Source organism: Maylandia zebra, linkage group LG12 (genome assembly GCF_041146795.1).
Source record: "Maylandia zebra isolate NMK-2024a linkage group LG12, Mzebra_GT3a, whole genome shotgun sequence".
Classification (NCBI taxonomy): domain Eukaryota; kingdom Metazoa; phylum Chordata; class Actinopteri; order Cichliformes; family Cichlidae; genus Maylandia; species Maylandia zebra.
In genome coordinates this window covers 18,556,108-18,700,286 of record NC_135178.1, presented here as the reverse complement: position 1 = coordinate 18,700,286, position 144,179 = coordinate 18,556,108, and the positions used below count along the sequence as shown (strand labels likewise).

General features: G+C 39.7%; 3 protein-coding genes and 2 long non-coding RNA genes across 5 annotated transcripts; 4 read left to right on the top strand and 1 right to left on the bottom strand.

Moving 5' to 3' along the window:
• The first annotated feature begins 103,929 nt into the window (after positions 1-103,929).
• Positions 103,930-104,721, top strand: LOC143421482 (uncharacterized). Its single transcript, XR_013101139.1, has 2 exons — positions 103,930-104,379; positions 104,674-104,721. It is a non-coding gene; the product is annotated as an uncharacterized LOC143421482 (long non-coding RNA).
• Positions 104,722-112,133: 7,412 nt separating this feature from the next.
• LOC143421480 (uncharacterized) lies at positions 112,134-114,114 on the bottom strand. Its single transcript, XM_076890804.1, has 2 exons — positions 113,614-114,114; positions 112,134-112,724 (listed from the first exon to the last, which is right to left on the bottom strand). Exons 1-2 carry the CDS (start codon positions 113,871-113,873, stop codon positions 112,454-112,456), a joined length of 531 nt encoding a protein of 176 aa, XP_076746919.1. The 5' UTR covers positions 113,874-114,114; the 3' UTR covers positions 112,134-112,453.
• Positions 114,115-114,228: 114 nt separating this feature from the next.
• LOC143421481 (uncharacterized) lies at positions 114,229-114,908 on the top strand. The gene is made up of 2 exons (XR_013101138.1): positions 114,229-114,566; positions 114,861-114,908. It is a non-coding gene; the product is annotated as an uncharacterized LOC143421481 (long non-coding RNA).
• A 12,520-nt stretch (positions 114,909-127,428) lies between these two features.
• LOC143421479 (uncharacterized) lies at positions 127,429-129,348 on the top strand. Its single transcript, XM_076890803.1, has 2 exons — positions 127,429-127,798; positions 128,689-129,348. The coding sequence occupies exons 1-2, from the start codon at positions 127,539-127,541 to the stop codon at positions 128,957-128,959; spliced, it is 531 nt and encodes a 176-aa protein (XP_076746918.1). The 5' UTR covers positions 127,429-127,538; the 3' UTR covers positions 128,960-129,348.
• Positions 129,349-133,959: 4,611 nt separating this feature from the next.
• cox7c (cytochrome c oxidase subunit 7C) lies at positions 133,960-135,667 on the top strand. The gene is made up of 3 exons (XM_004544427.2): positions 133,960-134,127; positions 134,993-135,140; positions 135,569-135,667. Exons 1-2 carry the CDS (start codon positions 134,053-134,055, stop codon positions 135,107-135,109), a joined length of 192 nt encoding a protein of 63 aa, XP_004544484.1. The 5' UTR covers positions 133,960-134,052; the 3' UTR covers positions 135,110-135,140; positions 135,569-135,667.
• Positions 135,668-144,179: the final 8,512 nt, after the last annotated feature.

Below are 144,179 nucleotides of genomic sequence, written 5' to 3'. Positions count from 1 at the left end.
ATCTGATAGCACTGGACTTTTCTGACTTTTGACCTTGAAAGTTGTAGGGGGTGATACATTGCTGTGTATGATCTAACTTACAATTTAACACAGGTCTGTCAATAAATCAAACCAGAATGAGCTTGAACAGCAGGGAGTTGTCTTCAGCCCTGAAATTTAGCATCAAATGTCATTATGTCACAGCGTAGCGCACTGCAGCACTCGTCCCCGCTGAAACCATTTGGCCTTTGTTTAGATAGCATACTATAAACCAGTTTTTTTGTATTAGAAATGGCACACTGAGATCTCTAGGTTCTGTTGAGGACATATGTAATTCCACAGCAAATGAATCCTGAGACTCTGGACTTCATATACCTATTTCTTTAAGCCAAAATAGATGAAGCAGATAGTCAAACATAATCAACATCAATTTACTGAAGAACTGGTCACAACTTGTTGTTCCTAAGGAGAATAGTGAAATGATGCATCAGCACTCTGATGTCTAATCTAAAGGAAATTCAACAACTTTTAGTCCTCAAGGAAGCTCAATTCAAGAACAAAATGTACTAATGTAGCACTGAATAAATATAGTTATCACATTTGTCTTTGCCTCTATATGATTATGAAGATGGAGACGTGCAAATATAAGCTGCATAGACAGCGAATATGAAAAGGGAGTGCATTTAAACAGCAACAATGTGAACTGATCCAGCTTATTAAATTATAGAGTTTAAAATATAAGAGACATGCTGAATAGTTATTGAAAGTTTGGATCAATAATGTGCACATAAAAATATATTTAAATTTAAAAAAAAAAACTTAATCTAAGCGTGTTTACTTGTTAAGCTTTTCGGTCATATTTTTTTTTTACAGATTATATCTTTCCAGCCATCTCTCCAACCACCCATCCATCTTTCTTCTCTGCTTATTCCTGTTGACTTGAGGGGTGATGGACCATGAATCAGCATGAACTGTGTGAAATGCAGAAAAAAAATACAGTGTGTTACAGCTCATACACATAGCTCATTTACACCTTAGTGCTATTTTTGAGTCATTTCGTCAACTGACATGAAATGTTTGGACTGAAACCTGGAGCACAGCACAGGGTGGCAAATGAATAATTATTATCCCATAATTTAATAAATGTATGATGTATGATTGTTAAATAGGGCTAGTGAAAGGTTTAGTGAATTTAAGCATATTTTAAAGTTAATGCTTTTTAGTTTTTTTAAAACTCTAAAAACATGTCCTATAACATACCTAGTAAGTCATTTGTTTTAGTGCCAAAAGACAAAAATTAGCTTGAAATACCAACTGAAATACTCGATATCCACCCAGAGGAAAACTCAGTGCCAAGACCTGAACAGTTTGATTTTTTTTTTAAATTTAATTAAATGTAGCAACAAACTCTGATTGTGTCACAGAACATACAACTCAGTAAATAAGGCTGTTGCTTCAATCTCAGTGAGTCTTTTGTGTCTAACATTAGTCTTCTCTATTGTAGATACTTTTCTGGCTTGTTAGTTTGTTACAACATAAAACCTTCGAATCTTTTAAGGCTCTGTTTGTGAGCACAACCTGATAGTGCTCCTCTTCCTAATATTTAACATTTGGTGGTGGAACTTCTCACAGGAAATTTTACAAAGACCTATAAATGCTGTCCATTGCCATTCTCGGTGCATACACTGGTGTCCAGGAGTACAGAATATCACAATAATGTATATATAAAAAAAGAAAATGAAGAAAAATGCTGCCAGAAAAACAATTTATCATGTAAATAGTAAGCATTGGGAAGTATCCATCTCCTCCCATCTGTATTTGTTAAAAGTTCCGTGGCAGCACTGTACCTAAAGCAGTGATCGATCTTCCCAGGGCTGCTTGGGCATGCTACAGCAGGCATCTCAGGGGTGTCAGTCATTGCTCAAGTCAGAGCTCAGGGTCCTGCACTCAGCTGTCAGGCCAACCCACTGTCCTGTGCTGGTTGCAGTATTTGAAATATTAAGCAGGAGCTCGGAAAGAGCAGAGTCAGGGTTTCACCTTTATGCACCTCACACGCACTGAGTGTTATGGACCTGTGCCACTCATCTGACATCTAATGGTCTGAACCCTCTTGACAATTTAAGGCCAGTAAATCATCATTTTTGCCCAAACTGTAACCTGCAAATGCATCAAAGAACCTCAAAATATCCCTAAATTTAGCATCACTGTTTTATTTCACATCTGTGCCATTTATTTATTTCTTTTTGTCAACCAAAGTAAAACCAATAATTAGAAACTCCATCAAAACTCATCAGTGTGTATTATTCTGTGTGCATTTTCTTTTACACAGGTGTGTGATTGTGTGGCCTGTGTGCATGTATATATTCATGATAAACCTGACAGATCTGTTTAGTTTAAACCATGATGTGTTTGCTACCAACATACTCTCAGCTGCATAATTCTGACACTCAGTGTGCTCCAGTCTACTGACAGAGCAAAGCTCATAATCCATAGAGGAGCTTGGAGGGCTATAGTCTTGTTTACCATCAGCCTCTGGTAAATTAGACCTTTCGCTTCTTTCTGTATGCAGTATTTACTGCAAAACTATTGAACGTCCCCTGATTTATAAATAGTATCTGTCCCTATGATCTCTACTTAAAGTATATAGGTCATTTAATTGTATAATGTACAACACCCATGGTGGGTTGTTACATGTGGAACAACAAACTGTGTTGATACAATGCCTAAGACGGTCATATCTGCACTCACTTTTTCTCCACCAGCACAACTTCTTTTATGTGTAAAGACTGCAAAGGAAAGAAATCATTGTGTTGAAGCAGTAGCTGGAGAAGCATGATGCTGAATTACAGAAGAACCTCAAGGGACTACAGCTCCAACAACAGCCAGAAGATGAAGCTTGTTGTTCTGTTCCAAATACAAAAAGGAGAGATGAGATGTCAGAAATACTGCAATCTGCAAAGAAAGAAAAACTCATTTCAGTTTCAAATATGCAAACTGAGAACACCTTCAAAAAGCCAAAAAGCAAATACAGGACATTATAAAAACTCCCCAATTTTTTTCAACCACAGTTTAAATTCAGTTTGCACTATTTTTGATGAGCCGTTTATTACGTTTCTGGGAAACAACAAAACCACATTTCCTAACCAAATTAACACAAAAAAAACAACAAAAGAAATGAAAAACAAGGCAGCACTTTCTTTATATAGAAGAGAGAGAAAACAGAATAACAAGAGTGATGTGCAGTGAACAAAGGATTGCAGTCTGAGGAGGTAAAAAATAGAGTGCTGACAATTGCTTTGCATCATTACCGTCGATTCTCAGGCGCTTGACACTTAAAGAGTCATTAGGCATTCTCCATCAATTGCAGGCTTATTTTATTCAAAATTCCAATGCTCGTGATTGTCTTTCAAATCACTTATAATTCTCTACGGTTTTGCTATTATTCCTGCGACTGCTCAAGTGCTCTGCAGTTGACTGTGAAGTGTGTGATTATAAGGATTCGGCTTTAATTCTGAAAATCTTAAAATCAAATTTACCAATTGGGATATTTCAGTAAAGCTTCATCTCATCCTCCACTCCTCTTCCTATTAGAGAATACGGGCATCAAACTAAATTATTAAGTATATGGATAAGACAATATATGTCAGAAAGTGTCAGAAATAGGAATTATATAGATAACAAGGAAATATATCAAAATAGCAGGCCTTTACTAAAATTGTGTTTCACATTTTTGATCTCAGCAGCTGATTTTAAGTCTGAAAAGTAACCATATGCAGATTACATGCTGGACTGTTTGTAGGTTTATTTTTGAACCAGGCAAGGTGAGGGTGGCATTTACAGTGGGGCAAAAAAGTATTTAGTCAGCCACCGATTGTGCAAGTTCCCCCACTTAAAATGATGACAGAGGTCAGTAATTTGCACCAGAGGTACACTTCAACTGTGAGAGACAGAATGTGAAAAAAAAAAAATCCATGAATCCACATGGTAGGATTTGTAAAGAATTTATTCGTAAATCAGGGTGGAAAATAAGTATTTGGTCAATAACAAAAATACAACTCAATACTTTGTAACATAACCTTTGTTGGCAATAACAGAGGTCAAACGTTTACTATAGGTCTTTACCAGGTTTGCACACACAGTAGCTGGTATTTTGGCCCATTCCTCCATGCAGATCTTCTCGAGAGCAGTGATGTTTTGGGGCTGTCGCCGAGCAACACGGACTTTCAACTCCCGCCACAGATTTTCTATGGGGTTGAGGTCTGGAGACTGGCTAGGCCACTCCAGGACTTTCAAATGCTTCTTACGGAGCCACTCCTTTGTTGCCCGGGCGGTGTGTTTTGGATCATTGTCATGTTGGAAGACCCAGCCTCATTTCATCTTCAAAGTTCTCACTGATGGAAGGAGGTTTTGGCTCAAAATCTCACGATACATGGCCCCATTCATTCTGTCCTTAACACAGATCAGTCGTCCTGTCCCCTTGGCAGAAAAACAGCCCCATAGCATGATGTTTCCACCCCCATGCTTCACAGTAGGTATGGTGTTCTTGGGATGCAACTCAGTATTCTTCTTCCTCCAAACACGACGAGTTGAGTTTATACCAAAAAGTTCTACTTTGGTTTCATCTGACCACATGACATTCTCCCAATCCTCTGCTGTATCATCCATGTGCTCTCTGGCAAACTTCAGACGGGCCTGGACATGCACTGGCTTCAGCAGCGGAACACGTCTGGCACTGCGGGATTTGATTCCCTGCCGTTGTAGTGTGTTACTGATGGTGACCTTTGTTACTTTGGTCCCAGCTCTCTGCAGGTCATTCACCAGGTCCCCCTGTGTGGTTCTGGGATCTTTGCTCACCGTTCTCATGATCATTTTGACCCCACGGGATGAGATCTTGCGTGGAGCCCCAGATCGAGGGAGATTATCAGTGGTCTTGTATGTCTTCCATTTTCTGATGATTGCTCCCACAGTTGATTTTTTCACACCAAGCTGCTTGCCTATTGTAGATTCACTCTTCCCAGTCTGGTGCAGGTCTACAATACTTTTCCTGGTGTCCTTCGAAAGCTCTTTGGTCTTGGCCATGGCGGAGTTTGGATTCTGACTGTTTGAGGCTGTGGACAGGTGTCTTTTATACAGATGATGAGTTCAAACAGGTGCCATTCATACAGGTAATGAGTGGGGGACAGAAAAGCTTCTTACAGAAGACGTTACAGGTCTGTGAGAGCCAGAGATTTTCCTTGTTTGAGGTGACCAAATATTTATTTTCCACCCTAATTTACGAATAAATTCTTTACAAATCCTACCATGTGAATTCATGGATTTTTTTTTCACATTCTGTCTCTCACAGTTGAAGTGTACCTCTGGTGCAAATTACTGACCTCTGTCATCATTTTAAGTGGGGGAACTTGCACAATCGGTGGCTGACTAAATACTTTTTTGCCCCACTGTACATGGATTCACATGTTACCACAACATGTTCCAATCCCAGGGCATCGAATACTCCAATTGTTGTCAAATGCCACATCTCAGAGATTAACCAGTGTGTCTTCATGCACCAGCCTTGGCATTACTAGACACCAAAAGATAATCTCTTTTAAAGAACAACACAGTTAGAGCTTTATCAGCCAGCAAACTGTGGTTTGGGAGTTTATTTGTTTTTTTTTTAACTTTGTGTCCTTGGTTTTTACTGGCTGATTTGTTTCATTTTCTCTTGCTTCTTGCTTACATGAATGATGATTACAAGCCTGTTTTGCTCTTACTTTAATGGTTAGGTTTAGGCACTAAAAACTACTTGGATAAGGTAAAATATTATGGTTTGGATAAAAATTGTCCCGTTGTAACACTTGCAAATTGAAAATCAATTTTCACCATGCTACTCGAGGGGTCCTCTACAAGCATCCATAAGAGATGAGCTGAGAGGCAGACCCATCTCACTATTGCATAAACCAGGTGCATTACAGCACAGACACCAAAGGACATCTTATGCATATTTTTTAGATGCTAGCAGCTTTGACAAAATGACAGGATTTGAAGCCCTGGGAATGAGACTGTTGTGGTTATGCTATGTTCATTGCTCATTTCTTTATATAGCTGAATCTCCACAACAACTGCCTAGGGTTCGCAGAGATCCCAGATGTATATTTTAGTCAGATTGCACAGGTGTTTTTTTTTATTTTTATGAAATTGTCAGTTTATTCCTAATGATGTCACATTGTGGTTTTCTGTTTCTGCTTTGATTAGTGATTAAAAAAAATAGAAATAATAGAAATGCAATTTTAACAAGTGAAGCACTTTATTCAGTTGACTTTTGCCGTGGACCCCAAATTAAGGTTTCTGTCACATTAAAGAACAAAATTATGGCATTCATCATCTGGATGCGAAACTTCCTAGACTGGAAAATTGGAGACATCACTGTATCTCCCCAAGACATGGAGTCTCGGGGAGCACTGGTCAGGTCACAGATGAAAAGGAGAGCTGATACAGCTACATTTCAGGGCCCAGTCCAAGAAGCAATGACTCTCCTGAAAGTGAAGAAAACTGCACCAGCTGATGTGACTGTCCAACACTCGGCTAGACAATCTACTCGAAAAAAGGTGTTATTCTTCCTCCCAAAACGCAGACAAGAAGGTAGCACAGCCAGCATGCCCTAAGCATAGCATAAGGCAAATGCCTATGCTATAAGTGATTGTTGTGTGTGTTCAGCTTTAGCTGATTTTAGTTGGTTAAGTGAAAACCTTGACCTCTCCTGGTCTCTGTCAGGGCTGTCCATTATCCCATATATTAAGATTCTTTTCAAAACTTTTATGGACAGAATTTCTAGCTGTAGCCAAGGGATGGAGGATGTCGGACTCAGCATCTCGTCTCCTGCTTTTTGCAAATGATGTGGTTCTCTTGACTTCATTGAGCCATGACCTCCAGCTTGCAGTGGGGTGGTTTGCAGCTGAGCATGAAGCAGCTGGAATGAGAATTAGCACTTCCAATTCTGAGGCCACGGTTCTCAGGCTGGAAAAGCGTGAAGTGTCCACTCCGGGTCAGGGATGAGTGCTCCCCAAGTGAAGCACTTCCAGTATCTCAGGTTCTTGTTCACAAGTGAGGGGAAAGTAGAGTGCTAGACTGATAGACAGCTGGGTATGAAAGTAAAGCTGTCAATTTATAGAAATTAATCTATGTTGTTACCCAAACGTATGGTTATGAGCTGTAGGTAATGACCAAAAAATGTTAAACCACAAGCAGCAGAAATGAGTTTCCTCCAAAGCAGGGGCGGAGCGTGGGGGTGGCTTACTGGGCTTAAGCCCGGGTTGTTTTGTCAGAAGCCCGGGGTCTTTTGGAGTGTAATTTTTTCATAGTTAGATGCCTGGCTGACAACTGTATAAAACAAAAAGTGCAAGCAATATTCGAAGCACATAGTGCAGACTGTGGGAATTTACGACTGTGTGTGAATCCCCCCTGATATTGGTATGATCCGAGCTCAGGCACTAAGCGACTGAGCGAGAGGGCGGGGCAGCTGCTGCCTGTGAGTGCGCTGTTGGAGAAACGGAGCCAGCCATACTAAGGAGAGCTTAAGTTTGACCAGGTACCAAAGCAAATCATTCCTACCGTACAAATAATGTAAATATGACGGTGCATCACGAAAGATTGATATCAAACTGATCACTTGATCAATATTACGTTACTTGCTCCTTGAGTGAATCAACAAATGGCGAAATGAAAAGCCGAACAAATGCTATTTTTTTTTTTTAGAGAGTCTTAGCTTATGTGTGTTTATTTCACATTTTCAGTTCTTACCCTCCCCGACTAAATCGGTTTCAGTTATGTACTGAAATATAAGAATGGACATTAGAGGCTTCTTTCAAAGAAAAAACTCAGGTAAATGTTATTTTATATATTATGCTTTGTATGTTGTTCAGTATATTTCTATGCAAAACAAGAGGGATTTCAGTACACAGCAGGATATTCACATTTGTAACCAGATATTTACATACACTTTAGGGAGAAAACATAAAACATTTTTACTGTACAACATCAATTTAGAGTAAACTTTTGCTTTAGATAAATATTGAAATATATTTTGAATTAGTTAAATGTCAGAATAAAGAGAGAGAGATCTGTCTATTTATTATCACTTTCATCAAATTTAGGAGTACATATACACTAAGTTTATTGTTAATTAATAAGAAAACTCCAGAGGATTCCATTCTGAGCTGAAGAAGCTTCTGATAGGTTAGTAGAGTCCATGTGAGTAAATTGGTGGCACAGCTGTGGATGCATATAAGGCAAAACACAGAGCCTGTTTCTGTAACATGGGAAAATCAAGAGATGTCAACCAAAACACCAGGAAAAGAATCGTGGAGCTCCATAAGTGTGGCTCAAGTTTGAATACAATTTGGTGCCATTTGCAATTAAGAAATACAGATAGTTTCTCTCTTTACTCTTAAAGTTAACAAATATGTTTTTATATTTATCAATCTAAAAAAATAAACATTTAGTCTGATTTGATGTTACAATTAAAAAAGTGTTTGTGTTTTGATCTGAAGAGTTTGTAAATATCTGTATATTTGGTGATTGTCAGCACAAAGAGGGAGAGAGAGGAACAGAGAGGGAGAGAGAGGAGAATGAGGACAGAACAGAGGTGGAACAAGAGCAGGTGAGACACACATGTTAGCCAAATGGTCGTTTAGCAAAAGTATCACCGTATCATAGGTACTCATGTATCTCGTACCTAGTGTTTCTTTTTAGGTTTGCTATTTTTCAGATTCTATATTTATTAAGTTCTGCAGGCTTGTTTGCACAACAAGGCTAAATAATAATATAAACTTTTCTCAATCTAAATAGTGGACTTTGGTAGAATTAAAAATAAGTGTAGTGCAGGTCTATGATGATTTTTAGTGCTACTATCATCTAGTTCTGATTCTGGTTCTGTCTTGGTTAAGTCCCAAGTAGTCCTGATTTTGAACTGTTGTAGTCCTGTTTTAATTCTGGATCAGTTCTGGGTCTGGTTGAATTGGGGTTTAGTCCTCGTGTCCTGATACAGCCCTGACCTTGTTCTTCCTTGCTGCTTAATTAAAAAACTAGTTTCAGGTGTCCTGCACATGTGATATATATTTTTCCCTTTATGAAGTCATTCTTTTTTGAACAAAAGTCAAAACAGAGCCTATCAATCTTTCAGTCATTTCTACCTCCCCCCCCCCCCCCCCCCCCAAAAAAAAAAAAAAAAAAAATCCCACATACATACCACCCTTTAGGGCTAAGGTGTTTCAAATGTCTGGCTCCGCCTCTGCTCCAAAGGATGTCTGGGCTCTATCCTAGAAGAAGAGTGGTCCCTTAAAAGGGGCTCACAATACAGCCACTACTCCTTCCCACTATAAGGAGCCAGCTGAGGTGGAACAGGTGTCTGCCCAGGATGCTTCCAGCAAGCCTCCTAGGTGAGGTGTTTGGTGCATGACCTTTAGGGAACAAGACCCGGGGCAGACCCAGGACATGCTGGAGAGATTCTGTCTCCGGGCTGCTAAGTTGTTTTTTGTGTCTTGATTTCAATTGTTCTATATTGTGGTCAAAATGACCACGATTGCTTTCATCATATAAATCCCTCTAAAAAAATAATGTTTACTTGAAATTACTGAAAATTACCTGATGCAATAATTAAAGGATCCTCCTAAATAAGCTTGTATGTGGATTATACTTTGGATAAAAGCTGGAAATTATGTTAAAGAAAAGCATAACGTTTTCATTTTATAACTATACAACAGTAAGATACACTAACTACATAACTAATAATGCTCTAAAAAGAAATAAGCTTTGCTATTATTGTTGTTGTTTATTTTGTATTTTCTTTGTTACACTAATGTATTCATATGTTCCCCAGTGGCCACAAACAGTCTTCCATCTGTGTTAAATATTTTGATATATTTTCAGAGTTAGGGGGATCACCTTCTCTATATATGAAAAACCTCTGTATTCATAATAATGATACAATAAAGATTTCTTGAAATACTGACTTTGAATCTTTTAAGCCGCTACGCATATCTTACATAACCTATGATGGTCTAATGGGGCCTTTTGTAGAGATAATTTATCTTAAAATTTAGTAATTCATCATAATGATTCAAATGAATGATGATTACTGGCCGATTTTACTACCACCTATCATCTTATTCACACTGGTATTTCTGTGATTATGATGATAGCAGAAAGTAGGGAAAAAGGGACCTGTACAAACTTACAATCACATATTTTTAGAAAATTCATCTGACAGTAGAGGTAAAGTGAAAAAAGTCCAATACTGACTGCTTGTCCTTTAGTGTCTTCTGTAGTATTAGCCTATGACAACAGACTCACACGTACTTAGTGAGATTCCTGAACATAGCAGCTGTGAGCTTTTGTCACAGCTGTTCTTGCACTGAATGAGCCCCGCTAGTCTGTTTCTGGAGCTTTGGGTAGAATTTACCAGCCAATTTCTCCAGGCCAAATACCCAGTATACCGCGTGTACAAGCATTTCAGCTCTCACCTGGCCCAACTGCAAATCTCAACACATGGATATACTAGCCTGTCAGTGCACTGCTCTGCTGTCGGGGCAAATTATAGCTCTTGGAGTCTATGACGTGGAAAAATAGCTTGACAAATTGTTCCCGGGTCACCCCGAGGGGGTGAGAGGGATGAGACATACTGTGAGGAGATCTCTGGAAATATGGGTCGGCTTGCAGAAGCGACAGATAGATGCTTCTATTTTTGTCCTTCCTTTGTCTTGTTGTTTTTCAATTGCACTGTTACTTTTAGCAGATTGGTCAGGTGAAAGAACAGAAGAGACGCACTAAATTGTTAGGAGAATTTGCCAAGAAGTTACCATCAATGATAATGTTATTGTCATAGACCTTGAGTTTATTATTCAGGAATTTGCATCTGCAGTTAGGTATTAGAGATAAATCCTTAATCAGATTCACGGATGTGAATGAAACTGTGACTTTGTAACACTGAACGAAATGAGGACTCTCCGGACCACACTGAGCAAGTTTGAGTCCAGTTAATGTCATTCCTCTTGCAGTCATGTAAATTCTGCTCCCCTGTGGCATTTGTGTACAATCTGTTCTCTACAAGCATAACCTTTACAAAACAATTCACTTGGCAAAGGTTGTGAATTATTCAGACTAATCCAAGAAAAGCACCTGCAGACTAAAGTAACTACACTTTACTTTACTTACACTTTACAGTGACTCTTTGAAATCTGACCATTTCTTTTCTTTTTCATTTTAAATATATCATACAAAACGATCAGGTTTAAAAACAACTGAAATCAAAAGGGCAAATAACACCTTAGCATAGGTTAACATATCTTTATTTTCTTCTGCTCCTATTTTTCTGCTTATTTGCAGCTGCAATGCTAAATTTCAAATCCTAGCAAAAAGTCAAACTTAAAGTGGATATTAAAGGAGAGAAGGAGGACAGAAACATCAAAGCTAACTTGGGTTAATGTAGCTTCACAGTTTACAGTGTGTTACATATGTGCTGTATATGTTTGTAGTGCCTACATGTTGGCAGATCAACAATGGCAGCAAGAAACATGGTTTTAAATATCTCTATACAGCATTATTATCATGATGACCTTCAGACAGTCTATTGACCTTGAAGGAGAGGTCAGAGGTCAAATTTGACATGATATTTTAAATCTCCATACAGTACTTTCCTTATGTTAACAATGCACACCACACTTTTTGTCCATTTTCAACCAATAAATCATTGAGATGACCTTGAAGACCTTGGTGGATATAAGCCAGATTTTAATGGATTGTTACCATGACCCCAGGCTACCCCCTACAAAGTTTTATCAGAATTCAATCAAAACTTTTCGAGCTATCAAATTTACAGACAGACAGAATGGCATGCATGCACGCAGACGCGACCAAAAACATAAATTCCTCGGTAGAAGTAATGATGCACGACTTGTTTTTAGCCGCCACATTGTTTCTCTTCTCATAAAGAGCTGTAAGTGCTAATGACACCATATAATATCTGAAATACTAAACAACCCAAGCGAAAGGTCTGGATGTTAAGCAACACCATACTATTTGGTCTTTGCCTATGTGTAATACATGTTACCATGGTTACCAATTGACCTTGCACGGTTTCAAACTTACAGATCAGGGAGTATTTTTCTTAATGGAAAGGTTTAACAGTAGTTATGATATTAAAAATCCTTGGTCAGAACCTGTAATGAGTATGAAATCACTACACAAAACGATGTGGTTTCACATCACAGATCAAACCCCGCAGGAGTTTGCTTGGAACCTCCCGAGACAGTGATGAACTGAACTAATGGCTAATCTCAGCAGAGCTCATTTCGTCAAACTCAAAAAGGTAAGGTGTGGAAGGACCGAAGCTCACTAGTTCACAGCCTAACTGTTAAAGTGCAGCAGGGGGTCATAATAATTGTCTTGTGACTTTTCATTTACCCAGCACATTAGATTTTCTCACTGCATGCGGCTGGAATATGTTTGGTGGATCTGGGGGCCTCTGAGGCACAGGTGTGATTGTTTTGGCTTGTGGTCAAGTGTTTTTTGTTTTTTTCTCCTTTCCCATCCATTTTTCTGTGTGCTCTGTGTTTGTGGCTGTGTTCTCACTAAGAGAAACTAAAGAGCACTGCATTTGTCCTTTGTGCCGTCCCTGTAATAAAGTGCCACACTAATTAATTAATTTTGACTTTTTAGCAATAACGTTTTCAGAAACTGACACAGAACTACTGCTCTATACTCCCACCTTTCAAAATAAACTAGATTTGTCAAAAGCAGTATGACACTACACACTATTTAAGCATTAGAAATGTGTTAGTAAATGCTTAATTCATCATTTATAAATTGTACTCCTAAATTAGTACACATTAGCGTGTAATTTATAAATGTAATTGTTAATAATATCTTTAATGACTGGCCATTAAGAAATCATATTTCTTGATTTAATGCATTAATATACCTGTTTTATACACACTGAGTTTTTGTGATTTCAAGGAAATGCCCATCGACTGGGACTCTCCTTGATGAAGAAGATGATGAGCCTGCCCTGAACACCTCATTACTCCAGGGAGCTGCTCTGAGTTTTTTCTTTTGCTGGAGGAGGAGACCCTTTTCTTTCATTTTACCTGAGTTCACATCGTCCATACTGGACAACTTCTTCTTTTTTCTTTTTTTTAATTCAAGAGCACTTTGGAAATGAAACTGACTGGAGACTGAAACAGAATGACTTGTCTGAATGAAGCTGGCTAATTGACTGTAAGCTAGAGGAAAGCTGAACTTGAGGAACAAACTAAAAAACTCAAGACTCGTAAACATCCCAAAGACATTTTCCTGCTTACATTTCAGTTTTCTGTAAACCTCAAATGGATTGTGTTTGCATCTTGCAATAAATATGTGTATGCTCTGTATTGATTATAGCAGCAAGTCAGTTAAACTATTAACTTTGTGAGCTTAGTAGCCGAGGAATGAAATCAAGAATGAGTTAACAACAATGAGACAACTCCCAAAACAGGAATGCTTTTAAAGGTGAAGGCCACACACATTCTTCCTTCCTCATTTTTTTGGCCTGTTTTTTTCACTAGTGTTGCATTCGGCAAGGGTCAGTGTGTGCATGAGATGACACTTGGACGCTACAGAGGTTACACAGGTAGTCCAACTTCTTCGAGACGGCTCATCAATATGCCATTGCCTGAAGGTTATCTGCCTCTCAGCACAGTCTCAAAAGCATGGAGGAGATTCAAAAAGCAGATAGTTACTCTAGAAGAGCTGGACAGGGCTGTGGAAGGCCTTTAACCCATCAGCAGAACCAGTACTTGCTTTTGTGCAAGGAGAACAACGATGAGTACTGTCAGAGCCCTACAATATGACCTCCAGCAGGCCAATGATGTGAGTGTCTCTAACCAAATAATCAGAAAGAGACTTCGAAAGGGAGGCCTGAGGGCCCAGCATCCTCTAATGGGCCCTATGCTCACTGCCAAGCACCATGGAGAATGATTGGCATTTGCCACAGAATAATAATAATGGATTGGATTTATATAGCGCTTTTCAAGGCACCCAAAGCGCTTTACAATACCACTATTCATTCACTCTCACATTCATACACTGGTGGAGGCAAGCTACGGTTGTAGCCACAGCTGCCCTGGGGCAGACTGACAGAAGCGAGGCTGCCATATCGCGCCACCCTACTTGCCCACCTGAGCACACCAGTAGGCAAGTAGGGTAAAGTGTCTTGCCCAAGGACACTTGAGAGCCCAGGGATCGAACCGGCGACCTTCCGGTTACAGATGCGATTCCCAACCCCCTGAGCCACAGTCGCCCTATGAATACCAGGATTAGCAGGTCCACCACTGGTTGAGAGCAGGTTCAGCCTGAGCACGTGACAGATGTGAAGGGTATGGAGAAGCCACGAAGAACCTTATGCTGCCTGTAACATTGTTCAGCTGTTTGTTGGTAGGTCAGGGATGGTCTGGAGAGGCATACCCCTGCAGAAAACACAGCTCTCTACAGGCTAGGTGATAACACCCCGCCTGGCATTAGGGATTGAGATAAAATCCTTGGATCCATTGTCAGATGTCAGGCCATACTCTGGTGGAGTACGTCCTGGCCTCGTGTAGCGACAGTGTGCAGACAGTTTCTGGAGGATGAAGGAATTGTTACCATTGACTGGCCCAGATACTCACCCGACCTAAATCCAAAAGAACACCTTTGGGACATTGTGTTTAAGCTTAGACTGTCGAGGAGCGCAGTCATGCCCTGGTCTAGATCTGGGAGGAGATCCCAGAGGACACTATCTATCATCTCATTAGGAGGATCTCCCACAAACAAGCACTTGGGGGCCATACAAACCACAAAGTACTGTGTTTAGTTTCTGCAATGAATTTTCAGCAAAATGCACTGGCCTGCCGCATCATTTCTTCACTTTGATTTTCAGGATATCTTTGAATTTAGTCATCTATAGGTTAATCATTTTAATTTCCATCAATTGATGTGGCATCCTTTCATTCTTAATGCATTACACAGTCCACATCACTATAGATATCCTGCAAGATATACATTAATTTTGTTTTTTGAACAGTGTATATTTGTGGCTCCCCACCATTTACATTCCTCCCTCTGCAAATCTGTGATTCATAACTTTTTTTTATTAGTTTTTACTCAAACACTACAGCTCCCTAGAATTCCAGTCACACACCTTACTCACCCTGCACCTCTACCCAGCTCACCCCAGATGGCAGGCTTAAAAGAGCCTTGTCTTGTTCAACTCCCCCCCTCCCCCCGCCCAACAGCTGGAGTTGCACAGAGCCAGCAGGGAAGCTTAACTGCCTTTGTTGGTGAAGCAGCAGGCTGGCTACTCCACCCTGACTGTTTTCCATAGTGTTAGCTAGAGGTCTGATAGGGAAGACACTAGTAAATGAAGTGAACCTGAAGTGCCTGACGTCTGACCTGAGGCTGGAGGAAATATGCACTCTAATGTAAATACATGCCCACGTTTGTGGCCACCGCCGCCAACAATTCCTCTGTGGTGGAATACATTTTGAAAGACTGTTTAGAGTACAGTTGGCTCTGAAAATGATTTGACAGTGAGGGATGTGGAAGTCTTTGAGGAGTTTTAAATTGAAAACATGAACAATGTGAGCTGACAGATGGGTAATTTGCAAATTATTTATGTTTATTTTAGGGTGTTCCCTTTGTGGGTGGTGGTAAAGGTGTCAGCGGGGCTGAAATAAAAACCCTAAATACCTTTTTAATTGGACAATGAAGGCATTGTAAAGCTCTATCTTTCTCTGTCTCTGTCTTTCAGGAAATAAGCAAAGCGAGTGAGAGAATGAACTGATAGTAAAAAGGAGGCGGAGGCTTAATCCTCGATAAAATCTTAATGACATTGTGCTGCCGAGATTCTTTGTCTCTCATGACCCCAGTATACACAAGTACTAATCATCAAACAAATGATCTTTATTCTGTGGAATTAACGACTCATGGCTTTTATTGTTTCATAAATAAACAAAAAATAAAGCGCAGTGATTAAATACAGTGTCACATGTGCCATTACGTTGATTCTGGGGCACAGTTGCGATGATGAATTTGATCAGAGAGTAATTTACAGTAGCCATCTGAATTCCAGGAAGGGCCTATTAGCTAGGCTCACATGCAGAGAATATTCATGGGTTTCCACTGGCACACGTCTAACACTGAATAACTTGGCCCAGTGTGCGTCCCCTCTGAATCAGAAAATGGATGGATGTGATTCCATGCTTGAGAAATTTACCCGTTTGTTCATGTCTGCAAACTCGAAAATTTCCTTGATGATTATTATTAACTGAAAAACCCTCAAACTATCCATTTGATTTCCCCTATCGATTTGCAAATTAACAATTAAATGTGCAGTGAAATGTAAAATACATATCAAAGGGTAAACACCTTCTTTGTTTCAGTTTTAGCTAATTATTAGGCATGTACAGTCCTCTGCAAAAGGCTAAAGTTGAATTTTCTTTATATATTTTGCTTCCAAGGTGCCAGATTTCCTAGTAATGTTTTTAAGTAATAGTTCTCGAGATTTTCTGAAGGGTTTTCAAAGATTTTCTTTGGACATCGGCTGCTTTTTCACTTATTTTTGATCCACCAGAATAGTTTTAGAGGAATCAGCATTTCTGTCTGTTTCGGGTTTTTTTTTTTTTAGCTTTTCTGTTAAGTGACTTCACACTGACAAAAGACTCCTAAATCTAGGGTTGAAAAGAGTTCTGCCCACACATAACAGACAAGTTAACAAGAAAAACAATTGTAGATTGTATCTTTAGGCACTTTGTTACTACTAGCCTGTCATAAAACAACATTGTCCATGTCTTTAGCTGAATCTATGAAAATATCTAAGATATCAAAGTTTTGCACCAAGAATGTGATTCCCAAAAAGCTATTACCTGGCATACCTCGGCATGGTGTGTGTGTGTGTGTGTGTGTGTGTGTGTGTGTGTGTGTGTGTGTGTGTGTCTGTGTGTGCTTCCTCTGGAAAACAGACAAAGGGAGCACAATAAGTGGCAGGCCTAAAAAGCCATCTACAGCAGATGAATGGTATTTGAAAGTCGTGTTCTTAAGAAATGGGCAAAAATCTAGCAAAGGCCTGAGAGATGCATCAGGCGCCCTTCAATTGATGCTTCTTCTGTAATGAATCTTCATTAGATATGGACTAAATGGAGACCTGTTTCTATTCTGTTTTTTGTAATGAAGAAAAGCGAGGAACTTGTCATCAATATGTAAGCAGAAAGTCAGGAGAGGGGTCTATAAAACACAGTGGAGGCTGTGTCATGGTTTGGGGTTACATTTCAGTCAGTCAAAAAGTGATTAAATTATGAATACATACAAGTGCAATCTAATTTTCATTCACCACACAATACCATCTGGAAAGCGTGAGTAGTACACAATGACAATGATTCAAAGCAGCAAAAGCATACCTGGACAGAAAAAAACATACAATGGTACACCGTCACTCACTGATTGTCCTTTCCAGAGCCCAGACCTCACTTTCTTTGAAGCAGTGTTGGCTCATCTTTGCAGAAGAAAGAACAAAAGGCAGCCAACATCCAAAGAAGAGCTTTGAAATGTCCATGAGAACTATTCCCGAAGACTACTTAAAGAAATTACAAAAATGCTTGCCTATGAGAATTCAGTCAACAGTAAACAAAAAAGCTGGTCACACCAATATTGACTTTCAAACTTGTAATAATTGTAGAAATTTTGCTTTTGCCTTTGACACTGTGTTTCAATGTCTGTTTAGATGTTTCAGTAGCTACCATCTATCATTCTCTTAGCAAAATGTAGAAAGCAAAGAAAAGAGAGTTGGCTCAAGACTTTTGCACACTTCTCTATATGAGTTTTTTTCTCTCACACTTGATATTTTAAGGCATTAATATAAATAAATACGTAAAACTCGGGCCTTAAAACACTGTGGTGGTGCTGGAGCTTTTGTTAGGTGAGGCAGTAAGATCAACATCGGTAATGTAGCTGTATTACAAAACCCCTGAAAATCTTGGAAATGGGTCCACTTTGATACAATGGATGTGCTTTCATTATGAAGTCAGAATTATTCTCAAGAACTAATGTTGTTTGGTTGCTGTCAAACATACTGAGATGCGAGAGGAAAAACTGAGGGTGGGTGATGGAGCAGCTTTCCAGGGCAGCTGAAGTAGGATACTGATTGGTTTTTAAGCTCCTAGGAAGACGTCTGAACCTAGCAATTAAAACGCTCTCTTTGCTATTTAGAAACAAAATAATGTTGCTAAATGCAGGTTTATTTCTCAACTTACAACAACCAGTAGAAAGGCAAACAATTCTTGATTATATTTAGGCTTTTCCATCAGTTTCATCAGTGTGGCTCTGCGCCCCTTCACATTTTCTTCTTTGTGTGTCACAATAATGATGAATTGTCTGTGCACTCCTTCCCTTTAGTAGGTATAAACTCAGCTATCTTATTTCTTCAAGAGCTATTTGAAACTTGTAGTATGTATGCATCCAAATAAATCATTTCTTATCAGGGTGAATTACACAATGAACCCTCACGAACTTAGTTTAAAGGAGGTTTCACCTCCCTGCTGAATGCAAAAGAAAAGAAACATATTAAATATGCAGACTCCCTTCCTTTACAAATGCAGACAAAGGCTCCTTTCAGACAGAAGGATCTCATAGTGGAACCACTGCAGATGTGTTTTAGTGTCTCTCTCTGTAAGGGATAAGATTTTTGTCAATAGATAATGAAAAATATATAGAATAAATGGCAGGAAAATATTTCATTAAAAATGAGAGTCACAATGAAAATGTCCTTGTTGATAAAGTAATTCATTTAATTATAATATTTTTAGGCTACCACAGAATAAGATCAGTGGTCATAACATCTCCTGGGTTTAATATAACCTGCAGTGTGAATGTATAATATATGATCATTTGACTGATGCCCTGTGGGCCCCACTTTGGTCCCGCAGTTGTTTTCAATTGCCCTTCATACTCCCATGTAAAGGTTTTTTGGGGGGTTTTGGTAACAAAGAATTTAAAAGAAACTAAGATTAACCAGACTGTTCGCAGTCCTTTTATTTGGCACAGCCAGTTCTTTGAACAGCACTCTGGGCAATACCTGTCTGCAATTAAACTTAATACTTTTCGCTCCTTTAGAGCTTTAATGCCAGCAAAGTTCAAAGTTGAAGACTTGATGTGTCTATCTCATTAGGTAATGTGTATTTACTTATTTTCTTTTACTTTACAGCCAGGTTTCTTGTCCTTGAGGGAATGTTGAATTACCACTGGCATCCATCATCTGGTGTTAAGTCCCTTGTCCTCCTGCTCGCCGCCTCTGTGGACTTGCTCTGACCTTCCTCCTGGCATCATGGGTAAAATGCTGTTAGAGCTTAAATCAAGCTCATCCTGAGCTGACTATTCCAGTACCCCTTGAGGCAGAGCCTGTAAGAGATGTAATTAATCAGCTTGCAGATCCTCCATGCAGGCCCTGAACATCAGAGTAAAGCATGATCAACAGCCCTGAGTAAATGAGGAAGGAAATCAAAAGAAAGACTGTGAAGGAAGTGCATATTTGTTAAAACCCATGCAGCTCCTTCTCCATTCAAAGAGAACTTTTTACCAGGGTCTATTAAAAAGCTCACAGTCAGCACTTGCTGAGAAGGAAGGCTTGATGTATGTTCAGTGAAAAGGACTAAATCAAGCAAGAGACACTATCAAACAAGGAAACTGCAAGATCACAATCAAATTCTGTCACTGCCACAGGATGATTTATGACAGAATTAACAAGACTGAAAAAGAGAAACAAAGGACGGAGAGAAGAAGAATATCATGGACTGGAGCGAGACTGAGCGAGACTGAAAGATGTCGATGCAGAAACAAAAGGAGAGAAAGGAAGGATTTTCTGTAAAATATCAGATTTAATACTTCTGATATCTCAGCTCTGACAGAATCAAAGAGTGCCTCACCTGCCTTCATTTTGTCATGTCATTGTAATATCGTTTCCCTCAGTCTCAAAAGACCCAGGGACATTTCAACTTTCGTTAATATGACAGATGTCCAATAATTTCGCATTTAATCTCCACCCTGCAGGCGCAAAGTATGCGAGGCAGCAAATTGTAGTCAGTGAGATGGTGGATTGCCGGTGATTCTGAAATTAGATTCTTACTCATCCGAATTCACTGTCCTCATTAGAATGTCAGGAGAAAGTTGGGCTGAGGAGCTGTTTTCCTTTCTGCACACCGTTTTGTGAAAGTTAAACAAGGCAGAGGAAACTTTGCACCTTGGACAGCAGTATTTGACACAGGTCCCTCAAAATGTTCTTCTGCGTTTAATAATGAGAACTCTGTGTTGATAGTATCTTGAAAAATAGCTTTAAGTTTGGCTGAATGTTTGTATCTGTCTGTGAGAGAGAGTGAGGCTGGTACGACAGGTGATTTGAGCAAATCACAAATAATGTTGGCCCGTCCTCATCCATGCAGCAAAATTCATAACCCCCTGCTGCTTTCCTTCAACTATGAATTGGTATCCTCAAAGAATGGGCAAAATTATAGGTGACATTATGATTAACCAGATTGCACCAATTAAAAGCAATGTTGCTTTGGGACCCCCCTTTGAACTTGAATACCTAGTGACACTGAACAGTGAAAGAAGCATTACGATTCCAGTGGTCTTTTTAACATTTTAAAAGTACATACGGTCTCTGCAGAAGTTATATAGAAATGAATGTGGAAAATATTTATTAAGTAGAAGTTTTTTATTATTAACATAGGTAGTAGTTTTTCTTAGAAGGTGACAACAGGTTCCTTCCTGGAGCTCTAATATAGATGTGTTATGTGAAAAGTGATACTACAACCAGAGCCTGAAAATTGTTCCCTATTGCAAAATAAAAATAAAAAGCATTTGGACCTTTTATGTGGGTAAAGTCGTAATACGGGAAACATTAAAAAACTGGAATGTAATTATGGATTCCTTACTGCTTATATCACTGTAATTTTTCAGAAAAAGATGATTTTATCTACAATAACACATCAAAATATGTATTAGTAAATTTATATTTTTCCATGTGTTTCTGTCTGACAGATGGATAAACAGACAGATTGAGAGAGAGAATATATCCCTCTAAAAAGACATCCAGCATAGTGATCTATTGCCATTTCTTTTCATCTTCCTTTCCATTGAATGTTTCCTTTTATTTTCCATTTGTTACATTTTTCTTCCCCTGGATGAATTGATGCTGAACGTTTCCTTCACACTTGCCACAAAATGTTTAAAAGCACTAATTAGTTGCTGATTTTTAAATAGCTTTTTTGTTACCGTCATCACCCTGTGCAGTACATGATGGGTTTGTGTCTGACACATTGTTAAACCAGTGTGGTACAATATGGAAGAACACAGTAGGGAGACGCCCTAGACAGAGGTGTGATTTATGGGGTACAAGTAAAACGCACTGTAAACCAAGGGAGTGAGAACTTTGTAATGGATTCTCTGTGAAAGACAAACAACTGAAAGTGTTCCTGTTCGTCTCATCGAATGGATTTGGACCTCTGGCATCCACCAGGTGAGCTGCCAGAAAAGTAACAAGGTTTGTGGTTTACAATCCTGTACTTAGATCTTATACTTTAATTTCCTCCACTTTTGCCCTCTTTTTAGGGCAATAAAATGACTAATATCCTATTGTCAGATTTATTTTGCCCCCTAGTTGGCTGTTTGGCCACATAAAGCTCATGTCAATCTCATTAGGCTGGCACAGAACAGTATAAAGCAGCATCAGCACACCCATGGAAAATCAATAACATTTTATTTGTGGTGGATGTGAAATGTCAGATTAATGAAAGATGTTCAGTTTCTGAGAGGGTTACATTATTTCTGATTTGTGATGAAGAGTAAAAAGGGAGTGGTTCACTTGTCACCAGTGGTGATCTGCACTGTTGCAAAATATACATGTTTTATCTTGATCCATTCTTTGATGTTCAACGACTCATGAAAAATGCATCTACAATATCTGCTTTTGGGGATGTTCAGTATTGTTTTGGCATCCTAAATGGTTACTGGGGAACTCCTAAACTCTTAGTCACTTAGAGAAATGATGGAAAAATACACACAGCTATCACTATGAGACTTTTCATCACTTCTCCCCAGGGTAACAAAAAGATCAACAGCAGTTTGAGAAAAATAGATTTTTCCTCATAAAAATGACTTTTTTGTATTACAAGCCACACAAGAATTTCTTTCAGATAAATAATAAAGCTTTGCTGCAGCTGCATGGGGCGACGAAATAAATCATCGGGTCGCAGTGGCAGATAAAACCAAAAGTAAGAATTACACATAATAAAATAACAAGAGTGTGAAAAAATGCAAACTTTCACAAATAGTAAATAGCATGGCATAAAACATTTCCAGGGATGTGTCAAATTAGAGCTACATGATGTGGTCATAGTGGATGCTTTGTAGCTGCAAAACACAAACAGAGGACCTGGTACTTTATCATGCAAGCAGCACATTACAGTGAAAGCTAAAAATGAATAATGAAACATGTACCATATGCACGGTTTATCAGAATTTTTCACTTTGGTGTGAAAAGCTAGTTTATCTTTCTAAGCACTGACAAATGCAATGTTAATACTAAGTGCAGGCTCGAAAACTAGCTAGCAAGCAAAGCTTCAGCATCTTCCACTAAGGCAGGGGTGTCCAAAATCCAGCCCGCGGGCCAACTGCGGCCCGCGATCCATTTTTAATTGGCCCGCAAGTAATTTTATAAATAGAATAGAATATGGCTCGCACTTCAACTTTTGCTTGAGTGTATTGCACTTCTTAGTTTTAACACCAGGGGGAGCTACTGTTGATCAAGGCAGTTGCTCCACCAAAAAGGACAGAACCAAAGAAGCGAAAGGTTGAAAGTGAATGCAGAAAATTTCAGACATGGTGGGAGAGTGAATATTTCTTCAAAGAATTCAAGGGGAGGTGTGTCTGTTTGATCTGCACTGAAACTGTGGCAGTTATGAAAGAGTATAATGTACGACGTCATTATGAAACCAAACATGAGGCCTATGCATCCTACACTGGTGCTGAGCGAGAGCAGAAATTAAAGCAAAGGGTAGCTCTCCTGCAGGGTCAGCAACAGTATTTTTTCCGTGCTCAAAAGGTCCAGGAAAAGGCTCCAATAGCCAGTTATGAGGTCGCCCAACTCATCGCAAGACATGGCAAGCCTTTTTCAGATGGAGACCTCATAAAACACGGCCTCGTTAAAGTCACCGAAATAATGTGCGTCAGCATGTCCAGAAATACAGTTGTGCGGCGCATTGAAGACTTGTCAGCCAACATTAAACTGCAACTGTCTGATAAAGCTGCACTTTTGATTTTTACTCCATCACATGCGATGAGAGCACCAATGCCACAGACACCGCACAGCTGCTATTTTTTTGTGGGGAGTGGACTAGAGCACGAGCGCTTTAGGTGAGTAAAAAATATATTCCACCGTACCCGTGTGTTAATATGCAGGTACACATGCTTCAAATATCAATAATTCTCATCATTTCTGTCACTAACCTGCTTTTGCACACCACTTTCTTATGTGCGTTTTTCTTGTTAACACACAGAGTACACACCGCTGTGCACAGCACACACACTGCACACGCAAAGTCAGTTGATCTTATCTGATGCAGACTTGCTCCTTGATCAAGTGACATTTGTCCAGATGATCAGCACTGCAGCTGGATGGCCCGACTTACATACCCAGCGCAGCTGATACTCACCAGAATAATTTACTAAAATTATATGCACTCCTGTTATTAAGTCCAGTTCAGTCTGTTAATGTTGATAACGGTTTCAAACAAATGTTAATAGTTGTGTTGCTAAGCCTAATAACTTAAATAACAAACTTGAAATGTACCCGTCCCATTTTCCCCTTTATTGTTTTTTTTCTCTGTACTGTAAATCTTCTGTCTAAGAAGAAATCTGAGGCTGCTGTTCTGAGAATGAGCTACCAAAGCTTTTTCTGAATAAATCAATAAAGATCCATTTATGGAAAGCTGTGATGAAGGCAGTTTTGTCTTTAATTATATTCAGCAATATAACATATTCGACCACTTTTAAGTGATTTTTCTAACTTTAATACACTAAAGTTAAGGTTATATACCTAATTTCTAGTAAGTGGCCCAGCCCCTCCTATATTTTTATGCATGTGGCCCTCAGTGAAAAAAGTTTGGACACCCCTGCGCTAAGGTGTCGATATTTCAGTTGAATGGGGCATATTTCCACACTTATTTTTGCCTTGATGTACAGAACTAATAACAGATTCAATGCAATGAGACCACACTCCCACTGTCGAAAAAGCCCTGGCCTGTTGTTACTAATAATGGGAGGATCATCAGTGAATGCAGGTCACCTGTGTCTTGCAGGCTATAAAAACTGGACCAGATGAACTGTTCAGTCTCTCTCGCTACACCTGGCATCAAACAGCTGAGCGGTTTGTCTTTTGTTTAGTTTATATTTAATAAATAATCTTTAATTTAAGTAGCCATCTTCTGTGGCCTACCTGCCTGTCACCAGTTTTGGCCCAGTTCATGATAAATGGGGGCTTATCCAGGATCTTTTAATCCATTGTTAAGATTAAAATTTGAGCTATTGTGACAGTGCTACATAATGCTAACATTGTGACCAATATTCAATGGAGTTCCACACAAAATGGCATTAATTTGGATTGGTAACATTAATTAACTCTGTGGTTGACGTTGGAAGACAGCAGCAACAGCTCTCGAATCCATGTATTCAAGATTTGACTTGTCTTTTTGAGTGAGTATAGCCACATTAGGTGGTATAATTGGCCAAAGTCTTTTTAATTTGGCAGTCAGTGTGGTTGAAGACAATGTCTTGGGAGCATTTCTCCTGACTTCCAGGCAGTTTATGGTTGCTTTTTGGCCCAGTGGAATTGGTGCATAAATACCCACCTCCCACTTGTCTGAAAACTAGTCACCTACTTTGAGCCAGTTCGTGACAGTTGGTATTGATTCCCCAATCTTGCTTAAGTATCAGGGCTTTAAATCAACTTTGCCATCTGTTTTGTTACTTTTCTTTAACGTGTGGTTCACCACTCCAGTTCTAAAGCATTAAGAAGGGTAGCACCCTTCCTTTATTTATTGCATACGTTCCACAATGTCAGATGCCTGGAAATAGTGGACACATTTTTCTCATTTAAATGGGCTCTTTGCTGGCTTGCAGGTTTAGCTGTAGCCGAGCAAAATTAACAAGCCAATTACTGTAGGACATTTTCACGCTCCATGCATAATATAACAAGGTACAATATTTGTATTTTCTAGGCCCAATAAAAAAGATACTATGACTAGCTTCATGTGAAATTTAAACTATGGTAGCATTTTAAAAAATATGACTATACAAGGAAAGCAAGAGAGTTAGTCATTAATATCCTCCGTCTGTAGCTCCAGGTTTTGTCAGTGGAACAGGAAAAATCACAAATGCTGTTAGGGTGCTGCAAGACAGTAAATAATTGACTCATGTTCCTTTATTTGAAGTTCTAGCTCATCTCTGCCTTCCCATTTTCCTTGGAGAGGCAGTTTGCAAGGAGGCAAGAAGTTTAAATCAGTCAAAGACAACGTTCACTGCAACATCATTCCTAAAACGATTTACTTTCTGTTTTAACAGTGCCACACTGTTAATTTCCTCCTCAATTTAAAACAGTCTCATTTAGCCCCCCCACATGAGTCACCTTCTGTTTGTTTACAGTAACTACCCATTTTTTATTTTTTCCCTCCAACAGCCAACAACTCCTGACAACAGCCATTGCTCAGGAACGTCATCCTACACACTGGCCACTAACACTCATCATGCTGTCACTATGCCCTGACTGTGTGGGCTCACAGTGATCAAGAAACACAATGTGTCTCCTTTTATTTCCCCTGTGTACAAATAATGCTTTTAAAAAGCCTTGTGCCGGTCTAGAGTTGAAATTAGTTTTTTGTTAATTGTAGTATGTGTGGAAAACTCACTGCATTGTTTAATCAGTAAAAAAAACAAACAAATAAAAACTGCACTGAAATTGAGCTTGTGATTGCCCGCATTGCGCCTTTTCTAAGAAAAGTGATTAGAAAACCTATGGACTTTACAAAAGCTGAAAACTACACTCATTCAACTGCTTAGAAATTCAGTTCAGCTTCATCAAAGCTAACTGAAAACTATAGCTTGTGCTTTTTTACTGTGAGTAAAATACAAAGACTTTGGACTGGTTTATTCAGTTTGTTAAGAAGTCTCTCTTCTTAACAACCTAAACTGCCAAAGGGGAAGTACAAAGAAAAACACTGTGCATCACTGCTACACTCATTGTAATTACTGCAATTGCCCTTTTCTTATCACCTCTAAATAGTGATTTTTCTTTGCAAAGGGTAATGGAAAAACTTTGGGCTCTTTTCTTGTTTCAGGAGACCTATTTAAGATACTGGCACTTTTCTTTTTGCTTAAAGACATTGAAAGTACATTAGGTGACAGTGTAACAGTTCTGTTAAAATAGTCCCTGTAAGCAGGATAGCACAAAATTGCAATAGGATTTAGAAAATGTATCATTTTGTAGAGCATGTCACATATATTAAGTCATAATTTGGACATTTGACACGTGTCATCTACGTATCTGTACCAGTGGCTAGCTGCTGTCCCTGATCAGGGCAAAGTTGGTTCTGTTTCTTAGGAGCTTTCTTGCTGTAGTTGTTTTCTTTCTCCACTGCCTCAGTTGTAGGTATGCAAGTGAAAGTGAGACCACATTAAAGGACACTATGGTTTCATCTGGATCCGAGAAAGGTTTCTGGACCGTGTTGGTGAAGTCCGTGGAGTTTTTGATGTGATGGGCTGTGTTCTTGGAAATGTTGTAGGTTGCTGCTAACAATAGGTCTCCTTCTTTGTGGATCTTTGGAAGTTCATATAAACAGCATCCCCTGGCCACAGACAGTGGTATGTAGGGTGGTCAATGGCTTTATCCTTTTCAAGTTCTCCCACTAGTCTCCATAGTCTCTTAAAGTCTTCAAGCAACTTTAAGAACACTAGTCATTTTTCTTTCCAAGCAACTTAGATTACAATGACCTGGATTACTGAGAACATATACAGACAGACACACAGTAAGACCTGTGGAAAACAAAATTTATCTCTGTCAAGTTCAGACTCACTAAAAATAAAAAACAAAAATGGGGCTGATCTGGATCTGTATTAGTCAGGATGTACAGTCATGGTCAAAAGAAGGTACACCCGTTTGTGCATAAAAACATAATAATATGAATCATCTGGTCTAGCAGGTCTGAAAATTAGTATGTACAACTTCAGATGAGCAGCACATGACCTAATACACCGTGTCATTATTTATTCATCAAAGACTGGGCCAAAATGCAGAAACAACCTGTGAAAAACTAAGGACATCCTTACTGTTCCTATAGGACTAAAGTAGGTAAGTAGTAAACAGGTGCTGCTAATCAAATGCACTGATCATCAGTGAGCGGGAGCCCCTCTTTAAAAAACCTTTTCCTGTTTGTCGGTGTAGAGCATTCAGGTGCGTGTTAACAGAATGCCAAGGACGAAAGACATCAGCAATAATCTTAGAGAAGCAGTTGTTGCTGCCCATCAATCTATGAAGGGTTATAAGGCCATTTCCAAACAATTTGAAGTCATTCTTCTGAGAAAGAATGATGGACTTTTTCACAAGTGGAAAACATTCAAGACCACCCATATGGAAAAGATATATATATAAATCTTATAAAGTTTGTATCTGTCTTGTGTGAAACTTGTATGAAAAGCATATAAGTGTGAAAACAGATATAAGAGCCCTTGAAAAATTATATAATGAAACTTGTATGTTTTGGATACTTACTAAAACAATGTATGAAAGTAATGCGAAAGTGGCCACTTTCATGAGTAATCACATATAAGTTTTCACTATTTCTTTTCCGTATGGGCATTGCCAATCTTCCCAGGAGTGGACTGTCAAATTCACCTCAAGGTCATATCCTGACATACTCAGATTTGGAGTTAGCATGTTAGATGTTAAAGTTTCATGATAGTACTGTTAGAAAAAGACTGAAAATGTATGACTTGTTTCTAAATGTAACCTGGAGAAAGAATCTTCTATTTAAAAAGAACATGGCAGAACAGTTTAAGTTTTCAAAGTTATATGTAAATAACCTACAAAACTACATTAATCTTCTTTAGAAAGGCTGTAATACACAGTTTCATGTAAAAAAACAAAAACAGCATATCAGCACAAACACCTCATAACAACTGTCAGGCACAGTGGTGGAGGGGTGGTGATTTGTGCCTGTTTTTCAGCCACAAGACCGGGGCAAATAATTATTTTACACATTGCTTCTGTATTTTGGCATCATTTCTGTTGAATAAATAATGAAACTGTGAAATCTGTTGTATGTTGTTTTACACTGGTCACTGCTAAAGGTCAGATGACTTATTTATGTCCTGTAAAACAGAATTGACAGAAGGTTTACTTTCTTTTTCCCATGACCATAGTACCTGTCTGGCAAATGTTATGTTTTCTTTAGTGACATTAAGTGAGACTTACTTCAATCTGTAAATTGTTAGATTCTATGTATTGCATGTTTTTGAGACTCTTCAGAGAAAATGGCATTTTGATGCAAGTAAAATGTTTAACCAAAGTATGATTTTTCTCTAAACCTGACCAAACAGTGAGTGAACTCAAAAGAACAATCTAATAAGTGATTCAGACGGTGGTCTTTTAAGTGAATGACAAGTGAATTATACAGCCACCACCTCCTCGTGCGTCCTAATGCGTGCTTAGTTGTTTCATCAAACTGGAGCACCATAATTTGTGTCTGCAGACATGAATTGTTAGGTACAACTTGTGACTATTTCACAAACTGCCTGAGATTGCACAAAAAGCCTTCAGACTGTGTGTGTGTGGATTATTTGTGTATATGTACAGAAAAAAAGGAAGTCTTGTCCATGAACATGAATAGATTACTCGTTATTGATGACTACTTCTTGAACTGCAGAGAAGCTGCTGGTGTGACAGCGGGTGTAAAAACATAGTCTTCTCAGAATGAATTTCTTTAAGAATATAGAGCCACTATTTCAATGCCACAATGGCGAACAATTTGATAACTGGATGATTTTCTTCTGTCTGTGGCACTATGTGAAAATCTCTGGAGTCAACAGAAATTCATCATTTTTGGTCCATGAATTAGTGTGCCAGTTTTTATAGTAATGACTCCTGTCACACAGTTAGACAGCCGGATTGGAAGTAACCCTACAGCTCGAGTATCCAAAATACAGCAAACAGTGTGTGGTTATTGTTAGCCATCTGACCATGATGGGCAACCATCTCCCACTAAGCATGGAGCCATTTTAAAACCTCAGGAGGGTCATGCCATATGAAGGTCTGAGATAAAATTAAACTGGAGTAAACTGGGACTGGAGTGGTATTGTATGCTAATGAAATGGCCTCATCAGTGCTTCTGCAGTACCTAGAGGAACAGCTACTTCCAACATGTCAAGTATGCTGCAGCCTGTCACCTTGTTTTGAGGAAATCAGATGGCACATTGGTTTATTACATTGAAAACCATGTGATATCATTATAAAACATGATAAGTAATGATAGATATATGACCGTGTCCTTTTTTTTTGTACTTGATATACATGACGTGGCTCATTATCATAATTTGCTCATTTAGATTGATTTTCAAATGTGAAATCAGTTTTCCAATAAGTTACAATCTGGAAAACAACAGAAAAAATAATGATGACATAACACAGAGTGCTCAGAAAAGCACAAGTGCACTGAAAATAAAACTGTGGTGAACTGTAATCAAAAGCACTGATTAGGTTGGAATTATGCTCCAACCCTGTGTCTATACACAGAGGACAACGGGCAACAAAAGAAGGATGCCTACAAATAGAAGTGACACTGTATGAAGATATGTTTTAGCTAAAAGTTAATCGCTCTGTCAAATTAAAGTAAAATTAAGATGCAACCTCCTTGCAAGTAGCAAAACTCTGTAGTTGCCTGGTGATTGGATTGAATTTTTTTGCTGACAAAGAAAACTGCAAGCAATTGTTGCAATCAACTGGGTACTCAGAGATTAAACATGCAACCCCTTCAACCTCTAGTCAACCACTTTTGATTGTAAGGCAACTGCACTGGTTTCCTGGTGGGAGGAAACAAGCCTCTAAATAATTACTGTACTCAGACTGATGCCAATCACTCTCAGACAGATTGGCAAAGGTTTGCAAATAACTGCGATATAACTTATAAACATCAACAGATTGCCAGCATGCTGCAATCAGTCTGAGTTAGACTGTGTTAATGAGCCCAACTCATCTCTATGCATCGCTGGGATTCAACTCAACTGGTTTCCATTTCTATAAAAAAGCAGTGTTGTATATTTTCCATCTTTTTGTAGTCATCAGTTGATGTCCTGCAACTGTATCACTATTTATGGAGGAACTGTTTTGTAAAATCTATTATGGTTCTGACCACACTGAATGTAAGTACTTAGTGTGAACATCTGGTTAATGTTAATGTTGATCACCACCCAATGTAAGCTTTATGCCACAGCTGCCTTCAATTAACTTAATGCTTAATACCATAATAATTTTACTATTCTGCAATGGTTAACCCATCACTAAGCGTAAGTGCGTCAGTGGAATTATATATTTAAAGCTAACATATAATTATTGTTGTTTTCATCAATGAATTTTCTGATTTTGTTTTATTTTTAAAAAACAAATAGTTAAATTTTTTTTTTAATGAAGATGGCAAAATTCAGTTATTTACTTGCCTGCCTTAACAGGAAACAAAAAGAAGATTAAGAAGAAGACAAAAAGAATAAACATTAGCTTTAGTTGTTGAATGTTGCTTGTTTAATTACTGACTGAAGCCTAGTGTGCCAGCTCAAACTGGGGTATAACAATGTGAAGTCAACTGATTTGCTTAAAAAAATAACAATATAATTTTTAGCTTTAAACAAGTTTTTTTTCGTTCAAAGTTGTTGTTTTTTTTATTTGTGGTCTAATAACTTTGTAAAGCGCAGTAGATGGCAATAGATTGACTCCAGTCACAAACCGACGGCTTTCACACTATCTTGATGCAAATTCTCTCTGAAGATAGCAGCTGTATGCAAGTGTTCACAAACGTGGTCACTTTCTTCATAGCAACCATTTCAAAAGCAACAAGACTGCAGTTGCAATAAACTTGGTCTTACCACAATCTCCAACTACTGTTTTATCTATTTTGACTGTTTCATACACTGTGAAAATGTCAAGAAGAACAACATATATATTTGTTTTTGTTGATTTGTGGCTTTTAGGTTACATAACTAAAGACACTATTTTCTAAAACTGTAGTAGATGTAGTATTAGACACCACAGAGTTTTTGGAGATCTTAGACCTACCCCTGTTTTACATTTAAGAGGGAAACCAATTCTACACACCAAAGTCTATTTACAGGTCTTTGGAAGTGCTATAGAATATGTCAAAAAGCTGTAGTATAACCGTTTGTGTCTCCACGGGGAGCTGTACTAAATCTAAGTAATTGCCTCAAGTGATATAATGTCAAGTTATAAACGAAACAAAAATCTGCAGGTGTGGAGGAAGAAGTCAGGTTATCAGACATTTTTTATACTTTTCATACTTCATATGTGCTTGATGCTCGCAGCTGAAGACTACAATAGCCGCAACTGGAATTACACATCAAAATCTGCAACCAAACTGTCTCCACATCAGATAAATAATACTGCTGGTGTAGCCTTGTCTTTGGCAGTTTTTTGTTTACCAAGTATGGATCTGTGTGCAGCTGTGTTTGGAGGCATGTCATATTCAAAACAATTTACTGAAAAAAATTTAATTACCTTGTCAAAGACATTCCCTATTTAAATTTCTGCTAAACACATACTCTTCTACCTTCTTTTTTTTCATCTTCAGAGCAAAAATATACTCCGGGTTTGCTGACAGATTGCACCTTTTTCCACTGCGAATGTAAAAAGCCTGGAGGCCAAAGCATGCTTAACTAGTGTTTAACATTCAATTGCTCGGAGTTAGCCGTGTAAATAATGCATAGGTGCAGTAGCAACAAAACTTGTGTTTACAAGAGCAATTATCAAGTCAGAAGCTCTCTAAGTCCCTGGAGCTGGAACTATTTTTCTGAAAGAAAAAAAAAGAAAAATCTTCAAAAAGGACAAAAACACAAAGGCTGAAAACGTTGCATGTGATATTGCAAGATAGTTTTTGCCCTAAAATCATTTTAAAGTCTAATGTTTGACATAGTGGTACAAAATAGCTCTAAATTCATAAGTTTGTTTCCTTATGCAAAGTTATGCAACTGATGTGTTAGTTTAATTACCTGTCAGTGCACACATACACACCCACATGTATAAAAGGCCTTAGTGCAGTCCCCTCTAGCCACAGTTTTCTCCACACACATCCTTAAGAAGGTGTGAACAGCTACAGCGCAACCCATGTTGTGACTTGTAATTACTTAAACTAAACAAACATGGTAACCCAAGCAAAGCTCCAAGGCATTATTCTGTAAAATGTCACCCTTAAAAGTGGTCTCATTAGCCAGAATAACCAAAATAGTGTAGTTGTGTGGGGACTAAAAGCCAAACACTGTCTTGAAGGGCGAGTTTCTGAAACATAATGGAAGAATATGTTCTGCATTTACTAAGATTTCCACTAAAGATATGGTCTTAAAGTCACCCAAATTAAACCTTGCTATTTTCCCACATAGTTTAGTCTCATTACAGTTAGGCTGTAATCACATTACACAGCATATATTTGATGTATTTATGTACAACCTTAAATGTGCTGTCAGGCTGGATTTACTGAGCTTGTTGTAAAGACAGTAGCAGTATAATGGTTCACAGATTTTTTTAAATGCTTTATCAGTGGGTTGATAAAAAAAAGAAATACATAACACCCATCAACAATCATTAATGAAACATTCTCTCTGTACCCAACACATGGCAAGGAGCAAAAGAGCTATTGTTTCATGTTTACCATGTAGTGATTGGCACCACGCTGATTAGATGGTAGCACAATGTGTGTGTGTTTCTTACGCTGGCATCAGTGGCAGGCAATAACAGAGATTGATAGCTGAGTTAGGACGGCCATTTGGGGCCTTGATGTACGGCATTGAATCTCAAGGGATGAAGCCATCGCAGCTACACTCTGCCGCCCTGGGCCGGTGGTCACAGTAATCGGGAGGAGATGTATTTATAAAGTGCCCTGCTCAGCAACCCTGCTCATCCCAGTAAATCTGAGGGAGAGCTGAAAGCGAAAATGTCACAACCCAAGGACACTACAAGGAGCTGCCCCTGCTACTGCCAGCAGGTAATTGGGGTGTCAGTATTTCCCAGAAAGCATTTCCTGCTATCACACCTTTTGGCTGTTACCTAGTGTAGCAGCTTCCTGTCAGTCTATTACAAAAAGAGGCCGTGAGAGAAGAATAAAGACAAACAAGTCAGGTGGGTAGAACACGTGATGATTAAATCATTTAAAGTGCACAGTGTGAAGACTTTGCACTCATACAGAAATTCTTATAATCAGCCTGGTGAATTATGATCGATCTTCTTTGAACAGATGCCAATGAATTTAACGTCACTAATAATCTTAATTTTACCAAGTTATCCTGCCAAGTTGGATTCATTTTCTTGGAAACTCAAATATTATAAATATACTGTATAAATGGGGTGCGTGCATTAAGGTAGCTTGATGTATATACGTCTGGTGCAAATGTATCCAATATTTTAGCCAACTAAAGATTAGTTATTCATCACAGCTGTCCTGCAGCTCTTGGTGTTTTACTCGCTGTGCAAATTGCTTTGGTTTAAGAAGCCAACCCAAACCTCACATGGAGATATTGATTGTGTCTTATGACAAAATCTATATGAAATACATAGAGGTATTGAAAAGGGAGCTGAGAAAGGAGTAAAGCATGAGAAAATAAAATAATATTTTGGTGCTTTCACGGCTTAAATGCGTATACCCCCAGTGTATTTACATAAATCAGAAAAATGCATCTTGTAGTATATTCTGGAAAAAAAAAAGCCATTGTTTTGATTTGCCTTTATCAGCCTGAGAATCAATTGCAACATGCGAAATCGTTCCATAAAACCTGCCTAAATATGTCAGAAATTGGATTACCTATTTAAAAAGATGCCACAAAGATCTGGCGTCAGGACAAAGTAAATCTATGGGGAAACACTAATGTGTTGTAGAAATTACACAGATTATCCTTTCAATTAAGTAATTAGAAGGAAGGGGAAAGGATAATGATGCATGCTTGCATGTGCTTAAAACATCCATGTCTCTTCATCCCTTGCCCTGATGCAAGGCTGCCACATTAAACTTGCATGACTGATGGAGATCAAACAAACACTGATGTGTAAATGAGGACAAGAATCTACCATGTAGATGTAAGAGAGAGAAAGTTGGCCGTGTTCATACTGCACACTGTGAAGACCGTGTTACCATCCCACCAGCTGCAGTTGGGGGATGGCATTTCAAACACCAGTTTTTCTTCCTCGGGGAACTAGATGGTTTAAAGTCAAAATCTCTCAAATTCAGAAAACAAATCCCCATTTCATCCTACTCATTGGATTCACTTGCAGTCTTTGTTCTCATTTAATTTCAGTCTTATAGACCACGATTTACAGTAAAAAGACAGATGCACACACACACATTACATACATACACTCACCAGCCACTTCATTAGTTACACCTATTTAACTCCTTTGCACTTGTTAGTGCAAATATGTAATCAGCCAAGCACATAGCAACACTGCACTGCATTTATACATGCAGACATCATCAAAATGATATGCCGATGTTCAAACTGATCAAAATGGATAAGAATTACCAGGCTGCATTACACCCAGGACCAGATCCACTGGACACATCACACCTGTTCTTAAACAACCCACTGGCTTCCAGTTCACCTATGCATTAACTTCAAGACCCTCCTCACTTTCAAAGCTCTTTATAACCTCCTTCCTCCATACATGCTTGAGCTTCTTGGTACATACCCCCCCTCTTGCATTCTTCACTCTTCTATGTTTCTCTTCAGTCTTTTCCATCTACTTGCCTGACTACTAAGGGCCTTTGTATTTTAAATCACATCTCAAAACCCATCTGTAGACTTGTATACCATTCATTACAAAAGATTATACTCTATTGTTGCCCTTGTGTAGTCAGCTATCTATTGTCAGCTTAGACGTTTTGTTTTGTGGTTTTATATGTTATTTTAATCCTCATTTAATTGTTTACTGTACTGTTGTACTTATGTAAGGTGACCATGAGGGTTTTGAAAGGTGCCAATAAATAAAGTGTATTATTATTTTTTATAAGAGAGGTGATTTAAGTGACTTTAAGCGAGTGATTGTAAGTGTTAGATGAAACAAGTAGAACGCAGCAGCACACGATAACAGCGAAAGTCATTCCTGTCGGCTCAGAACAGAAAGAGACCACAGCTTGCACAGCCTGACCAAGATTGGAAATGTGAATGAAAAACATTGCTTGGCCCGATGAGTCGATTTCAACTTTAATGCTGTATGCAACATGTGAAAAATTCAGTAATTACATTACAGTTACAATTATGTCTTAATACTTAGTTAAAAAAAAAAAAAGTTAATTCTGCAGACATTTGCACAACAGATCCATAGAAAGAATAAAAATGAAACGAACATTTCTTTCTGTGAACTTTGCTGTAATCAGCTGATTTCAGTTTGTGTGTGGAAGGAGGAAAATGGTGGAGCAGAGTGGAGATATGGGCAACATCTTTATATTTATTGCACAAAAGTGCAAGTGCATGATGTAAACTGCCTCAGGACAACATCTACATCCAGTTGCCAGCACAACTATGGCTTGTTTTCGAGCATCTACACAGACAGCATATTAATACAAAGCTTAGCGAAGAGCCCAGAGTGATGTTAAAGCTGAGTGTATGCTGACCCTCGGCCTGGCAGCCAGACCCGGAACTTCAACGGGTAACAAAGCCCCTTTGAACCAGCTGCGTGTAATTTAAATGCTACAACCTACCTGAGGATTGTTGCTGACCAAGTCCATCCCTGTGTGTTCAGTATGTCATTATCTGATGGCTGCTTCCAGCAGGATAACCCATCACGTCACAAAGCTCAAATCATCTCAAACTTGTTTCTTGAACATGACATTGAGTTCACGGTCTTCACAGATTTCAATCCTGTAGAGCACATTTGGGAGATGTGGTGGGGAGGTCCACATGATGGATGTGCAACTGAAAAATCTGCAGGAACCGTGTGATGCTGTCATATCAGTGTGGACCATCCTGTACAATGTAGGCAAAAGAGGATCAAGATGTAGTTAATGAAGTTGCTATTGAGTAATTACTTTATTTCTTCTTCCTAGTGTATATAAAAGCAATGTGATAACAAGTCAGCTTCACACAGAAGCTGCACAGGAACATATCAACAATAAATAATGAAACCAAAAGAGCAACCCATACAGACTGCAGAGGAATTGCTAAGGTCCTGGGTCAAAAAGAGATCTCATGTTTTGCAAGCAAACATACAGGATGATGGCAAATAGTCCACAGTTATGAGACAACATTTTTAAGCCTTTCTGACTGGGGATCATTCTGATGGTAAATGACAACCAAACTCCCAGTTGAGAAATGTGTAGGGTTTTTGTTAGTTAGTTTGTTTGCTGATAGGAATTTGTATCTAGTAAGCTCAACAACACTGTCAAAACTGCTAATAAATCTTTAGTCATAATGGTAAATGGCCTGTATTTATATAGCGCTTTACTAGTCCCTAAGGACCCCAAACCGCTTTACATATCCAGTCATCCACCCATTCACACACACATTCACACACTGGTGATGGCAAGCTACATTGTAGCCACAGCCACCCTGGGGCGCACTGACAGAGGCGAGGCTGCCGGACACTGGCGCCACCGGGCCCTCTGACCACCACCAGCAGCGGGTGAAGTGTCTTGCCCAAGGACACAACGACCGAGACTGTTGGAGCCGGGGCTCGAACCGTCAACCTTCCAATTACAAGGCGAACTCCCAACTCTTGAGCCACGATCGCCCCCATAATCAATAGGATAATCAGTAGGGCACAATAGGATAAAAATATAAATAAAATTTAAACCTATAAAAGAATCTAGCTTCCTTCCTGTGACTGGCAAAAAAGCTCAGTGTTTGCTATTATTAGAAAAATCAAGTGGATGATTCACTCACAAGTCAATCAGTCTTATCAGACATAGTCAGGTTTACAGACAAATAATATTTATTTGGTACCTGGTGTTCAGGTTCAGTTGTAACAATATTTTTCTCTGTTTAGAGCAAAATTGGTTATGTGATTATTTTTTATAACATTATATTATTTATAACATTTAACATTGTTGTTCCACAGTAGTTCAGAAACTTTGGATGGGTTGTGCTACATAATTGAAAACTTTCTGACAAAACTGGAATAACACTGAAGGTTCATTTCTGATGAGCACATATCAAAAAGAAACTGCAAATTAAGGTACATCTTCTTGTTGTACAGATACAGCATATTAACTCAATAGGCATGACATTTGGGTTTCTTATAGTGCTTAAACACTCAAGTGCTCCATTACTCTAGTAGTACCTGAGTTCAGCCAAGAATCCTTAGATCCTCCTTTACGAAGTCTATCTAATGCTAATGATACATCCCCCAATTTGGAAATCAGAGGCCTCATAGAATAGCACTGCTAATAAGTAAAAAAAGATGGATACATATATTATTATCTGACATAAATTAATAATGACTTTTCCCCCTCAAGTTTCAGCCATTATTAATATCCATCCATCTACTTATTCAATTCAGGTTCATTGGTGGGTGGGTGGGGAGGGTAATCAGCTGTATAATGATTAGAATTACTCAGATTTGTTTTGTTTTTTGTTTACAGGATTTTTTACATTTACAAAGCAAATTACACAGCATAATTGTAATTCCTCATCACAGCTCCTCCACAAGTTTACCCCTCTGACAGACACTCACTGGTGACTTTAGTGGGTACACTTTGCTAGTACTGGGTTTGACTCCTTTTTACCTTCAGAACGTCCTTGATTGGTTGTGACATGGATCCAACAAAATGCTCAAAACATTCCTCAGAGATTTTTGTGTAAGTTGAATTGGTAGCACCATGCACTTGCTGCAGATTTGTTGGCTGCAGATTTGTTGGCTGCACATCTGTGACGCATATCTTCTATTTCACTACATTCTAAAGACGCTCTGTACCATATGAGTACAGTGAACTCAATGTCATGTTCAAGAAACCAGTATGAGATCATTTGGGCTTAGTGACATTGTGTATTATCCTGCAGGAAGCAGTCATCAGAGGATGGGTATACTGTGGTCACAAAGGAAGCAGCATGAATCCTCAGGTAGGCTGTGGTGTTTAAAGAATACTGAGATGGTACTAAGGAGCCATAATTGTGCCAAGAAAACCAGCACCACCAGTTTGAACTATAAAGAAATTCAATGCAGGATGGATCCATATGTCCACGCTGTTTATGCTAAATTCTTACTGTACCATGCAATTTTTTTTCCAATCTTCAGTTATCCAATTTTGTGCAACCCATAGTCATTGTAACCATGCCTTATTGCTCTTAGTTGAGTGGCACCAGGTGTGGTCTTCTGCTGTTGTAGCCCATCTACCTCAGAGTTTGACATATTGTGCATTCACAAATACTCTTCATAAACTGGTTGTATTATTTAAGTTTATTATTTAAGTTATTGCTGTCTGTTTATCTCCTCGAAGCAGTCTGCACTCATCAACAAGACATTTTCACTCAGCGAAGCCAGAAAACTCACCGGACTCTACAGATGATGATTGTGTGGGGAAATTCCTGTAGATCAGCAATTTAAAAATACTACAAATAGACCAGTATTCTGGCACCATAAAAAAATTTCCCCCACATTACTCCAATCAAGACAACCATCCAACTGAGACTGAAGATTCACACACCAGTGCACATGTCACCAAAGTGGACTAAACTGTAGAATTATTATTACCATTGTGGTTAAACCCATGGGCAGTTGTCCAAAGAATATCTAACACGATTCACCTGGCTGATAGAAGTATAAAATAATTCTCAAGGTAGGAAATGTGGTATATGTACCTTGGCAAGTGTGCTTGTCAAATATAGGCTTTGTGCGATTATTTTAAGTACTGAAGTGAATGGCTTGATGGAAATAAATCTCATTTGTGGCTCTCTGTCAAGCGTACAGAGCAGGGGATACTCAACCTCCCTTCCGTTTCTCTCTTGGATCATTAAATTCCTTTTTGGTCATGGTAAAAGTGATTTATTGCTCCCCAGACCGCCACTGTCTCCTCACATTAGCAAGAAACAAGGCAACATCATTGCATGAAGTGGCAGGGACTTTAAGACTATTCATCATTTTTTAAAGTGTAGTAAAAGATGTGTTTGTATGAAAAACAAGAAATGTTTTTCATTAGAATCAGAATGACCACTTCATGTTCTTTGAAACTGCAACAAGATCCTGCAGTCATAAAGCAAATCAGAGCAGATCAGAACTTTGATGATTAACGTTGAGAAGTTACCTGCTCCAGTTCTGAAAGTTTTTCTTTTTTCTGTTGCTTTTCTAGATGATAACCATATACGAGTCACAAAGAACACAGTGAAATATACACAATTGAAAAGAGCAGTATTTCAGTAGACACACTGGGAGCAGACAGAGCTGAAACACTGTGATTACGATTTTCTGCCACCTGCTTCTTAAAGCTTTTATCCCAGAAAATGTTCAGCAAGAACCCAACTTCAGCTGATGATTTCAGGCTTGAAAATAGTTTCTCATGTGACACTGATGTCATGTTAAGAGCATAATTTGTGCAACAATTTGCAGGAGAACACCAGCACGAGTCCTTATACAACACTGCACAGTGCCTGCATGCAACGTGTGACAAAAAGAGGTTGATGAATGATGGCGTTAATAGATTTTTAATATTTGATTATGACATTTTTATGATGGTAGAAGTCTATGAAGTAATATTAGAACAAGTATTGCTGTATAGTACATAAGAAATAGTACTTGTTAGTAAGTAGTAGTAATAATAATGCTAATTAAGTTATCAGTTTGAATTGCACAGTCAAGCACGAGCCTGAAAATTATGTTTTTAAGGATGCATTAATGTGGATCACAGAACTTTCATAACTACTGACATTACCTTTCTTTTAATACTTTATTATGAAAATTTAGCATTACACTTTCCTCCAATCAACATAATGTTTTGGCTCTCATAAAATCTTCATTATGCTTTGCTTCTGCCTCTGTAAGCTCCATCTGAGCCTGACACGTAACAAAAGAACATCCATGAAAGACCATTATGGGCACACGACTTGAATCTTTAATTCTCCAGCAGGAGCTCCATCTTGGACTGACCTTTGAGAAATGACACAGACTGTCATGTGTTAGTGCCTGCAAGCTGTAATGACCTGAGAGTGTGCTGGCGCTCCCTCATTCTTTTTCTTACCTTTTTGATGTACTAGAGACAGTGGACATGCAAAGACACAAACTGCAAACACAAAGGCTAAGGATAAGGATAATTAAAAAATGATTAGTGTGCACCAATATATGAGTGTGTTTTCCCCTTTGCTATTCTTTCCTTGTGTAAGGATAAAGAAGGGAAGCTGTGTGTCCTGCATCATTTGCATTTATATGGTGCACATCCATTGAGTCTCCAGTGAGAGCTCCATGAGTTGTTTAGTAGGTGATGTATGCATCCAGGGTAGGAGGTGTGTTTGGTAAGTGTTGAGTGAATATATTGTGTGTGTCCCAGCGTGTGCTGGTGTGTGTTAAATTAAAGAATGACAAAGCCAGAGACTGCATTGTGAGTTATATAAAGAATTTGACAGTACAGCTCTAGCACCAGAGGGGCTGCTGATGTTGACGCAGGGAGAAGGGAACCATACCAAAACTCAAGTCACCTACCCTACTAAATGTGAAAAAGATGACAGATCTGTGCTGAGTTGAAACCCCAAATGTGTCAAATGGCCTTGAAGTCCAATTTCTGCCAATTTGGACCTCATTGTGACTTGAAATTTTGGTATGTAAAAACAAATGAGCTGGCAGGAAAGCACTGGTTCACTGGCACTGCACAATAATGCACTTTTTTACCCTACCCACACACACCTACTATACCTACTCCTTATATACAATTACTGTACCATTGCACTATTGACTGTGGCAATTTAAAACACACTATACCTGTTGTTATTGCCTGTTGTAATTTCAATTTTTCTTTGCAATAATCTGATTTCTCATTTTGTAAGAAATGGTCCGACCCGACCTCTAGTCTGCGTGAAAAGAATGTCAGCATTGGTCCATCACTCATTCTTTGACATTATACCGCAACAATTTTTGAGGACGTCTGGGCTTCAACCATGTTTGCTGAGTCTAGTTTGTCTTATATAGTTGTTAAGATCACAGTGGTGACAGAAAAAGGTGTATCAAAAACTAAGAAAAAATCAATTCCAAGGAAACAGCAAAATGTGCTTTCAAAATTACCAATGAATATCATTTTCTGACAGTTTCACATGAGCAAAGGTTCATAATTTGAAATAACGCTTTCATTTATTTTGACGTTTTGATGTCGTGTCAATGGAAAACTCAAAAATCCAAAACAAGTAGACAACCACGGAGCTAAAAGGCTTGAATACAGAAGTGTAAAATCCAACTCTACAGCTTTCTGGAAACTGTCAAAAACTCAGCTTCTCAATATGACAAATTCAGCTGTGCCTCATGGGAGCTAAAATAAAGCTGGGCTGGTGAGTGTTATGCCTCTCTTGCTCTCTTCCTCTCACTCCTTCAGGGTTTTCTGTATGTCAGAGATGAATATGTGAAAAGAAAGTGTTATACTGGGCTGCAGGTGGTGAATAGAGGTATTAGTTTCTTAACCAGAGCTGATCCTAGTGCAAATGCTTCAAATCCACACAGCTCCATGTCACTCTCTTCATATATTCTTACCACTCCTCAGCTGTCTTTTTTTCTTCCCTTCCCTTCCTGATGTCTCATTTCAACTGAATCCACTTATTCACTCTTAGGAAAAAATATGCATACCTTCCACATATTTACATATTTGTCATCTTTTTCTCCCATTGTGTTAAATTTTCTCATTAGTGGTGTTTCTTTTTTGTGTTCTAAGAGGTGATTACTTAAACATTTAAGATGAATTGGCTTACACTGATAGTAAAATGGACAGTGTACACAAGGGGTCGGTGCTGAGAATGTTTAATTTAACCCGTTTCTTTTTGTTAACCCAACAATCATGCACTAAATGTTCTTATTTTGATTTTCACAACTATTTCATATATGTGTGTGTTTCTCATTGCGTCAAACATTTACAGTTACACAACAGTCTGTCTATGCAACAGTCTGAAACCCCCACTTAGCAATTTAAATGGGATCAGAGGAGCTTAGAAGGGGCAGTTTCCCAAAGCACTTTGTGCAGTCAAACTGATAACTTTAAAGGTTTCAAAATCCTCTGTGTATGCGATAACACCTTCTCTTTTTGCAGCTCAGGGTGTTAAGATACACGATTTCTAAAGCATAGGTAGAGAAAAGATATACGAGCAGTTATCTCAGATACTTGAAATGAATGCCTCAGACTAAGACAAATCTCATAAATACAAGCTTGTGACTCTGTTTGATGATGAAAACAGTCAAACTATGTTTAATTTCTGCATACCGTGGACGTGAGATTACTGGTGGTTTAGCCACAGTTTTCTTTGAAGAGAGGAATGAAAAAAATGTGTCGTAGCAAAGTGAAATAAAAAAATTAATAAATGCAGCTGGTTGGTCAGTCTGTTATGCAAACGGTTCAATATTCAAGTTCCTGATTGGATTTTTATATAGTGTCACTACCAAATCAGACAACAACTACAGAGAACAACTGATGTTCAGGCATTTTATCCGTATTTCAGATGATACAGAAATTAATCAACAGACACTTTTGGAAACACTTTAAAAGTACTTTGTTGGATCCCGCTTTTGTTCTCTGAACTGCCCTAATTCTGTGTGGCATAGATTCAGTGAGGTGCTGGAAACATTACCCGCAGACTGTCAGCGTCACAGCATCACAGTCACTGCAGATTTGTCATCTGCACATCCATGGCATCACTCTCCTGTTCCCCCACATCCCAAAGGCCATCTACTGAATTGAGATTTTACAGTGAAGACACTTTCATGTTCAAGAAACCAGTCGGAAATAATAGAGCTTTGTGATATGGGACATTATTCTCTTGTAAGCAGCCTGAAGATGTACACTGTGGTTATAAAGGGATGCACATGATCTGCAAGAAAAGTCAGGTAGACTGTGAAATTGGCCCAAAGTGTGCCAAGAAAATATCCCCTGACCAGCAGCAACCATGGATGCAAGATGGATCTATGCTTTCATGTTGTTTCCAGCTAATTCTGACCCATCCAAATGTTGCAGCAAAAATCGTTTTTCTGTTCTATTCTCCAATTTTGAGGAGCCATGCAAATTGTAGCCACACATTTCTGGTTCTTAGCAAACAGGAGTGACAGCTGGCAGGGAGTTTCTACTCCTGTAACCCAAGTTATTATGTGTATCACATTCGGAGATGACCTTCTGCATATTTTGGTTTTAAGCCTTACCGTAAGTGTTAATTTAAGTTACAATTTTCTTTCTATCAGCTTGAAGCTGTCTGGCAGTCATTCTCTATCCTCTGGCATCAAGAAGGCATATTCAGCGGGAGAACTGCCACTCACTGGACATTTTCTTTTTCAGACCGTTCGCTCTAAACCCTAGAGATGGTTGTGCAGAAGGTGCCAGGAGACCAGCAATTTCAGAAAAACTCAGACCAGACGTCTTGCACCAACAACCATGAGAAGCTCAAAGTCAAACCACCTTTCTTCCCCACTCTAATATTTGATTTGAACTTCATATTACATGAATCATAATAGAAATGCTAGGAGAAGAAACTGCTAATTTGTTTTTGCGTGGGGATTTTTTGGTGTTGTTGTCTTTTTTAGTTTAAGTACTTGGCGTACTCAGATTTTTGTTTTCCTGTACGACAGTGAAATCATCTGGAAATCATCTCATTCCTAACTTTCTTAAAAGATGGGATGTTTCAGTGTTTTTAAACTATAGGTCTGGTCACCACTCTTTGTCTAACAGGTTTCAGCAGATGCTTCTTTTATCAAATATGTAGTATTTCCCCCCTTTTTCTAAGTGGCATTATTCTGTTGTCTGTGCACTTTTCAGTCAATCACTGCTTTTCCTGAGGTGCATTCAATAATTTATTCAAACATGGCTTGCAGCAATGGGTGATGACACAAAAAGGCAATATCATCTTACACAAAATGAGAACACGTTAAAAGGAAAAAGAGAAAAAAATAACAGGGCCTTAATGAGAAGTATTACACATTAATAATTACCTTAATTTTCTCACTTTGGAGAAGTTTGTAAAGGTTACTGGTAAATTTTGTGTTGCACTCGTAGCAAACGAGGTAGCACAGAGTTCAAGCTTCTGAGTACTTGGATTGGATTGCTTGAAAGTTTCTTTACTTTTACATGTTTTTATTATGCAGGTTAGATCTACATCATTTTATCAACTTCAACTGTGCAAAACTTCACTTAACTATAAAGGCAATAAAAGAATGTTGTTATAAATATAAGCAGACAGGTGTAAACAGCCACAGCTTGTTCCAGACAGTGCAGAACTAAGTGTTATGAGTCATCCTCCATAATGAAGTGAAAAAGCAGTAACTGGTCTGATGAAGATTACATCTCTTATACAGACCTATCAAGGGAGCAGTGTTATGACACGCTGAAATATAACTTGTAATAATTTTGTTCAGTATTCATTTCTGCTTTCATATTCACCTCAGACTCCCAGTTTTTCAAGAAGGAAATAATTTAAGGGAAAATAGATTTTTTAGATTTTGGGTTTTTTTGTGTCTTGTGACACAAGAATGTCACTGTAGCCTTTTCAGCTAAGTTCTAGGCAACGTTGTCCTTCTAAAATTTTACTTGCATATCTTTTTTAAATGATTGTCCCATTTTTCTACAAGAATAGACACTGATGATTAGAGAAACATGGATTAAATTATGCAATTATGGACTGTATAAGGTGGGACGTGGCTACATCATTAAATTGGTGCAAAGTATAAATTTGTTACATGAGATATCCACACTTGAATGTTAACTGATTTTCTTTGGTTAGGTTTAGAAGAAAAATCTTTGGTTGGGGTAAGGAAACATGGTTTGAGTTAAAAAAAATAATAATAAATACATTTTGCCTCAAGGTACTGTAGACCTTGTTTACACTAAACCAGAGAGTATTCCTGATGTTGCTAGTGCCTAAACACTGCAATAAAAATTGAAATAATACTTCAGTCACTGTAAGTGGACAGTAGATAACATATGCCATCTATCAAATATTCGATATCTTTAGAAAAACAAGCATACTGTCAGAGTAAGTATGTACCATCATTCTGTGTTAAGACATATCCAGTAAGCACTCATCATGACTGAAAAATGTGAATTCCACAACCAGTTGGTGACTGGTTGCTAAAGGTTGATGTCACTGTGAAATTGCTAAAGATTCAGTCATGCAGGCATAGAGAGGTTAGTGGACCCCCTGATGACCACAGGTTGCTAAGAAAACAATGTCTATTCTCTGACCAGTTTACAAGTTGTCTCATGGTGAAATATAAGAGTCATATGTATGGTAACTAACTACTAACTTTTACCTTGAAGGTGAATGCTTTGTTTCTTGCTTACTGGTTACTACCACTCACCCAGTAGATAAGTAGTTCTGAACAATCCAGAATCTTCCATGCAAACTATGAGTGAGCACAGCAATCTGCTCACAACCAAATCAATCACTAGGAGGTTTCTGATGGAGCAGCCTCTTTGTGACTGATTTCAGTTAGCAACTGCCAGAAACCACTCCCCAACCATTTTGGGAATACACCTTTTCCCCAATGACTGGATGCTGTCCACCAGCCTTGACTGAGGGCATTACACAGGTCTTAATATCGTTTGTCACTCTACTAAATTTGGTCCGAAAACTTCTTTCAGGCAGCCTTGCCATGACTGCTATGACTCATGTACTCTTCCCCAAAACAAGGTGACAAATTATTAAAATGTACATAGATTCAAACTGTTTATCCCACAAGCTGTCATGAGTACACACAGGCAATAATTAGAAAGACAGTTACTAAGTTTTTTTTTACCATTAAAATAATTTCAATATTTGCATGAAATAATCATTTGAGTTGTAAACTCTGGATATATTTTTGTTTACAGTCATTAACAATGAAAAGGAAAACCACAGTGAAAGCAGTCTTGAACCGGTTGTGCAAATTTAGACTGAAAAGTAAAATTCTTCAAGTCCCATATCCCACCCGTATGTCCCTTGCTGTCTCTGTTCTCCACAGTTAAAGTCTCTTCTAGCATTGTCATGATCATTTCTCCATCACATCATGATTCCACGGTATCAACCTGAGATAATAAAGATTATCTTTTTGCAAATATACATGTCTATTCTCAGTATCAATGCAATATACCAGCACTGTTTTTCTATTTCTTATCTTTATTCTGTTCTCTGCTAAGATGAAGACTCCCACTTGGGTCTCATTAAAGTTTCAGCTAAAAAAAGGCCACTGTGACGCTGACCTTTCTATAATAAATTGTTTGTGTTGTTTCAGTGATCAGAGAGTCTGATTGCATTCTGCTCTTTGCTCTGTAAAACTGTAATTTGGTGTGCATATCAAAGAATTTAAGTTTAATTTTAAGATTAAAGTTTGCATTACTTTTCTATTTTTGACTATTCCCTTAACCACAAAAGTGTCAATCATGCTCATTATTAATCATTTCTGCAATATTAGCAAGTGTGCTAATATTGCAGAAATGATTAATAATGAACATGATTTTATTGTTATGCTACAGGGTGTTCTGTATTTTGTTTCTGTTCTTTCTAATATCCATAACCATAAAGTGAAGGAGATGATGTGCACACAGGACTTTCTTACAGTTTGCTAAAACAAAACTCAAAGGTTTTACATTCATTTATTGATAGGGCCAACTTATTTGGCAGCACATGAATGGAGCAGGATAGATGAGATTTTGTATGTCATAAGAGCAAGTGAAATATTTAATCCTCCTTCATTTTAGTTTTAGATCAAGACAGAATGTAACGTCAGGTGGAATGTCAGACACCATTTGATAATAAATTTATTAATTAATTTATAATGTTTTACCCTTGAGGTTAAATATTATAATCAGAAATAAGCTATCTGAAAAAGTTCTCTCTTATTTGTGTGCACCAACACAGCTGCTTTGAAATCTTTGATTGCTGCAGCAGTGAATGACTCTTTATTTCTCCGAAAGAAGAAATCAAACAACAAGGGACAATTGTTGAAAATTAGCAGTAGCTATAAACCTATGTGTGGCACATCAGTTTCATGTCTTGCACTTGAACTATGTTAAACTGCACTGTCCCTTTTAAATAAATAAATTCAATAGCAGCAACAAGTCCTGCAGTGAAAATCAACATTAAATGAAGCAATGTTTGAGGAAATTGTGCATTTATTCGCCTGATTCTGCACCATTTTCAGGACTTTTTCCTTTTTGTCCTGATCTTTACAATCTCATCTAAAGTTTATGCCTCATGTGTGACTGTTGCTGTTTTTATGGACGGTTAATTTAAAGCCGTGGAGGTCCTGGCATCACTGACATCTAAATGAAGGGAGGATAACCATGACCTTTCCCAACAAGCTTTACTTGAGCGTTGTAAGTGGATAATACTATAATTACACTCTAAGTTTCATTGTATCCATTTTTTTAATCCATGCAGCACTTCTGATTTTCACACTCTTTAAAAGCTTATGGTTTATATTATATGGTTTATATGTTGGCTCTGCTCATCCCCCAATGTATTCTCAGCACTAATGTTGCATGGATGTTAGAGGACTTACAAGGTATTCTGTGGTGTCAGGCACACGCTGTCTGTTTAGTGTCTGTCTCATTAGTGAATGCCACAGGAACAATGTTTCTCAATTAGAAATATAATTAACATTAATGTGTTACTCATTCAAAGATGGAAAAAAACTGGACAGAGCATTCAAAGGAAAATTATTCTCAAGCATAAGAACTTCCCAGCAAACGACAGTTGACAAACTAAAAGAACTTTAATGCTTTAATAATTAATTGTTTTGATGTTATATTATTTTTCAAGCTGATTATGCTTTTCACTCACTTCTATAGTATACCTAAGATACAGTTGGCTAAATCACAGTACAAATTTTGTCATTTTTTCCTGTTGTACCTCAAAAGCAGATCTCGATGGGTGTTCACGTCAAATATGAAGCAGCAAGACCTCATATAAAATGACTTTTCGCCAGGCCACACAAATATAGTTTAACTTTGGCAAAAAATTGATTTCATGCTGTGTCATAAAAAAGCCCTCAGCTGGGATTCTTCCACAAGCTATCAACAATCCCCCAATAACAACAGCCATCACAAACAGAAGACAAGCTTATTGATATGAGGGCATACGGAGACGGAAAAAACTGGAGAGGTCTTGGGGAAAAGTGAGCAAAATTATAAGAGTTAATAAAGTGGAGTCCCCCCACCCCACCCACCCAGGCCTGTTGGATGTGACAAGGCATATATTCACAAGTTTGTAACTTGAATTCACACATGTAATGCTAGGTGAAACTTGACTTCACGTTTGGTGTGATCACACAGTTCCCCATCTCCCACTCTGAACCCATCCCTGTTCATTGACTCACTTAAGACCACATTGATAAGATAATCAGTCTGAGATGAGCTGCTCTTAAAGAAGGCAGCCTGAGCTGAATGTGATGATGAAGCCACAAGGGGCAAACAGTAACGGCAGCGCAATCTGAAAGAAAATGTTTCTCCAAATAACCACACAGCATACACTATAATGTAGTGCAGCTGAAAGTGCTTTTGTATTGTATCTGTACTCTTAACTAAATCAAAAACAGCAGCGTAACAATATACGTTCTTAACTATCTGTCAAAGATTTCAGCGCTCAGCGCGTTTTCTTCACGTCATAACTTCTATGAACGAGAACAAAAGGCAGAACACGAAGGACTTCTGTTTATTAGTGATGTGCGGATCGATCCTGAAATATCGATTCCTCCGATACCAATCATTTATGTTCTAGAATCGATTCTCACATTAAAATATCGATATTTTAGTAATTTAGAGTAAATTTGTAGTTTATCATTAACAGGAACACAGTGGAAAGAAACTATAACATTCGGATTGTCTACATTCAAAGGAACTACTTCCTCTTCTGCCTTTCATAGTCATGTGCGAAATACGGCTGTATAAATGTCTCGCAGCGCCTTGGCGTGCGCACTCACAACAATGGCTGAGCGTAATTGTGCGGACGTATCTTACCTCCACAAACAGCTGAGACGTGGTTTGCACACATGTGGCAAAAAAGTGCTCCAAGAGTGAGGTGTTGTGGCCATAGCCTACTAGGGAGACATTCAAAAGGTCTGTTGGGGGGGGGTGATAAATACATTTTACAGGGTTTATTAATCGGATAAAATACGTTAAATCTCCGTTATTATTGGCCGGCCCGGAAACAGCGGGGGTGTCCAAATTCAGAGGCTGCTTCCACCTGAGGACCCGGCCTTCACGGTCTAAAGAAAGCCGGGTTGTATGTCACGAGCTCCCTCGGTGGAGGGTGAATATAACCGGGCGCTGACGTAAACTCTCGACCGTCTCATACTTCTGTTTAATCATTTTCTGTTTGGCGTTTATTCAACTGTGTGAAAACCCCGGAGGAACCCTCCTGAGGGATTAATAAAGTTAAATTTAATTTAATCTAATCTAATAACTTTAATCTCAGCCAAACCGATTTACTCACGGACAAATAAAACACTGAAAAAGCCAAACAATAAAATTTTTAAGTTATCAAAGTGACTTGTATATCATGTTTAACCCGAGTAGCGAAAGACCGCGGGGGTTTGAAAACAATGTGTCGGTCGGCTCAGATATTTGAAGTTTACACAGCTACATTCTCACCTGAAAATATGTTAAAAGTTTTTTGCGACCCAGAAAGAGAAATAAGAGTGATATTAAAACTAAGTAGCTGCCGCCATTGTTGGAAACTGGAATTGGCTGGGCCCGTATTGAATTCTGCGGTATGGTTTTTCAATTTTGTTGTCCGGGTGGAAAATCGGGAGATTTTCGGGAGGGGCACTGAAATTCGGTATTCTCCCGGAAAAATCGGGAGGGTTGGCATGTATGGTAACATATGGCAACATCACTAACCTTGTCAAACACCTCAGAGTAAATCATATCACAGAATATGAGGAGTGTATGTTGAGGCGAACTGAAGAGAAGGACAGGGACAGGTGCTGCTAGGGCGAGACAGAATAGAATAGAATAGAATAGAATAGAATAGAATAGAATAGAATAGCCTTTATTGTCATTGTACAGAGTACAACGAAATTGGAGTGCCACTCCCTTGGTGCAAGATTCAATAATAAATATAAATGTAAAATATAAAAAGTACAATAAAACAATCGCAAGTATTCAAACAATAGTAAGTAAGATATATACAGGATAGCAGCATTAATATAATGACAGTATGAATAGCAGCATAATATAATGACAATGACGGTATGAAATAGCTAAGCAGGTTCAATTGTTTTTGTGCTTATTTACTACGGTGATAGCTCTGGGAAAGAAGCTATCCCTGAATCTGTTTGTCCTGGTTTTATGTGACCTGTACCGTCGGCCTGACAGTAATGGTTCAAACAGTTGATTGCTGGGGTGAGAGTGGTCCTTGATGATATTGCCAGCTCTGCTGAGGTACCGAGAGTTTGCAATGACCTCCAGGCTGGGCAGAGAGCAGCCAGTGATCTTCTGGGCTGTGTTGATGACCCTCTGCAGTACTTTCCTGTCCGCAGCTGAGCACCCTGCATACCATGTTGTTATGCCGTACGTTAGGATGCACTCTCAGAAAGTGGAGACGTTGCTGGGCCTTTTTTTACCACCGCCGTGGTATTTGCAGTCCAGGAGAGGTCATCGGAGATCTGCACGCCCAGAAACCTCATGGAGTGTACCCTCTCCACACAGTTCCCGTGAATGTAAAGTGGGGCCGGGTCTGCTCTGCCCTTCCTGAAGTCCAAGATAAGTTCTTTAGTTTTCGTGGTGTTCAGTTGGAGGTTGTTAACTGAACACCACTCAGTCAGTCTGTTGACCTCATCTCTGTAGTCCGACTCATCCCCCCTTGAGATGAGTCCAACCACTGTGGTGTCATCCGCGAACTTTATGATGGTGTTTGAGAGATGGGTAGGGGAGCAGTCGGATGTGTAGAGCGTAAACAGGAGGGGACTCAAAACACATCCTTGTGGAGACCCGGTGCTGAGTGTGATGGTGCTGGACAGGTGGGGGCCGAGTCTGACAGACTGTGGTCTATTTGTCAGGAAGTCCTTGATCCAGAGGCAGATGGGGGTGGAGAGTCCCAGGTGAGACAGTTTCTAGACCAGGATCTCCGGGATGATATGATTGAATGCTGAGCTAAAGTCCAGAAAGAGCATTCTCACATAGCTTCCTCGGTGCTCCAGGTGACTCAGCGCAGTGTGGAGCGCTATGGTGATAGCGTCCTCGGTGGATCGATTTGTCCTGTAGGCAAATTGGTGGGGGTCCAGAATGGGAGGCAAACCGGCCCTGATGTGCTGACAGACCAGTCTCTCAAAGCACTTCATCACTACAGGCGTAAGTGCAACAGGCCTGTAGTCATTTGGGCTGACCACAGCTGTCTTCTTGGCGATGGGGATAATGGTGGAGGTTTTGAGGCAGGGTGGGACAGTGTTTGATGACAAGGAAAGGTTGAAGATTTTAGTGAAGACTCCGGTCAGTTCGTCAGCACATGCTCTGAGAACCTTTCCATGTATTCCATCAGGACCTGCCGCCTTCCTGGGATTCACTGACCTTAGAACACACCTCAGACGTCTCTCACGGAGTCCTTTAGTGCTGCAGGCAGGCAAGGTGTTCAAATAGGCACAACTTCAGTTTTTTTATTTCTATATGATGAACTCTGCATTATTAAGTGATAAGAACAAGTAATCTGATGCCCTGTAATCATTATGACGCTATAATTTGAGATACAATAAATAAAATACGTTTTTGTACAAAGTATTGGTATCGGATCAGTATCGTCGATACCACCCTGAATATTACTTGGTGTCGGATCGGAAAGGAAATCAGTGGTATCGCACATCACTACTGTTTATACTGCCACTGAAGAAATCATTTTAAACACAAGACAAACCAAGGGCTTATTAATGATCCAGAGCTGTAATCATTTCTTTAGAAGCCCAGAGGGATAAGAAGAAACTGAGCAAATATGTCATCTGATCTGTCTTGAAATGAAAGCGTTAAATCACTTCAGGCTAAACCTTGTGGCTTAATTGTTTGGAGCCTCTCCACTCCAAACATCATATGCCCTCAAAGCTATTTGCTTAATTAAAGAAAATATAATGAAGTCTGTCCTCTTGCCTGTTTTGTTTTTCACAATACTAATTGTACTTGTACTTTCGATTAAAGGTTGAGCCATATGGAACAGCTTAGGTACAGTGGGGCAAAAAAGTATTTAGTCAGCCACCGATTGTGCAAGTTCCCCCACCTAAAATGATGACAGAGGTCAGTAATTTGCACCAGAGGTACACTTCAGCTGTGAGAGACAGAATGTGAAAAAAAAATCCATGAATTCACATGGTAGGATTTGTAAAGAATTTATTCGTAAATTAGGGTGGAAAATAAGTATTTGGTCACCTCAAACAAGGAAAATCTCTGGCTCTCACAGACCTGTAACGTCTTCTGTAAGAAGCTTTTCTGTCCCCCACTCGTTACCTGTATGAATGGCACCTGTTTGAACTCATCACCTGTATAAAAGACACCTGTCCACAGCCTCAAACAGTCAGACTCCAAACTCCGCCATGGCCAAGACCAAAGAGCTTTCGAAGGACACCAGGAAAAGTATTGTAGACCTGCACCAGACTGGGAAGAGTGAATCTACAATAGGCAAGCAGCTTGGTGTGAAAAAATCAACTGTGGGAGAAATCATCAGAAAATGGAAGACATACAAGACCACTGATAATCTCCCTCGATCTGGGGCTCCAAGCAAGATCTCATCCCGTGGGGTCAAAATGATCATGAGAACGGTGAGCAAAGATCCCAGAACCACACGGGGGGACCTGGTGAATGACCTGCAGAGAGCTGGGACCAAAGTAACAAAGGTCACCATCAGTAACACACTACAACAGCAGGGAATCAAATCCCGCAGTGCCAGACGTGTTCCGCTGCTGAAGCCAGTGCATGTCCAGGCCCGTCTGAAGTTTGCCAGAGAGCACATGGATGATACAGCAGAGGATTGGGAGAATGTCATGTGGTCAGATGAAACCAAAGTAGAACTTTTTGGTATAAACTCAACTCGTCGTGTTTGGAGGAAGAAGAATACTGAGTTGCATCCCAAGAACACCATACCTACTGTGAAGCATGGGGGTGGAAACATCATGCTATGGGGCTGTTTTTCTGCCAAGGGGACAGGACGACTGATCCGTGTTAAGGACAGAATGAATGGGGCCATGTATCGTGAGATTTTGAGCCAAAACCTCCTTCCATCAGTGAGAACTTTGAAGATGAAACGAGGCTGGGTCTTCCAACATGACAATGATCCAAAACACACCGCCCGGGCAACAAAGGAGTGGCTCCGTAAGAAGCATTTGAAAGTCCCGGAGTGGCCTAGCCAGTCTCCAGACCTCAACCCCATAGAAAATCTGTGGCGGGAGTTGAAAGTCCGTGTTGCTCGGAGACAGCCCCAAAACATCACTTCTCTCGAGAAGATCTGCATGGAGGAATGGGCCAAAATACCAGCTACTGTGTGTGCAAACCTGGTAAAGACCTATAGTAAACGTTTGACCTGTTATTGCCAACAAAGGTTATGTTACAAAGTATTGAGTTGTATTTTTGTTATTGACCAAATACTTATTTTCCACTCTGATTTACGAATAAATTCTTTACAAATCCTACCATGTGGATTCATGGATTTTTTTTTCACATTCTGTCTCTCACAGTTGAAGTGTACCTCTGGTGCAAATTACTGACCTCTGTCATCATTTTAAGTGGGGGAACTTGCACAATCGGTGGCTGACTAAATACTTTTTTGCCCCACTGTATACTATAAAATTCCCCAGGCGTACCAGCAGATGAAGGTAGTTAATTGAATAATATTCGATAAAGTAGCCAGAAAGTGATGAATGATGAAATGGGAATGGCATATGAAATAAGGCACACATGTGCCTGTTTTTTTTTTATTGGCAATCTTGGCCCAGACTGATGTTGATGGGTGTGTTGTGAATGACAGTGTGCTTACTCATGTGGAAGGTTGTTCACGCATGGGAGGTAAGTAGTGAGAGATAGACAGCAAGAGGAAGAAGAGAGCGAGAAAAAGAGTAAAGACATGAATAATTAATGATGCAAACTCCTCCAAAGCAGCAATCAAAAGCCCAGAAATTGGACTTTACAGCCCGCCTCTCTACAGGTAAATAAACCACTGCGACCATTATAGCCTGAATTTTGATCAATGTTTTAATATTACTGATGTGTCCGTGACATTTTGTTTAAAATAACATGTTTGTGTATGGGATGCAATGAATAATTCAGCCATTCGAAAAGCAGACAAATAAAGAAAAAGCCACCTAAGATAAAACCCAAACAAGAATTTGGACATCTCAAATTAAGCAGTCAGGGGAGGAAAATAAAGCAGAGCGCAGAATATCTGAATAAGAGAGCCTTTAGCCATTTAAAAGAAAATGTGGAGTATTATAAATACAGCGAACTAAGGATAAGACTACACATAGTGTTGCAGTCAAATGTCTCATGCTTTAAAATTCTGCAGTAATGCTCTAATTTACTCAGTTTTCTCCTGTTGTACACATAAAATTAATGTTAAAGAGATGTATTTACAAGGCTTATTTTCCGAATGTCCCTCATTTTTAATTTTCTGTCCTTGTGATGTTGGCTAAGTGTGTAAAAAGAGCAGTTAGCAAAAAAAAAGAAGCTCAGATTTGCTTCCTTTAAGGTCATGGAGTGTTTTTTGAGTTCACAGTTGGATCATAGAGGAATGAGTCACTGAGTTTTACAGCAATCACTTCATTCCACTTTATAAAGTGACGAGAAAATATAGAACATTTTAGTGTAGTACTTACATTTTACTGTTTTTGTTCTTACGTTAGATATTTGTGCAGCAACCTCAGTGGTAGTTTAGTGTAAATTCCTCCAGTGGGAGAATGTGACGGGATTGCAAATAAAAAATTTTACATTTGAGTAAAAGTACACAAAATTATTCTTCAGTAGCTGCAGTGTAGAAAATGCTAACCTACCTACTGTCACTTGCGATCCTAGCAAGGTACAAAAAATATAAAGCCAGTAAGGCTGGCACAGCTAAAAGGTCACAAGCTCACGGACAGAAAGCAGCAGATCAGAAGGCGCCATAGTGCTGATGTCAGCGGCTGTGAGATCAACAAGCTCCATGCAGTTTGTTTATTTCACCGCAGTTCCACTATAACTGCTCGGCCTTGACTCACACAACATTGAACTGTACGTACCCAAGACAGAAGCAGATCGTATACTGACCAAATTTTACCAGGGAGACATGCATTAAAAAATGTAAATTCAATTACTCCACTGCTCTTGAAAAGAAAAATGGATTTTTTTTTTCCTCGACTATGAACATATTTAAGCAGTGATTTCTCGTAAAGCTATACCATTCTACACTTCATAGCTGTGGGACTGCATTGCAACCCCAAGGTTACAGTGGACACTGAGAAGTAATTAAGATAAAGTTAATAGAATGCTGTTATAGTTCAGTAAGCCAGAGTTTAATTGAAACGACTAGGCCCGACTTTGACTTCAAATGTTTAAAATGAAAAATTAAACTGGTGGTCTGTGGGTAACGTGGGAAACAGCTACCTGAACCAATGCACACACACACAGCACAAATAATGAGAACCTATCTTAATATTGAATATATGTAATTGCAGGAAATGCTTCACTGATCTGACCTGAGTTCAGCTATTGCTGGCAGCTCAAGGGACACATTTAAGATTACATTTGTTTGTTTGTTTGTTTGTTTTCTGGGTGAAGGAGGTGGTGATGGTGGGGGTGACGGCTGGGACTTAATCTAAAATTCAGATCATGTCTGAAAGAAGAGTGAATTTGACACAGTTTCTTGCTCAGAGACTTAACATTATAGAACAATGACCTTTTACAAACTGAGCACAGACAGCAGAGTAAACAAGTCAATAAAAACAAGTGCTGTGCAAGTGTCGTAAGGATGGGAAAAAAAATAGATGAACACATTTACAAAAGTTTTGCAACCTTTATTGATTTTCCTTTGTAACACTTTTAAATAAAGTTCAACTTTTCATATGCCTGCACCAATCGAGACCCATTTTTGGCCCAGAGACTGCAGAGATTGATTAAAGAAGGGCGGTTGGGACATTGTGACATGGAGCGGACAATAGGAGACTGTCAGTGTCAGATGGTTTCTTACTTCCAGAAATATACTTTTTGTCTCAGGTGAGGCAAACTGGATAGAGAGTGCAGAAGGCAGGTCAGAAATGCTCACTGGGATTTCTACGGACAATCACACAGGGGCTCAAGCAGCTACTGTATTACACAGACGTTGTACTAGGAGGGCAAGCAAAATTGTTTTTCTCTAACTGATGCACAAATTTACTCTGGAAAAGTTGAGACCCGCGGTGGATGTGGTCAGACAGGTTGGGGCAGTACCAGGCTTTTGTGAGTCAAGTCAGATTTGGGGTTTTCTATTTTTAAGAACATTTGATTTTTCATTGTTTTGTTGTTATTGTTGTTTTTTTGTTTTTTTCATCCAGACTCGCTGGCAATAAAATTTTACTGGCATGGGTGTCAGTGATGATTCTGGCCACATTAACGCAGTCAAATAGTGTGAAGGAAGCACACTGGCAAGCACAGTCTCTTCTTGTCAGTGAACACGCGTTTGTAAGTAAAGTATCTCAATAGGAAATGTATTTTGTGTCAGGAGCGTGTGTGTTTTCTAGTGAACGTGATCTCACCATGGAAACTGAAAAACAATGTTTTAAAAGAGTTCGTTTTAAAAACAATCCATACAAATCAAACCAAGTAGTTTTTAATGGTTAATCCTAACCTAACAAAGATATTTGTTATGAACAGCACATTTATAGACTACAAAAAATCCTCTTGTTAGTATATATTGCTACTGTTTTGATGAATAAAACAATGATTAATAAAATTTCAGTTCAGTTCAGGTTTATTCATAGGCTAAAGACATGACTGTAACAATCAATCGACCCCCTGTGAGCTAGCACTTTGCAGTAGTGATGTGCGATACCACTGATTTCCTTTCCGATCCGACACCAAGTAAAATTCAGGGTGGTATCGACGATACTGATCCGATACCGATACTCTGTACAAAAACTTTTATATTTCATAATACAATAGATAAGTGCATTATGTAATTGTAATCATAATATAATAATATAGCTTCATAATGATTAGAGGACATCAGACTACTTGTTCTTATAGCTTAATGATGCAGAATTATCATATAGAAATAAAAACCTGAAGTTGTGCGCTATTTGAGCATGTTGCCTGCCTGCAGCACTGAAGGACTCTGCGAGAGACGTCTGTCTCGCCCTAGCAGCACCTGTCCCTGTCCACTCCTCCTCTTCAGTTCGCCTCAACATAAGCTCATCATATTCTGTGATATGATTTACTCTGAGGTGTTTGACCAGGTGGTGTTGCTGCGTCTTGGCTGTTTGTGGAGATAAAATACATGACTCCGTTTAGGCTTAGCCATTGTTGTGAGTGCGCACGCCATGGGCAGTGTTGCCAACTTAGCAACTTTGTCGCTATATTTAGCGAGTTTTCAGAGCCCCTTAGCGACTAGCAACAAATCTGGTGACTTTTTCTGGTGTTATTGGAGACCTATTTATGACGACTTTTTGATGTGAAAGCGCGTATTGCTTTTACTTTCAACAAGCAGCGGTGCTGCCGTGGGCACCTCACCCGTGCCAAAGCGCTCACGGGCGGAGAACAGTCCTCCCCCGGCTGCTATCAGGCCAGGAAATGTTCCCACCTATGCGTCCAAACTGCAACTGAATCGCGCACGAGTGAAGCCGCTGCTCCCGCACTGACTGTAACGCAGTCAGTTCTTCTTTTACTGTTATGTTGTTTTTTGGATCACAAGGTTTAAACTACTAATAAACACACACACACAAAGTAACTCCACCAGAGTGCCTATTTCGGGTCACTTTTGCCGGTCCGAGCCCAGATAAAGGAGTAGGGATGGAATTGTGACATAAAAAAAAGCAATAATCGCTAAAAGAAACTTAATTTGTAGTTCTAAATCAATTCTAAATGCATTTAGGACGTTTTTTACTCACTTTGTCTCTTCTTTTTTTCTCTCCTACAACGTGGAGAAATTAGGCGATGGCGTCATTTAGCAACTTCTAGAGACATTTAGGATAGCCAATAGCGATTTTCCTAACTGAGGAGTTTACAACACTGGCCAGGGGCTGCGACACATTTATACAGCCGTATTTTGCATATGACTATGAAAGGCGTAAGAGGAAGTAGTTCCTTCCAATTTAGACAATCCGAATGATATAGTTTCTTTCCACTGTGTTCCTGTTAATGAAAATTTACCCCAAAGTACTAAAATATTGATATTTTAATATGAGAATTGATTCTAGAACATAAATTACTGGTATCGGAAGAATCGATATTTCAATATCGATCCGCACATCACTACTTTCTAGCATTGAGAAGCAAAAACTCCACAGGGTAGGGGCCTGAAGTCAGAGCAAAATGTGCTGTAGTGATAATATGATAGTATGAGATTTTTAACATGTAATGGGGCCCGATTATTCAAGACTTTGTATGTGAGGAGAGGGTAATAGTGTTCTTTTATAATTCAAAGTATGATCTCATTTATTGCTGTTTTTAGCATGTTTTGTGTAAATCATTCAAATAAATCTGTGTGTGTATGCATGCCTTTTTAGACCTCCATTTATTTGGAATGTAAAGGGGTTAATTAAGCACTCCAGGATGTCGTCATGAGATCCTGACACAGACACACCAATAAAAACGATGATGACAATAGTTGTAATAGATGCAAATAATTTATTCTTGGTTTTGGAAATTTCAGTGGGATTTATTTAATGTCCCTGATAACTTTTTATAATAATTCCCAAGTATCATTCGTGTTTATTATGCATGTGGGTGCAAATTTTCCTGTATTTTATCCTCACCGACACGGTTTGACTGAATGTGTGTTTTAAACCGGCTCCGTATATGTCCTGTTTACGAAAAGGATATTTGAGCTGCAAATTGATCCATCACCATTTCAGAAATACTTTACCTGTATGACAAAGTCAAGCTGTTCAGTCAGTGTGTTACTGCAAATGTGTCCTCCATAAACAGTGTTTGGCCAGCGACCAGTGTTGCATACAGTACCCAGGGAGTGTATTGGCAGGGCTTGAAAAGAATGGTTGAGACAGGCAGAGAGCACTAAGCTGCCTCCCAGTGCTCCTGCCCTTGATGCTGTTTGGAGTGAAGAGCACAGAAGAGCAGCACATGTCACCCGGGGCAGAAGGGAAGCAGGAGAAATGCAGGTTACATGCTTCATTTACCAATACGCAATGTAGAGCCCCTGACACTTTGCTGCAGAGTGAATTATGTAGTTAAAGTGACATGTTGATCAGCTAAAAAACAAGTACCGGTAATGATAATAATTAAGCAAAGAAATGGATTTGATAATGGTGATCATCATCGTTAGTTGAAGGTATACACAACCAGTATGTACTATAATCTGAGTCATGCTTTTCTTCCGGTGGTGCCTTTGAACCTGTTATTTTGATCACTGGCACTTTGAGATGCCAAACAGCACACACAAACAACCTCCACCCTTTAGTCGTTGTAGATGTGTTAAATGCTTCTCAGATTTAAGTCACCGTGGACGTTATTTAGCCCTTACTGACGTGTTACCCCAGCATCATCCTCGTACTTCAAATGTTCCTGTGCAGACTTTGTTAACTATAGACACAATTGCATTTGAAATTCATCTGAAAATGATTCTGTCAATATTGGTTCTTTAATGTTGGAATTTTTCAACACCATTAAAATCAACATTATTTCACTTTGAATTTAATATATTGCCCACTCTGTTCAGCGTTCCCCTTCAAATGCAGAAGCTAGCAAGTAAGTTTCACACTTCAAAATAGGAACAACAGAAATGATCCATGAAGTATTGGGATTAAAAAATGGCTTTGGGTCGCTCTATTTTGAGACTCACTGGTGATATTTGAACTAAAGACATTTTTTTTGTGCTGTAGCTGACTTGACTTTGTGCTGCTAGCCTAAAATACACCCATGAGCTGACAGATGTTAGCAGATAGCGGTAGGGGATATCTATAATTCCCTGTCTGTCGCTAAGTGTGATTGAGGACCGTGCCATAGCAAAGTTCATGAAAGTCTTCTTTAAAAAAGTATACTTTGGAAGATACCGTGAGAACTTATTTTCCTCTCTTACTTCTCTCTCCTTCAAAGTAATTGGATGAAACGTACAGCTTTTTTCAACTAAATATTGCAGAAACAAAAGTACACTTTTTTTCTCTCATGGTAGCAGATTAGAAAGAAAGTCCAACACTACTGATAAAATGCATTATTTCAGATTTGTAATAATACACTTGTGCCTTTTTAGGCTTGATTCATAAATCAGGTGATTTTGCACATTTTGCAGTCAAAGGCACGTCTGCACACACAAACACAAAAATGCAGAGTGAGAAATGGTTGTCCTGGGGCTAGGTATGGCCAGTAAGCATCTTAGGCTGGAGACTGCTGGCCAGGGCTGACTACGAGTTTAGCAGGGGCGATCCATCTTTATAAAATATGCACTTATTTTGACCTTCGTGCGGATACACAGACAAGTTCGAGAAAGACTACTGAGAAGTTAGGGAGAAAAATACAGCCACCCTTCTACGACTATTCATAAATTTCTCACAACGTGAGAAGAGGGACGTCAATTATTTACTCCTCCAGACAAGGCCAGCGATAGGGGAAGAAGAAAGAGAAGGCAGGAGAAAGAGAGAAACAGAGAGAAGGCTTTATGAGGAGCATAATAAGGTGGTCAATTAGTATTACATTAACTAAAGTGGAAACTACACTAAATGATGCTGTCACCTAATTAAATGTTTAGTTAAGGTTATGACAGAGGTAAGATGTTGCAACAGATATAGACACATTTTCATATATCACTTACAATCTATCTCTTTAATGGTTATGAGTTACTAAATTTAATTAGTTTCTTCATTTCTTTGAGAGAAATAGAAGCAAATTACAGTTTTTCTGTAGGGGTTCCTGGTTTCTTCCAGTTTGCTTCCAGTAAGTGCTGGGGTTTTTTTCTTCTTTTATTTCTCCCCTGCTGCAAAGCCTCAAGGAGGTTAATTGGATTGTATTTACGACTATCAAATTAGTTTATTATATCCCACTTCACCCAACTTATCATATTACACACTACTGTTTATCGTGTGCGAAAGTCATTCAGGCAAAGCCTCTGAATTAATATTAGCAATTAAGTGTGTACAATTGTTGATTAAACCCATAATTTAATTTCAAGTGACTTGCTGTAAATGGAAGGGCAACAGAAAATGTTCCGCCCACACTTTTTATCGACACCTGGCATCATTTTAGGCGAGCGTGTTATTTTACTAAAAATATGAGCATTTTTCTGAACGGAATTGCAAAACTCATTCGTATAGGAAGATATGTCGATGTTCTAACAGCTGTGCTTATACGAATATTTAAAGCCCCCAATTTGGTTGTTTGCCAGAGAACATAAGTGGTAAATCATAAAGAGTTTAAAGTGACTCTAATCCTTTCTATTATCCAGTCCTGCTGACTTTCCAAATTGGTGTCAGGCTGCACCTGTTGGTGGTGCTTAAAAACGCCCCACCTATTTGCTTTTGATTAAGATCTTTAGGTTAAGAAAATGTCATTTGCACCCCACAAGGTGGCTCATGGGGTGCCATTTCACCAATTAATTCTCACTGTGCTTATGACAATGACAGAATACCCACCGACCAGACTAATAAGTCCAAACCCATTTGGAATGGAAATGTGCTCCTTCCTCGTCTGTTAGGGAGAAAAATTACTCCATATTGGCGGTATGGGGTGGTGTTTCTTTTCTCCCCTTTTCTTCCTTCCCCATGGAGCAAGGTCTTTGAAAAATTGGGTTGTGTGACACAATCAATAATTCTCTAGGAAACCTTGGTTTTTCAAATAGCTCGTGAGACCAGAACTTGCCCCTAGTAGGCGGCTATAAGGAGAAGGTTCAGCAACACACTGTGGTAAATACGATATTACATACAGTGAATGTTGGTCATCCACCTATAAGGTTGTCTGTCACCCCAGCTATTGATTGATGTCTCTCATCTTCCCCTTAGGTATCATTAATTCTGTACAGGAAAATGAAATTGCTTCAGTTGCAGGAAACAGTGACAGTATTTGCCGCTTCGTGCAGTCAGATACTGCGCACAAAGCAGCACAGTATCTGACTGCATTATCAAACATTGAGAAAATAGGCTGAAATAATGCGCCTGTTTAGAATGGTTATGAGAGATGTTATCCTGCTTCTCCTAACTCCTGGCTATTCCTCCAATTTCCCCTCCCTATCAATTTTTATTACCAACCCAGTCTTCTTACTGCCACGTTCACAGCACCATATATACATATACATGGTGACAAGCCGGTGACATTTTAATTGCCAGATTTAGATGTCAGACTCGAATAAATCATTTGGTGATTTCAGTATTCATATTGCATCTGTCACCTGGCACTTCCTCTCTTTCGGAGACGTATTATATTCACTGACACACTTAATCTGTCCCATATCATTAAAGCATGTCTGGCGGGAAAAGGATCAACAACTGGGATTACAGTACATAAACTGCACAGGAGACAACAAGAATGCAAACTATACAGTACTGTGCAAAGGTCTGGAGGGACCCCTTGAGAAAATAGCTGCACTGATGTATGCAAAACACAGTTTGTGCAATTTTGACAAGTTTGAAAGTCAGTATTTGGTATGATCACCTTTATTCTTTAACACAGTCTGGACTGTCTTAGCTAAGCTTTCTCGTCATTACTTTAAGTAATCTTCAGGAATAGTTCTTCAGGCTTCTTTTGATATTGGCTGATATTTGCTCCATTCTTTTTCAAGATGATCCCACGCTGCTTCCATAATGTTGAGGTCTGGACTCTGGGGAGGTCAAGCCATGACTTCTCTACTTTAAGAATGGCTTCTTGATAGCCACTCTTCCAGTGAGACCATAGCAGTGACCAATAGTTGGAACAACTGAAGGGCCAGATGAACCTCCCAGGTCTTGTCTCAGGTCTTAGTAGGTGTTTTTTCCCTTTCTTAAAGACATGACTTTCAGATACTGTTCATCTACTGCATATTTATTTTAGACCTGGCACTTCTTCTGCACACAATGTCAACTTATGGCAAGGTTTCAGCTAATAACTCTTTGGGAATCACCCATTTTGTCTTTTTGTGCAAAAATACTATTTTATGCCTATAACACTTTGTTATGTTTGACATTTTTTGTAGCTTGTGGTGGGCTGCTAATAAGAAAGTGCCTAAAAATACAATTTAAGATAGTTTGTCTGAAACAACACAGGTTCATCCCTTGATTTACATTTCTTTTTATGCTTGAGTGATTCATAGGAACGGTAATATCTAACGTTTGCACTGTGAGATATATTTGCTTACCTACAATGTCAGAACTATTTAGTAAATAAATTAAAACTAATGAAAGTGCTAACTTTAAAGAGGAAGAATAATAATGAGCTATATTGTCTTTAGTTTTTTTCTTTTTAATTTTTGATTTGTCACAGTTTCATTTTCTGTCTGTCCTTGTTCACGTGCAATGAAAACAGATACATATAAAAAAAACCTGACACAGTGAGCAGCAATAGGTCAGTAATGGTATGTAATACCCTGGGAAAATTGGATCTATTTAGTTATTTTGTCTAAGAGGATAATTTACCTTATACTAGACACACACTCACACCTTTTGATTTATTTCTCTTCCTTGCTAATGCCTCTCTCGAGATGTGATCTTTGTGATTCATCTTCATGCTCTGTGCTCACAATCCCTCTCCAGACAAGAAATCACCTCTCTCACCTCTCTTGTATTGTACTAAATTCAAATGCAAACCTCTAGTGTGAGGACATTCCCAAACAGCCTCACCAGTAACAAAATGCCACTATAAATTCTACCCCACTCTCTTCTTTGCTGTCCTCCTCTGGTCCTGCCGACTCATGACCCCGCACCAACACCCACTCCACATATCTCTCTTATTGCCAGGAATCCTGAGGAGAGTAGATTTTTCTTTTCTCACAGCCACTCTTCTGTCCCTGGACCTGTTATTCCCCCTCCTGCCGGCGGCCTTGCTAACAGATTGCCAATAAGCTCTGTGGCAGGCCCCGCCAACATGTCCCACCTCCATTCCCCCAGTAATGGCCTCTCTCTGGGGAAAGAGCTCCTGGCTGTCACTGATCCGACTACCCTTATAACCCTCTCTCTATCCCCTTTCCCCATCCTCCTTTCCCTTTCCTGTCACACCGTCCACCCCCTGCTTTCACGTTGTTCTATCACAGGTTGCAGGTGCCCCTCGTGCTCGAATACATACACATAGCTATGCACGCTTGACTGCACACGTGGATGGACAAATGCATAAATGCATACACGGAAAATAGAAATACAACACAAATTTGTGCACACTTGCACTAACGCGTACTAAAGTATTTATGTATCCCTCTTTGTCTTTCTTCAATCCACATCCTCTTTTTGTTTCTCTCTTGTTGGTCTGTTCTGTCAATTTAAAAATAACTTAGAAAAATTACATATTTCTGATGCAGAAATATATGCAGGATAAGTGTCAGAAATGACAGTGAAAACAACAGTGAGAATGTAACTCATTGTGTCAGTTTTGCAAAACAAGACTGCTGTGATCAACAGCTCCTTTATCGCCATGTAGCTACAAAATAAAACTATAAAATATTCATGGAACTGAAATCTGTCATTTAAATTTTTGCAGCATTTAAAGTCTCCAAGAGCTTCGTTTCTCCAGTCATTCGCATAGGGAAGGAGATTGGTACCATTAACTTTCTTTCTAGATCTGGCCATTCCCTGATTTATGTGAAGCAAAAGGTTTTTAACCAAGAAACTTGTGGCCAGTAACTTCTAGTATTCCTTTGTGACAATATTTATATATACAACACAGGCCCTTGTGGTAAAGTCGTCAGACAAAGGCCATTTTTCATTAAGGGGAACATGACAGTCCACTGAGAATTTGTCAAAAGGCCCCTTAATGACTTACAGACCACAAGAAGCATCCACACCTCACACCTCTTGTCTGATGAAAACAAAGATGCTACACGAGCCTACTTTCCGATGGGTCATGACTAGCCATGACTTCAAATAACACCAATTCACCACCAACATTCAGGGCTCATTACTTTCTTATGACATAAGCACTCAGTACTCATGTTCCTGTTGACTACTGCAGCCACTCCATGCCTCTCAATGTACTGATTTGTAGCTTGTGGTGGGTAATGAGCATCAGGCACCTTTGGTCCTGCTGGTAGCTGTGTGCCTCTTTGTTTCTTGTACTTATAGGGCCCGTTCTTATGCTGCCAAGAAAACACATTCTGTGCAGTACTTTAGAAATACGTGTTCTACTGGTAGGATATACGATCCTCATTCAGCATATTTACTCGTGTATTTATGTTAGCTTAACCACAGTTAGCTGATATTATATGTCAGTTATATGTCTGACAGGATTCAACAACCCTCTAAATGTCATCATTTAGTTTCCCATCTTTGTTTACTTTCAAAGTGATAGCAGATCTGCACTTATTGGTATTTTTCAGAGATGCATCAGTCAGAACATGGGATATTATTTTTAGGTGGAAACTGTTTTTGCTAACTTCTAACTCTACTAAACCTTATAAATGTCATAGAGTCATGGATGCCTGGGTATTAAACGTAACATCTGAGCAAGGCAGCTGGAATATTATAAGAACCCAGGCAGAATAAAATAGGACTTCCTGATTTAAATTTGCCCGCTATCACATTATCCTTGTATAATTTTTATGAACAGATATCTACTAAAGAACATATGGTGCGTAAAGACGCAAAACTTGGCTAGGTCAGCCACTGGTTAGATTGGACCCATTACACCCCTGAGGATAAGTCAACAGACTAGCCAATGGGTTCCAAGAGTGCTCCTTATGAAGCACAATGAGGATTCCCGCCTTTGCATTTGGATCAGCCCCTGCCAGTCCCATTGAGGCCTTTCTCATTTTTCTGTTTTATATCTTTGTATATCCTCTTCTCTCCCTCCTCCAGCCTGTGACCTGCAATTTTTTTCTTGAAGGACATTTTGGTTCCTAAAATGTATTTGATCTGAGACGAATGAAGAAAGAAGGCACTCTGTGTAGAACTCCTTCCGTAACTCTTAACATGTAAGTCACGGTGAGAAAATGTATCCAAAAATGCACAACATGGTTGCATTCTTGTCAATTGTGCCAAGTTGTGAATACAAGTTGCAGTGAACACAGTTGTGCTCATTGGGTAAAGTTCAGAAAATGCAGTGGTAGGCTAAAACAAAGCAAAGAGCAGAAACTGGATCATGCTTAACTGATGTTCCGCTGCTCGCTGGAAGAGAAGCAAGGAGAAAAGAAAAGGGTGAGGACTGAGGTTGGGAATTGAGTCATAATTGATGGAATAATAAACATTATTTAAAGAAAAGGATTTCGATCCACTGCAAGGTACTATGTGGGACACTCCTGATCAGCAAGAGATTTATATTTTAGCATGACAATCCCAACTAGACAAAGCATACCCAGATAAAAACACACAGTGGAATAATATCAGTCATAGACTGGCCTCCCCTGAGCCAAATCCTCAACGATACTGAAGCAGTGTGGGATCATCTTAACAGAGAACAGAACAAAAAGGCAGCCAACATCCAAAGAAGAGCTTTGAATGTCCTTCAAGAAGCTAGAGAAGTATTCCTGAGGAATACTTACAGCAATGACAAGAAAGTTTGTCTAAGAGAGTTCAGGCTGTGTTGAAGAATTAAGGTGCTCATGCTAATATTAACTTTCAACCATGTTAGAACTGCACAAACTCTGCATTTGGGTATATACTATATCTCCATAGATGTTTGCACATGTCACACAGTGGAAATTTGAATTTATCTTGTATATTGTTTTTATTCTGATTTTTAGTGTTTATTTATGAGTGTCGTTTTATTTGCATGGTTTTATTCTGTTTCTATTGTATGGTTTTTAGTGTTTTATGTGACATAGTTTTTAATCCACTGTGGACTGGCTACACATGGGACAAATTAGCTGATAGGGACCACCTGCTGAGGCATGGGTGTGTCCAGAGGTGGCCTATCAGCTGTGTAAAGACCTTTTAAAGCAGGCTAGCTGAGCACTGAAGGAGAGAGGCCCCAGACTGGAAAGTTAATGCTAGATGGCCAGCGTGACACGGCGACCCAGTCCTGACCTCATGGAACGGCAACAGTAGGAGACAATGCGTGTGATTGGCAGCAGGGCAGAGGTTTACCGCTTCTGGGACCATTGTTCTGGCCCCTATTTGTTATTTTACAGGACACGGACGCAAGGGGAGCTGTGGCGGTGGTCGCATGATGGATTCGGGTGCAGAACGCAAGCTGGGCTGGGATGTAATTGGCCAGTGGAAGGACAAGAAGATGGGAGGCTCTTCCTTGTCTGCCGAAGACGAGGCTGGCGTGGGCTCTGCTCTAAAGAAGGAATTCCTGGCCTGCTGATGGACCCATGATGAACATGTGGCATAATTATAGCAGGGGTTTTTTAGTGAATGTAGAAAATGGTAGTTTTATGAGTTTTTAAAATTGTTTTATTTAGTTTTAGTAGATTGACAACATTTTATTACGTACATTTTAAGTGTGTTTTTATTTGTCCTCCCTGGCCTAGTAATAAACAGTTTCTGATCAGACCTGCTTCATCTCTGTGCCCGTGGTATCTGACTCGCTTGCTCCCCCTTGTATTTTAAAGAATCTTTCTTTTCAGCAGGACATTCTGGCGCAACTGCTTTACACACATTTCAGTAAAACACTGTGCACCTGCTTCCCATTTTTCAGGCAAAATGTAAAGAAACGAGGGTTGTCTCAAAACCTCTGCACAGAGCGGTTTTATTTATTTAGTTTTACATTATATCTGTGTAAGGACTACAGAAAAATTGAGACTAACGATTACTGTTGATCCAAGTGTTATAAACAAAAAAGCCCTGTGGTTATAAACCCTGGTATCAATTGTGCAAATGGCCTGCAGAGCTCCAGGTGGTGTGATATGACTAAAATGTACCTTCAGTATCCTGTAACCTTTCATGTGCACCTGACTCTAACCTGCTCTGTCAATGATAATTTAATGGTTCAGATTACCTTTTTCCTAGAATGCCCCACAGTGCCAGGCACAAGAGTAAGCAGGCTACCCTTTTGTGTGGAAATGTTGTATGAGAGTTTGAGAAAGAGACCCCAAATCGATTTTCTTGACACACTCACAGCACCGGGCTTCATTGGATGAACTGACATTTAGGGGGAGAGTTAGATTTTCTTTACTGTTCCGTTTACAAGTGTTTCAATTAAATGAATTGTGTTTCTTGAAGTGATGTCCCGTTCACAGGGGCATGGAGGAAAACAGTAACTACTGGAAGCTGCGCATTGGATTAGCCCCTTTCTATGATGAAATAAATTAATTTCTGGGCTTTTGCTGTCACCAAACTGCACAACAAATAAACATCAAACTACTGGGATTTCTCTCCATTGCATCAACATTTCCTCTTAGCTTCTGACAGCTACAACAGTATCAAAGGGCAAGTGTTCATTCCGGCAGCAAATCTATTATTTCCTCTATGTGTGGTGTGTTTATGCATGTGTATATGCAGGTGTTTGAGTTTATTCACGCATCACTGTACATTTTGAAGTCAACCAAAAGGACAGGTGTGCTGCGGGTCCTGGCCTACTTCCAAGGCATGTGACTAATTCAGGGTTCGTCCTGCCATATAACAAGCAAAGGGAGCGCAATGAAAAGTTTTCAGGGAATAGCGTGTCGCAGAAGATAAAATAAGGAAAAGAAATATCACACCTGGTTATCGTTGTCTTTTCTCTAGTGGTTTTTGTTTTGCCCTTGTTCTTTATAGGGAGTTTTCACTTGCTGAAATCTACCTCTCGTTTCTTTCCTGCTTGTCTCAAACTCCCACTTCTATCCTGTTTTTCCACCATTTCTTTTCCCACATCCCTTCATCTGATTCTCGCTTATACGTGCAATTATCCACAAGCACCTCTCGCGTTGGCTGTTCTTACCTCCATACATGAGAAACAGATGTGGGTTTCACAAAGTGACGTACTTGCATGGGAAATTTAACATTTCCCGAACAATATGCATCTAAAGAGTGCATGCATATGTGTGTTTGTGCGCTGGTAGATAAGGGTTAAGAGGAAATCATGAGACAAAGGTGCAGCTCTGTAGAAACACATGCCAATGCATTACATGATCAAAGACCCTCCACTTAGATCAAAGATGTGAGACTCCTCTGCTGCTCTGAATTTTCAATTGCTACATGGTGTTACGGATATGGTTTAAAGCACACAAAAAAATCACATTTGCAACAATTAGGGACAAAAGCCTGTGTCAGGCTTCTTCAATGAATTAACAGATTAAAACCATTAAAAATCGATGATAATATTTGTAAAGCTTTATCCTCTTGAATACCATTCTCCCTTTTAAAATCTATATTCAAAGTGTCACAACTGTAAGTTTGCCACATATGGTGGAATCCATCAGATCTTTGCAACTCATCTGGTTTGATCCAGTGAATAAAGAGCTGAACGTGCAGTGCTGTTTATGCCACAGCTGCCTTAAATATGCAGTACTGGTAATTATCTAAATTACTTTTTATGTTTCAGTTATGGTTAATCCACCAGTATGCACAAGGCTTTTAAAAGTCTATTTTTAATGTTTAACCAAATTATTGTTACGTTATCTATCAACTGATCAAATTTACTGTTAAAAAAGCTAATAAAAATAGTAAAACCGGGGTTATGTGCTAAGTATCAAACAGCTGACAACATGTGACGGGCTTCATCTGGATAGAAAATGATAAATATTCTTAATTATTGTAAATAATAAGTGGTTTCATAAATGGAAAAGAGATCTTTTTAATTTGTCATCTAGACACTGAAAAAACTGCACAGAAGTTGGACTGTTTACTCCATCTGCACGCTTGTATTGAATTCAATTAGTTATTAGTTTACATTAGGTTATACTTTAGCATACACATTGATTGGATTACAGTCTCATTTATTTAAACACATTAGATGTTTTGTTTTGTTTTTCTTTCCTGCTGTAACAAGGAGAATCATTAACAGATAAAAAGATTAAACACTTCTGAAGTCAACCAACGTTTCAGTGACATGAGAAAGACCATTTTACAACCTAATTTTAGAATGGTTAGACAAAATAGTCTCTCTTTCTTCCAGACTTCCTCTTCTCCACCCCACTCCCTGAGGCACGTGAATGCCTTCCTATCTTCCTTTATTCCAGATTAAAGCTTCAACCACCAAGGTCTTCATGACCTTAGGAGAGCTGGCAGGATCAGATGGCTCCTGCTTCGCTTGCATTTTAACTGCTGCAGCTCGGCTGTGTTATGCGTTTCATTTTTATTGAATGGATTCAGGTTTCTTCATCCCCTCTGGCGCTATGGGGCACGCCCACTTGCTAGTGTTAGGTTTTTATGCTGACTGAATGAACATGTAAGATCACTTACAGCAGCAGGGTTGACATGTAGACCCCTCTCCACAGTCACTGGTGAGCATTTATAAACACATGCCTGCACAAGAAGGACAGACAATTTGCCACAGGGCCTCTGGTCCCCTGACTGACAACATGAGAACGGGCAGTGGTGAGATATTGAATTGCTTCAGGGGGTTTAGATCATAATATTACTGCAACTTCACAGATTTCAGGGATGACTCCCTCAGGTCCCACACATCTCCCTGGTGCAATTGCCCACAATTTAAAAGGATATTCCATGCAAATAGTTTGACAACTTTCGATTTGAGAGCTGGGTGTGTGTGAAATATAAAAATTATTTCCAAGCGGGACCTAAGACTATGTTTACATGGGGAAAATACATAACAAGGATTTAAAGTAGCAATAAAGCCCTTTAACTGACAAACAAATCCTTTAAAATTTTTAGCCAACTTGATGGTCTTCGCCTTGCTCTTACCTGCTAAATCATTACATAATGAGACCGCACATCATCCAGTGCACAAGGTGAGCTACTTAGCTCTAGAGCTATTTCCTCCTGGCAGATATTGATGCAGACACTTTGCTTCACATTAACCTCAACCTTCATCCTTACATCACAATGTTAATGGAGGGATAAAGCAACGACATAAATTAGTTATATTATCCCATGAGCAGAGAACTTCTCTTGCATATAGTATAAATTAGGCTTGAAGTTATATTTTGTATTTATAATCAGCAGTTTCAGGTGGTGTGAATTAGCTGAAGAATAGCTTATTCTCCTTTTGTTAATGATTGTGCACGTGGCAGCTCAGGTTAAGTTTACAGAAAGATTTCACCTTTTGTCCAAAGTGCAGCGTAGAAGCTACTGCGGAAAAGTGACCTTGCTCAGGGCACAGCATGATGTACAGACATCATTACAAGCCCTCCGATTTCCACTGTAACTGCCACAGTCAAACAAATGAGCAGTATATTAGCTAGACAGACTAACTACAACAGCTGGCGATATTTGTCAATGCAAATACAGTAACTATTATTTCCACCTTAACATACACTATCACAGACCACTCTAATTCTGTTGAAGCGTGAATTGGAAATTTCACTTTATTGTGGAACCATAAATATATTCTTGGCAGCACTGTTTTTTTTCAGTTTTTTGCTTTTAGTATTTTTTCAGTGGATCATAACAGTGGGTCTAGTCTGAACAACACCACTCGGCTGACCTCTCAGCTAATGATGCACCACATAATATTGGACGTGTCGTACAGTGCATCATGACAGTGCATAAATGCCCAATTGGCTATCTCTTAATGATTAATAATTATGCAAAAGGAAGCAATTAAACCAGAAAAATAGGTGCAAGGCCCTTTCTTAACCAGCGAGAGTAATTACCGCACTTAATATTTTTCCCAATCACAGATGCAGTTGGCAGCAAAACCCTAAAGGCAGGCTGGAGCGTTACTCCCACAATAAAAGATTGCAAAGCTGAGGTTATCTATTATGTAGCGAGATATTACATCCAGGAACAAGCTTGGCCAAACACATTAAAGGCTATAAAGAAAGCTGTTAGATTTTCTATCTATAACTTCCACTAAAACATTTCCATTCTCTTTTATTTTAGCAGTGCATCTAAACATTGCCCAATTAAAGTGCAGGCAACTAAAGGACTGTGATGCGTTCTGAGAAACCTTTTTGGTATAACTCACTCTACACCTCTGAAACTCAAACAGTTGTAGTTTTGGCTCATTTCCTTCCCTGAATTAAAATCCCTTCAGATCTATCTGTCCTTTCGAAAGGTTAAATCAATGTCTATCGGAGCTGATTTATGAAAAACGGTATGTATCCATTGTGCAGCTACTGTATATGGTTTAAAAAAGAAACTCAACAAGAAGCACGTGTTATTCTCCCTGACAGGTATACAGACAAAGAGAAATCATATTGCTGTACCTGACAAATCAGTCAGGCTGAAATAAGGAGACAAGATGAGCTGAGACTTGAAAGGTCACCGGTAATGGATGTCAGATTTGAGAGAGCTGATGTTTTCGACCCGACTTGTTTTGTTTTTCCTTGGTTTTCGCGTTCATGACAGGCACTTTCTGTAAGACATCTCTCAAATGCCTTCCATGGCCTGTCCACCACGATATCGAAAGGAGATTGGCAACAAATCACAGGTACGGTACCAAAATATTTTTTGTTCATCAGAGTATATCATCCATTCTTGTCAGAGCTATTTACTAAAGAAGTCAGCCATGACAAGGACAGTGCGGAGTCCAGAGTGCACACTCTGTACAACCTGTTGACAATGGATTGAGTTCCACACTAATTAGTTACATTGATGAGCACTTGTCTAATTATTTGTATTCCTCAGAGGCAGAACGCACGGCGCACATACACAGCAGTTCTCTTGAAAGCACTGAACTGGAATGGAGTTGTCAGATGCTGAATTGCAATTTGTTTAAGGACATTCAAGCTAGAGGTCACTCATGCCACAGTATCCTCAGGGATCATCTCTCACGTCTTTGCCCGTGACAACAATTCATATTCAAAACTGTTTGGGTTTGAACACAGACGTATGCTGAAATTACACACTCATTTTATTTTCAGTGTCTAACCTGTTGCTGGCACACTGTTTGCCCTCGTTATAAATATGCCCTTAAGGAACGTATTTATGTACACAACTCCAACTCAGCTCATTCCCGGTCATCTTTGTGTCATTTTTTTCCATTTTATGATGTGTCAAATGTTTTGTTAAAGATGAGAACTGCATGCAGGCCAGTTCGTCTTCCATTATAAACCTATGATGCTGTAAAAGATGTGGTTGGGCATTAGTAACCCTCTACCCGTCTTTACTTCTGTGTAACTCTCTAAGGTCATAAATTTATTCCCAATCATGTTAATGACCTTACTTATGTAGTGCCTACTTTTCCAGCCTTTTGTTGCCCCCAGCCCAACTTTTGAGACATGCTGCTGCCATTGAATACAAAATGAGATATTTTTATGAAATAGGAAAATGCCATTTTAAACATTTTGTAGTTTTCCTGTTTTATTGTGACAAAAATACAGGTTTATTTGGACTATAAATATGTTGTAATGTCTAAAAGATGCTAATCATTGCTTTCTGTTTTTATTTACATTTTGTACCGTGCTTTTTTGGAATTGAGGCTGAACAGAAAATAGTTAATAATTTCTGTTCAGAACTCCCTAACTCTTTACAAGATCTCCACCCGTCAGCAATTTTTCATTTTTGAATTGATTTGTTTAAAATTTGTTCAGTCATATCTATTCTTGTCCGTTGATGGTCCGACCAAATCAGTCAGCCAACATTTGACTTCATGAAAAATATAAAATATAATATTATTAACCCCTTATCACCTAGTGTATCATATTTGATACATACAGTTTTCAAATGGCAGCACTGTAAATCAGTATTTCCCAGTAAGATCTGTCCAGGGTGCTCACAATCTCTGTGTAAGCAGACACAAATGAAGCTATTTATTTAAATACAATAATCATAACAATCATGGTGAATTATAATTAAAATTCGCATTTAAAGTGCACTTTTCATAGCACAAAATAATTTTTGTACTTGTCCTCGGCCAAACTAGGCTGTGTAACTCCATCTTTATAATGCAAAGTCTGTGCCCTCACATCAGCTGTTTTAATTTGCAAATCCTTGCCAAACTGATTTGGTGAAAAGAGATTATAGAGATTATATCCTTCTTTCCTGGCAAAAGTTAATGGCTGGGGGTTGGGGATGGGTGGGTATCTTTTCACGCGGCCCCTTACTGTGCTTGCCTGTAATGCAAATTAGTTGAGGGCACATATAAAGGTTATGAGCTAATAAATGCTTTGTTGGCATTGTAGAGGTGGTAGGGTTAATTGGCTAATTTCATTTAAGCATCAAGTTTTTTGCAAATTACTTTTTCAGATCGCTTACTAATAAATTTATCTACCCATCCATCCATTCTCTTCCACTTATCTTTATCAGACCCACGGGGGGGGGGGGGGGGGGGGAGCCTATCCCAGCTACCATAAGGCAACCCTGGACAGGTCGCCAGCCTGTCATTTTGAAAGTATATTTTCTACAACATCTCATACATGTATCAAAACACTCTTGGTAATATTTTAAATATATTAAAAAGAACAAAACCTAAATGAATATGTAAAAAGACATACTGTATATCTATTAAATAAACCAAAAGTGTATTTAATAGATAACAATTAGGATCACTGGGCATTTTATCACTCCTGTCCATACAGCCACTCATTCCCATCCTGCTTTCTACAATACCAACAGTACGGAAAGAAGAATTAATTGAACATTCAACTTTAACACTAAAAAGCTGAACCCTGAGTACATCATTTTGTTGTGCCATATCTTTCTTTTTGTACAGTAGCTGCAGCGTTGATAGCAATATCAATAGCTGTAGAGTAGCTGCAGTAAATGTAGCATTAGTATGGCATTTGTAGAGCAACTAAGTGCTTCCTTTCACTGTATCTAAAATCACATTGTGCAGAACCAAAACCCACGAAGACCAAGATAACAAAAAAAAAATGTTATGTTAAGCCCTGGAGGTGTCACATTTATTACAAGTTTTTCGAGTCACCAATAATCAGCTGCTGAGGGACAGCAGCACGGAGACACACATGCACATGGAGAAACTGTGGGCGTGGGCTAAGCTACTCCGATGGAGCACAAAAAGTCAGAGTCAACTTATTCAAAGTAAAGGCAATTCCCACTAGTTTCATATCCCAATACCTTAACTAAAGCTTTAAAGCCAGCCAGAGAGAGGAGCAGGTTTTGAAGTCTTCATGTAGGTCATTTCATGAAAAGGGTTTAAAGATCACAAAGGCTTTCTTACCGAATCACGGTTGAGCTTAAAGAAGTGTCTGCAGTTCATTTTGGACTGTAAATTACAATACGTGTTCCTACACCTTTCATGCATGAAGGGAAAGGGACACTGTCACATTGTTAGATTGCCCTCACATTTACAGAGTTTTTATTATGTCTGTCTATTAAACAGGTCATGAAGGGGGGTTTATCTCAATACTGCAAATATCTTGCTCTGGACTCGATGCATATCACCTCTCAGAAAACGATATTGGTGCATTTTACCTTTCTAAAGACTAACAACGTAGTAAAGTATTATTATTAAAGACTACCAAATTTGATCTCATACTAAAAAAAATAATTGCTAGTGTGGACATTTTCTGGGTCTTCAGTGGAATACTTCTGAATTGATTTGAGGATATGTTTAATGTCAGCCTCGAACTGGTTCGGTCAATAGCCAATTTCAGAGCGATATTGAATGTAAAGCTCAAATGAGCAGAGCCAAAGTTGCTTAGATCCTTTGCAATATTTTTATGTTCAGTTCAGTAGGTTTTATGGCCACCGGACACAACTGAACACTTACAATTACAGCATATGTGTTTGTTCCTGTGACAAATAAGACTGAATGACAAATTGCAGCGCATACAATGGGGGTTAGAGTGGGTGGGTGTTAAACCTTGGGAAATGAACAGCTGATCCTGCAGGTGCAGCTGAATGGTGAACATTTTTAGACCCTAACAGACAATTGCTGAAGTGTTGGTGGCTGCAGGTCTGGTTTTAAGATGTAAAGACAGCTCATGTAGCTCATTTGCTAAATGAATCAGTATATAATTCTAAAAATTCCTCACAGCGTGTTACTTTATAATCTTGCTGGTTATTCTGCAGATACTTAAGGAACACTGAATTATTGTATTGATGCACTAATTGTGGGTCACACTGTTGCATGTCTAAAAATGAATAGAAAAAAAAACTGTAGTGAACGCAATTAAATCCAATCAAGACTGGATTACACCGGGAATAACAATCAGCCCTAACTGTGAAAAATTAAGCTTTATTGCACTTTTGTCTGTACAAACTAAGGAAGAAGGTCACGAGGCTCTCCAGCTGTGTAGCTGATTGCAGATGTTGATAAAATGGGGCTGATTGCATGATTTGCAAAGAGCCAGCTGCAACACCAAAGAAATACAGAGTACTGTACAGTATGTTATGTACTTAATAATCTCTTATTGTCATGGATTGTTTCCAGCATGGAAGTTCTTCAAGATTTCTTGTGAATAGCATTTATCATACCACAAGACAATTTTCTTATCGTTGTTTTGTTTTGTTGGTTTTCAACATCTAAAATAATTTTTATCTAAATAACTGATGATCAGACTGAAGGTGACTTACATCCTAGTTTAATATTTAATACTTTAAAAACATTAGATCAGGTAACTGCTTTACTTCTGTGATGGTCATCTCCACCCCGCCTTCCTGCCTGTGACAGCTTCACTTTGCAGGAACTGAAGAGGAAGTGTGTTTGTGCCAGTCAGCAAAGCTGGCAACACATGTGCCTGTTATGACTGTTCCAAACCCTGGAGCTCTGTTGCTGCTCGGCTTTCCTCTTTGAGACAGCCCTTTGGATTTTAGTTGCTGGTTGCTTTGTGTTGTAGTGTACAACGCTGCATTCAGCACTTCTTTACTTAAACCTCTGACTTTAATGACTACCCCTCCCTGCCTGTCCCGTGTTTCTTTTTTAATGAAACAGACAATTTCTTAATCAACTTTGCTGTTCGTATCTTCTTTATTGTCACCGTGTCACCAGGTCACCTGGTGCATGAGATCTAATAATGTAAGCTATGTTTACACTTTATATCATAGTGATTTATTTTAGAGAGTGGTGAGTCATGACAGGAGTAACTGTCTGCATCGTCCAGAGCAGCTTCGACCCTCTCTTATCTCACACTTTTATTGCACAACATCAGTTCTGACCATCTTTCATATCATGTTTTATCTGTTTGTTTTAGGATTAGATAAGCTACTCGGGAATATTGCAAAAATACTTGTTGTTTTTTGTTTTGTTTATTTTATCTCTCTTTCTTTATTCCTTCTCTGTTCTGAAGTTCTGAGCGTTCAGGTACACAAGAAGGAAGCAAACTATAAGTTAACCATTTCTCTTCCACAATGCAAAATTTTAGATTCAAATATAAGTTGAAAAAGTTGAAAAAATAATAATAAAAAAGATAGGTGACTTGATTTGGACAAAGGATGCTGCAAACATTGAGTTTGTGACCACACATCCATTTCCTGTTAGCCAGAGCACCATTTTTTCACAGTTTGACGATTTCCATCACATTAGTGAGCTTTAAGAAAGCTGTAAAAGGAAAATCTAGGTGAGCAAAGCCATCACAATTCATAATTCAACGCAGTAAAGCAATTTTGAGAGTTCTGTAGTGTGATTTAAGGACGAATGAGGAGACTCCCCTCATAGCTGAATTGGACCAGAAAGAGAACAGAGTCCTCTTTCAAACAAACCCACAGTGTGACTTCACAAAGAACTGGATCCCTTTTGTATTGCTCCACTTTTTGGTTCCACAAGTATAGTATTTAGTCCATTAAAAAAGGAGGAAAATTGCTCCAACATTTTGCCCAAGAGCAGTCTAAAATCCTATAAAGAAACCCAAGGCTTGAAAACACCTTTTATCGCTGTCTGATTCATAATATAACATCAAATATTATTCAATCAAATCTTATGAAGTGGTTGAAAAATATGTTTCGTAAATAATTAATTGGCAAAATGTAGAAAAAGGGAATGCCACCAAAGAACAAACTTTCTTCAACAAAAGTGTTGAACATTAACACATCTCTCCCAAAGCTGGCAGACTTGCAGACTAGGTGGCAAATGAATCATGCAGTTAAAGAAGAAAAGTGTAAAAGAAGAAACAATCATTTAAATACCTTATACATAATGTTATATCAACTGGGAATGAACATTTTTATTAAAAAAAAAATAATGCTATCATTGGTTTATGATATGTGTATCAGATATGACTGGCTAAAAATGACTAAGAGGCAAGTCTTATATTTAAAATTATGTTAGTTTGTTCAATTACCTTTCATCATCTGAAAATGGGTGATTATGAATAAAAATTGTTAAAAGTCCTAAACAGTTACTTTATACTTTTTAAGCCCCTCGAATTAAAGTTTGTTAGCACTTCAATCACATATTGATTTTTCATTGTGGTAGTATATGCAGGCAGAAACAGTGTTAATGTCCAAATATTTATGGACCTAACTGTATGTATAGCATACATACATATAGCAGACTGAAATGATCTTTCTACTCCATTGTGAGACTTCCCCTTTTCTGTCTCTACATGTCTGTCTCTCATGTCCTTGTTCGTAGTAAGTAAATCTCAGAGCATTGGGTAGAGTGGGATATGATGCCCAAACAGATTACCCAGATGGCAAGCAATTTTACATATTATAATATTGTTGATAAAGAATTATTTGAAGAGTTAGCTAAACAGTTAGCTGCATTGGTCTGCAGTAACACACCCCGGGGCCATTGTGGCATAATCCAAGGTCACGGTTTCTAACTGGCAAAGACCCACTGCTGGAGTTTTATTAATCTACCCATATATATACACGCGTGGAATAGTTTTCTATACGAGATCGCTGCAAAAAGTGCAGCCTTACCTAATGTCCACCCTACTGTTACTCATTTATATTAAGATTTAAAAATCTAGTTGGTATTAGTATGGGGAGTAACCTTCAGTAATTCAGTAGTACATTCATGTAATTGTAAAAAGCATGATAATATATTAAGTAATCCAAAGTATTCAGAATACGTTACTCTCATTGAGTAACGTAACGGAATATGTTACAAAATACATTTTGGGGCATGTATTCTGTAATCTGCAGTGGGATACGTTTTAAAAAATAACCTTCCTAACACTGATTACTAACATTACTAACTATCAGAATTTTGGGGGGTGTAGAATAGCTGCAATTTCTACACGTTAACAGACCTTGAACAGACCTCATTAAAGGTGCATAAAGAGAAAATGCCATGTAATACTGTCTACATGTAATAGTGTCTCACAAACTGTCTATACGTACCACATCATATCGAGACAGATACTGTACAAAGAGAGAAGGAAAAACCACTAGTTTGTGAAAATAGAGCCCTTGGTGTCTAGACGAGAATAATAATTCACTTCCTACTCTTCTTCGCCCTCTGGATAAAAATCAAAGTGAAGTCAATAATCTCCAAACCCATTGCTGAGATACTGTACATGCCTTTCCCACCTCCTTCAACAACTACCAGCTGGAGGTAAGTTTAGGGGGACAGAGCTCAAATTATGGGAAGTCAAACTGACACATGAAATGACACCCCTCCTGTCTCCTCCTCCAGCTTTCTATGTAATTGCTTAGCTGTGATTGACAGGAGAAAGTTACACCTTCAGCCTCAAACTTCTCCTTGTGGAGTGGATGGGTTTACTTGAAATTCACATTAAAAAGGAGTTTAGAGCTGTTCTGAGACTCTGGCCTATCTCAGATCATTTAAGGCTGTTACTAAAAATCCTTTTTTAATCTGTAAAGAAATGACACTGGTGTGGAGTGATGCAGGTGTTAAAAAAAATGATGTAAATTGACTAATGTGTTTAAGCCCCAAAGGGGTTTCTGAGCTTCCTGCTCGAAAATGCAATGCCCAAATGTAATTGATTATTTCTCTGCAATTACAAACTCTGTACTTACAATCTTGGTATCAAAATAAAGATAACACTTGTGAAATTTCATCAGAGGTGTAAATATTGAAGCATATATTACTGTGTCAAAGTTACTGAGACTGGAACACGGAAAAATTAAGTCGATTTTATCCTCGCCTAATTTTTCTTTTTTAATTTTTAGCATATAACCCTTTCAAAAATATGCCTCAGTTCACATTTCATTCAAGAAATTCAGTAACCAACATATAAACATCATCTGTGCAAAGGTTTATGTTTCTAAAGTGAAACAGTGAAAAATTACAGCACTGTCAATACATGAATATCCAGATGTTGGACAAAAATGTCCAATTTTGGCACACAATTGCACACCATGCCAGTTGAATTTTTTAGGTATTAAAGAGCAGAAATTAATTTTATTAACAGGCCTAAAAATGCTTTTTTATATATATATATTTTTGAAGAATTAACCACACATTTACATGGCAATGGCCCTTTTCTGCCGTGCGCATAGAGCGTTTGATTGGCCACTGGCCCTTTAAACTCTGAGGGCTGTAGCTTTGGTTTCTTTTGGTCCATTTGCATGATTGACACCTCTTTTTAATCGTTTGAACCAATAGGATCACAGTAACAATGCCACGTTCGTGTCACTTCAACCAATCAGACGTTGCAAGGCCAAAATCCACGTGGGCCCAAATTTATTGCACGTGAGTCTGTCCAGTCACATGTTTATAGGTGGGTCTAAAATGGAGGTTGTTGACGGAAAACTGCTCTGATGCGGCTAGGTAGGCGTGGTAACTGCTGATAATCACGTGGCTACCGGCTACCGGCGAAAATAACGGAGGAAATCGGGACTGTAAGCCAATTTCTGTCTTAGCGCATTTGCGCTGCGATGTGTTAATGTGGTCTTCTTTTGCGGTTCAGTCAGTGAATTTTGGTCAGAGTGTGGTGAAACTTGGTGTTTGGAGTCAGTAATAGCTCTGGAAGATAACCAGCTTGTGTTTAGCCGGTTACATGAAGTCTGAAGAACTTATATTTCTTACCTCGTGTTATAACCGATTAAACGTGATCTCCTGCTTTTTGCCCCCGGTACCGGGGATGTGGGCTTAAGTGATTAAGAAAACACATTTTTTATAGTACATAATACAATTTGTCTGAAATTTGCACTGATAGTTTAGTGCTTGTGAGGATGAACATAACAACGTGTAAGTTAAAAAACATAAATGCAACATTACAATGGTCAGTTTGACTAAACATAACACCTCAGGATTATTGACTTTTTCTTCTCAAATTCACTTAACTTTATTCATAGTTCTGCTTCTGTTTGCTTTCAACTATCATGTTTCACATAATGTATGAGTATGTCATGGCAAAGGTCTAATGATAAAGGTTTTATCTGCCTTGGGGAATTTTAGTAAACATGGGCATTTACCTTCATGGATCACAGTACCTTATGCTAAACAGCACTAAAACATAAAATGCTTACATCCATCACAGCTTTCCATAGATTTCCCTGAAATTCATACCACTAATGGTGCTACATCTGAATATGGTAATTCAGGAAACGAGAAGATGGAGAGACGTTAGAGGCCACTTTTCTCTCCTTTTTCATTAGGAATCTAATTAATGCCAGCGCAGATGGATCTGCTGATTAAATGATGTTATAAAGCTGGATTTTCAGGAGCAGAATTTACAGCCTGTTTTATGAGGAAAAGCTGACATGAATATTTCCTCTTGCAGCAAATGAGTGCAAGCTGTAAAACGGGACACTCATTTAAACATTTATCACGTTAAGGTTCTAATACAGAATTAACCAATTTTTGCGTTACGTTAAAATCAATTATATATATATATATATATATATATATATATATATGTGTGTGTGTGTGTGTGTGTGTGTGTGTGTGTGTGTGTGTAATCTGCTTTTATAAGTCACTTTAGTATTTATAAATTATTATTTCCTTCCAAACAGCAGAAGGATTAAATTAGCTGTATCCACCTTTTTTTTTTTAAACCAACATGCATTTAAGAGCTTAATGTTTTAGTGAACAGCAAACTGACTGTATGACTGGAGACCAAATGGATTTACTGATGATTAAATGTCCATTACAGCCAAAGAAAATTCTATCTACAGGAAAACAATGTGTATAATGTGAACAGACAAATAAGACCAGTACACCCTTTTATTTAAACAGCACCCAGTACTCACATACACAAATTCATATTTATTGCTTAATACTTATTCTGTCAAAATACAGAGGTAGTTAAAATAATAACAAGTTATTTTATCATCATTTTGGTGACATTGTGAATAAGTAGTAGTGCATTGCAATTTGAAAATTCTTTTCCCTTTGACTCATGTTCTTTCAGCTGCCTGTTGAGGCCTCTTCATTGGGCCAGTTTAGCTTGGAAAATGTGATTAGATACATATCAGAGTATTTAGGGGAAGCTGGAAAGTAATTATGCTAATTAGTTTTCTAATTGTTTTCATTATTGATATTTAATTGGACTGGGGGCTGTTTTTTCTTTTCTGATTGGTGTTTTTTCTTTGGTTTTCATACCTTATATATTGACACGCCTCTCACAATAACTGGGAGGGATGTCTGATATGGATAAAATACCTGCCTCACTTTGCTATTTTAAGTATGAGATAAATATAAAATGCAAATAATATCACATTTGACTTGTCATGACATTTTACGTGGCGACAAGTGCACAGGTAATAACTGATGATTCATCACTGCTTAGTTTTTGTCTGTCATCTTGACAAGGTTTCTGTGATGCTGTGACTAAAGACCAGTCTCATGAGCTGAATCATCTTTTATGATTTGTGAGCACGAATCCCCTTGGGTGGTAGCAACCACTCTATCTATTGCCATCCAGAGGTTGCAGTGTCAAGCCACAGTAGAAATGAACTCCATTTTACAGGTGGTTAATGAATGTGATCATTCTGAAATTAAACTGTCTTATTTTATTTATGATCAGAAAACTGGCTCTGCAGTTAAGCGGTCCACTGAGAATGCTCCCTAAGCTCCTAATTGGCCAGTTGAGTGTTGATATAAAAGCAATCTGAAGCAGGTGTGCAGGAAAACAAATGGAAAAGCTGGAAAACTTACTTTTGCAAGAAAAAGACTAAAATATCTAATACATAACACAAGCTGCAAATGAGCATAACTAACATAAACTAAAAAATATGCTGGTCCTACACATGAACCACATCTCCTTTCTTTTCCTTGCACTAAAAGTGAGCTTTTGAGCCTTTCCTTTGATTTTAGAGTCTTATTCATTCATTTTTTGTCATTAAACTATATTGTAAATGGAACTCTGATATGCATATTTTATTTCTTTATGTCTACATCTGCCTGATATTTAAGTACTACTTTTTTAGAAATGAGATATTCAACTGTCAAAGTGGTACAGGATTTAGGGAATGGTCAGCTGCTTCACAAATCAATATCCAATTGCAGGCAGCCGATGCTCACAGTAATGAGGATGGCAGCGCCACTTGCTTGGCTAAGTTTTGCAAGATATGCATCTCTACATTCAGTTGCTCTCTTTGAAACCGTATCCTTATCAGTGTTGCTGTTTATTTGAAAAGGAAGTCATGTGTTGTGCAGGGAGTCTTGTCCACCAATGTTTCCCCTGCTGTATGACAGAATGCAGAGAACATTGTTGGCCTAGTCTAAAACAAGAAAAATAAAAGTTTTAATTTCCTTATCTACAACAATAATCGCTAATAAGTTGACTTTTACGTTGACCTTAAACCAAAGATTTCTCTAAATGTTTAAATGATTTATGCTACAGAGACTTACAATTTGTCACTTTCCACAATGTGCCTGAACACACTGTCACCCACAACATGAGTATTACAAAGAAAGGCAATATGGTGCCAATTTACCATTCTGAAGGAACCTGAATGAGCCGCTTTGCTATTCCATTTCTCCACCTTAGAAATTTGATGACTTTGATGCTTCTTTTATGTCAAAAATGAAATAAATAAATCCGTGACAAGGCCATTACTATGATTGTAGTGACAGAATGGCACGACAGGAGCTTGTATTTGCAGGTGAATATATGATGACACACGCAAGCGGCCATGTGTAAACACAGTATATTATGCCTACTGCACACAAATGCCTTCCTTTAAAACTAAAAAACACCCACGCAGCAAACAACTGCACCTACAGTATAGCTGTGCTCATAACTTTCCAATGTGAGCACCAGAGAATGACTGCTTGGAACCAAAATATACCGTTTTGAATTGCAGAGCAGTGTTGAAATTCAGTTCATTGTCTAAACTCCCAGCATTTCAGACAGGGAAGGAAAGAGTGCACCTCAGTATTTAAGTTATTGGAAAGTCAGTGTATCATCTATGGATTCAATTTATTATATCTTCCTTTATCCATCTATTTTTACTTATCCATTTCAGGGTTGTCAGAGGGCCTGGAGCCTATCCCGGCTCCTTCCTTTATCAGTATAGTGAAAACCCAGATCCAGTGGTCAAAAAGGATAGCAAACATCTTCTGAAAGTGTAAAGTATCAATTCACAGGGACAGAAACCCAACGGAGAAGCCAGACAGACAGGAATTGGGAAAAAAAAAATCAGTGATAGATTAATCCTGTTATCAGTTGACAGTGGTAATCAAAGGATTGGGAGGATTTGTGGGTTAAAGTTTTTATTATTGTTATTTCATATAATGGTATAATGGTAACTAAAATGCAAAGTGCAGACACAGCAATAAAAACAGCTGGTTTCAGTTATGTTAAGTATTTTTTTAATGCTGTCATTTGGATTACAGAATTAAGTTGTTGATATAACAATATTCCTAGTGCAAGTCCATGCTTTTTATACCTGACCATTGGTTTAATCATCCTGAATAACTGGAAAGACCTAATACATCTGGTTCCAATGGAAGCTAAGAAGAAACCACTGGACTCAGAGTAAATAATGCCTGCTGCTATGTAAAACCACTACATTTCTAGGGTAAATACCAGGACTTTAATATGTTAGGCTCTACTTCAGCAATACGTAGATCTTGTTGAATGTCATGCCGAGGTCTTAAATGTGCTATTTCCATGAATGCTTTTTCATAAAAACAACCACACTGATACGCCAATGTATAAATATTAAGATTGTCATATGCTGTGGGAGTGTCTGGTCGGGCGTGGTCCAGGTTCCTGTCATCCGTCCCTTGGGGTGGAGTTGGCCAGCTCATCACCTGTTTTCAATCTCCGGGGCTCCACCTAGAGGGTTTTTAAGCCAGCACTGCCTGCCACTCCTCGCCAGTTCATCCTGCTACCATCTGTGATTCACCACCCGTCGCACTCACCAGTAGTGCTGGTTCTGTCTCCATCCTGGTTTCCCGTCTGCTCGGAACCCGAGGACCACATACTCAACTTCTTCTCAGCCTACCCTTCAGTCCGTACTCTCCACCTCCTTGGAATCTGGACCGGACTCTCCACACTCTCGACCCTCTCTGGAATGCTCCCACGGCAGCCTTTTCCCCGCCTAATAACCAGGGTCTCCGTACCTCTGTCCCTTACTCGTTTTTCACTCAGTAACACCCTTCTCCTGTGTTTACAGAAGTTCCTGTTCGAGTTCTCCCTGTGCTCTACGCCTGTTTCTCCGCCCACGGATTTCCCTTAGTTTCTGCGAATGGTTTCTGTTAAACCCAGTCTTGTTCACGTTCTTGTTCCTTTCAATAAATTATACATAGTTCAAGCAATTGAGTCTGCTCTTGAGTCCATCGCATCCTTGTTTGTGACAAAGATACAGTGCATATTGATTCACAACACAAATGTATGGCACTTTATAGCACACCTGTGCAACCAAATTTCATTATATCGAATTTGAACAATTATCTATTATGGTGCTAAAGAAATTAAAGAGGATTGTTTACAAAGTAGAAAGAGGCATTTAAACTGAAATTTCATTCGCTTCCTTCCAAGCTAAGGATAAAGAGGTTAAAAGTGAATTAACCACTCTCTATAAGCGGTCTGCAATCTTTGGCTTTGAGTTGTTCTTTGAGATCACACATAGTGCTCTGGATAATAGTTTTAAGCCCCTCTGAGACCAAAGTAAATCAACCTTGTAATGCGAAAGGAAAGTACAGAAATCTAAAATAAAATGGAGGGCAGAGTCATTTTGACCTTTGGTCTCCGGGGACACTTTCAACCGCTTCTTGGTCATCACATCTGCAGGGCAAACTATATGTGGCAGAGGTGATTACAGTAAAAGACACGCAGAGGTTATGTGAAGGTTCTCTGATGAATGGAAAGGCAACGCAGGTTAAAATTAATTCAAAAAGAAGCTGAACTTAACACAAACTGGGCAGATTCCATTTCATTCCTAAGGATATATGAGAGACTCGAGACGAGTGACGGGTGACTTGAATCTTTACCTCGGGCGTCTGTGATAGAGACTGTCGAAGCAGACGGCACTCTGGTGGGTTTGTTTTAATACATTTTGTTTGACAAAGATAGAACAAAATGCAAAGCGACTGTGTCTGCCACAGGTTGGTCTCATTGGTCCAAAAACATAAAAAGACCCATCACGCTCGTCTCCCTGCTGGCTCACCTCGATCGTTCTCAGTTTGTTAAACAGTAGGATTTGACAACATCTTTACATTTTGACAATTGTGTTCTCTGAAGCCAAACAGAAAACTGAAAATGAACAATGCCTTGCACATCTGAGCACCTCTACATGCATCTCTGGCTTAGTGAAGCATGTGCCACATTCAAACTGAGGATAGGAGACAGATTTTTCTTCTGTACCACACAAGCCACAATATTTCACACACCCTACCTTTTAAAACGAAATATTACAAAGTGGTATTTGCCCCAGCACTTTTATTTCCTACTCAAATGGAAAAAAAATGTTTGTGCAAGTTGTGCAACAAGTAATTGCTAACAGCATGCTATTCATTGTTTCCAGTTCTGGTTTCAAAGGCTTTATCCAACTCTAAGGGTACATGGAGATACTATATTAGCCTTGACATAATAACAAAGAGTACAGAAAACCATTGAGGAAGTATATGCATCTGAGAGGACAAGAAGGTCACTTCAGCAGGAGGTTGGTATATCTATATTACAAGCTTCACTGTATCCCCACAGCAGGTAACATATACAAGCTATTAAACTGGAATATTGTAGGACACAGGGTGTTTAAAGTCTATCCTGCTCTGCCTCAGTGCTTAATGGCTCTTTGAAAATAGAAACACATAGATAGTGGCCATGATTCCCACTCTTAAAAATGCCATTTTCATGTTCTCCCACTTGGCTTCCCTTCCTGGGTGACTCATCTTCGCCTAAAGACCCATTTCCTACCATTAATCTCGGGGAAAAGGTGATTACAATGAGACACGGCATATGAAGATTATGTCCTCCTGTTTCCTAAATGCCATAGACTAATAAGAACTGATGATAATCACACTGTGCTATGATTTATTTTTTTCAAAAGAAAAAGAAAAAAAGGCAGCTAACATAGTGATGAAGTGCCAAACACTGCAAAATTTTCAAGGACTCCTTTGAACTAAATTGACTTCTTCTAAAAAAAAAGGAAGGACTTAATACTTTTTCAGTATTTTTTAGTTGTTTTCTTGGTAGATTACATAAACTAAAGATTATATATACACCGGGGATAGTTCAGTTCAGGCAGTTACAATCTGATATTGATAACTTGGCTGTGGCTATCTGCAGATACTGTACAGATCCAATATCTATGTAAAATTAATAACCTGTATACCTTACGATAAGAAAACATCAAGCGGGACTTAAACATCATTCCTTACCTTGAGCATGAAATATAAGAAATAAATATAATCAAGTATAGAAATTCACGGAGTTATTGGTATTTATTAGTGAATAATAAATTAATATAGGATACTTAGAGTTATGTAGTTTATTTGCACTGGTCTTATTTTGGATTAAAGTTAGAACTATTAGGTGGTAAAAGGCTGTCATTTATAGTCACATAGCTTCTCCTTTTCCTCCTCACACACACCTGTGAAGACAGTAACCAGCTTAAGTGAAATAATGAGGTTTAATGTGTTTAATTCCCTTGAAAACAACACATTCTGATACCTTACGTATAATAAAAGTTTGCCAACAGGTTTTTACACCAAACTAACTTCCTTCAGAGGTCCTTACATAAGAACAGAATATAATGAGAGTGAAAGTAAATGAGGGAGCGAGTGAGAGACAGTTTCATCATTAATGTCAGCTCACTTTGACCACAGTTTGCAGAAAGGTAAAACTATTTTACAAGCATACAAACATAAGCTGTTGGTTAAATACCTCCATACTGCTTAACCCTATGCTAGGTTAGCCCTGATATTAGCTGCTGGCATTATGTGGCAAACATGCAACAGTATCATTTTTCTGATATGAATCAGATCAGCAAAATTCAGCCAATACAGAAATGCCAGAATATCAGTATTCTGGTGTAAATACAACCAGATGGTAAGGGCTCTGTTTGCAAAAAGGCTTCTGGTCCCAGAGACGTTTATGGGAAAACAGCTTTCTGTCTTGACCTCTATAAACACTTTCCTGCTGAGTTTATGAGCTCAGTCATTTATTTTAGGTCATATTGAAGAAAAAGAAATTCATCAGTTTTGTTAATCTTGCACTTCAAATTTGAGGGTCTTTGACACCAAAACACATTGATGTGTTGTAAATGCTCATTTCAAGGCTTCAGAATGGGGCTTCAAAAGCTAGGTGGTGATATTTCGGTATCTATGTCTGTTTTTTATACGGTCTGTGGTGGCAGTTCCACATTACACAGCTTAGAACTGAACTGAATAATCAGACCATAGATCAGCTCCTTGTCACCAATATTTAATCCACATATTGGTACATCCCTAATACACACAAACGCGTGTAGATGCCATTTCTTTCTATCTTAAATTAAGGTTTTTCATATAGTAAAATATTACACGCTGAATATGATATGAGGGCCATTTATGAGCTGCTCAACCATCACATTATACTAGGACTTATCAGCCAAAACTTTCTAGCAAAAAAAAGAAACCTCCTGATGGATATGATCATAAGAACATGCAACAGAAAAGAATCATCACTCACAACAACTATGTAGAAAGTTTCTCTCAAATGAAGGTATTTTTCCTTTAATTATTGCTACTCAGTTTATGCTACGGTTCTGAAAGACCTTTGTGACATAAAAAAAACTGGAGTCATATTAATATAATTGCTTTCGATGTCACAAATGTATTTTATGCTTACTGTGAATGACATTTTAACTGTGAAAGACTAATAAATACTTTTAGATTCAAGATGTTTCTCTCTTTTCTATGGCCATATTTAATATAAAAGTATGATAGGTTTCTAATATTTCGTCTCAAGGAATTAACATATTAACTGGATCGCACAATCAAGCTGGAGTCTGTCATCTAACAGCCAACTGTAAATTAGAGTAGTGAAAAAGAAAACTGCTGTATTTTATAACAGGAATTTTTCACCGTCCCTGGAACAGGGGAATTATTTCTCAGTTCCTATTTTTCACTTTGAATTACTCCTCTGGTTCATTTATCTCCTGGGCAATAAAGATTAAGATCCTACTGAAGCCTTGTCAGTTTGAAGATCAGTTGTCAGTTTTGATGAATTACCTCGATTACATTACGTTGTCAACTTTGCAATATTTGCAGCACATCGTTGCTGAAGGTCCAGAAAGACCACGAGTCCTTAAGAACGAAAAGGAAATAATAAGGGAAATATTTAAGTTTAAAAAAAGAGGAGCACCAAGTAATATGTCTGTTTGAGTGTTTTAACTTCAAGGCAGAACTTACATTTGAATATTTCAAATAGGGTCATTTTTCTTTGCGGAGTAAATCGATCTTGGGTGTTATGCAGCAAATGGAAGTCATTTGCTGACATAGGCTAATGCAAACTGCATTGAATATGTTGCTGATTTGTGACTGCAGTAAGAAATCAGTCATAATGAAGGTTTGCTGTAAATATCAACATAAATCATAGTGCATTTTCTAGACAACTACTTAGGTCATCACCTACTGGATACAATAACAGAGAGTTGTCTTGTGCAGCAATGAATATCCATAATTTACTAAATATTTTATAGCAGGAGGAGCATACTTTTGTGGAAATGTTAAGTGTCTTCCTCTAGGATCATCTGTTCTTCCACACTTTTCTTAGCTTGATGGCACACCAGCGACTCATGACCACCTTTCCCCTAAGCTACACTTCCTTGCAGAGCAACGAGGTTACAGAAATAGCTGTTTGTTCTCCAACAGTGCTGGTGTTAGCTGGTAAAACCAACCAAAAAGAGCCAAAGAAAAAACAACAACAGCAACTTCACTTGGTGTTTGTCATAACAGAAATAACATTTATTTTATATTATTTTAAATTACACCACCACAGTCACAGCCAACCAAAAATAAAGAAAGAAACAAAGGAAGAATTTTCTTGTGTATAAAAATTTTGCCTCTCTGATTTATTGTTGCTTTACAAAAAACTTTTCTTTTACAGAGTCTCTTAATGGTCTGTGGAGAAGCTGTAAGGCAATCAATTATTACTTTAAATGTGTATTCTAATGTTTCCTGATGGCTTTTGCTAAATTACATTTCAGGAAATGTTAAATACCTAATCAAACAGGTAACATTTAATAGTATATCGTGACTTGCAAAGTACTTTAGTTTGGTAAATTGATTGAAATGATTATTTTGGCATTTACTAACCCCACTCTCTTCTAATGTCAGCTTTTTAAATGACGTTAGATCATCCAAAGTTACCTCTATGCTGTCTTGCATTTTTGTTTTTTTTGGTTTTCGTCTGATGTGTTGTTACGTTTCACTGTGCCTGCAAAGAATTCAGTGCAAGAAACTTGCAATACTGTCACGTTGTCTTGCAATAACATTTGCCTTAATGCACAGTATGCTTCCCTGAGATTCATTTGAACATTCTAGTGTTGGTCCTATCATGCAATACTGTACTGCCAGTGAACTGATAGTGGGAAAGACTATGGATATTAAGGAGAGGACAGATGATATGACTCTCTACGTCGTGAATTTTGAGCTCATTAATCATGTCATGAGGGTGATCTTTCAGTGTTTAGCTGCTGCTATGAGCATACAGCTGCTTTTCTGTTGTGACGAGTGAAAGACATGCAGTTAATATTCAGGTTTCTCCTTCTCTTGTGGTTCAATTTATGGTGGATATGTCTGTGGTGGATATAGAGCTGGACTGGTAGCAATCCTAACTACAAAAAACATGTATAGCATGTCTTTGCAGCAATGAACAACAGAGCTGTGAAACAGCTTTTTAATGCAGAGGTAGCAAAGATACAGACATTCTTCACTTGAGTAGAATTATGGAAACATCTTCTAAAAAACAGTCAGGTGAAGTTTGAAGGACTTGTTCAACATCTTTACTGAAGTATAAAAGTTAATAAGTACAAGCTCTGAAAAGTACTCAAAGTATAAAATTAAAATGTAGCTCCTTGAAGGACATGTCTACAGCTCTATTGTCGATGGGTGACTTTGCTTCTAACAACATGACTGTAGTCAGGGGTTAAAGTGGGATTAGCCAGATGTGCTACACCTAAGACTGGCTGTCGTGTGCAGTGTGGGGAAAACAATCACTTAAAACACAAGACAAAGATGCTCTGTGTGTACAGGCTGTGATCAGCTGATCTGTTGCTACTGCTCTGAGGTTTATGGAGCCACACGGGCCAATTTATCAATATATAAGAAGATGTTTCATGAGGCATACACTGCTACACTGACAGTATAATGTTTACTCTGTCATTTTACCAGACAGAATGAAGTTGATATAAAAAACGAATCTAAGGTTCATCAGCTTAAATTCAATATGATGTCAACAACCACTGAAGTAACCTAACCAAGAACCAAGAAAGCCACAAATTCTCCTCATCAGTAAAACTCAATGATTTACTGTAAATTCACCCTGAAGTTCCCTCCTTTTAGATTCAACTTAGTTTGATGTCTGGAAAGTGTGCAGTGAAAAACATAACTGCAAGTTGGAAAGTAAAGATATTGTGTGAAAATATAGGGAGGGAGTAACAACTTATCAGAAGAATAAATAGCTAAAAATTCTATTTATGTTTGTTTTTGTTGTTTGCTGTTCTCATCATAAATGATCATCTTGCAAGCAAGCAAGCAATTTATTTATATAGCGCTTTCAGATCAGCCACCAGCTGAACACAAAGTGCTGTACACTTGACATGCCAAACATGATACATTGAGCATGTTAAAAAAAATGAGAAAAATAGTAATAATAATATAAGATAAGTAAAACATATATATATTTAAAAAACAACAACATTTAAAACAATAAAATCAGCACATTAGATTAAAACAATAAAATCAGGGTCAGACTGTGTCATAAGCCAAAGAGTAAAAATGGGTTTTAAGACGTGTTTTAAAAGTGGACAGTGAAGGGGCCTCTCTAATGTGCTGGGAAAGATTGTTCCACAGATTAGGAGCAGCAATAGAGAAGGCCCTGTCACCTCTGAGCTTTCTCTTGGACCTGGGTACCTCCAGGAGCAGCTTGTCAGCTGACCTGAGAGATCTGGGGGTAAAGATGCAGAAGCTCAGAGAGGTAAGTTGGGGCAAGACCATTTAAACATTTAAACACAAACATGAGAATTTTAAAATGAACTCTAAGATATACAGGCAGCCAATGGAGTGAAGCCAGGACGGGAGTTATGTGCTCTCTTTTACGAGTTCTGGTTAAAAGTCGTGCAGCAGAATTTTGGACCAGCTGCAGACGAGAGAGAAGATGCTGACTAACTCCACAATATAGTGCATTACAGTAATCTAAACGACATGAAATAAAAGCATGGATTACCGTTTCAAGATGCGGCCTGGATAAAATAGGTCTTATCTTTGCCAAGCGCCTTAGATGATAAAAACTGGACTTGACAGTACCTCTAATTTGACTATCTAATTTAAAATCACTGTCCATCTTAAAACCCAGGTTTGAAACAACTTATTTAAAATACTCTGCCAGGGGTCCCAAATCAATAGTGGAGGGTTCACAAGGTCCACTAGGACCAAACAGAATGTTTTGCTGGAATTGCATCTTAGAAAGTTTAGGGACATCCAAGATTTAATGTCTTCTAGACATGCTAAAAGTGGCTTAATAGAGAAGGCATCGTTCTGCTTCAGAGGCAGATAGATCTGACAGTCGTCAGCATAGCAGTGGAAGGATATTCCATGCCTTCTGAGGATGGTTCCCAGGGGCTGTAAATATAATGAAAAAAGCAGAGGCCCTAAAATTGAGCCCTGCGGGACCCCAGACTGAAAAGTGGCAGAGGAAGACTCATACCCTAAAAAGTTAACACTAAAAGTTCTGTCACAAAGATAAGACCTAAACCATTTCAAAGCAGTACCACGAATGCCTGCAAGATGGTGCAAGCGAGACAGTAAAATGTTGTGGTCTACAGTGTCAAAGGCAGCTGTTAGGTCAAGGAGGACAAGAACAACATGATTGCCAGAGTCACAGGAAAGGAAGATATCATTAAAAACCTTTAAGAGTGCTGACTCCGTGCTATGCAAGTTTTTAAAACCTGATTGAAAGACCTCCAGGATACCATTCTCATTTTAAAAAAATCCATCAATTGGCAATGTACAATTTTCTCTAAGATTTTAGACATAAAAGACAACTTGGAGATAGGTCTGTAGTTAGCCAATACAGTGTGGTCCAGGGCAGGTTTCTTAAGCAAGGGTTGTACTACCGCATGCTTAAAATTAGCAGGGACTACACCAGATATTAAACTGCTGTTTATAACACTAAGAACAGCCTGGCCTATGCTAGGAAAAATCTCCTTAAAAAATTGTGGTGGGACAGGATCATTTGGGGAACCAAGGATCGGTTTTAGCCTTGGGCTTCCTGGTTTTTAATGGTGCCACAGAGTCCAGAATGGTTAGGCAAGAAGATTGAAACCAGGAGCTGAGGTTCTCTGTGTCCAAGGGAGTACGATCGGCGGGGATAGACAGCTGGTTAAAAGCAGTTGAGAACTGGGCAGCAGTGAAAGGGTTAATAATCCGACAGCGGCGAACAGGAGCACCGGTTTGAGCTGTAGTGCGTGAAAACACAACATCAAATAATACAGCCATATGGTCAGAGAAAGCAGTGTCAGTCACTTCCACATTAGACACAGGTAGACTGTGTGACAAGACCAGGTCTAGTGTGTGTCCGTGTTCATGTGTGGGACCAGGTATGGACCAGATTAAAAGAGTCAATGAGGCTTAAAAACTCCTTCACCAGAGGTTTATCAGGGCAACAGACATGGATATTAAAATCTCCCAGCTAGAAATTCTGAAAAGTCATTTATGAAATTCTTATTGTATTTAGGGGGACGATAAATAACAGCAAAGAGCACAGAGTTAGAGCGATTAACTTCAAAACACGTGAGCTCAAAGCTGGAAAACGAGGGCTGTAAAACACACTGTTTACATTTAAATCCTTTTTAAAAACAACCACCGTACCTCCTCCTCTCCCTGATGTCCTTGGTGTGTTAAAATAGGAACAACCCGCTGGTAAGGGTTCAGATAAAGTACTGGACTCACCAGTATTAAGCCAAGTCTCCGTGACACACATGAAGTCTAGTTTCCAGGAGGTGAATAACTCATTCAGAATAAAAGATTTGTTCACCAGCGATCTGGCGTTTACCAGCCCAATCCTGACAGGAGCCGGGGATGAGGTAAAAACCCCAGCGGCACAGGGAGTCCGACACAGCGGCCTCAGATTGCGGCGGTTCGCCCGGCGCACGTTGAGCCGAGGGGGACAGGGGTCATGGAGGGGCGGCGCATCATCCTGGCAGACCACGGGGATGAGGCAGGAATCCACGGGGTCCAGGAAACGTCGGTGCACAAAAACTCCAGGAAATAATCTCTGTATTCCTTTGACGGTAGTGGGATGGTGTGCTAAAGAGATCTTGAGTTTAACCAGCCGACCACTGCGCCTACCCCGACGTCTTCGCCGGGGAGGTAGCATGACTGCACGGCATGGGCAAGTTGGGATATGTGACAGCAACGGACACCATGAATTCTGACCTCCGTTAGAAAATGGAGCTGTATTTTGTCCAGAACTTTGGAGGTTCAGAAGCGATTGGCGATCGTACACCAGTAATGACCCGATTTCTTGAGTGACACACGACAGGAGCAATATAAAAACAAACAAAACTGACAGCGACAGACGAGCAGCCACGTACACCGGCGCCATCTTTGCATTCATCTTGGACATGAATGCTTTGCCTCCAAGTATGTTTAGATTCTAAGGAGATGTCTAGGATGCAACTTGACTTTCAATGGTGACCCACAAGTCATAACTATGTTTAAAATAGGCGTCCTTTTATATTCTTTTTAATGGCCACATATTTGTAGAATTTCTTCGATCAGTTTCTCTAGACTAAGAGGAAGTTGTTGCAAAGGTATTGTAAAGTAACCAAAAAATTAATGTTTGTAGAGGTTTTTGTGTACAACACTAAAAAGAAAACGGCAGTGGAAGGAAAAAATACTTTGTTTTTAGTGCATCTTTTGGCAGCTGTTTCACCGACTCATGTATCCTGTGACTGGACTTTAAAAGAGCTACAGTTTTGATGTTCATATTGTCAATACAAAGTTAGAGTCAATGGTTTTGTACAGTAAAAGCTTGTATCCCTCAGGGTTGTGTATGCTCGCTGCTGTGCTGGTTTTGTTTATTGGTCTCTCTCAAGTTCTCTTGTGCAGTCCCCGGAGATATCAACATTAAATTGCTTTTTGGTTCAGAAGCTACTCAGATGCATTAGAAGTTGTAATGGACTTTGCCTTAGTGAAGGCGTCAGGCAGTGTATTGATTGTGCCTACTGGGTACAGCTGAAACACCTCTGAATAATTCATGTCTCTATTACAATTATTGTCCTAATTGTAACAATGTTTGGATGGCAAACTGCAAGGAAGGGGGAAAAAAAACTTACTTTGTCTTTCTCTGTCTGCCTTATATTATGTCAAACTGTGAATTGTAATGTGATCATTTTTCATACGTTATAATCTTATCCATTACGAAGATGATAACTTGTGTTGCCTGAAAGGCAAACAAAGTTTTAGACGGATCACGCCTCTTAGTTTTAATTAAAAATCACAGACAGCTTAATTGCAGTGCAGTTGTGCTCTGCTGGCCTGTGATTGCTTCAGAAACGGAAAACGAGATTGTACGAGGGACTGCTGCTAATATTGCTCCGTGCTTCTTGCCCCATCGCTCTCCCATCAAGTGGACTTTGCAAACTTTTCTTTACAAGTTTCTTATCACCGTGTAATAAAGTGTCCTTGGAGGATGGATTCTTTAAAACAGTACTTTGATAGGTGAAAACTGCAGGGACAAAATGTCACTTGAACTCATTCTGTATGCAACAGAAAGTCAAGCGAGGCGCTTAAAGTTCTTCAGCTCTTTGAGGCTATTGTGTCATATTTGCATCTATTGAAGTAAGCCGCTTTTGAAATGTACCTCAGCAGAATTATGTATTTCTGAATTGATAATGCTGATCTGTAATTCACTGCAGCCTCTTAACAGTATGTAAGATGCCATACATATTTATGAAAATCTCAGCCTCTGGCTTACATTTAGCTGATTGTGCACTTCCCATACAGTCCAGTCTGGTCATAATCCATCATTATGTCTTGAAGGGGAACGACTGCCCCCACCTCCTGCACCCCGCTCAAGCTGTGTTAAATTATTGGAGATTTTTATTGAAATGTTTTAAGTAATTTTTCATTGTATTGTATTTATTGTGTGAGCTTATCAGTGAAACATTCTCGCATGAATTGAAAATTTGCTGCTCGATTCAACATTTTTTATTATCATCGCTGATTCTTCCCTGTGTTTCAATCTTGATACATAATAAAGAGGCTTAACTATAACCGTGCTTTCCCTTTGCACTTTAAAAAGAATTCTGACTCTTAATAATATTCATCCCTTTACTTGCTGATTTGTTTCTTGTGTTATTCTCTTAAATTCCTTGCATCTGATTCCCTAGGGCACCTTGTTTTTTAGCCATTTGTTCTCCAAATTTAGACTCTTTTACCTGTCTGCTGATGTACCCATGTCGCCCTTTCACTAGAAGTCTTATTTGTCCCAAAAATGATTTGAGTGATTCTGTGATGCAGTGGGTTGAAAGCCTCCTGTAATCACAAACGTCTTATTTGTGGTCTGACAGCATTTCAAACGTAATTGATAAGTGTTGGCGTCGGCATCAAAGTAAAATAACATTTGTACATCAGAAGCTGTCAGTAACTTCACAATCAAGTATTAAATTGGGTTGCTATTTGATAGGGCTAAAAACAAAAAAACAAAAAACCACAGAAACAAAACAACATTATCTGATTACCCGGTGCATGCACACTCCACTAAGGAAAAAATAAATAAAAAAGCTGTTTACAGAGACTCCAGCTCCCTCAAATTGAGTTAGGATTAAAAAGTACTATTGATTTCCCTATAATAACAACACTTCTGTTTTTGCTAAGCCTAATGTTCCCTTGGTGCAGTTTAAGACCAAATGTTGCCTGAGTCCTAATTTCCCTAAATTGCTCAATCATCAAGTCCCAGTACAATCAGACGGTGACATTCCAAGTTTCATTGTTACCAACCTTGTTCGAAAAAGACTTTGAGAGTTGTTTAAATCAGTTTAAGACCAAATGTTGCCTGAGTCCTAATTTCCCTAAATTGCTCAATCATCAAGTCCCAGTACAATCAGACGGTGACATTCCAAGTTTCATTGTTACCAACCTTGTTCGAAAAAGACTTTGAGAGTTGTTTAAATCAGGTGTATTTAAAAAGTGAAAAAATTAGCAGTGTTTTTATCATCTGGAGCTTAACTCTGGTTTGATTATATTATGGCATTTATTTGGCTTACTTCAGCTCATTTGTCTCACTTAAGGTAGAAGTAGTTGATGTGTTTTCAGTGAAATGTCCATGACCCCATTTATAAGCACATACAGACACACAGTGTCAAAAAGATCCCTGAATATACTAGAATAGCTTGACCATATCTCATTCTTCCATATTCTCCCAGTCTCTGTTGATGATCTAAAACTTGAGTGTTAACCATCACAATTGTTTCCAAAAGCCATTAGTAGGGATGGGTACCGGTGTCCGGTGCCATGATGGCACCGGTTCTGACATAAACGGTAGTAACCAGACCGAAAAGCAGTGCACATTTCGGTGCTTTATTTCGGTGCTTTTTTTTCCTGAGCTGTGATACACTTCTAGCCAATCATTTTACGTTTCCGAGGATAGTAGGCGGGGCCAGGTACGTACGTTCTTTTATGCAGAGCTACAGATTAAAAATGCCCAAGGTGAAGCGGTCAAAAGTCTGGCTGTACTTCACAGCAAAATATGCAAACTCAGCAGCAACAAGTGCTTTAAGCTGATACTGTGATACTGTGCAAAGGAGGTAACACCTCAAATCCGATGAAACACCTGGCGACGCATAGCGTTTTTTTGTTTTTTTTTCAAAAACCAAGAAATGCGCTGTATTTGATAGCTTGCTGCGAGCCCTCACACCGAGCGCATCTACTGCGGTGTGGTGCCTGTTATCGGACCCGGAGTTAGCAACATACCCAAAAACACGAAGAGGAGAGTCCTGGCCCCTAGCCCTGCCAGTGTAGCAGAAATGATGATGGATGATGATGCAGCAGCAGCCGTTCTCTGCGTGAGTAGCTTAATGTTGTTCGTGTAATTTACGTTGAGTAGGCTAACCACGTTATTACATTAATGCATGTAAGGTGAACTAGCAAACATCATCATAGCTACATGCGGCTGTCTTCTTGTTTGATGGCAGATACTCCCTTCACCCTGGCCAAAAAGGCTAAAATGACCAAAGAAAAAGAGGGAAACAGCTAAACATGAGAGGTTTTTGGACAAAGTTTGTGTTTTTTCCATTGTTTAAGCACTGCTTCCAGCCAAGAGTGATACCATATATGCCCCATAGCTGCAGAAAAGGCTAACATTGTTATCTTTTTACAAAAAACAGCTGAACATGAGAGGTTTTTGGACCAATTTTGTGTTCTCCATTCTTTAAGCACCGGTTTGAGCACCGTTTAAGCACCGGCACCGTTTCAAAAGTACCGGTTTGGCACCGGTATCGGATAAAACCTAAACGATACCCATCCCTAGCCATTAGTTTGATGTATATTGTTTATATTTCAAACCTTTCTTGTATGCCCAGGGTGTGGATCAGGGGTCTGTAATGAATTTTGATCTACAGATCAATTTACAATTTTGGATTTTACAACACTTACAACACTACCATGTACAAAATTAACAACAATAATAAAAGTTATTTATGAGAATGGGAAACATTTCACAAATTGATTATTTCAAAGCAGTGGTAAAGTGTTTCCTACACTCACTGAAATGGGAGCTCAGGTGCCAATTGAAAATGTTCTGGTACATTATCCTTTTCTTTATTGTTATTTCTGCAAATAGTAAAACTCAACATGTGTTTAAAATATACAGAAAGCCATCAATAAGAAATTAATATGGTGAATTACTTCATTTTAAAACAGTACATTGTATTGTTTTTTTTTCCTATGTTAGCACTGTTGTCTCACATGAACAAGGTCCTGGCTTCAAATCCACCAGCTGGCTGGGGCCTTCCTCTGTGTCGCTTGCATGTTTTTCCAGCCTCTTCCCACAGGCACACACACACACACACACACAACCATTAAACACAAGAAAATGGGTGGATAGACTGTTTCCGAGGTTCCCACGTGGCCCTTCGAAGACCAGCAGGTTCCTGTCTCTACCTGGTTGGAACAGAGACAGTTCTCGTGACAGGGTCATGGCTGCGTTCATGACTGGCATGTACAGTTTCACAGTTTTAAGATTTAGATTTTAATATTTTCATTTGTGTCTCTTTGAGTCACTTTAGGAAGTCATCAGATGAGTTTGAACTGTACACTATGTAAAGCTTAAGCATCATTTTCAATATCTTAGTAAAATAAAATAAATGTATAAGTAAAGGAAGGAAAAAGCCATCAACATAAGCAAATTATTTCAAACATCATTCTCTATTTATTTTTTTAAATATCTTAGAATTAATTTTGAACATCAATAAATCCTTAAATATAACATTAAGTTAACCCAGTGATATTGTATTGCTGTTTGTAACTAAAACTCCTGCTTAAATGCAGACAGGCAAATGCAGTCCATTTTGTCCCCCCAAGTACAATAATGTGCAATAATATCTGACATGTGTGGTTATCACTCCTCAGGGCTGCACAGATGTTGAACTGTAAAATCGAGCCCAGGGCAGGTGAAAAATGCAAAGTGACTAAATTAGCATTCAGTTGGCTGTATATCTGTGAGTAAAAATCTTGCTAAAAATGGGGGGGAGAAAATAAACTTTAGCCTTGGATTGTGTGCTCTTAATGAATTCAGTGTTGATAAATTTGTTTAAACATGAGGGAAACAAGATGATTTGGAGTGCCAACGTAACAAGGTCAACTCACTCAACAGCTGAGTGCAGACTCATATGCAACTTCACACGGAACAAGGTTAGCACACAGCGCAAGTGGAAAGTACTTACTTCAACTCTTCATGTACAGTAATTTGACTTTGTCCCATTTGATGAAATGGAAAGCCCAACTAGTGCAAAACGTTACACACGGCAACAACCAAGGGATGTTTAAAAAATAATGACAGTAACCTGATTTCATAGCGTAGAAAGTGCAAGCACACACAGTAAAGTCAGTATGTCGGAAGCTTTGAATTGTCATTGTGAGGATTAATAAAGAATGAGCTTCTTTAATGTTTCGCCTGAGTGAGCTCATAAAAGCCGATGTGTAGTGAAGGAAGAGCTGGAATACAAATAAACTCAGGCCTAATAAATGTCACTACTCTCCTTTTGTGTTTTCAAGGTATTCAGGAAATGGGAGACGTGGGTGTCCACGTTAGGGAGACAGGAGAAAGAGGCTGGGAAACTAATTTTTCAGACGCTTGGTAAAGGGCATTGTAAAATGCTCTCAATTTGTCATACACAATTGGCTGCATGCTTTCAGAGCACAGAGGGAAAAGGCTGTATTTTTATGTAAGGTCTCTGCTCTATCTGATTCTACCTCATCACTGGAGACTCAGCAAGAATCTGATGCGATGAATTGCCAGAATGAGGTTTTGTGAATGTGCAAAACTCTTCCTAGGCCCATCGTACATTTTGTCTGTGTACGCCTTTTCTTTTTGCTCCACTTCAAGTTATTTACACATTCTGATTCACCTCTCTTGCTTTACTGATTCAATTCAGACTTGAGGCATTTCTGCAGCCATCTTGTGTCCACACTGAATAACAGTCTAATTGACAAACATATTCACCTTCTTTTTTTTTCTTCACAAGGACATCTGACATTGACTGCTTTGCTTCGTGAGACAATGTTGCCAGACTAGCAGCTGCCTCACAAAAGGCTAGTCAGCGGGGTGAATGCAATATGCAACCTGGCTATGTAAAATCGGTTTGCAGAGTAGTTTTGTGGGCAGTGAGGAGGATGGCGGTCAGCTGAAGTGCAGCGTTTGATGGATAAACCTGCTCGCAGTGATGCGATGCGGGCAGGACTTTATGGCTCAAAAAAGCACCTAAAAAAAGACAACTGGTTTCAGTTCGGGACTCTGGGTAGAGCCTCCTTCGTATCTTTTTAGCAGTAAACCGTGTAAGGAATAAATGGACATTTTGTAACTTTATCAGGGGAAAGACTGTTTCACAGGACCAAAATGTATATTAATGCTTTTTTCATGTGGGAGGACTTTTACCATTTTTATGCCACATTGGCGGCGTATCTCTGGGGAAGGTTTGGTTGGTCAGTCTGTTGGTCTGCCCACAACTATGATGAGATTTTATTTATAGGGAAATGAAGCTTAATAACTCTGAAAATCTTTTGAGCTCCACCAGTAGGTTGGCATTTGTGCTTTTCAGTGATTGTTTTAACAGCTGGATGACTCATTGTGAGACTGGGGAAGCAGATGGTTCTCAGGTGATGAATGATCTTGGTGATGACTTGACTTTTTTCTCTAGCTTCCTAGTAGATCAGCTTTCGTGTACCCTGTGCACTTCCAACATCTGTTCAACTGATAAGCACAAACTGCATGCTGGCCAAGAGTCCAAAAGACTTCGCTGATCTCCTCACTTTTCTGCATCACTGATAGTCTCATATTTGTGATTTTTTTTTTTTTTTTTTTTTTTTGTGAAAATGCCAATAGATTGCAATGAAATTTTGTACATTATATAACTAATGTATTACTGATAATCTAGGAACCCATCAACTGTTCTAATGATTCCTCTGGAAACAGCAGCCAATATTTCATGTTTGTTTACAAATGTAAATAAAATTGAAAAAGCAAAAATATGTTTAGGCAAATGGTTAAATGTTGTAGTCAATACTGTTACTTCTACTTGTAAACAAAGACAAGCAAGAAGCACTCCAAACCTCTGCCGAGGCCCCGCACTCATTGGGCAATATTTACTTTTAAGAGAATCCTATTATATTTTGTATATATTCATTTTGTTTCTTTTCTTTAAAATGTTTGTAGTGTACTAAAAGCAAGTGCAACGTGCAGGCTTTTGATATTTGCCTTCTTGAAACCCATTTTAATACACTTAAAATAATTTTTGGTATAGACAGATCAATACTTTATTGATCCCAGAAGGGAAATTGTTGTATTATAGCAGTACATGTTGTTGTTGTTTTTTATTTATGTCAATCTAGAACATGTATAGCACTCATTTAATTGTTTAGTTAAAATCATTTAAATGTGTAGTAATAAATATCAAGTGAAAAATGTTTTGATCAGAAGCTTGTTTTGTGTTCTGATATAGAAGCATTATTTTCTCTTTGACCTTGAGATTATTTATTGACCTTGAAGGAGAGGTCAGAGGTCACAGTTCAAGTTTAAGTTCAAGTTTGTTTTATTTATGTAGCATATTTAAATACAACAGCAAGGTAGACCAAAGTGTTGTACAGGGATAACAAAATAACCTGTACCAAATAACCTACAACTTATAATATTAATACCAAATAACTCTCATACAGTATTAAAAGCCAGTGCTCAAATGTGGTTGGATATCTTAAATTTTTCCACTGTACTTTCTATATGTTGACAGTACTTAACACGCTTGCAAGAATCACAGTTTCTAAGATATAAGGCTTTTTGTAAGTTTTTGACCAATAAATAATTAAGTTGTCCTTGAACACCTTGGTGGATGTAAAATGGATTTAAATATATTGTTAACATGAGCCCACACCACACCCCTACAAAGCTGTAACAGAATAAAGTCAAACCCTTTTGAGCCACAATGTTTGCAGACAGAAAGAACGACCCGCACACACACGCGCGCTATCAAAAACAAAAGAGGTAAAAGTATTTTTCTTCCAATCAGAGACTGTTTTGCTGGTCATAGTTTGAATTTCTTTAAAATGTTGATTCTTTTAACAGGTCAGACTTTATCATTTTTATACCATCTGCATTTTATCATTGTCACAGCGTGCATCTTAGCAGCCTTACAACTCCTACCCAGGTGTTATTATTTCCATACCTTTGCTGGAATTACAGTAGCTTATTACTTCACTCTGATTATTCTGTCCCTCCTGTTATTTCTAAGGCATGTTTTTTATAAGTTTGTTATATGGCGGGTCATAATCATTCGTTCTGTAATTAACTGTTGCAACATGTCAGAAAATATGTTTATTCCTGATCTTGTCTGGGCAAAGCCTGCCATCTAGTGGGTTGACAGGGTAGCACCATGTTAGAGCGCAAGCAGTGGTTTTCTCCCAGCGCTCGACAGGGAAGGTCCATTTGGCTGTGTCTCTGTAAATTCCTGCATCTGACGCCCTTGAAAAGGCATAATCTGTAAGTGTGGCAAAACGGTTTATTGTTCCCACTTATTAGTACCTTGTTCAGCAAAGTAATGAGCTTCTTGTGTGTTTAGCGAGTTTGTTACATTACTAGCACAAGCTAGCTGTTAGCCCTTTGTTTAGCCTGCTAACATGAAGCATACCAGCATGTGGTGTTAGCTGTATCTCTTACCATCTCTGTATCTCTTGATTGTGTAGTGACTGTTTACATAAGTCAACAATATTTAATGTAATCTTTGTGTATTTGTATGGAGAGTGAATACACTGTATTCTGTTTCTGTTATTACAGTTTTACAAAAAAGGAAAATAAGGATCAGTAAAGCTCCGAAGAATGGCACGCGGTCTCCTGAGTGTTTACTGAAGCCATTTTATGTTTAGCTCACTGCATAAGCTGGATAGAGACATTCAGCTGAGGGCAGAAGAGTAAAAAGATTTTCCACGCATCAAGTGCACTGCCAGGATCCTGAGACACTCCAGCGACAGCAATCATGTCCAACCACGGGGACACCTCGCAGCTTTCACAGCTGGAAGTCAGGTCGGAATGCAGATCAGCAGCTTCACGCCGGTCAAACAGCTCAGCAGCTTCACGCCGGTCAAACAGCTCAGCAGCAAGCCTTGCTGCAGCACGAGCACGAGCTGAAGCCGAAGCTGCTCGAGCAAGAGCAGAATATGCCAAACGCCAAATAGACATGGAGGTCGAAAAGGCCCGGATGGAGGCAGCGCTAAATGCTCTGAAGCAGGAGGGAGAAGCAGAAGCAGCACTTGCAGCTGCAAGGGTCCTAGAGGCTGCAGTTCTGGACCAAGCAGAGTCTGTGAAGCCACCAGACATTCCTGCCACAATAGCTGCGGCTGTCAGCCGCACTCAAGAGTATGTAGATACCCACTTCCACAATAACACTAATATGGAAGGTGAGTCAAAACACAGTAGAGAGCAAAAATGTGACTTAGACAACACCCACACTACAGGGCCGGACATATCAGCAGCAGCTGCGCGTGGGTACCCCCCCAGTTCTCCACCTGTTTGGCAGCCCAAACTTCCACCTCCCCATTGGTCCAACTATGTTGGAGCAGCCAAACCACAACGACAAGCAGATGTATCAGACCTCGCTGCCCTCCTCTCGCGTCGTGACCTACTGACAGCAGGACTGACAGTGTTTGATAACAAGCCAGAGACTTATCTAGCATGGAGATCTACGTTTCACAATGCCACTGAAGATTTAAACCTAAAGTGCAGTGAAGAACTCGATCTGCTCACTAAGTGGCTTAGTGGGGAGTCTCTCCAGCATGCTCTGAGAATCAGGGCTGTCCATGTTAACAATCCAGAAACAGGTCTTCAGCGTTTATGGCAAAGGCTAGACAGGATTTATGGCTCATCAGAAGTTATTGAAGCTTCTCTGTTCAAACGCCTAGAGAGCTTTCCCAGAGTTACTCCGAGAGACAATCACCTTCTACAGGAACTTGCAGATCTCCTCCTGGAACTTGAAGCAGCAAAAAACGAAGGATATCTGCCAGGCCTCAGCTTTCTTGACACTCCAAGAGGCATAAACCCAATTGTGGAAAAACTCCCACATACCCTGCAAGAGTCATGGATCAAACAGGGGTCCAAGTATAAGAAAGAACACAGAGTGCACTATCCGCCTTTCTCCTACTTTGTCCAGTTCGTAAATAGCAATGCTGAAATGAAAACTGACCCCAGCTTTATCCTACAAAATTACAGCACTGGGCACATGAGGATAGAAAGGCCACTGGTGAGACAATCACATTTTAGAGCCCCGCTAACAGCAAACAAAACACAGGTTGGCACACCCAGCAACAAATCTAACACTCACTCTCTTGATCCCGACAAACGGTGTCCAGTACACATGAAGCCCCATTCACTTGCAAAATGTAGAGGGTTTAGGATGAAAACACTGGATGAGCGGAAAAGTCTGCTCAAAGGGCTTTCGATCTGTTACAAGTGTCTCTCATCAACAGAACACAGGGCCAAAGACTGTAAAGCTGATGTTCGTTGTCTGGAGTGCAAAAGCGATACCCACATCTCCGCCATGCATGCCGGGCCACCCCCTTGGAGAAGTGGGAGCTTTGATTCTACACCAGAGGCACACGGCGGGGAGCCAGACATCCCGAGCTCCACAGTGACTACATCTAACTGCACTGAGGTATGTGGACAGGGACAACAAGGACGGTCTTGTTCTAAAATTTGCATGGTGAAAGTATATCACAGCACAGCCCCTCAAATGAAAACGAAAATGTACGCAATTTTAGACGACCAAAGTAATGTGTCACTGGCTCGTTCTCCCTTTTTTGACATGTTTAATGTACATGGTGAAGCCTTTCCATACACAATGAAAACATGCTCTGGCACAACGAACAAAACAGGCCGTAGAGCTCACGGCTTTGTCATTGAGGGTGTGGACGGAAAAGTGTCCATACCACTACCAACACTGACAGAGTGTAATCAGATTCCTGACAACAGGAGTGAGATACCCACCCCAGAAGCTGCAGCTGCTCATCATCACCTAGCTCACATAGCTGCACAAATACCCCCTCTTGATCCAGAGGCAGATATTCTCCTCCTCTTAGGCCGTGATGTAATTCAGGCTCACAAGGTTCGACGCCAGGCAAATGGGCCCAATGAAGCACCTTATGCCCAAAAGCTTGATCTTGGATGGGTAATTGTTGGGGATGTTTGCCTCTCGGGAGCTCACAGACCCACATTGAACTCCTACAAGACTAACATACTGGATAATGGCCGCCCCAGTTTTCTCTCTCCCTGTGGCAACAGAATCTACACAAAAGTGAAGATCACAGAAGAATGCCCCCTTTTTGAGAGCACACAGGTCAAAGATGAACTGGGCAAACACATCTTTCAACAAACTACTGATGATGACAAAATGGCACTCTCTGCAGAAGATAAGACGTTTCTGAACATTATGCACAAAGAGTTTGCTAAAGATGATGCAAATAACTGGGTCGCCCCCCTGCCCTTTCGTCATCCCCGACGTCGCTTACCCAACAACAGAGAGCAGGCTCTCAACCGCCTCATGTCCCTACGGAAGACATTAAAGAGAAAGACGGAGATGAAAGATCATTATGTGGAGTTTATGAAAAGGATCTTCGACAAAGGTCATGCAGAAAGGGCACCCCCTCTCAAACCCCACCAAGAATGCTGGTATCTCCCACACTTTGGTGTTTACCACCCCCAAAAGCCAGCAAAAATCAGAATAGTCTTCGATTCAAGCGCCCAGTTCGAAAATGTGTCTCTGAATCAAGTACTGTGTAAAGGCCCAGATCTCAATAACAGCCTTGTGGGCGTGCTTCTCAGATTCCGAGGTGACCCACATGCTGTGATGGCTGACGTGGAGCAGATGTTTCACAACTTCACGGTCAGAGAGGACCATCGTGATTATCTGCGTTTCCTGTGGTTCTGCGATCACGACCTCGATGGAGAAGTGGACGAGTTTCACATGACAGTCCATGTTTTTGGGAATTGCCCGTCCCCCTCAGTTGCCATCTATGGACTCAAGAAGACTGCTGTGGAAGGAGAGAAAGAATATGGCAGTGATGTAAGGGAATTTATTGAGCGCCATTTTTATGTAGATGATGGGCTAAAGTCATTTCCCTCTGAGACCCAGGCGATTGACGTCCTTCACAGAACACAAAGGATGCTGGCTCAGTCTAACATCCGCCTTCACAAGATCTCATCCAACAGCCCTGTAGTCGTCAGTGCCTTCCCAAGTGAAGATCTAGCTACAGGCCCGCAGGAACTCCAACGTGGACAACACGCCCCACTCATGCAACGCAGCCTTGGGTTAGGCTGGGACCTGTCGACAGACCAATTGTCATTTCAAGTTGAAATCAATGACAGGCCTTTCACCAAACGTGGTGTATTGCCAGTCATCAACAGTTTGTATGACCCACTCGGCTTCGCTGTGCCAGTCAGCATCGAAGGCCGCTCCATTCTGAGAGAGATCTCTATGGACATTAGCGAATGGGATGCACCGCTGCCGAGGGAGAAACAGGACAAGTGGCAACAATGGAAAGATTCCCTAAAGCACTTACAACAGCTCAAGATCTCCCGCATGTATACATCCATCTCACTATCTGAATCTCAGAGAAAAGAAATGCATGTTTTTTGTGATGCATCCACAAAAGCTGTTGGAGCCGTCGCTTACCTGAAACTCACAGCAGGCAATGGGCTCAGTGAAGTTGGGTTTCTTCTTGGAAAGGCCAGGCTGGCTCCAAAACCAGACATCACAATTCCAAGACTGGAACTTTGTGCTGCTGTGCTGGCTGTAGAAGTGGCGGAAATGGTCCAGCAGGAGCTTCACACTACTATCAATGAGGTGAACTTCTACACCGACTCGAAGGTGGTCCTTGGATATATTTTCAATGAAAAAAGACGCTTTTATGTGTATGTGCATAACCGTGTGGAGCGCATTAGGCGTTCTACCCAGACCCACCAATGGCATTACGTACCCACACAGCTAAACCCAGCTGACCATGCCACACGAGCACTGCCCGCTGAGCATCTGTCTCACTCTACATGGCTTAGCGGACCTGCCTTCCTTACAGATTCAGGCCAACGACAAATACAGAAAGAACCTTTTGACCTTGTTTGCCCTGAAAACGACACTGAGCTGCGCCCAGATATCGTATCCTGTGCCACCTTTCTGTCAAAAAAAGAGCTCGGGACCACAAGGTTCGAGAGATTCTCAAATTGGAGTCGTCTGCTAAAAACTATTGCCAGACTGCTTCACATTGCCGAGTCGTTTAAAGGTGAAACAGAGAGCACATGTCGTGGATGGCACAAGTGCAACAACTATGCTACAGAAGAACAGCTCCAGCAGGCCAAGGTTACTATCATTCGTGCAGTTCAAAAAGAGGTGTATGCGGATGACATCACGCGCATGGAGCAGAGTGAGTCTATTCGCACACAAAGTCCACTTAGCAAGCTGAGTCCTTACATAGACGCTGATGCAGTCCTTAGGGTCGGTGGCCGGCTCGCAAGAGCTCAACTGTCAACAGATGAGACACACCCCATGCTCATTCCCAGTAAACACCACATAACCCAGCTCATAATCAGACACTTTCACGCACAAGTATGTCATCAGGGCAGACACTTCACCGAAGGTGCAATCAGAGCTGCAGGTTTTTGGATTGTGGGTGGGAAAAGAGCCGTCAGTAGTGTCATCTTCAACTGTGTCATATGCCGCAGATTAAGGGGCAAGCAACAAGAGCAGATCATGTCAGATCTACCAGAAGACAGAATGTGTACAGACCCTCCTTTCACGTGTGTGGGCCTAGATGTTTTTGGTCCGTGGCCTGTTACAGTCAGAAAGACACGAGGAGGTCAGGCAGAGGCCAAGAGATGGGCAGTGATCTTTACGTGTATGAGCACTCGTGCCATACATATCGAAGTGATAGAAGCAATGGACACTTCATCTTTCATTAATGCTCTGCGCCGTTTCGTTGCCATGCGAGGTGCTGTTAAACTACTCAGATCCGACTGCGGCACAAACTTTGTGAGTGCTTGCAGAGAACTCCAAATCGACAAGAAGGGTTGTCATAATGACAAAATCAACAAGTATCTTGGAGACAGAAGCTGTGAGTGGCAATTTAACCCTCCACATGCATCGCACATGGCTGGATCTTGGGAGCGCATGATTGGCGTCAGTCGGCGGATCCTTGACGTAATGCTGCTGCAGCACGGAAATGCAAAGCTCACACATGAGGTGTTAGTGACATTCATGTCGGAGGTCACTGCAATAGTCAACTCAAGGCCACTTACCACAGTTTCTGCTGACTCAGAGCATCCTGAGATTCTCACTCCTGCCATGCTACTCACACAAAAGGTTGGTGCGCCCCCAGTACCACCAGGTCAGTTCCACGATCAGGACCTGTTTAGAGCGCAATGGAGACGTGTACAGTACCTAGCCAACATCTTCTGGGGACGATGGAGGAGAGAGTACCTCAGCGGACTACAGGGTCGTCGCAAGTGGAGGGCATCAAAGCCCAATCTACAAATTGGAGATGTGGTCCTGCTCAAAGAGGGACAAGAAAACAGGATTGACTGGCCACTAGGGCTAGTCACAAAGACCTTCCCCAGTCAAGATGGCAGAGTAACGGTGTGTTCACACCGAACGCGATGGACGCGAATAGAGCGTCAGGTTTACATGTAAAGTCAATGGAAAGGCGCGAAGACGCGCGATTGCGGGTCCCGCGAAAATTCGGAAGCAGATTTGCGTCGCGAAAACGCGAAAACGCGTGAAACGCGCGTCAGTGTAGCGCGTCTGGCGCGTTTGACTCGCGAATAAAACCACGCGCGTGAGTTTTTGTGTTGCATTTTGTGCATACGCGCGTTTCGCGTCTACCGCTCGAGTTGGAAAAATCTGAACTCCAGCGTCAAATCGCGCCGCGACAACCAATCAGGAGCCTGGTGACGTGGCTGTTACCTAGGTCAAAGGGGCAGATCCAGCCAAAGCCTTTCATACTTCAATGGAGGGGAAGGCTAATCAATGCGGTAGCAAACAACTCGGAGCTGTACAACACCAGCTGCTTTCAGTACCGAGACAGGAATAAAAAGGACCGAGCTTGGAGGAAGATATGTGAAGAGATCGGGCAACCTGGTAAGTTCATTCATTTCTCTTTTGAAAGTTTTCACTGACCCGGGGAAGCAGCACAAAAGCTAGCAAGCCACCGCTATTTTCCCACTGACGTACAAATACCGTTCTGCTTTTATGCATGTTATCATTTAGGAATATATTTTATTGTTTATTAATAAACAGCACACAGTGGTCCCGCTGTTCATCCGTCACTGCTTTGCTTTTTCGCTGATTTTTTATTGCACAGTACAGCATTGCATTCTGCAGCCTGATTGACAAATCTCCTGCGCTTGCCAAATTTATCACGTTTGGTTTTGATAACCATCGCGTCCAATAGAAAAAACAGCACAAAAACACCCATAACTATGAGCCTCATTCGGAAATAGACACCTGCACCGTGAGGGAAAAAGGCGCACGAAAGTGGCGGGCAGATGAAGACAAACCGCGGCATAATAATACTTTTACGTTTTGCAATCTACAAAGGTTTGCACTTTGAGAATCAATTGTGAGAACTGTGACCAGGGGCTAGTTATTCTGAGAACCCCTGCTGCAATAAATGAGGGACCACTGTCTACTCTACGATTATTATATCCAACCTGTTAACATTTAATACTGTATTGATAGAACCAACTGATTCTGCAGCAGAGCATCCCCAGTCCCTGAGCTCCTGCTGCTGCACCCACAGATATGTACAGCAAGCACTGATACCTTTTTAGTCGGTGGGATTCCCTTGTGATCACCTTTACTAAATATCTACAACCAATCTGATTATATCCTGTTATTGTTTTTTTTTTTTCAATGTTGAAATTAAAATCTAGTAGCAGCCTTCTCATTTCTTTGTGTTTTGTGCTGTTTTACAGGCCCACAGAGGAGGACGGCTCCGAGGCAGATGAGGGACGGGTCCCAGGACGGTCCATCGGCGGTGGAGCTGGCCATCCTGGAGTCCCTGAAGAGGCCACACCAGTCTCCAATGGAGCATTTCCTCCTCAGCCTTGTTCCTGCTCTGGAGAGCAGCTGGTCCTTTTTATTCCTGTCTCTCTGTAAATTCTTATATTTTATATATTTATGTTTAATGTTTTTCTGTTTGAGACTTTTAATATTATTTCAAATAAATGTTTATAATGACTAATGTCTCAGTTCTACTACACAGCAAATGTTGGCACACGACTTGACACATGTAGAATTTATTTCATATTATACTAATGACAAAATATACTGATACAGTGGGATGCAGAAGTTTGGGCAACCTTGTTAATAGACATTATTTTCCTGTATAAATTGTTGGTTGTTACAATAAAAAATGTCAGTTAAATATCATACAGGAGACACACACAGTGATATTTGAGAAGTGAAAAGAAGTTTACTGGATTTACAGAAAGTGTGCAATAATTGTTTAAACAAAATCAAGCAGGTGCATCAATTTGGGCACCACAAAAAAGAAATGAAATGAATATTTAGTGTATATCAATGTGTGTGTCTCCTATATGATATATGGGGTGCCTTTGTCTGGATGTGCTTCCCATCCAGAGCTGCACAGCACAGAGGAAAGTTCCAGCGCTCCTGGAATCCCTCTGTGATGGAGCGCCAGTCTCCAGGTGAAGGCACAGCCATGAAGTCGTCCACTAGACAGTCCCAGATGGACGTCGCTGCCTTGGGGGTGATCTGGCTCACCGTGGACACACCGACTCTGAAACTGAACGCGATGGTCCTGAAGGAGTCCCCGGTGACAAGGAACCTGGACAAAATTGTTCAAAATCAGTATTATGTGTACTGCAGTTACAAAATACATTATTCAAATTCCAAAATACTTTTGTGATGTCAGATTTAAATCACAAAACATGAATCTTACATAAAACCTTTTGTAATTATAAGGATAATTGCAAAATGTATATTAGATAATATCTAAAACAGTTGTGTTTTGTTTTAACTTTAACATATCATAATTTGATTGGTAGCAACTTTTGCCACTACAGTGAGCCAATCACTCACAATTCCTAAACATGTCAATCAGGTAGGAATGAAGTAAGACATTAATAGAAATAAAGAGTTGTATGTTGACATGTAGCCCTTTCCTTGCTTAAATCATTAATATTTTTGAAAAATTAATCTGTGATAAGACATAGCTTATCAAGATAGAACCATGTAACTAGAGATGAACCAAACTGTTCACAGTTTTATCTAACTCTGTTTTAATAAAGGCTGTGACCCCTGCTATAGAGTCTGACAGCTGCAGGGATTATATACAAACATTCAACTATCCCAGAATTAAACCAGGTCTAAATAAAAAGGAGTGAGTATCACTACAAGGTTAACTCAGTGGTCCTAATGCTACAGTTTGATATCAGCAAACACCGAGCGCATACATTGATGTGACACCACAGCCATGCTATCATTCAAACACTGATAACAGCATAAATCGAATTAAATCGGGACTTGATGAGACCTTCTGAGTATCACTAGAAATATTATAAAGAGTCGTCTCTGTACCACAGTTTGCTTTCAGTAAACACCGACAGCATTCACTGTTAGCATAGCACATCCATGTTAGCAGTGTATAACTGGATGGATTAGCATATTAGCACAGATATCAATAAAGGACTACCGTATTAAATAGTTTTACTAACCTCAGGCAGACAGACAGGCGCTCTGCAGGTGGGATTGAGCGTCTGTAGTTGGTGTCTAGGCGGGCGATGCTGGGACCGACGAGGGAAAGCAGGTCCTCAAACTGGCCGACGGTGATAGCGCTGGAATCGGCCGTCATCCAGGCGCAGCTCCTGGAGCAAGTGGTGAAACTCACCAAACTGCTCATGCCTCTGGAGGACCTGATGGACCCAGGTACGGCGAGGACGTCTTTTACGCTGCTGCTCTGCTCTCCACAGTACATAGAGAAGGGAGACTCTCTCTTCAAGCGCTAGCTCGATAGCTGCCATCTTGCAAAGATACCGTCTGGCACAACTCCCTCCCACATTCCTCCCACATTTCCGGTTCACGCGCGTCAAAATATCATATTTTGACGCGCGATGGATTTTTCTTGGACACGCGTTGAGACGCGAATGTACACGCGTCAAATTAGGGGCGTTTGGGGCGTTTTATTCGCGTCCATCGCGTTCGGTGTGAACACACCGTAAGGAAGATTGAAGTCAAGATCATCCGCAGTGGCGAATGTAGAGTGTACCTGAGACCCATCAGTGAAGTCGTCTTGTTGGTACCTAAGAGCTAAGTCTGAAAGACTCTTAATATCCTTTGTAATAGTGGGATTCAGCTTTAGTTGGTGTGACGTCCTGCAGACGTCAGGCGGGGAGTATTCTGTCCCTCCTGTTATTTCTAAGGCATGTTTTTTATAAGTTTGTTATATGGCGGGTCATAATCATTCGTTCTGTAATTAACTGTTGCAACATGTCAGAAAATATGTTTATTCCTGATCTTGTCTGGGCAAAGCCTGCCATCTAGTGGGTTGACAGGGTAGCACCATGTTAGAGCGCAAGCAGTGGTTTTCTCCCAGCGCTCGACAGGGAAGGTCCATTTGGCTGTGTCTCTGTAAATTCCTGCATCTGACGCCCTTGAAAAGGCATAATCTGTAAGTGTGGCAAAACGGTTTATTGTTCCCACTTATTAGTACCTTGTTCAGCAAAGTAATGAGCTTCTTGTGTGTTTAGCGAGTTTGTTACATTACTAGCACAAGCTAGCTGTTAGCCCTTTGTTTAGCCTGCTAACATGAAGCATACCAGCATGTGGTGTTAGCTGTATCTCTTACCATCTCTGTATCTCTTGATTGTGTAGTGACTGTTTACATAAGTCAACAATATTTAATGTAATCTTTGTGTATTTGTATGGAGAGTGAATACACTGTATTCTGTTTCTGTTATTACAGTTTTACAAAAAAGGAAAATAAGGATCAGTAAAGCTCCGAAGAATGGCACGCGGTCTCCTGAGTGTTTACTGAAGCCATTTTATGTTTAGCTCACTGCATAAGCTGGATAGAGACATTCAGCTGAGGGCAGAAGACTGATGCAACCCAACAGCATACAGTACATCACCGAATGGAAAATGCTAACAAACCTGTTAAACACTCTGATACATGCATGTGCAGGTACACACACAGTCCTCATTCTATCAAGTCTCCTCCCCAAAGCCAAAGGCTGCCAGAGAAACAGAAGACACACGTGGAGCCCTTGAGCTGCGAGGGCCCTGGGCCAAAAAGCAACTTAAATCAATTCTGTTTGATTAGGTGCCACGGCATACACTACATCATTATAATTCCATTAACGCAGGGATGGATTTTCAATGAATGTAACTGCAGGCAAATAGTTGGGCATAATTGTGTGAAATGAAATACAGCATAGGTTTGGAATATGGGTGTGAATTTCTTTCTTTTCTCCCATTTCTCCTCCCTGTTACCAGATAAGGACTTTGCCTCATCCTAATGCTGTGGTCTTGATCTGTTTCTTTTTGCAAAGCTGCTTCTGCCCCACAGCATGTTTCAAATCTTTTAGAATGCTTAGTCTAAATTATTTCACACTTTATTATATCAGCTTTGGCTCACTGGGTCGGGGTAAGACCACCATGCAATTGCCTGAATACTGATAAATAAATACTGTATATATGCCATTGGTTACAGCATGGAGAGGTTAAGCATGTGAATAAGGTCTATTGTTGTTTTTCTACTTTGCTTTTTGAATAGTATTAGACACATTACAGCAGCAGACTCAAAGCCAGGATTTTGATAGAGGGCCGGACAGACTCGTAATGTGATTACGCATGTCATCCATGAGGGCAAGTGGCTGGTGCTTAAAAAGCATCAGAGCATGAGCAGAGCAGTGGTAAAGCCAGCCAGATTTACAGCATATTTACTGCAATTTTATGCCCAACTAATCAACCTTTTCTGAGCATATATATGAGCTATACATTAGGCAGAAATATTTGGACTTGTCCAAGGATTTTATCTCATGTTATGGAAAGTGTTTCTGTGGCTGCTGAAATAGCTCCCACTTCTTAGATAGGTTTTTTTTTTTTTCTTATTTATCTTTAATGCCTAGTCTGGCAGATGAACTCGGACTTGAACCTCCCCGGTTCTTGAGCAGAAAATGTTTGCACAAAATTTCAGCTTTTCTTCTGTATAATTTCTTTCTTCTTCTTTTTTTCAATCACTGATCACAGTCAGCTCAGAGTAAACCGGTCCTTAAGCTGCTGCAGAGTTCGTGTTGGACACGGTGCATCTTTAACACAGTGCGAGCTGGAAGGACTCATCAAATATTTGTGTCTTTCCCAGTCAAGCAACACAGTGCTTACACTGGCTGGATGACTCAGTGCCCCCATGTGCCCTCTTGGAAAGTTCCCCTGCGTAGAATGGATGCTGCAGACATCCGCAGTGACAGAAAGTCACTGATGAAGGTCAACAATCCATCAGGCCCTAAGGAGGAAAAAACTCTGAGCCACTGAGTGAACATTTAAAATGATGAATGTATGCAGCAGATTAACATAAATAGCAGAGTAAATGCTGACCAAATGTTTTCTTTGTAAGGTCAGCGTTTCTAGTTATATATCACAAATATGGTATAAGCTATAACACTAGCACCATCCTGATATAACAGCTTGAACCAAAACACTGTCATTCCCAAGCTGACTTAACTGTGCAAGTAAGTAAACAGTAATCAATAATAACTGTGCCGCTGGATAAAATGTGAAAGTGCTATGAAGCAAATTCTTCTTCAGCATGAGATGTCAGGACACATCTGTCAAATATTTCCAGCTGATCATTTTTGCCTCGAAAGCTATTTACACACCTCCACTTTCAGGTTTTCACTAGGGTAAACTGTTATACAAATACACATACAAATCCTATAAATCCACGTGTATGCCCATCCATATCATTCATTACAATATTACAGTAACAGAGGAGCAAAACTACTGTAGTTACTCTGTGGTTCAATATTTTGCAGTGAGCCACCAGCGCTTGCCAATGAGGCAATGGAGCAACAACTGTGCCAGTTTGTGTTGAGCAAGGGGAAATCAAGGGGAGATTTATGAGCATAATAATGAATCCTATGCCCGCTTTAATTACAACGATCCTGGACTCTTTGAAGTATGCTGTTGCAGCTGGAAACCGTTTGCCTTGTGTCTGAGTCCTTTACACTGAACAGATAAACACGGATCAAGTATTAAATTTGCATGTTAGTTAGAATTTTTAAATTATTTCCTCATATTTGTCAGCATCAGTGTTAACAAATTACAGGAAGGGGAGCTTAATTTGCCAGCTCTGTTTACACGTGTAATGCTGAGAATATTTAGGATTCACTCAGACTTTCATTGTCTATTAGTGAAATCGAAACTGAACAGGGAGCTTAACTAGGTTTGTGAGGTACAGTAAGCCATTAGCAGCTCATGAGTCACGGTGCAGATGATGCTAATATATTTCGTGAGTGAATTTTGAATGTCAACCAACCACCATTCGGAGGGAAAAGATGAGCCCTGCGCAGATGCTTTTCACCCACGTTGTCTCTGATGCACCTGTCCCCACCGTATGTCAAGCACTCCAATCACCGCAAACCAACCTAAACAAGGCAAATCGATCAAAATCTGTGCCAAAGGAGGTGTGTGACAGTTCCACCTGTGTTTCACCAGGATTCACTTCCCTTTCTCTTGCCCCAGATAAAGAGTCTGATCTCTGGCAGAATAAAAACGATCTGTCAGCTCCTGGCAGGCTCGGGCTCTCCAAAGAATCAGACTCCCGCAACACCCACCTTCTCTCCCCAGGTGATGGTGATAGCAGGGTGGATGGAAGGGAGTTCCAGTTGATAACAGTTTTTATGATTCTACATTTACATATTTTCACTTTAAGCTTTCCTTTTGGATTGATAAACATTATAAATGACAAAAAAAATGGAAACCAAACAGACATTTTTCATTTTTACATGTTTTGTAATATTCAAATACTAGTGTTTGTTGAAACCGCAGTTTATCTTTTAATGTTAATGTTAATGTTAAATCTTTCTCTGTCCAGGGATTCATTTTTATTCATTCCTTTACATCATTATACTGTGCGTGAGCCTTTACATACTCGGGGAAGTTAACCAACCTCAAAGGAGTAACATGAATAAACCTGCAAAAAGTGTGGTTCCAGCTCCCCGTAAGAAAGTGGAACAAGTGTATGAAAAAAAAAAAAACAGTAGCTTTTTTGCTAGGTTATAAACCATGCACATGAGAAATCATCTGCAAAAGTTCAAAGAGGAAGAAAAAGCAGTGAGACTTTGACTGTGACGGAAGCGTCATTTTGAAAAGGCAAAAATAATCCAACAACTTAGAATTAAAATTATTCACTCGCTAAAGTAAGGATGTGTTATTTTCACATGTTTCTGAAGTGGTTTTTTTCAGATCCTGTATCAGTGTTTAATTTCTCTAATTTCTCCATTAGATGAACCGGCTAGGGTTTTGTGCCAGGATTTATTGCTGGTGCCGAAGCTCATTTGACAGATTGACAACTTGTTATTGTGTTTTATTAATATGCTTCTTTTGTATGCAAAGACTTTTTATGCAAATTGATTCAAGACTGCAGGTTTTAACGTAAAAAAAAGTCCAGCGTGTTTGTGTTTGCATGACAAAGTGTACGAGTGTGTAGACAGATAGGACTGATAGTCTTTCATGATCAACTTATTGGCTGTTTACTGACAATACAGAAAGTCAAGGTTTCAGCCAGCACCCCAAAGAGCAACCATTTTTCCCATTTCATACACATATATTTCATTTTTTCGCCAGGAAGATTGTGTTGTTGTGGAACAAGGTCAGAGCCCCAGAATACTGCAGGGGGAAACATGTTAAGTGAGCTGAGAGGAGCCAGAGTGAGCTTGATGGATGCTTGGCAGGTTTAGAGTGGAGCGCCTTAAGACCTCTTTCTCTCTCTCTCACACACACACACACACACACACTCCTTCCACTGACTGGAGTCTACTGCTCTTTTCATTGGGTGGCAAAGGTTTGCATAGCCTGGCTCGTGGAATCAATCAGGAATACTCATGTGAAATTAGTGAAACTGCAGGGGATGACTTATTTTTTTCCTTAATGGCTTTAATCTGGGATAAATGCACTGTTAGATCTTTCTTGCCTTGTTTAATGCTGTTGAAATAGAGAGGAAGCCCCATTCCTGCAACTGAGCAACACTGGCCTCTATTGGCAGCCAGAGAAACAGGACTTAACATGAGGAACAGCAGGTGAAAAACATAACTACATTATTAAATATAACAAATCTTTCTCTGTCTACCACTCTTTTTATCCGTCTGTATGTGTGTTTAGGATGTATTTGTGTGTTGTTTTCTTTCTTTGTTTGTGAACATGTCAGTGCAGCGCATTGCAGGCACACGTCTGTTCTCTTTGTGGCTGCGTTTGTTAATGTCACTCAAGACAGGCAAATTGAACGTGCCATTGTTAGTGCCGGAGGGCAACAGGAGTGCATTTGACAGCTTGACAGCTCTCATTAGCGTATTAGACACAAACAGTGGCACAGATGCTCCCGGTCAGTCCTTGGTCAGCCTGGAGCTTTGCTTAACGGACCACTGACAGGTGGCTTTGTGGCACTCTGTCTCGTGGTTGACAGGGTGGCAAAGCAGAAGCTCATCTTCAATAGACTGCTGAGATTGCCAAGGACGGTGGATATTTCACAAGCATGAATAGTGTAAGACTATAATTAAATGAATTGTGAAGGATTTGCGAACATGTAAACACTGAAGCCCAAGTGAAGGAGAACCAAAGAAATGGAAAAACACATTAGCATCTATGACTGTTTCTATGACTGTAGCGCTTGCAAGAAAAAGGGTACCTGAAAGAAAAACGAATGCTTGCTTATTGCTTGTTATTTGTATTATAAAGGATTTTCAAAGGCAATCATAATGGGAAGCTCATATATGCAACCTTGAACTGCATTTGGTCATACAGCCTTTAAAGCAAGCTCTCTCAATGCTCTGGTCCAGTGGTTTGGTTTGGAATGAAATCTTCCCCTTTTTTTCTTTTTTTTCTTCTTTTCTGTAGCTGTTTTCATTTGTTATGGCACGAAGCTCAAAAGTTCACTTCTTACATTCACTCCTCACCAGCTGAAAAAGAATTATTATTTTTTTGCCAGAGGCACGAAACTTCTGTTAAACAGAATGAAAGTTAAATGATTTTTCCAATACACCTTTTGAAGTTTGTACAATACCTCGAGGGTAAAATAGAGTGAGGCACACTAGTAATACAGTCAGTAATAATCCTGTGCAGGCAAACAGTTGGAAAGAAAAGGGGAAATGGACAAAATGTAATAAGTGAATACAGCTAAACATTGTGAATAAGTGACCTTGTCAGTATTTTTTCCCACTTTGCTTTGTTTGGAATTCAAGAGAATAATTCTTTATATTACTGTGAAAGCACACATTTATTCTAAAAATAATGCAATGTTAAGGACAAATAATATAAAAGGAAGACACATTTTTGAAAAAAGGCTGGTAGTTTGTTCTTAATGTTCCAAATGAAGGAGCTTTTTAAAAAATGTAATAAATATTCATTCTTAGAGTTTTATAGACATTTTTCAGGAATAAATAACCAACAACTGATGGCTGATGGATGTGTAATTAAATAAAATCAATCAATCAAGAAAGGACTGCATTCTGGCTGTTGCGGCTCCACCAGCCATCTTTCAGTGTGAGCAATTCTTTAGATTAGTTAGGAACATTTAACATATGTAGATAATAACAGGGCATGTGGTTTTTGTATTACTATGCATTCCTATATTACATATGTTTTCTAATATGGGCGCACATTTTTAGTAAATGGTTGTGTGCTTAGTATTATTATTTATGCAGGAATTACCCCTTTTTTGTTAGTGGTAACCTTAAAACAATTAACGGAAAACCTTGGAAACACATCACACCTCAGAGGAATGAAAGGATGCCACATTTTTTGATGGGAAATAAAATGATCAACCTACAGAGGGCTTAATTCAAAGACATCCTGAAAATTAAAGTGAAAAAATGATGCCTCAGGCTAGTCTATTTTGCTGAAATTTCATTGCATTAGCTCCAAAAGATACTCAGTGGTTTGAATGACTCCTACATGCTGTATGAATGCCTCCCAGATCTGGGCTAGGGAATCACTGAGCTCCCAGACAGTCTGAGGTGCAACCTGATGATGTTGGATGGACCGACACATAATGTCCCAGAGATAATCTATTGGATTTCGGTCAGGCGAGTGTGGGGGCCAGTTCCAGGAACTGCCCTGTGTCCCTCCATGGATATGCCTCCACAGACCATCACTCACCCTGATCTAGGCCTGTGAGAAGCACAGGGTGCCAGTGGTGGCCCTGCTAATCCTGGCATTCTATGGCAAATCCCAATCAGTCTCCACAGTGCTCTGCAATGACTACAGGGCAGACTAGAGGATGCTGGGTCCTCAAGCCACCCTCATGAAGTCTATTTCTATTGTTTGGTCAGAGACATTCACACCTGTGTGGCCTGCTCGAGGTCATTTTGTACCTCTGGCAGTGCTCATCCTGTTCTTCCTTGCACAAAGGAGCAGCTCCTGCTAAGGGGTTATGGACCTTCTTATCCAGCTCTCCACAAGTAGCTGCAGGAATATGCTTGTGCACTTTAGACTGTGCTGAGAGACACAGCACAGTCTAAAGTCTAAATCTTCTGACAACAGCACACATTGATTTGCCATCCTGAAGGAGAACTACTGTACTTGTGCAATGTCTGTAGGACCAAGTATCACCACATGCTATCACTAGTGGCACTGACCCTAGCCAAATGCAACACTAGTGAAAAAACAGGCAGAAAAGATGAGGGAAAAGTGTCAGTGGCTCCCTCCTATAAAACCATTCCTATTTTGAGGGTTGCTTCATTGTTGTTCCTCTGTTGTTAATTTTGTTAAAACCAAAGCAGGTCAGACTGATTAGCACCCTCTTCTACTCAGATGTTTGACTGACACTATGCTACACTCTCAGTGATTTTTTTTCCCTTTTTGTGGAACTGGAGTGCAAACATGATATACATGATTTAGAGGAACAGCAGTGTTGCATGAACATAAATCTAAGTAAGGATGCTTGTTATTTAAAAAGGTCTGAATATACAGGGGGCACAGGTTGCTCATCCCAAGAGGTTTAGGTCAGCTGTGCAGTTTCCTCTAAATCCACTTTAAAGATTCATGACAAATCATGCTTTTATGTGCATGCTATAAACTCCCATACAGTAGTGAGCTAGCTGGAGGCAATGTGAGCTTCTGTGTACATCTGTGCGCTTTGCAGCCTGCGTGGATGAGTGTGCCTGTGCATTTCCTGTAAACATGTAGGATTCCCACCTACACTTTTGACTGAAATCCCAGGACTCCCTGAAACCCCAAAACAGACGAAGCGAGGCATAAATTTAGGAAAATAAACAGCAGAGCAAATGAAATGAAGGGAGGTTGCACAGTTGTGTGCAATCCGTCATTCCTTTCAGACCCTGGAACAGCAGATGAAGCCATCTAGATCAAACTGAGACAGATTAACACCTGATAAAGTCCCCTTTCATCACTGCACATGAAGCCAGAAATAAATTGTACTTCAGTCCAAATAAGAATTGAACCTTCGCTTTCCACAAAGTGCTATGATTGTGCAAATCAGCTCTTGTCAGCTGCATCCATTACCTCTCCACCCCTTTGTGGAACATTATTGCAAATCTAGACAAGGAGAAAGATGCTGTTTACCCTGGCAGCTAGCCTGCTATTCATCATATATTGTAGCAGATTGGTTAATAACTGCAAAAAGCATTTACTTATAGAAATAAACTGAAGTTGTCTGACGTGCTGATATACAGTATATTCCACACTGGCTGTAATAACTCTGTAAATCAAGCTTGTGATAATGTTACCATGTACTGTAATTAGTCACATGGCCTACTATATTAACATGCAAAGTCATGCACACATTTGATGAAAGGTTTGTTTACTGATATGACTAAGCCCCAGTTTCACGGGATAGTAATTGGCCGACTTAAATGAGATTGTGAGTTATTGTTTAAGATGCCGGCTTTGAGTATTTGTGTAAACAGTATGTTTGAGCTGCTCTTTTTCACACTAAGGATCTCACATGGCTATTGACAGAGCACTCTGGGTAAAAAACAGCTTTGCTTATAAGCTAGGGGAAAGTCAATAGCAAGAAATTAAGACAGTCAACAAAAACAACAAACACTGGACCGCCGGGATGGATGAACCTGAGAACACGAGGCAGGGATGGATTTCGGGACTGTGCCACTAACCTTATACAACAAGTAGACAATGTAATAACATCAATATTTATAGCCGGGTGTGTTGACATTGTTTGTGATGTGCACCCGGCCCCCGGGATGATTCCCAGTCCTTTATTGCTTTGCAACAGATTGTGCTGACAATGAGAGGGCAGACACGTGACAGCAGGCCAGGTGATGACCCTGCACTGATGGATGTGGCAGCCATGACGATGGGAACCAGCTTGCCGTGACATCCAGCATCATAGCAGACAATGTCAGAGCTATCCTAAGACTTGTCAAGAGAACAGCATTTTATTAGCTGTCAACACGGGAATGAAACATTTACTTTGGTCTGAAACATGATCTACTGAGGGTGACACATTACAGGCATCACACACAATAGTAGTTACACCGGTACATCAGGCCAGGGGTAAATTTTGGAGGAAACTCCATCTTAGTCCTGTTTATTAAATACTAAGGTTTACAGTGAAAATTAGACATTTATTAACAAGTAAAGCACTACTTCAGTCACTTATTTAAAAGGTCAAAACAGCAATTTTGAAAGTTTTCCCAAGGTGGTCTTCAAATAAGTAAGCGAACTCAAAAGATTTAATTTTGCAAGACACTATTGTCAGATTCCCCACGTTGAATGATTAATTCTTCCTGCTCATTCATAACAGAGAACATTGGTCTCCTCTTTCTGTAATAAATTTCTGTCTGCATTCAGAAATTGTTTTCAGGCAGTCAGATGTGGAAAATATTAAATTGGTTCATACATAGAATTCGTCTAAATTGTCTTTCTTTCATTGTGTGAAAAATGGATGAAAAGAAACTTTCTTTATTTTTCTTTCAATGTCTTAGAAAGTCCATCTGTAAACCAGTCTCGCCATCTTCACCCATCTCAGCATTGCCTTTGGAACTGATTTGAATGAATAGGCTGTATTTTTAATTAAAAACCTTAATGTTTTAAATCGGCACTCAGTTCTGAAAATGATAATAATAAAAAAAAGGCTGGTGAGCCACAGTTTAATCCAAACACTTCCTACACCAGACAATTACAGTGGTTATCTAACGGAATTTTACTTGACATGCACCCTTTGCATAGCAAGTTTAAATTTATTCCTTTTGAACAAAGGTTTATAGTCTCAAACTGCGGAAGAAGGTAGAAAAATAGTTCAGGCAGCTTTTCTGTCCCACAAGTAGGTTTTACAGGAGCTGCTTCCCAGCCTCTAGACAGTATAAAGCTAATATAAAAGGTAATTTGGCAGCTGAAATTAACAGTATCACCAGAAGGACATTATCAAATGAAGAATTAAAAGTGACAGCGGACACCACCTTCCACCACCTCCCACCACTCCACCGTAGTCCTTTACTGTGTGCTTTACCACATTACATTGTGTTATACTATACTAAACCAGTTTAGACGCCACTATTTTCATACAACCATTAGTAACAGAAATTTGAGTTAGTTAAATCTGTTTTTTAAAGACATTTAAAATCTCGAAATAGCCAAATAACCTAAGCAACTCATCCTGTGCAGAGCCATTGACTGATTTGAAATTTTTAAAAAATACATTACAGGCTTTGAATTTCCATTTTATCAAATGCTCCATCTCTGAGAGTGACGTTACCACACATTAAACAACTTTTTCCCCCTTGAAAATACAACCATTGTACCTTTAGCTGGCAGATTGCAATCCAGACTCCACGAAAACAGTTGTGTGTTTGATGATGTTTGTTGAGTTGTTTGAAATGCTGCATTTTAAATTATCTTCCTTTAAAAAAAGAGAAAGGATCTCTATTTATGTTTGCTCCACTTCAGTAGAAAAGCTTATGAAAAGAACCACGGCAACAACTTTATTGATATGCCCATGCACGAATGACAAGAATGATGGTACGTGTGCAGGCTGACAGAAGAGATGGCAATAATTTCTTGAAATGTTGACCAAATATTTCCACTGCATCAGATAGAAGCAATGACACGCTATAGAACAAACACACAAGAAAAGTGGGTATTTCTTGTACATAAACTAAATCAGTTATAAGGTTTTTTTTCTTGGTGTTGGTTTGTGTGGCTACATTTGGGCTTCTTGGTCAGAACGTCAGAGACACTGTGCTGTGCTGGCCCAAGTAAAATTATTCCAGTGGCAACTCCTAAAGTGTGTGCGTTGAGTGATGTAAATAAAAGCAGATCAGTTAAAAATGTTTGGATAATAACATTTGTTGTAAATCTATTGCGAAGTTGGCAAAAAGGTTTGTAAAACCTTGCTACAGTATAAAGTGTGTGAAACACGATACTTGATCTTGGTTTAGTCCATCTCCTAACAATTAACTGCAAGCATTCAAAACCAAAGACTGGTCTGCTTCATTGTTGATTTGTCCTCTCTGAGCAAATGTCAGGCATAGTGTTGGAGCTCACCGCTCCAGGATTACAGACAACTTGACATTAACCAAACAACTGCAAATAATCTTTTAAATCTTACTTTATTGACCCTTTTCTTTTGTTTAAAAATTTCAGGATGTGTGGTTCAGCCCTTGCAGAACTCGTAGGCCAGCAACTGGATTTCAGGAGGAGTGTCTACGCAATGTCAGGAAAAGGCTTCGTTCTATCAGGAAGAAGAATTCAGAACCAAAGGAACCCCAAGAAAATGTTCATCTTGCCTGGTACTAGAAGATAGATTTGTTTCTGCTTTTTGCAGCAATCTAAGGTCTGTTGATGGCTGCTTCGAAGGACTTTTTGTTTTTGATACAGGTTACCCAAAGTCATGCGTCCAGGTTTGGGAATTCCTTCACACTGTCATCTATCCCAGGAATAGATGAATCCCAGGACATGAATCAAATATGGTCAAATGAATGAGGGCTCATTTAGCTATGATGGAAGCATAAAATGTTGCTCATAAAGGTGCATGAAATGATCTGACAGGGAGATTCCCTCTTGCTACTGAAAAAAACATGAATTCATCAGTTTTTTAAAGTTAAAAGTTTTTACATGTAATTTGCTCTAACAACAGAGAGGGCTTTACATAGCATGTCTTCATGTGTATTAACATGTACATGTGCTGAAACCAAAGACTGATTTGAAGTAATGTATATAATATAATGAATTACATACTTTTTTTATTTGCATTTTACTTTCATTGATATATTTTGTATGAATTTTGCTGTGTATGTTCTATGTATCGTATGGCAATAAAAATAATTTTTGAGAAAATCTGTTTTGAATCTAGTTTTTACATGCTGAATTTTATAGTAAGTAGAAATCTTAACCCAAGCGTTAATGGTAATATAACCCTTGTGATGGCTTCTGAGTTTCAATTTTTGGCAACCTCAACTTTAAACATCGGTCAATTTAACCTAATTTTTATTAACCTCAACTTTAGGCATTGGTCAGTTTAACCCAATTTTTGGTAACCTCAACTTTAAACGTTGGTCAGATTAACCCAATTTTTAGATAGTTATCCTAACCCAGTGTGCTGGGTCAAACCAGTAACCCAACCCTGTTAAGTTCAAACAACCCAGCATTGGTTTACAAATTGGGTCATTTTTAAACGAGCATTTTTTTAGGGTGTATAATGTCACTTATCCTAGAATCTGACTTTGTTTATATTAATTTTATCTTCTTTTTTTTTTTAAATAACGCAAATATTTTTTTATGTTGGTATATGTAAACAGTGTGATAATAATAACTTCAGCAAGTAAAAATTGATTTTACTTTTTAACTCACTAGGAAAAAACAATTTGTAGTGTTTAAATTGTGCTGATAACAATGAATAATGGATTTTTGAAAAAGTTCATATTTTTTCCATTTACGGTTATAATTTCTTTTCTTTCCTATATTTGAAAAACAAAATAACATCAGCTCCCCCATGTTCCAATTTTCCTTGCTTTCTAAGTTAATATTAATAATATGTATTTGAAAAAAAGACTACACAACAATTTGTACGATGCCATTAGAGTGTGAACTGATTCGCAACATTTCTCTGTGTGAGAAGAAACAGGAGAAGCACTGCCAGAGTCTGACAAAATGACCCCAAGAGGGCGGGTCGTCCGTTTGTTTGTGACTAAACTGTGAGAAACATACTGCATAACGGTGTGTTCACACCGAACGCGATGGACGCGAATAAAACGCCCCAAACGCCCCTAATTTGACGCGTGTACATTCGCGTCTCAACGCGTGTCCAAGAAAAATCCATCGCGCGTCAAGATATTTTGACGCGCGTGAACCGGAAATGTGGGAGGAATGTGGGAGGGAGTTGTGCCAGACCGGTATCTTTGCAAGATGGCAGCTATCGAGCTAGCGCTTGAAGAGAGAGTCTCCCTTCTCTATGTACTGTGGAGAGCAGAGCAGCAGCGTAAAAGACGTCCTCGCCGTACCTGGGTCCATCAGGTCCTCCAGAGGCATGAGCAGTTTGGTGAGTTTCACCACTTGCTCCAGGAGCTGCGCCTGGATGACGGCCGATTCCAGCGCTATCACCGTCGGCCAGTTTGAGGACCTGCTTTCCCTCGTCGGTCCCAGCATTGCCCGCCTAGACACCAACTACAGACGCTCAATCCCACCTGCAGAGCGCCTGTCTGTCTGCCTGAGGTTAGTAAAACTATTTAATACGGTAGTCCTTTATTGATATCTGTGCTAATATGCTAATCCATCCAGTTATACACTGCTAACATGGATGTGCTATGCTAACAGTGAATGCTGTCGGTGTTTACTGAAAGCAAACTGTGGTACAGAGACGACTCTTTATAATATTTCTAGTGATACTCAGAAGGTCTCATCAAGTCCCGATTTAATTCGATTTATGCTGTTATCAGTGTTTGAATGATAGCATGGCTGTGGTGTCACATCAATGTATGCGCTCGGTGTTTGCTGATATCAAACTGTAGCATTAGGACCACTGAGTTAACCTTTGTAGTGATACTCACTCCTTTTTATTTAGACCTGGTTTAATTCTGGGATAGTTGAATGTTTGTATATAATCCCTGCAGCTGTCAGACTCTATAGCAGGGGTCACAGCCTTTATTAAAACAGAGTTAGATAAAACTGTGAACAGTTTGGTTCATCTCTAGTTACATGGTTCTATCTTGATAAGCTATGTCTTATCACAGATTAATTTTTCAAAAATATTAATGATTTAAGCAAGGAAAGGGCTACATGTCAACATACAACTCTTTATTTCTATTAATGTCTTACTTCATTCCTACCTGATTGACATGTTTAGGAATTGTGAGTGATTGGCTCACTGTAGTGGCAAAAGTTGCTACCAATCAAATTATGATATGTTAAAGTTAAAACAAAACACAACTGTTTTAGATATTATCTAATATACATTTTGCAATTATCCTTATAATTACAAAAGGTTTTATGTAAGATTCATGTTTTGTGATTTAAATCTGACATCACAAAAGTATTTTGGAATTTGAATAATGTATTTTGTAACTGCAGTACACATAATACTGATTTTGAACAATTTTGTCCAGGTTCCTTGTCACCGGGGACTCCTTCAGGACCATCGCGTTCAGTTTCAGAGTCGGTGTGTCCACGGTGAGCCAGATCACCCCCAAGGCAGCGACGTCCATCTGGGACTGTCTAGTGGACGACTTCATGGCTGTGCCTTCACCTGGAGACTGGCGCTCCATCACAGAGGGATTCCAGGAGCGCTGGAACTTTCCTCTGTGCTGTGCAGCTCTGGATGGGAAGCACATCCAGACAAAGGCACCCCATATATCATATAGGAGACACACACATTGATATACACTAAATATTCATTTCATTTCTTTTTTGTGGTGCCCAAATTGATGCACCTGCTTGATTTTGTTTAAACAATTATTGCACACTTTCTGTAAATCCAGTAAACTTCTTTTCACTTCTCAAATATCACTGTGTGTGTCTCCTGTATGATATTTAACTGACATTTTTTATTGTAACAACCAACAATTTATACAGGAAAATAATGTCTATTAACAAGGTTGCCCAAACTTCTGCATCCCACTGTATCAGTATATTTTGTCATTAGTATAATATGAAATAAATTCTACATGTGTCAAGTCGTGTGCCAACATTTGCTGTGTAGTAGAACTGAGACATTAGTCATTATAAACATTTATTTGAAATAATATTAAAAGTCTCAAACAGAAAAACATTAAACATAAATATATAAAATATAAGAATTTACAGAGAGACAGGAATAAAAAGGACCAGCTGCTCTCCAGAGCAGGAACAAGGCTGAGGAGGAAATGCTCCATTGGAGACTGGTGTGGCCTCTTCAGGGACTCCAGGATGGCCAGCTCCACCGCCGATGGACCGTCCTGGGACCCGTCCCTCATCTGCCTCGGAGCCGTCCTCCTCTGTGGGCCTGTAAAACAGCACAAAACACAAAGAAATGAGAAGGCTGCTACTAGATTTTAATTTCAACATTGAAAAAAAAAAAAACAATAACAGGATATAATCAGATTGGTTGTAGATATTTAGTAAAGGTGATCACAAGGGAATCCCACCGACTAAAAAGGTATCAGTGCTTGCTGTACATATCTGTGGGTGCAGCAGCAGGAGCTCAGGGACTGGGGATGCTCTGCTGCAGAATCAGTTGGTTCTATCAATACAGTATTAAATGTTAACAGGTTGGATATAATAATCGTAGAGTAGACAGTGGTCCCTCATTTATTGCAGGGGTTCTCAGAATAACTAGCCCCTGGTCACAGTTCTCACAATTGATTCTCAAAGTGCAAACCTTTGTAGATTGCAAAACGTAAAAGTATTATTATGCCGCGGTTTGTCTTCATCTGCCCGCCACTTTCGTGCGCCTTTTTCCCTCACGGTGCAGGTGTCTATTTCCGAATGAGGCTCATAGTTATGGGTGTTTTTGTGCTGTTTTTTCTATTGGACGCGATGGTTATCAAAACCAAACGTGATAAATTTGGCAAGCGCAGGAGATTTGTCAATCAGGCTGCAGAATGCAATGCTGTACTGTGCAATAAAAAATCAGCGAAAAAGCAAAGCAGTGACGGATGAACAGCGGGACCACTGTGTGCTGTTTATTAATAAACAATAAAATATATTCCTAAATGATAACATGCATAAAAGCAGAACGGTATTTGTACGTCAGTGGGAAAATAGCGGTGGCTTGCTAGCTTTTGTGCTGCTTCCCCGGGTCAGTGAAAACTTTCAAAAGAGAAATGAATGAACTTACCAGGTTGCCCGATCTCTTCACATATCTTCCTCCAAGCTCGGTCCTTTTTATTCCTGTCTCGGTACTGAAAGCAGCTGGTGTTGTACAGCTCCGAGTTGTTTGCTACCGCATTGATTAGCCTTCCCCTCCATTGAAGTATGAAAGGCTTTGGCTGGATCTGCCCCTTTGACCTAGGTAACAGCCACGTCACCAGGCTCCTGATTGGTTGTCGCGGCGCGATTTGACGCTGGAGTTCAGATTTTTCCAACTCGAGCGGTAGACGCGAAACGCGCGTATGCACAAAATGCAACACAAAAACTCACGCGCGTGGTTTTATTCGCGAGTCAAACGCGCCAGACGCGCTACACTGACGCGCGTTTCACGCGTTTTCGCGTTTTCGCGACGCAAATCTGCTTCCGAATTTTCGCGGGACCCGCAATCGCGCGTCATCGCGCCTTTCCATTGACTTTACATGTAAACCTGACGCTCTATTCGTGTCCATCGCGTTCGGTGTGAACACACCGTAAGAGCGGCATGAGGGCCCAAAGGCCTTTAGTGCAACCTGTGCCCACAGCCCAAGATTGTGCGGTTTGTCTGACATTTGTCAGAGACCACCAGAACCGACAGATATAAAAGTGTATGAAGAAACTGTGGTGAACACACAGGTATGATCTGGGGAGGCATAGCCTTTACGCATACCCATTCAGAGATGGGCAGTAACGCGTTACTTGTAACGCGTTACTGTAATCTGATTACTTTTTTCGAGTAACGAGTAAAGTAAGGGATTACTATTGCAAATTCGGTAATTAGATTACCATTACTTTACCGTAGGAACGCTGCGTTACTGCGTTACTAAAACCGTGATTTTTTGCGAGAATGTCTCACGACAGTGACGTAAGCAAGTGCGCCGTTAGTGACAACAGCTGTGTGCAGATCAGCATGCAGCGTTTAAAGCGTGGAAGTACTGACCTTACTTTGAGTTTGATTCCATAAAAAGTGACAAAAACATTAGCGTCCATCGTGCGTGGGAAGAAAACTTCTTTTTACAGCGAAAAAAACCCCTAAACTTCCAAGGAAGCACCAAGAGCGCAACGACGTAATGGGAAACTCACAGAGACACTGCCGTATCCTTCCACTGACCGCTGCACACCTGCACCAGGGTAAACCTCCGCCTACTGCAGTCCTGCTTTACAGGTGAAAATAGAGCAACAGGACCGCTGAGTCTTTGACTTTATTTATGTTCTGCTGTGTTTTACTTGCATCTATTTGAAAGAGTGAGTGTAAACACAAAAAATTATTTTATTTTATGTGCTGGAATGTGTCAAAAATAGGTTTAAATGTTAAACTAATTTATTCAAGTCAGAGAATGTTGCATATAATTAAATTTTTGCTTGATGCATAAAGTTAAAAGATTAAAAATGATAAAACAAGTTAAAAAAAGAGACTTTTCCATTTGATTACATTTTGTATGATGGATTATGTAGAAAAAGTAGAATTGGGCTGAAAGATCTATCGCTTTATCACCTCTTCAGGTTGTAAATCGTGTTTTTAAAAAGTAACTAAGTAACTAAGTAATTAATTACTTTTGAAAATAAGTAATCAGTAAAGTAACGGGATTACTTTTTTGGGGAAGTAATCAGTAATTAGTTACTGATTACTTTTTTCAAGTAACTTGACCAACACTGTACCCATTACACAGACTTCCACATCTTAGCTAAAGATACCCTGACTAGTGTTATTTATGGGGATAAAATCCTCAGAATCCCAGTACAAACATGTGCTGGTGCAGTGTCTTGGTGCAGGACAATTCCTGAACTCATGTGAACACAGTATTTAGGCAGTTTCTGGATGTCAAAGGCACTGACTGGCCCTCGGGCTTAGCCAGCCTGAATCCAACTGCGAACCTCAGGGGAGTATATCACTTTATCGACATCATCAAATAACGCTGAGGACTGTCAAGGACCCAAATGTGGGATTAGATCCTCCAGGACACATCCGCTGTCTCATCAGGATGCATGCCCAGATGTTATCTCACGCTTTTTGCATGTCCAGATGTTATCTCGTGCTTTTTTGCTGAAGTTCTTGTCACGAGAACTCCAGCAAAAAGCAAAACTAGAAAAAAAATTATTCAGGAGGGATAAGAAGAGAGCAATGGTCTGTGGACACCACCTGCAAAACCATCCCCTTTTTGGAGGTTGAGTTATAGTTGCCTATCCAGTGCACCTGTTGTCACTGATTTATGCTTCCTAAGTAGACAGACTGAGATCCCTGAAGTTTACTAAGTAGCTTGGTTAAATAATTAGAAAAGCTAAATTAAGAGCACATTTAAGGAATGAAAGAAACACTGAAAGAACACTCATGCTTAATTGTTGAGTTGAATGAAAATGACCGCGGTATTTTGAGGACACGACGAACACGGTGTGCGTGTGTGTGTGTGTGTGTGTGTGTGTGTGTGTCCCTGCTACCAACTGCCATGCTTTTGCTTTAATGAGGAACAGAACTACAAAGGTAGCCAACTAAGCCCTTCTTTACATATAATGTGTACTTTTTTGCCCAACAAGGACTGTGCATATCAGAGCGAAAATGTGTGTAACCTCTCTATGCAGCAGTGAGAGTTTGGGTTTTCAAATTTTATTTAATGCATCAGAACAATACAGGACAAATAAAAGAGTAGCAAATGGCAAATAAGTGAAGGTACTGCAGGCAAGCAAACACATAACAGATAACCTAGTGTGGAGATTGCAATATGTGTTAGCTCAGGTTTCTGCACTTTGATAACTTTCATATGACACTGAAACCTGTGAAACTGATATTCATTTTCCAAATTAACAGCCGTCATAAATTAATGAATTAAACATCCTTCAAAATGCAGAACCCAGTTTGTAGTATTAATCAGTGAAAAGGTTGCAGCAATAGTGCATAGGGATGGCTGAACCATCTGCTCTCAGTAAGACTGCTCCTTCTCTATCTCTCTCTGTCTCAGTATTTCCTTAGCAATGATATGTTTGTGACAAATGCTGAAAAATGAAGATAGCTTATCAACCAATACTTTTTTACTCCAATGAAGCCCGCAAGGACACGCACTGAAACACTGAAGTTAATTTAATCCCCAGATCACTATCTCTCCATACTTTCAAATAAAGAAAGTGACATCTGCTGCCTTACCTACACATGGATTATTTTTAATAACTGACTCTGAAACAGTGTCAATCACACGTGCTAAACGACGTGAGCAGCATAACCACCCTTACCCATTATATCTCCACTTTAGTTAACTTTAGTATGCCGTTCTGAGAGGAATGGGTTCCTTCACATTTGAAATCCCATCATAACTGAAAAACCGCAAATCGATGTCGTTGTCTGTCTGTGGATGAGACAGCATAGTGTGAAACGTTTTTCTCCCTGTGATGAAAGATCCCAAAGGCAAATATAGCCTAAACAACTTTTTTTTATATTTTTCTTGCTTGCTTGCTTTTTATACCTAATGGATTATAATCATTATGGGAAAAAACAAAAAACAAAAAAAAACCTGTAGTCGCTTCGGATACAATTGAACTACATTTCCCATACACATTAGTCTTTTCCCACTATTCTTTGCGTCGCTCCACGGCTCACCGCTAAAACAAGAAGGTCGTACTCTTTAATAGTGTACTGGATCAGAGGAGAGACTTCCACAATGCTCGGACAAGCTGTGAGGCGATTCGCAACGTCTGCTGTTCGTTCTTCACACTATGCTGAAGGACCAGGAAAGGTGAGACCACTTCCTGACAGCAGCAGTTTTACCATAATGGTGGTATTTTGTGATGAGGCCTTGTGTGTACGTACAGCCTTGACGTTAGCTAGCGGTACATGGAGGTCATGCCTGTCAGTTGACAAGAGCGTGATTGTATATCGAGCCAAAATAGCCGGGCTTTGGTTATTTTATATTCTACATCTACGTTTCCTCCAGTTTCTGGTAACATATTATATAAACTTGTGGCAGCAAAGACAGAATTGATGACAGGGACTACGAACTTTTGGCTAGCATTAGCCATGCTAGTCGGTTTGTGGCGACACCGGTAAAGGCTTTTAGCTTGCTATGTAACCTGCCTACTTTGGAAAATTTGCTTAACTTTGAAACCAATCTGAAATGTATATTGAGAGGCTTAAAAGTCTCGTAAACACTAAATTGCGGATCTATTCGCATAGCGGGAATCTTAATTTCTGTACAAGCTGTGCTTCCGCCTCCTGCTAAGGTCAGAGCAGTGAGGGAGGAAGAGAGGTGCGCTTAACTAAGAGTTCACCCTCTATACTAGTAAGCATCTATCAAAATTTCTGGTGATTTAAAAAGTGCAAATGACCAAAAAATTCCAGTTTTACAAGTGTACATGTACATATTTATTGTAATGCATGTTAGTCTTGGCTATTAAAGAAAACATTGCATTTTTTATTTACACACAGACTTATTACAGATCAGGGCCGACTGTAGCTTCTTTCTGATATTAAGGTGCACTATGGCGCTCTATTTGTCTTGTCTATAATTCTGATCATTCACAGGTGTAGTAATTGTGGTTCAGTGAACTATGTTCCATTTTCTAAGCAGTTGCCTACATTGTAATGGTCTTGTCTTTTTACAGAACCTGCCATTTTCTGTGGACAACAAGTGGCGCCTGCTGGGCATGATGGTGCTTTTCTTCGGCAGTGGCTTTGCATTCCCCTTTATTGTCGTCAGACATCAGATCCTGAAGAAGTAAAATGGCCCAGTGGTGTAATTCAGCCTTCAAGGTAATTACACCTGCCGTTTTTATCAAGCCCCATCTGCTTTTCGTTAAAATGTCAGGATGATGGGTGGCAGTTTCCTCGATATCGGTTTGTATAGTGACCTCAGATGATCGCAGTCCTTCACTGCACCTCTTTAGCCTTTTTCTGCTGTGGCATATCTTAAATAAATTACCTGTATGTCTGAGAGTGACAGTAACAAATGTCATGTGGGTTCATATTGCTGCTATGTTGTGCAGATAAGCTCGCACTTCAGCGAGTTAATGTGACAGTTTATTGCAGACATCGATTTGTATCAGGTGGGAGCGGGTCAGAATTGTTGTTGTCACATTTTCTCGTCACTGGTGTTTACTCAGAAATTGCTTTTCTGACAACCTGGCATATGCAAGTCATCTTATCGCTTACTTCCCCCATTTTCTTGTTCTTTCCCGTAGGTTGGCAGCTGGAACATATTTATCCATCAGAGTTCTATCGACGCTGAAGAATGGGAATCACCTAATTTTCTTTGTAAATAAAGTCTCCTAAAATGAGAATATCCTTGTCCATGTTTCTTGCACAGCTTCCATACATGTATGCGCATTGTTTAAAAGAGTCAACAGTGATTCCAGTTGGCTAATAAATTATAAATTATGAAACTTACTAAACGGGTTATTTCCTGGCAATAATGGGCTTCCACTGAAAAACCAGGGGCTGTTTTTGGCTATATTTGGTGTTTAACCTGCAGCATTAAATGTGATTTTTAGTTGTGTACTGTTGTTCACAGCCAGATTAAAGTTCTCCAGATTAATTGGTTTTAATGCAGCCTTGTGTAAGCACATTTTGTTTAGACTGGCCTCATGTTGAGTCTGCAGACAACGCATGAAAGTAGGTGGTAAATTTAAATCCTTTGTCATAAGCTCCTGAAAGCAGTGAATAAAGTGGGAGATTAAAAATCGGTGTGAGGGGGTAAAAATCTGTGTGAGGGGGTTTGCAGAAAAGAATCCAGTCCTCCTGGTCTTAGAACTCTGATACGTTATTGTTCCAGCCCCCATCCAACACTCTGTGGCTCGGCGCTTCAGTTAAACTCAACTGAATAACCTTTTCAGTTCAATTAACCCTGTGCTGCTGGCTATAATTATCCAAGGACAAAGTATTAAAAAGGGTGGTGTAGCTGCTCAGTTGGTTTGGAGTGGTAATGTTAAGAGGCTTTCTTTGTATATCCATTCAGGTCTCCCACGTGCCTGCAGTCATCTTTAGAAATCGGCTAAGGTTACGTTTTCATTTCCTTGTGATGTGCAGCAAAGAGGTACCACCTAAGTTAGCCTAAAGACATAAGGAAAGAGACACCGGGACAAGCTGTAAGCACAAGAAACAATCTGTCCTATATCTTTTGCCCCCTCCCTCCCCGCATATCCTTTTGTGCTCGCGCAACTCAAAGGAATTTGTAAACCTGTCATGCTGTTATGTATTCCCTTGCATTGCTGATGTTATGCTGCTGTTATACCTTTCTGCCAGAGCAGCATTCAGGTCATGCGGCTCTTGCGAGGTAGCGATAAACTTATTGTACATTTTAATGGGGTCAACAAGTAGAGGGTTATATTTCATAGGTGTGTTGTATTGTTTGGCACATACAGGTTGACCTTTCTTAGTAGCTCAAGGCTTTTCTGGTCAAAAGCACTTCTCGACATATAAATAAGAAACAGCGTTATCACAATACCACACTGTGCGTGCAAGAACACAATTTATGAATCTCCAAATGCTTGTTAGTACACATTTAACACCCACATTCGCACAAGCGCAGCATACTAATGTAGCAGTCTGATCACCGCATGTCCCGATTAAATGCAGCAAAGACGGGAGGTCTTGAGCTACATTGTCATTCTGCTCAATGATGTCTCAATAGGTTCTCTGTTTACCAATTAAAATGCTCCATCCATCTCAGCCATAAACAATCATCCTTGCTCAGAATGGTCCTTATCAGTACATAATGAACCATCACGGTTAAGTGTGCGAGCCAGCAAATTGATGTCCTTAAGCTTCTGACATGAGGCATACTTCACGTTGGCTCTTTGAAAGTGCATCTCAAAGATCACTCTCTGCTGCACAGAGAAAAAGAATGAGCTTTCAAGTGTCATTAGGGGAGAAAGGGGGGGGGGGGGGGGGGGCTTATTGAAGTGATCCTCCATACAAAGTCTGCTTTTGAGTATCAAACACATCTCACCAGCTTAAAAAGTGACTGTTAAAAAGTCAGCTTCCTCATTCGTCCGCATTCCTCCACAACCAGCATATTATATAATAAAAAGAATGCTGCAAATTATGCGCATTTATTCTTTGGACTTAAAAGGCACAGCATTTTGTCTAGTGAGTTACTTTAATTCAATTTTGATACAGCAGTAAACATTTGAAAGCTTCACTTTTGGACTGTGAACTCTTGACAGTATGCCACTAATTGAATAGAACTGCTCGCAGCTACTTTAAATTTTGCAAATGGTTCACTTCAGTGCCACAGCACTCAGTGCTAATTTGGGAATGTCCCCAACATTTAGACCCTCTTTCAGAAAAAGAAAAAAAAAAACAGGGGGACGAGGACTATAAAGACATGAATTTGCTCCCACTGAGGGTGCAAAATTTAGATTGGCGCCGACACTTACCAACAGCTACCAGCCTGAGAGGAGTGTCACGATATCTGGGCATCCGAGGGTGAAAAACAGGCACTAAGAAGGGAGTTCTTTCTCTTCCTAGTCATAAATGATCTATTCTCTGCCATTATGCACTCTAACTGGAGCTTTTAAGAATTCTAGTTGATGCCAGGCTCCAACAGCGAGGACCAATTAGATACAATGCTGTTATTTGGACAAGGACCAAGCTGCAGTGCAGTACCAGCGGCTTATGAAAAGTACAGGAGGGTGTGCTGGCACAGGTCATATTACAGGAGGGGTACTACAGTGCCCACAGAAGTCTGCATCACCCATTTATTATTATTATTATTGTTGTATATTTAAGATGGGCATGCTGTATCTCCTCTGCGTGGCACTTTGAGTGTTTGCAGGAAGGAAGCAGAAAAAGAATGAATTACACTATGAGTGTGCACCCAGCATGCCAAGTCTCCTGCAAGAGTTTGTCATGCTGCATTTAGTATGTAAGTTTGAGGGTGGGGGAAAGAGAAAGGCAGGGACTGCTATTGTGTGAGTTTGCACCTTCACCGTAGCGATATCTGCTAAATTCATTACTCTAGTTGCCTTTAAATGCTTTAAATCCCCCCGTGTACACACACTAATTAAGGCAAAGCACAGTCATTAAAGTCCATACCAGCTCACCATTAAGTGATTGTTTAAAGTCATGCAGATGACTGTGGATAAAACAAAAAGGCTACCTGCAACCGCCGGAACCGCAGCTGCAAAGGCTGACAGCCTTCACTGCATACACTGCATCCTCCCTCCTTTAACTTATTTGTTCTTGCAGTTATGTAAATTGTCTTATTTGCAGTATTTGTGGCTATTCATTGCAGTCTCTGTAGTGCTCTGCATCTCACGTGTGGAATCTAATTATAGACTCATTTGCACTTCAGAGGAGAAGATAGTGGGCTCAGCCTGGTGTAGAGCATGCACAGAAGTCTAATAAAAAAAAAAACAGACTCTACGTTTTATTGAATCCCCCCAGTAAGAGTCACTTTTCACATCCAGCCACAGCATTATAGTCAATTATGTTTGTAACTGTTAGCTGGTGAAAGCTGACTCAACAGTGATTGACAGTTTTATAAACATTTACTTCGTCTGAATGAGAGAGTGGGTGCCTGACAAATTCTCTCCAGACTAAATTACCCCTCTGGGGGGGATTGTTGGGTAACTTGGATGAGCTCTAATCAGCACTCCTGCACAGCCTCGTTCCACTGCGCCACCAATCGCTGTATTGCGTTGCAATACCGGGGAGTTCTCTGGATTCGGCCTGTACCCATCATATCAGCACGACGACAATGCGAGGTGAAAGCTGCTGTCTCCAGTCGCTGAGCAACACCTCAACTCTGCACTGTCAGTCAATAAAGTTACAAGGACACAATGAACTCCCAAGTTTTCTGCCAAGCTCGTCCTCCTCCCCCCCCCCCCACACCCACCCTCTACCTCCTCTGTTTACTACACTTTAGCTCAAAGATGCTGACGTGTGGAGAAGCACGGAACTGTCAGTGCAGGAAGATGAAGTGAACATGCGCCTCCCACTTTGTCGGGAGTGGGGCTCCACTGCCTCAGCCGGGAACTCTACACAATTAGTTCAGAGCCTCGAGGGGGATGGCTGCTCATAGGAGATGAATGCTCGCAAGATACAGAGTCAGCTGTCTATGTGAGCATTTTTGGATGTCACAGGAAAAAAGTAGCAATAATATATTTTTTAAAAATTGCAAGGAATACTTAAATTTTTTATGGAAATTAAAAGTCTGATTAGGGTAATCCTAGCAAGACTGAACATGTCTAAAAGCATTTTGTCAGAAGCACACGCTTACATCTCTGTACAGGCTTCATTCCACTCTGCAGCCCTTATGTTCATTAATGTTGCAATACCAATGCATGCACTCAGCTATCTTAAGGAGACCTCCCCCCTCCCCCTTTCATCCCTCCCTACTTCCTTTCTTTAACAGTGGCAAATCATAAAGAGGCTGTAAAGCCAAAGGAGAAAAATATGTCATGTGTCACGTCAGGCTTTTCTCACATTCAGTTTGATATGAGCAAGCAGAGACTTGGCGGGGATCCCGGCCGAGATTCTGAACCCAGCATAATCTCCAAATCCTCTCCAGCCCACTTCAGATCCCAGACCAGCCTTGAGTTCAATAATGTAACGCTACACACTGCCGCAGTTAATAGTAGCAAGTTTCAGGGTGAAAAAGTTTCCATTTTAAATAATCATGCCCACTTCAGTCCACGCTCTCCCACTCCGAGCCTTATGTTAATGCCTCGGATGACTCCAGTGTGAATGGATGTGCAATTTTCCCTCTTCCTTCATACAATATACAGTAAATTTTGAACTTAGCTCTGTGCCCTCTGAATGAAAATCATTTCCTTTTATCTTTCATTTTACCAACCGCGTGTTATCAAATCCTTCCTGACGTGTAAAAAAAACGATATCTTGTGAATAAATAAAATGAGCAAGTGGATTTCATTTTTTGTCCCTCAGTTTTCTTTTCTCCAGAAAGTTATTATGTCGTGTTTTAGTTTATTTAGCAGGAACAAGAACCTACTAATTTAAACCTATTTGATGTTCCCAAACACCTTATTTCTCTCACTGATACTTCACAGAACATAATCTATGTTGTTTACCTTGTCAGACCTCCAAAGAATGTTATTATGGCTGTAAAGCAGTATGTGGCATCTGCATGAATATGTATAATAGTCTGTTTGCTTATTGACTTTAACAAACCCCTCTCATATTTGCCAGGGCTGGGTTTGTTGGGGTCCATGTGATCTACACAGAGAGGAAAAACTAACAGCGAAAGATATCTTTCGCTCGAATGAAGCCTCTCTGGAGATTTCTGCTGCGATGGAACTGCGTAAATGTAGTGCGGGAATAAGGTCTGACAATGTGAGACTAGTGGAAACAGAGAGCAAGATGGATGGCGGGGAAAAAAGGCGGGTTCTGTTGATCACTTGTTGTTGTTTTCGTTGCTATGACTCTCTTTTCTCCCGCTGACAGAGAGAAAATATTAGAACCTTTCTTCTTTTTCTTTTTTTTTTTTCTTCCTCAGCCAGAAACTGCGTCTGTTGCTCTCCAGTGGTCTCCTTCTCTTTTTACTGTCACTGGAAACATTCAACCCAAGGCATTTTCACACAGCGAGAGGCATCTGCCACCACCAACCTACATATTCACACGCACATTTGCTCACATACAAACCTCTGAAACAGATGAACAAACATCCACAGTGCATCCACAAAAAACGCCGGCAAAAATATGTAAACATTATTTGCATAATCACACACATGCCTCCGCGAATCCAAACACACTTTGGGACTGAAGTCTGGGATATTCGTACTTAGCGTGCAATTACACTCAATTTTTTCGAGACTCCTTTTTTATGCTTCATATATTTATGCTACTTACAATTGCATTAAATAACTAGACTAAATGGAGCTGCTATACATCCAGCAGGTCTCTACCTGAAATGGTGCCACATATGCAAACTATAGCAATGCCTGTATTATAGCTCCAAAGCAGCAATAGATAAAATACCTGAAAGTACAGATTGACCAAAGAAGGCAGAGAAATTCTAATGAACGCAGAGAGCAGAACTGAGCAAAGAATCAGCACAGGTATAGGAACCATGCAGTATATTTAGGATTGTTTCCCACAGGGAACAAATACCAGCCTGAAGTCTGAGAGTCAGCATTTTTTTTTCCAGTTTTTTTGCAGCTCTGTTTACCATATTTGCAAGATTTCTCAGGTAGCTCCACAGTGGTCTCCCAGGATAGAGATGCAGAGGTGTGGAGTTAAGAGAAGAAGTACAGCTGCGCACTACTGTAGTGCTCCTGGGTAGCCTTACAGCTCCCCCACATGGAGAACAACGAACCACTGAGCTGTGACATATAATAAATAACGGGAGATGTAAAATACTTGTCAGTGCCAAGGTTAGGGTATGCTGCATGAAGAGGAACTTGCTTGACTGTCATCGACATAAAATCTAAACAACTTTTTTTTTCTGTGCCTCTGTCCAAAAATTGCCACTCGTTGATATTAACGCTGATCGACTCTAGGCACGTTAAACTTTGAGGTAACTCGTGAATCACTGAGCTGCACAGTAAGAGTCCATACAAACACAATTCGATAGCACCACATAGCTCTTGCGAGTGCATTCGTTCAGAGGGCAGGATGCAACTATAATTGTTGCCTTTGAACGCAGGAACAGAGACACAATACAACTGACTAAGCCAAGACTGTGCTGTGCAGGGGGAAATCTGAATGAAAGGGGTTTGTGTCTCCCAGAGGCACGGAGCGAGGACTGGGGCAGAGGAAGGCACGGGGCGCACAGAATGGTTTATTTTTCTGCAGACCAGTCTCCTCCAGGATGTTCTTTGGACACCACCACAGATGTTTTGGATGTAACGAAAAGGCACAATTGGGGCTGGCCTGAGTTCAGTTTCGGTCTGTGAATGGCGCCTTTCAAAGGTTCTGCTGAACCACATGGTGCCCAGGAACTCGGGCACAAAGCCTCATTAGAGTTACTCGATGTTGCAACCATAAAGAGGCTCAAATAAGTCTGTTATTTATTTATTTATTAAGTTTGTTTACTTTTCTCTTGATCCTGAAGCGGCATAAATATTTGTAGTACAAATTAGATGATGGTTTGAACGTGCCTCTGCATGACACCTAATCCCTCCAGTACTCTGCGTGTGAAATACCTCGGCAGACAGAAATGTTTCTGCACATCCTTCAGAGCTGCTGTCAGTGATGAGGTGTTTAAAGTTTAAAGGTGGTGAAGTGCTAACTTTATTTTTACAGCGGTTACTCTGAGTTATACAAATTTAATTACCTTTCACTTTTCTACTGGATACGGACCGCTCAGAGTTTTGTAGGCTCTTCCTTTCGTTAGATATCACAGCTTTTACCCGTGCAGGCTTTATAACGTGAGTGACATTCCCGCTTTCTCTTTGCAATTATGAATGCCCAATCGGAACCTGATGTAATCGTTACCTGCTGAATTTAGATTTTGCACGTGCACGTGGAGGTCAACACAAATAAAAAGCTTTCCCTAGGCGCCGCAGCCCCTTTGCACCGACAGAAGAGGCCACGATATCCAATTAATAAAGGAGGTTAAAGTTGACTTTCCACTGGCTGGTCCAATCTCAGCAGGTGCCCTGGTTAATTTGGTGAACAAAGTCATGGCGGGGGTGGGTGGCCACTTAGGAAAAAGCGAGTCGGAGGAGAATGGATGGATGAGAGGAAGCAGGATAAAGACTGAGGGAAAGATTGCGGCCCCCTGACAGCTCAGCACGCATTGCAAATGAGGAAGCTGACTGAACAAAAAAAAACATCTGCTGAATGTGTAATGGGAGCGATCAGACCGGTTCAGGAGAAAACTGCGTGCTACATCAAACACCAAAACAAAACTTTTGCGACAACCAGAACTAGATAAGTCCACTGAAGTTTTTGTTTGTTTGTTTGTTTTTTACTGCCTCAGTGGAATGACTCTTTGTGTATCAAGTCTGCATGTAAATGTCACATTTCATAGACTGGCCTGGTGTTTGTTACATAGCAAAATACTGTTAGGAGCTTTTTTTTGTTTTTTTTTACATCTCTGCTTAGTCCAGAGTCGTAGTACATGATCAGAAAAGTTTTTCTGATGTGACATGTAGCTGTTTCTTTTTCATAGGCCTCCCCTCCTCAGCTCCCACGTGGATATGCAATCAGAAGCATCGTTCACTTGACTCTACCCGGGAAGCCAGTGACTCTTCTCTCTGCAAAAGGAATCCTGCGAGCTCAAAAACAAAAAGATGGACAGCTGTTGCCACAATACACACACCCCCTGTGACAAGCCGCCAGGGACGAAGCTTATGACTATATCCACTTTTTCCCTAAATTCACATACAAGCACTGTTGGCAGCTTTTCCTCAGCAGGCTGAGAAGAATTCCTGTCTGCCGCCTTTGTTTTTCTCCTCCCCCTCCATCTCTCACCCCTGCACCTCCCCGTCTCCGTCACATCTTCCACGCTTTGGTTTATGAATCAAAACTGACGGCAGGCAGACTTCTTTTCAAACTTTGAGAACAGTGACTCTGAATAGAACATGTAGCCCTTCGGCTCCTGGGGGCTCCAACACTCCTGAGCTTTCTTGAGTGGTGCATTTCAGAAGTGGAAAAAAAAAAAACACATATTCAAAATAAAGAAAGTGACAAAGCAAAAAATATATATATGAATTTCTTTTCTCCAAAGAATTCACGAAAAGGTAAACCTAGAAAGCGCAGGTAATAAAGGGATTCGTGAAACTTGGGGGTAGCATTTGTTTAATAAAAAAAAAGAAATCTCAGAGAACTTTGGCCACACATTACTAGGATTTCACAGCTGTTTCATCATTTCCAATGGAGATCTAG

Excerpts from the sequence above, each read along its gene's own strand:
- cox7c (XM_004544427.2), top strand. The coding sequence starts at position 134,053 with ATGCTCGGACAAGCTGTGAGGCGATTCGCAACGTCTGCTGTTCGTTCT. Across the intron at positions 134,128-134,992 it reads ATGCTGAAGGACCAGGAAAG|AACCTGCCATTTTCTGTGGA; the intron begins GTGAGACCACTT and ends GTCTTTTTACAG.
- LOC143421479 (XM_076890803.1), top strand. The coding sequence starts at position 127,539 with ATGTACTGTGGAGAGCAGAGCAGCAGCGTAAAAGACGTCCTCGCCGTA. Across the intron at positions 127,799-128,688 it reads CGCCTGTCTGTCTGCCTGAG|GTTCCTTGTCACCGGGGACT; the intron begins GTTAGTAAAACT and ends AATTTTGTCCAG.
- LOC143421480 (XM_076890804.1), bottom strand. The coding sequence starts at position 113,873 with ATGTACTGTGGAGAGCAGAGCAGCAGCGTAAAAGACGTCCTCGCCGTA. Across the intron at positions 112,725-113,613 it reads CGCCTGTCTGTCTGCCTGAG|GTTCCTTGTCACCGGGGACT; the intron begins GTTAGTAAAACT and ends AATTTTGTCCAG.